Source organism: Misgurnus anguillicaudatus, chromosome 7 (genome assembly GCF_027580225.2).
Source record: "Misgurnus anguillicaudatus chromosome 7, ASM2758022v2, whole genome shotgun sequence".
NCBI lineage: Eukaryota > Metazoa > Chordata > Actinopteri > Cypriniformes > Cobitidae > Misgurnus > Misgurnus anguillicaudatus.
In genome coordinates, this window is record NC_073343.2 from 34,667,227 (window position 1) to 34,811,405 (window position 144,179).

Sequence of the window (144,179 nt, forward strand, 5' to 3'; positions counted from 1 at the left end):
TAACGGGTTTGAAAAGATTAAAATTAAATCTATTTTTAACTGCAAAAATATACTTATAATAATTTTTTTTTTTTTTGACGTATGGGTTGTAAAATTTGAAATGTATTTGTTGCCCCTGAAGTACATTTTGAAATATGAAGGTTAAAACTAAATATATGTTCAAATTCAAACTTTCTACAAAATGTATTTAGCATATATTTAAAACATATTTTTGGCAAAAGAAGTGTCATTTTTGCAGAATGTATGTAAACAAAATAGAAAAAAAATATATATAGTAGAAATTGAAAAAAATCATTACAATCAGAAAAAAAGAACATTGTACCTCATTTATGTGCATTTAAATATTTTCATACAGTGTTTTCACACTTCTTAATTATTTAACCCTGTCTCGTTTTTAATTCTGGTCTAAGTGAAGTCTTATGTCTTTTATGGGACAAGCCTATTTCTTTGCAAATCTTAAGTTTAGGCAACTTCCACTTGGTTCTGGTTTTATAACTTTTATTAAAGACCAACATTATTGTAAAATATGAAAACTTATTGTAGGTATAACTTCATTGTTAACCTGTACTGAATCATGTAAGGATGTTCATTAAATTGTAAAAAAATGTTGATTCAAATCATCATTTGTTTGTACATTATGTTTTATCATTCCTTGTTTAGGATTATTATAATACAAATATGTAAAGAATGCATGGACAAGGGAGCAGGAACAGAAGTATGAAAAACACACATTGTAGACACTAAAAGTGGAAAAGCTTAATCACTTACTGACTCACTGTATCTGTGTTTCTGACATGTGACTGTAATCATGTGACACAAAAACTAGATTCTTCCTCTTTATTAAATGGCAAAGCTAAAAAAACATAATTAAAGTAATACAAACCCACTCCAGTGGGTTCAACATATATAATATTAGAATAATATTAATAACATATAAAATTATATAATTTTTGCAATTTCTTAGTGTCTGAATTTTTGCAGAAATAGTTCTTTACTAACAATATTTTATGTATGTGTAGACATATATCTCTTCAAGCATAGCTTTACAAGCCCAGGTTCTGTGTGCTTCAATCTTTAGAACAGAGCGCCCTCATGTGGTGGGTGTCAGAACAGCGTATGTGAAAGGGATTCATATGTCTTCTTTTTTTGTGTGTCTTCCTTTTTGATAATACAGTAGGAGGCTCTAAAAATCTTTTAGATAAATTAAACTGTAAACTCTCTTCAATTTACGTGCGTCTTTAAATTTAATGAATGATCCATTTAGACTATTTTTATAGTGTAAGGTGAAATGACTTTGCTGGTGCCCCAGAAGAGGTCAACATTTCAGATGACTTGACAAAAACATACAACACCTCTAGTGCTTTATGTGTGGCATACTGCACAACCTGTGCCCTGGGCCCTGTGTGAAGATCACTATACCTGATAGATGAAAATGTTGATCTTTATGTAAATATGGTGTCTCCTTGACTTTCTGCGCCACGCAAATATCAACCAAATAGCAGCGGAAAACAAACCTCAAACCTCAGACTCAGAATAATCACATGCACACAGAAACTCAAATGCAGACTTTTTAATTATTTTTGTCATTAGGAAGCTATAGTAAACTTTTTTGTTTTTGAACCTTGCTATAGTAAATAGTATATTACACAATACTATTATATAGTATTATACTATTATAATATATATTATATAGTATATTACACAGTAAATACTAAAGTATACTGGGGTAGTAAATTATTACATTAAACTGGATTACGTAATGAAGTACTTGTAGTTGTACTTGTACAGTTACTGTTTTATTGTTACACATTCCCTACCTTCTTGTTTTTCCTACTTTTACCTTTATCATAAGCTTACAAAAGCTTTCATAAGTGAACTGATCCACAAGCGTGGGCCTGAGTGTTTTATATTAATCTTTACATACGGTATATATAACATTGTAAAGGTCAAAGGATTTAGAGTAATAAATATACAAAGTTTTGATATATTTTTCAGTGTTTACATCAGATTTTTTATAGGAGAGTCATTGAGTAGTTCCCATCAGTGATGTTTTCAAACAAAACATGCAACACAGTACTGTGGTGAAATCTGAATCTTGAATACTTGAATAATAATATTATTGCTGATATGATGATTATTTATGTTTTACATACAATATAATGTCAAATGCACTTACAAACATGACTTGTTTAAAATTGGCATATATTTTCTTGCTCTTTGTACTGTATCCTACTTAAATATATGTGACATCAAATAAACATAGGTCAAATGTAATCTAAATGTAATCAAAAAGTACTCAGATTACATTACACAAAATGTGTCATATAAGACATTAGGTCACTGACCGCTAATTACCATATGGCAAAAAAATATATATATATATATATTTCAAAATATACAAAAAATGGCCAAAAAAATATATTTGCTGAAATATATTTCAGATTATGTTTACAAAAATATATATTTTTCACCACTTTTGAATATTATAAAAATAAATATATTTTAAAGCATTTCAAATCTATTTTTAGCCCTTTATATTTTTCAAACCAAGGAAATATATTCACGCTGCATTGGAAAAAAGCTTTATGTTGCAAAACTTTAAAAAAAACAGGCTGAATTGGTTAAGATTAAATATATTTTCAAATTCAAAAATATACTTTATACAATTAACTTGTATTTAGCATATATTCAAAGTATTTTTGGCTAAGAATACATTTCTTGCCATATGGATTGTAAAATTAGAAATGTATTTGCTTGCTCTTGAAATAAAACTAAATATATTCGTTTCTAATTCAAAAATTATATTTAATTAGGCTTTAGTTTCCACAAAATGTATTTAGCATATAAATCATATTTTTGGCCAGATTTTTTTTTTTTTTTTGCCGTATGGGTTTTGCCGTTACATACTAAGTGTGTGCAAATATATAGATTTACTGTGTCCGTGCTACACATATATTTGTATTGCAACACAAGGTTACTTTACACATTTATTAAAATTTCAAAAGAGACACTGACATATTGAAATCTGCATGAGTTCAGTGCCTAGGATACAAATAAATATACAAAAGTGACTAGGCGATTTAGCACGCTGGCATTTCTGTGCGTGCATACGTCACTTGTTACGCATTACGTATCCTGCTACGTCGGAGTTCTAAACTTCCTGCATCCAGCGCTCGTTCCTGTGGCAGCAGTCGATGCTTTGGTTGGCTCACTGCCTGTCATAATCGTTAGAAATCAGAGGTGTGTTTCTGTATGGGACATGTGGACATATTTGTGGATAAACATGACGTGATCTGTTTGAATGACAACAGACCGGTTTGGTTTGGGAGGGCACGCGGATCCGGCGTTGTGCAGATTTTAGCTGTGACCGACTCTTCTTCTTCTCAACCTATCTGCTGCTGTCAGTCATACAACTACAGAATAACATGACATACTAGTATCGTTTTCATTCAAAAAAGCGAGTACTAGGCGGCGGCTATTCTAATATTTTTGTTTTGCGGTGACGTCATACACTTAAGCGGATGACTTTAAACTAACGTTAGTCGCGATGTCAGATTAACTAACTTGACAGCGTTTATAAAACATCATAGCGTAGAGGTAAGTTCCTGTATTTTATGTGTTTGTTGACGTAATGAATCTAGGTGTGTGGAGTCACGGATGGCGTCATGAGCAGTCGTACCAAAAAGACACGATTCCGTGCTTCCGGAAACAGGCTGTCGTTGTCCAATAGAGACTGGGGTAATGAGGGTCTCTTTGGGCTCTATGATGAGACCATTGGTAGAGAAGTCAATGACGTACAGTCGCCCATGGACTGTCAAAACCCTTCATCACAGGAAAGTATGACTCTGAGACTCATGGACCCTATAAATCAAAACGGTCTTGATCCAGACCAGATCACTATTTCAAACCATCTGGACTCCAGTGAAGCTTCTGCTTCTGATGAGCTTCATATCAGCAATACAGATTACAGTGAAAGCCCTGTCTCGCACTACATCCACGAGAGTCATCTTGACCACAGCATGGCTCCTCTGCAAGAGAACCAGTCCAACAGACACCGCTTTGATATGACCTCAGAACTGGGACCTGAGGAAGTCAGATGGTTTTACAAGGAGGACAAAAAAACCTGGAAGCCCTTCGTTGGCCACGATTCACTCCAAATAGAAATCATGTACCGCAGGTTCTGTGAGCAAACACAGGAGGAGCGCATTGGAGATGAGATGCTCGGGGATTTGATTAATGGAGGTGAACAGGAGCCCACAGAGAAGACGACTGAAAACATTGACATTGATGCAGTATGTGTCCGGGGAGGACTGTATGAAGTAGACGTGAGAAATAAAGAGTGCTCTCCAGTCTACTGGAACCGTAAGTTTAGATGGTTTTCTGCCGAAATGCTTAACCAAGTGTGACTATTTCCGTTCTTTTCTGTGATCATGTCAACACACAGTTGAAAAGTATATGGACAGTTTTGAGTTTGTATACTTATGGCCATGTTCATCACACCTGTCCTGTTCTCTGAATTATTAATAATTTGCCACACCTTGAATGTTGTTCTCAAACATCATGTGTGAATTAGGTCCTCTCTTCCCCTTTTTTTTAAAACTAAATAACTTGTTATAGACAATTCACCACATTGAAAACAATAAAATAAACAAAAATACAGTGCGTAAATAGCATATACATCTTAAATAAAATTATAGGGGCGGTTTCCCAGTTTTAGCTTAATCCAGGCCTAGGCGTTAGTTAAAATAGGGTATTTAAATAGTTTTTACAAACATACCTTACAAAAAACAATACAGGTGTGCATCTCGAGACAAATCAATGGGACTGAAATTTGTTAAGATACGTAAATTAAGGCATCTCAAACATGCATTTTAGTTTAGGACTATGATAAGCCCTGTTTGGGAAACCACCCCATAATGTATAACTTAAATGTGACTTTTACGTCTTTGTAAACATTTTAAAGTGACCTTTTGTCATCTTTTGGAATACAGATGAGATAAACAAAGGCACAACAGTTTAATTAGAGCTGATGTTGATGAAATATGTGATAACTTTCTGACTTATGTGCGAGTTTGTGAAATAAATTATATTATTAAATTAAATAATCCTATTAAAATACTTTTGAAGGGATAGTTCACCCAAAAATTAAGATTGTGTCATCATTTTCTCCCCCTCATGTTGTTTTAAACCTGTATGAATTTCTTTTTTCTGATGAACACAAAAGAAGACATTTTGATAAATGATCTTAAAGGCACAGCTGATTGTAAACATTGACTTCCATGGTAGGTAAACAAATATGATTAAATTCAATGGGTACCATCAGCTGTGTGCTTACCATCATTTATCAAAATATCTTCTTTTGTGTACTTCAGAAAAAAAAGAAACTCATACAGGTTTCAAACAACATGAGGGTGAGAGAAAATTATTACACAATTTTCATTTTTGGGTAAACTATCCCTTTAAATACTTAAGCTCATTTAACATACATGTGTAAAATTTTTTAAATCGTTGATCATCTTTCACATGTCAGAGCGCACACAAACACTCATTTATTCATGCCAAACTGTTAATATTTTAACTATAGACGGTTTCTACAACATAAACAAGCGGCTGTCATGGTTCAGCGTCGCACATAACTTCCGGTAAACTCCGCTAAGAAAAAATAACAACAAAGTTCTATAAACGTAGTTTATTTATATAACAAGCAAAAAAACCAACACACAGATTACCTAGAAAACCAAAACATTTGCTATTTTCAACGAGACATTTGTTCAAGAGATCAGTTTAGCAACTAGTCAGACCATTAAAAAAACGAAACCGGAAGTAAAGTTCGGATCCAGACGTGTATCGCGTCAGTGCACGTGCATCTTATGAAACCGTCTATACATAACCTTTGAAAGAATTAAAATGATTTATTTATTGCAACTATTTTAATATGCATGTTGCGGAGTATGCACATTGCGATATATTGCACAGCCCTACATTTAATTTTGATTTCATGACATCTCAAGTGGTCACATAAGTGATGGGAGAAACAAAGCTTTTCGAAGCTTCGAATCAATTGAACCAATTGCTTCGCAAATTGATTCAGTTTTTCGAATCGTTCGAAACGCCATACACGCTGGCAACACCTGCTGGTCAAAATAGTTTAAAAGCAGCAAGATCTTTCCAAATTTTTTTTACAAAATAATAGCAAGATTGTTCTAAAAATGTGTTTTTAAATTATTTAATTTAATTAAGACCTAATTAAAAGTGTATTTGGTGTTTTTAGTTTTATTTATGGCAAACAAATAATTTAAACGAACTCCCTTTTTAATTATGCACATTTTTGTCATTAAATCTGTCTATAAACAAAAAGTAGACAAAACGGTAGTGTAATTAGTCAGAAGGATGAAAGTTTTATGAACTTTTATAATAAAACTGGTCATTTGTGATCAACTCCCCCTAGTGGTGAATCGTCAGATTTTCAAAACGTTTCAAAACAGTTATGACGCAACGAAGCATCGTTTGCTAAAATCGCATGACTTTGGCCAGTTTGAAACAAGCTCCGAACCAATGATTCGAAACAAAAGATTCATAAATGTTTTGAAGCCTCATGAAGCGTGCTTCGAAATCACCCATCACTAGGTCACATTAGTTCCATAGGTAAACTAAAAGACAACTTTTGCTTACCAGCTTCAATACATATTGTTTTTATTAATTGTTTATATTCATTGTCCTGTAATGTTGCATCACAGCTGTGTCTTGTATCCCCTCCGTGCAGAACAAGATCGTATCCCTGTCATGAGAGGCCAGTGGTTCACCGAAGGCACGTGGACACCCGTGGAGGAAGATGAGAGTGATCTCATCGAGAAAGAGCACCTGGCTTGTTTCCAAGGGCAACAGATTCAGGATGCTTTTGAGATTGACACGTTGGCCAAGACAGTGGACAGACAAGATGGTAAGCGATTTGTTATTTTGAAACGTTTGGTTGATGATCAACAGAAGGTAAAAGTAAAGAGAGAGCGTTCCTCCGGTGCGTGAGGCTGTTAGGAGAGATATAAAACAACACATCATTAACACATTCTTTGGTAGAGTATATATGCTGTCAGACAAGGTTACACCTGCCATTATTGTTAAAAACTATGTGTGATATGACAGCAATCTTTTATGCCAATGTAGGCTTAGCCTTTTATTATTCATTTACAATAACAAAATTAATATTTTTTCTTTAAGATGTACTACAAATACAGGTCTTCAGATATTTTTTTAAAGAATCCTTCAGCAATGATTCATTCTAGTTATAAAGATACAGTATTGATGTAAAGATTCATCTCATTATTTCAATCAAATTTCCCATAGTATGTAAAGCTTGCAGGACATTTCTTACAGACCTTACAATCAAACTTGCTTACTCTTCTTAAGGCTGCTACAGACTGTGCGATTTCTGCTTTCTTATAAGACCATAACAGATCACACCGTGTGACATGGATCTAATAAACTTGTGTAGGATATGATGGCCATCTTTTGTATGGGACAGCCAAAAATTGTGCGATCTAAACCCGGCTTTATTACCATTATACTAAATCATAACTAGATCTTGAATATCATAAGATTTAACACTTAACAGGGTTTATACGGGTCCTTGAAAGTTTGTGAATCTGAGGGAAAAAATTCAAGGCCCTGGGAAGTTTGTGAAAATATACATACACAGATACAGGTCATTGAAAGTGCTTGAATCTATTTAATGCAAAAAGTTTTCTGGAAAAAAATCCATATGTGTGGTGTGGTGATATAATATCATAAAAAATCTAGACTTTTTAAGCACACGTGCTATTGTTTGCTTTACATGCTTATATCTTCTGTATGTGAATGTTGATTCATACCAAAATGCCTTTTTTGTATAAGCTGTGCTTGGCACATGAAAACGAGATGCCGCGTCTCCCTTGCCAAACTTCCTGCGTCCCTGTAACGCCGTCTTTAGCAATATTTCAGATAGCGATATACTTCCTGGCTCTCGCGTCACCCATGTCTTTGTCATTAAGCCTCATCATTGGTTGAAATTGATATACACATTCAGACGCACTTACTCCTGGAGGCGTCCCCAAAGTGTCACCGCAGTGACGCAGCGCGAGTTCCCTCAAAAGGGAACTGTAACAATGTATCTTAAAAGGTAACACGATGTAACATTGCTCTCACTTCAAATGTGTCCCACATTAAGTCATTGAATTTGAGGGTATTGGACCTGGAAAGTCCTTGAAAAGTCCTTGAATTTGAAGTTAACTAAGGTGTGGGAACCCTGATTTAAGTCTTCTTGACCTGCTTAAAGTTTTGCTTTTTGATTATTTGATGGTGTTATAGGAAGACCAGTAGTGTTGAAATGAAAATCTGTGATAACTCGAGCGTTTTAAAATATTTATCCTATATCCTCCCTTCTGTTAAGTCTTTACTCTTTGTAGTTTCTTTATCTACATCTTATTTGAACTGTACTCAAAGTCACCCAAGAGAAGCTGAATGTAGATCAGTGTTAATTATTACATTGCCAGCAGTATATTTAAACATTGGAAGTCACGTGAAGACTGCATGAACTTCTTCAGACTAATTTAATGAAAGTCACCCTTTTACATTAAATCCTAATCACAAGTCAAATCTAACGTAATTACTTCAAATTAATCACTTATTGCCTCCCTTGACGTGTAATGCATTGTAGGTGTCATATTACAGGAATTTAATGTTAATGTTTTATGAAACATTTCGCATTGTTCAGGTATAGTATGTTTTGTTATTAAGTCAGTAACACTTTCTTACCCAGAACAACTTGTTCTACACAAGTAAGTCTAGCCAAGTGTGTTGATCTCTGTTTACCTGGTTCACATTTTATCTAGATCAATAATTCTCAGCTCTGCACATTTTGTATGTTTCACTCATCTGACACAATCAGTTCAGTTCATAGAGATCTCTACTAATGATTTGAATCAGGCGGAGACGTACACAATGTGCAGATCAGTAGGTAATAACATTGAGATTCGATGGTCTAGATAACAGAAAGAGAAACCTGGCTTTAAACAGGCAACGAGTCTCATACACATCTGCGATGTTACATGAATGATTTATATGTTTTCATAGCACTGCAGTGCTGAATCTATATTTCATATCCACCATCTTTAAGCAGAACAGATCAGTCAGCTTCTTTGTACATTGGGTGTCTTATTTCTTTAAACATTTCTTTAAAAATACACAGATATGGAAAATGTTTGGTTCTCTTCAGGCAAACCCTGGGACTGCTGATTCGTCTGTTATTTGGAGGTTAAGCAATAGTTACTTTGCTGTAGTTAAATCAATCATAAAAAACTTTTGAATTCTTTAGCCATCATGTCTTTGTTAAAGCGCACCTATCATGCAAAATCCACTTTTACAAGGTGTTTGGACATGAATGTGTGTTGGCAGTGTGTGTAGTGAAAAAATGAAAAAATCCACCCACTCCATTAAACCAAATTAGTCTCATTATAGATGCTGTTTGAATTCTCTTGTTTATGTGACCTCACGCTGATAAAGCCCCGCCCACGACCACCGACTGACAAGTTGTATGCCGTTCACCATATCTTAATAATGGAATACTTTTGTCTCAGACTGTATTCACAGGAATCAGATCTATTTTAAATGAAATCGCTCACTGTTTCGTTTTTGGTAAGGGAGTAAGAAGCTGTAGCTCATTAGCATTTAAAGGTACAGATACGAAAACATCTTGCTCCCACCAAAATAAGGGCATTTTGGACATGCTATAACAGATGATCTGTGGGGTAATTTGAGCCGAAACATTCTGAGCACACCTAAGATCTTCTCAAAATGGGCATAATAGACCTGTTTGATGTGTTGGGTATCAAGTGCAGGTAAATCAGGTTTTGGGTTATTAAACAGCTATAAAGTTGATATTTCTGTGTAATTTATGAGTGTAACTAATACAGCCTCACCAGGAGGGATCGCTCTCTATAAAACTACTTATGTTTTCATCTGTCAATCATCACATTTACATTCAAAGTGTTTTATGATTAAACCCATTTTCAAATATAAGTATTTCAATGATTACAATTCATTCAGGGTTCATGCAATTTATGCATTTATTATAAATTTATTTCACGTTGAAAGTCTAATTTTATGTGTCTGTGCTTTGAGAAATGTGTCCTTTATGAATACAAGCAATGTCATATCAAATGCTGTCATATCTTATAAATCTCTCATAATGGAGTGATCATGTAAGCAACACTGTGGTATTGTGATGTTATTGGTGCTGTACTAAAGCGGAGTAATAATGTTGTGCGTTCGTTGTCATTCAGATATCTGTAGTAGTGATTGTGTAGTGTGACATTTGTCAATGACATGTTGTGTTTTGTTAGTTCTGTCCCATTTCCCCCCATTTTACCTCCCCTTTCTGTTCAAATGGAGCGGAGATCAGACGGGTGCTAAAAGTCACAAGAGAAAGAGATGTCAAGGTACTTCAGTGGTGCTCTGTGGATGATCAACCATCATCATCATCATTAGCTCCTCTTCACCTGCTGTTCTTCTAGAATCTCCTCTCTGTTCCCCGTTGTTTCTGCATTTTGTATGTATTCACAACATGGATGCATACAATGTGGGCAGTGTTAAAATTGCGACCTGTTCTTTGAATTGTGCTTGGTTTTATTGCTAAATAAAACAACACAGACCCAAACTTTATAGTGTGGGACACGTAACGTGCCAACATTAAATTTAAACCTCTGAGTATGAGGTTATTTAGTAAACACCTAGATTACTTATAAATATATATATGTATATAGCTACTTATTTTTGCTAGTAATACGCAGTCACCCACATGTACAGATAACCTTGTACTTACTGCTGCACTGAAATCCTGATGAGCTGGTTTCTGACACAAGCCCTGTTGTGTTAACCCTCATTGACCTAGTAATCTTCACAGTTAGATGTAATACTTGAACCCGTTTTAATGCTGTTTATAATGCATCGTGCTACAGTTGTATTCTTAGAGATTATTTATTTCAGAGATTCACAATCATATTTAAACAATCTGTTTAAAGTAAAAGAGACGTGTAGAGATGCTCTGTGTGTTTTAGTTTGGCTCTTTGCAGTGTAATGGGCTTAAGCTGTACATTTAGGTCAGTATAGTAAAACAGTAATGCCTTCGTTAACTGTGAAAAACTTCCTAAAATTAAAATGCAGCTGTATATTATTGATGCTTTGGGGGAAACATAGCCATTTAAAATAAAAAAATCTAAACAATTGACTTTTGAATAAGTCATTCTAACTACAAAAATAATTTTAAATGCGTAAAATTCACATATACATTTGTACAGACCTTTTAAAATAAATGTAATTCCAAAAAATAAATAAATAATAATGCTATACAATTATTAAACAGGATGATTACTTGGACAGTATTTGTCCATTTTGACATGATCATTGTCTGCTTGGCAGATTAACAGTTTAAAAGATAAACGGTTGAAATAGTTTAAGTTGTATTCGTACCGAAAACTATTGACAGCCTTGTCAATAGATGATGATTAATTGTAAACTATTTCTTTTTAATTTTTAGAATGTATTGCATAAAACGAGTACTCGTTTAATTTTACACATCATCTCTCCTGTCATTAAACAGGTACATTGAATGTATGTAATACATTATATTGGCAAACCTCTTCCCTAGATTTTGAACATTGGTTAAAAACCATCAGTTAATTATTTCTACAAATAGTGTTAATTTTTTGTGGTCTCATGAAGCGTTACTGGATATGAATAGATGTGCGTGTCAGTAACTGAGAATAGGGCTGTGTATCAGCAAGAATCTCACGATACGTTACGTGTAACGATACAGGAATTACAATGAGATGCATTGTGATGCTGAAAACCGAGTTGATATATTAGGATATTTCCTCTTTTGGGAATATAATAGGATATAATTTTAGGAATGGTGTCATGAGAACACACCACCATATGCAAACCTTAGCAAAAAAAGATCAGGGAAGAGAAGAATGCTATCTAATGGTCGGCAAATGAAGCCACTACCATTAACCTTTTTTTTATTTAAAAAAATAACGATTTTTTTTTTTTTTTGAGAAATTGACGCAGTATTGCGGACACAAACTCTCGATATTCATGTGTATTGATATTCTCTTACACCCCTAACTGAATCAAGCAACTGTTTTACATGTCCTCACACATATTGTTGTAGAAACTTCTGTCTGTCAGATCATTTCAGGACCTGTCAATCATGTGGAGGGTTGATGTGTGTTCTGGCATGATGCTGTACTCTTGTAATCCCTGTTTGAGTTGCTGCTTTTCTAGGGCACTGAGCCTTAGACACCTGTGCAGAAGAGCAGCTCTGAATACAGACAACAACATTCACTCTTCAGATTTATCAGGAGCATCTGTGACATGCTGTCAGTTTGACAGACAGACATTAAAACTAATACATCAGTTTGTACAAACAAAACGCACTTAAAGTATTTTTGGGTCAAAGTGTTTTCAATAGACCACTTGCTTTACTTTCACATTACAGATGTGTTACTTGAGCTGTGTCACTTTTGTGTAAACTATTTTTAGTGCCATCCACATTTCACAGATGCTGTATAGAGAATTAAATGAAATCATTGCTTAAATCTTTGATACTGTTGTACTGAAAGTATATTCTGTATGTTTAAATGTATGTTTATCATGACGCAGAGCTGCTCTTGCATCAGGTGAATGTTTGCTCATCATGTGGTCGGATGCTGCTTTTCAATGTTTACTCAACCTCATGCTCTTTCAACACAGTAGAGTTTTTTTATCTTCTGTGAAACACAAAAGGAGATTTCAACATGAGCTTGTAGATTTTCTATATAATGAAATTGTATGAAGGTTTATAATGCCATATTTCATATCGCCTTTAAAATACTTCTTTGTCCTTTTTGGCATTTATAAATCACTTCTGTTATATAAAATAGACTGTAGGCATTCTGCTTAGGATCTCTTGTTTTTCACAGTAGTAAAACAATACTGATTTGCATAGAGCATGAAGGTAAGTAAATGAAAACAGCAAATGTTCTTTTGAAGCCTGAACAAGATACATGAGGCAAATGTTATACACTGAAAAGACAATGCACTTCCTGTAGATCTGTCATATTGTACTTTCTGTAGTTCTTTGAAACTGTACTTCCTGTAGTTCTGCCATGCTGTACTTCCTGTAGATCTGCCATACTGTACTTCTTGTAGTTATTTGAAACTGTACTTCATGTAGTTCTTTGAAACTGGCAAATATGCCATGCTGCTCTTCCTGTAGATCTGCCAGGCCACATTTCCTGTAGATCTGCCATGTAGTACTTCCTGTAGATATGCCATACTGTAGTTCTTTGAAACTGTGCTTCCTGTAGTTCTTTAAAAGTGTACTTTCTGTAGTTCTTTGAAACTTGACTTCCTGTATAGATATGCCATGCTGCTCTTCCTGTCGGTCTGGCAGGCCACATTTCCTGTAGATATGCCATGTTGTACTTCCTGTAGATATGCCATACTGTAGTTCCTGTAGTTCTTTGAAACTGTACTTACTGTATAGATCTGCCATGCTGTTGTTCCTGTAGTTCTTTTAAACTGTACTTCCTGTGTAGATCTGGCATGTTGTACTTTCTGTAGTTTGAAACTGTACTTCTTGTAGTTTGAAACTGTACTTCTTGTAGATCTGCCATGTTGTACTTTCTGTAGTTTGAAACTGTACTTCTTGTAGTTTGAAACTGTACTTCTTGTAGATCTGCCATGTTGTACTTCCTGTAGTTCTTTGAAACTGTACTTCATGTGTAGATCTGGCATGCCGTACTTCCTGTAGATCTCTGAAACTGTACTTCCTGTTCTTTGAAACTGTACTTCCTGTGTAGATTTGGCATGCTGTACTTCCTGTAGATCTTTGAAACTCTACTTGTAGTTCTTTGAAACTGTACTTCCTGTGTAGATCTGGCATGCTGTACTTTCTGTAGTTCTTTGAAACTGTACTTCCTTTGTAGATCTGGCATGCTGTACTTCCTGTAGATCTTTGAAACTCTACCTCTTGTAGTTCTTTGAAACTGTACTTCCTGTGTAGATCTGGCATGCTGTACTTTCTGTAGTTCTTTGAAACTGTACTTCCTTTGTAGATCTGGCATGCTGTACTTCCTGTAGATCTTTGAAACTCTACCTCTTGTAGTTCTTTGAAACTGTACTTCCTGTGTAGATCTGGCATGCTGTACTTTCTGTAGTTATTTGAAACTGTACTTCATGTATAGATCTGGCATGCTGTACTTTCTGTAGTTATTTGAAACTGTACTTCCTGTAGTTCTTTGAAACTGTACTTCCTGTATAGATCTGGCATGCTTTACTTTCTGTAGTTCTTTGAAACTGTACTTCCTGTATAGATCTGGCATTCTGTACTTCCTGTAAATCTAGAATTCTGTACTTCCTGTAGTTCTTTGAAACTTTGCTTCCTGTAGATCTGCCACACTGTTCTTCTTGTAGTTCTTTGCAACTGTACTTCCTGTAGATCTGCCATACTGTACTTCCTGTATTTTTGCAATGCTTTAGATACTGTAGTTCTTTGAAACTTCTTCCTCTGTGTGAATTGAAACTATTGCTGTGGTATAAAAGTATTACAGGCGTTTGTGGTCTGAATATAAAAGTCTTGTTTTTCCTCTTTTTTCCCCCGCTCTTCCTCTTCCTGTCAATCTCTCTCTGCCACCGTGCAGCCATTCACAGCCTGCAGCTGAGCCACACTCATGTTGACTGGTACAGCATTGATGAGGTGTATCTGTATAGCGATGCCACTACATCTAAGATTGCTCGCACCGTCACACAGAAGTTGGGTTTCTCTAAAGGTGAGTATCTGTAAATAGCTTTGTATGATTAAAACCAACTTCATGACTTTTCTGATAGATAGTATGTAATACAAATAGAGCTATGAATTACATAAAGTAGTTATAATTAAATTATAATACTTGGGCATCTCTGTTTTTTGAAAATGACCTATAGTTATCTATTATGAGGTTATTCTATTTAACTAAAAGGTAGATTAAATGGGTGTTGATCTACAGTAAACCAACGCCCTTCTTGACATTTTGTTACGCAGAGCAAATTTTCTACAACAAGAAATGTAACTTCATAGCACTGAATTGAGTTTATAGAGTTTATGTTCTCTGTGATAATGAAGCATCATTTTAATGTAATGTGATGTTGTGCTGTGATTGGCTTTAGCCTCCAGCAGTGGGACCCGTCTGCATCGTGGATATGTAGAAGAGGCATCACTGGATGATAAACCTCCTCAGACCACACACATCGTGTTTGTAGTTCATGGCATTGGTCAGAAGATGGACAAAGATCGAATTATCAAGAACACGGGCATGTGAGTGCTGTTGTTATTGATTCATCTGTGATCTTAAAAATAAACTTTACACATCAGAATTTAAGAGATTAAAGCTGAACAGCATTACAATGACATGAGTTGGTAAAGGTCTTATATTTGTATGTTTTTGAGCTTTGTGTAAGGATGAAATGATTTTCTATTTGTGTGTTGTGTGATCAGGTTGCGTGAGACTGTGAGGAAGATGGAGGAGAAACATTTTGCAGAGCAAACGCAGGAGCATGTGGAGTTTTTGCCGGTCGAGTGGCGATCTAAACTGACTTTAGACGGAGGCAAGACAGTCGCCGTACCACAGCTGATCTTATCATACAAACACACACTCGCTTCACAGTAACACACACAATTTAATAGACAACATCAAGTTCATGATGAGAACAGAGATGTGTTTGTTATCTATCAGCTGTGCAAACAAAACAAACAACGAAATGCATGAAGAATGTAATGATGATAGAAAGCAGAATTGATATTGATTCTATATTGTATATTTTGTTGTATTATGTGGTCTTGTGTGTAGATACAGTGGAGTCTATCACACCAGATAAAGTGAGAGGTCTGAGAGATCTCCTCAACAGCAGTGCCATGGACATCATGTACTACACCAGCCCGCTTTACAGAGACGAGGTAACATTAAACCTCTCCCAAAAAATACTCTTCTTATTTCTCTGGAGCCCAAGAGGAGACATTTCAACTATTGTACATCTGTCACTTAACTCCTTCTCTACCAGCTTTTTTTTTTTAAGTTGCTAGCAAGCACCCGCATTTTTTTTATTTTAACAAAAGTTTAATGCCTTTCAGAAAATGTTGTTCTTTAAATATATAAACATACAATATAGCAAATGAAAGAACAGACCCTCTGCTTTAAATTAAAAAAGCTGATTCATCCTATCTTCATTTTTTTGTTACCGCTCAAATATGGGTAGGTTTCTTAAAAAATACCAAATTTTTATGCAAATAGCTGAGATAATTACATTTTTCTGAAGGACGTTTGTTCAAAGCAAAACACAGAGTCTTTACTCTTTGGTCTTAGTGGATGCTTCTGGTTTGTATAAGTTGGGTAAGAGCACCACCTGGTGGATAATAGCGGTAAGATTGCATAAAAACTCGTCATTGGCAGGGATGCGTTTTCTCTTAATTGATGAGTTAACTCATCAATGGTGGGGATAGAGTTATAGTGACTACCACAGTCCAGCCCAAAAAAACAATAACAAAAAGCATTGTTTACTTCATGTTATGGATGCACGATAATTTGCATGCAATAGTTATTGCGCATCTCGTCAGTGAAGCCGGTTCCTTGATTATGAGTAAATCACCATCAGCTGCTTTCAGATGGAGACGCATTTACTACACAAAGCTCACTATCGCATGCAAAATTATCACGCATTGCTACTTCATATTGTGTGATTGTTCACTGCAGAGCTCCAAATCCATTGCATACTTTTGACCAGGCACACTGCGCTTGATTACAACAATCATGATTTACATTATTTGTGCGATTGTACATTATAAAGCGATTTACAGTATATTCAATCTCTGTTTTATCAGTATGTATGTGCCCTGGGATGGATCACGTGACCTTTGCACGGCTAATGCAATGTGCTACCTATTGAGCTACAGGAACACACAAGATTTGATCCACAGTAAAAATAACAGCATAAGAGGGCCGTTCACATATTGCGTCTTTTGTGTGCTCAAGTTCATCATTTTAAATGTAGGTCCGTAGTATGCATGATCATAATGGAAGCGACGCGAGTGCCGCAAGTGCACCGCAGGTCATGTGACAAGAACCTTTGCGCCTAGCGTTTTCCACGCATTTGAGGCGTGACGTGACGTGAACGGCCCCTAAAGCCATCTTTCCACTGTACACAACAAGCGACAGCCGATAAACTGGAAGTCATTTGTTTCCTATGGAGAGTTGCAAAGGGGCTGTGTGGGGTGACAATCATCTGCAGATGCGTAATTTTCAGTTCCGTTTTTAGCATTGGATCCGTTAAAAATTTGGAAACGATTGATTACTGATAAGTATTACATTATGAATATATTTTAATCTTGTCTCCATATGGCTGCTCTTTATTGTTTCATTCATTTGCATTTGCAGTGAATATTTATAGATTGAAGGCCCTTTGCCTGAAATAAGCTTATCTCCCATATTGGCATGGATTTACAAAACTAAAACTTCATTACGACTGCCACTAGGGGGCAAACTCCGACAGTCGTGTCCGAATGTCGTGCACAGTGGAAGGGCGGCTAAAGGGTTTAAGAGGGTTTCTGTCTGACCGTCGATATTCTTCCTTTCAGATCACCAGAGGTTTAACACAGGAACTGAACCGCCTTTACTCTCTCTTCTGTTCACGTAACCCTGAGTTTGAGGAGAGAGGTGGAAAAGTGTCCATCATTTCTCACTCGCTGGGCTGTGTCATCACCTTTGACATCATGACAGGCTGGGATCCAGTGAGCTTCAGCTTACGGGAATATCACGAGCAGCTGCAGGGGGAAGATCTTTCCTGGGACAATCATGAACAGCGACACCTGCTGGAGGAACTGCAGATTACTAGACAGAGGTCATCTCACATTTCTTTCAGGCTGTTTTTAAGTAGAAGCATTTTGATGACCACGTCATCGAGTTTGTTAACATGAAAGTGTACCGATCTATTCCCCTTATTGATCTGTGTCTATAACAGGTTACAAGAAGTACAAGCTCAGCTTGATGGACTGAAAGCCTCAAACCTCTCACCGTCCCCTACATTAAAGTTTAAGGTAAGGTGGAGAATTTCTTCTGCATGGGTTCACCTTTGGCTGTGTTTCTGGCTTTAAGAGGAATTCGACCCGGGAACACAGGACTTCAGGAACACATCATGCCCAAATCCATCTGCCAGCGTCTTTTTAACATCTTCCATCCTACAGATCCTGTGGTGAGATCACGTCACTGTCTGTACTTTGGTTTCTGTGATATTGAACAGAGGAGATTGATTTGGTTTATCTGTGTACTCGTATGTTTTATCCGTCTGACAGGCTTATCGACTCGAGCCTCTTGTTTTAAAGCACTACAGCAATATCTCTCCGGTCCAAATACACTGGTGAGTCCTAATGCGTCTCACTAAAACATTTAGACCTTAGAGAATCATCTTTTGTTAGATGATGATGATATGTGTTGATGTTTTTATGTAGGTTTAACACAGTCAACCCCACACCATATGATGAGGTCAGACCCACATATTTAAACCCAACTAAGGATGTCGCGTCTGAAACGGAGAACGTCTCCAGCACCAGCACTTCACCTGTATTAGCCAGAGGAGGATACTATGGAGAGTCCATCACCAACCTGGGCAAAGCCAGCATAATGGGTACTTCATGGGATAACCATTTAAACCCTTTGTTTCAAAAAGCTTGTTGTAGAGATGCATAACGATTAATCTATAGCAGAATAAAAGTTTTTGTCTACATCATATATGTGTGTGAACTGTGTATAATAATTATGTATATATAAATATGGACACATGCATGTGTAATTTTAAGAAAAAATATATATTTATATATTAAGTATTTATATATAATTTAAATTATACATAAATATACAAATGTATATACACATGCAAACATTTTTTAAATATATACATGCATGTGTGTGCATTTATCTAAAAAAAGTTATTATACACAGTTCACATACATATATGATATAAACTAAAACTTTTATTCTGCTATAGATTAATTGCGATTAATCGTTATGCATTACCTGAGCTTTGCAGATGTTTGTCAAGTGTCTGTTTTACATCAATGTTTGTAAAAGCACAATATATATAAAGATGATGTGTATATATATTATATGTAACCTTTACCCTTGTGTTTGCACAGGTGCTGCGAGTTTCGGAAAGGGCATTGGAGGGATTTTATTCTCTCGTTTCTCTCACTCGCCCACTTTGCCGTCAGCAGTGGATTCTGGGGTGTGTGAGAGCGAAGAGACTCCAAACATGAATGCACTTCCATCCATATCTCCATCAACATCATCTTCTCTCGTATTGGATACAGCAGGTGTGTGCATTATCATAAATATTTTTAATTAATGTTTCCGATCAGCCCTCAGTGATTTTGTCTGTTTTGTGTGTCACAGTGGAGATGGAGCACCGCATTGACTTTGAACTACGGGAAGGATTGGTGGAGAGCCGCTATTGGTCAGCTGTGACCTCACACACGGCCTATTGGTCCTCTCCTGATGTCGCTCTGTTCTTACTCACCTTCATATACAGACATGAGAGCTCGTCCCAGACAGAGAATACTGACGCTTCGTAAGATGAACAGCTTTCACAAACTCTCCTGATGAGACATAGATGCAGGAACTCGTCTCTTTCGGTTTGGGTCCCTAGGACACTTTAAGAACACTTGGTGTCTGTTGGCACAGTAGTGTTCCCATACATACGGCTGAAGTAAAAAAGGCTCAAATCCAAAGATACACAGTGAGTTTATGTACCAGACTGGACTGGACGGCTGTGTGCTGCATAACACTTGCACAATTTTGGACCGGTTGTGTATTTCTGCACTTCTAGGGGCTAAAGATGTTTTCCTACAGTTCTATGCCCTAATAAATGCTGGCACTTATTTTCATGTGCACATGAAGATATTTTTTTAAACAATTTTGTTTTTCTAAAAAATATATGATTAATGTCTATTTATTGGAGTGGCGTATGCAATGTGGGCAAGATACCAGTAAATAATCCTTATTGTTAAAACAATTGTATTTTATGAGAGGGACTTAATGCACTCGTTGTGACATTATTGAACTTTATTTTTTATTTGATTAATGAAGTGGACACGGCTATGAATACATAATGAATGACTGAGCAGATATTTTCAAATCAAATCCTGTTAAGTGTTTGTGGGGAAATTGTGTTGATCAACTGTTGACTATATGAGTTAATCTTATGAAACCTCATTTTAAAATTAGTTTTATTTCAGTTACAATTGTTGAAATGCAAAGACAGTATGTTAGTTACATTTTAAAATAGTTATGCTGCCTTTGTGCTGATTATGAGAAATACAAGAAGAAAAGAAAACGTAAAAATTAATCTGAACGCATCACAACATTGAGAGTACGTGACCCTCCCTGCGAAAACCCAGCTTTCAGTTTATTGTTGCGATTTACTTTTTTCTACATTAAATCCTTCTACATTATGTGGAAAATTATCTTAATATCTTTAATATTAAAGAAGATCATGCACTGTAAAAAAATCAGCATTTTTTGTTAAATCAACATATATTTTTATGTTACCTTTAAAAATTTCTACTTGTTTTTATAAGTTCTGTTCAACTTATCACAGGTCAAAACTTCAAATCGTAGGTTGAATTGAATTGAACCAAGGTTTTTTTTAACTTCAGGATGCATTTTTTTACATTAATTAATATCAAACTTTGATCTCATGATTCGATCGAGATTTTAGTCTGGATTTCACAGACAGGGTCACATGTAGCATCAGCGTGTGCTTAAATATCTTGATGTTGCAAAGCAAAAAGGTCATAAATTGTTACAGAATACTATTTCTTATTTTTTTATGTTTTGGGGATTAAATGTGACCCGGACGTCTTCTTTAGCTTGATACTGTAGCTAGCATTTACAGTATAAACAAATTGCTATGAATTCTTAGATTGCAGCATGATCATATGGTTCATCATTTTTATGTTTCCTTACAGCTTAAAACTGTCCTTGTAGTTTGTTGCTTCTGTTCGTCAGGTCATATTTATTGATATGTGTTAATGCTGCTGATTTGATATATTCTGTACTTTGGAAGATCTCAGAAGTAATGGTTAAAAAGTTAGTCTCATTAAACTAGACTTGCTTCTCATGGACGATGTCTGTTTTTCCTCTGTCATGTACTGTATTGTAATATCTGGAGTTGTAACTTGTAAAGTGATTCGTAGCAGGACATTTGACTGTTAAAGAAAGGTTATTTACGGTAGCCTTTATTGTGGTATAAATGTCACAATTTCGTTATTTGAATTTTGATTTGGATATAAAGCAGAATAAAGGGCACAGTTTTTATTCCAACAAAGTTGATTTGTTATTCAATTCGGAACAACATAATTTTTATTTGAACTTCACTTTTTTTATTTTCAAATAAAGTAAGTATAATAAAGTATGTGGGATAAATTACATCAGACCTTTTTTTATTTGCATCTTTTTTCCACTCTTTATTTAATTTTTTGTGCAACACATGCAAACAAATAGAACAGACAGGGTATCACATACAATTATGTTGTTCATATACTTTATTGTCAGGGGTTGCTCTCCCAATAATATCAGAAGAAAGATTTTTTTTAATAAAAAACAAAAACATCCATAAAGAGAATATATGTACAAAAAGGTTCAAGGTCTTCTCATAAAACAAAAAGCACAGACACTGCAGTACATTTACCAACTCTCATTATGTTCACATCAGACCAAAAAAACATTTTTATCACCATGTGCCAGCTTTGATTGATAATAATAAATGTATTGCAGTACTGATTATATCCCATCATCATTAAATAATTAATATGCACAAATTCATTCTTCATGTATGTAATTATTTTTTAACCAAACAATTTACAGTCCTGTAACTTAAATTTAGGCCACTAGATGGCAGAAACCCTCACGAGTTTGTTCATTTTCTAACCAGTGTCCTATGCTTGTTTTAATTTATAGCTCCTTTTACACATCTATCCAAACAGCTACCATTTGCATCTGTATTTACTTTGCATAACCGAAAAACAGCACAGGTGATGGTGAACCCTCCTGTATTTGTTATTTCAATGTTTTGAGCATTGCATTTATGTTGCCATTGTCTGTTAAAATAACCAAATAAATATTTTTTTATTATATATTTTAAGTAACCATTATTGTAGCTTATCCGAGAGTTGATGTAGATTCTCAACTGAACACTAGTGAATGTTTGAATCAATAATTTTATCTGTTAAGATGCACCTGTATGCAATTTAAAAATCATAAACAATCTAAAAGTTTCTGCTGTTCTGTTACCAAAAATGAGCTGTGTGCACATCATACAGACACTGTATTGTGACTAACACCTCCTCTCTCCCCATACACTTCATTTCACTGCGGCCTGTCTTACTGCTGTTTACATGGTAATTAAAACACAGCCTAAAAAGGCAATGGCTCCCTTGCCAGACACCGTGGAGGAGGTCAGGAGTGCTGGGGTTATAAATTCCTCTGATGCACTGCACGGCTGCTGACCAAATTCCTGCGCTGGACTAACCTAAAACAAGCATGCATGCTAAATGATTTATGCAAGACAATTCAATAATAACAATAATATGTGAAATTTTGGGAGTTTTATAAATTAAGCGGAATTGGAATTAATTACTGCAGATTGAATTTAAATTCCAGTTCTTAAAAGTTTCATTAATTTTAGGATGAAACTGCATTTAAAAAAACTAACTAGGCCTAAACCTTTTAGTGAACCTGTGAAGAAGTGAAATAAAAAGAGAGATGATGGTTTCATTACACGCACCTGCGTCTGAACCAAAGTGAACTTCCGGTGTGTATTTATTTATCATCTGGCTAGTGGCCAAACTGATCTCTGAAACAAATATCTTCTCAAAAATAAAATGTTTTAGTTTTTTGCTTAAGATGAGAGGAGAAAACAGGCATAGATCACAACTGTGCGGAGAGGTATGGCAGCCAGGCAAGAATTGAAAGAACTGTGGCCAACATTTTATACATTCATTTTACACAGTAAAATTAGCTCGGTGTAATAGTTGATACACGTTATGATATACGAACAAGGTAATTTACTTGTCATTTATTTCCCTTGTCATCAGAAATAAACTACTGTAAAATTACTCTGTTGTTATTGATTCTACGTGGAAGTCCACTGGAAGTTTAGTCCACAAAAGCATTATGTTGTTGCTGCTGTAACCTGCTGTTAGTGTATGTAAAACATAAACTGCTGAATATTTGTTGCATTATTGCTAAATTTCAATCAATGTTTCAACATAAGAGGTTACCACATGCACTGTAAAAAAGAAATGCAGTATTTTTGTTACTTTAACTTAACAAATTACGTTAAACAATTTCAACTTGTTTTTCTAAGTTATGTCAACTTTTTTAAGTCAAAACTTAAATACTAGGTTGAATTGACTTCAAATTCAAGTTGTTTTAACTTCATGCTGCCTTTTTTACAGAGATAAAGCATTTTAACTGTTTAAATCAATGAAAACATACATTAATCAACAATTTTTTTTCTGAAGAAAATTATGTCAGTACAGAAATACGCCATATGAGCAAATAATGGTGAATGGAGTAATAAACCAGACAAAAGGAAAGCTTTAAATGACGAATTGAAATATATAGATATACTTTATATTGTGTATGTTACGGTTAAGCATGTGGTTATTGTGGTTGCCTTTCTGAAAAAAAAAGTTTATATTAATGAAGTGGCGTGAACATAAAAGTAATGTATGAAGAGGTGATGGAGCCGCGCGCGGACAGTGAGTGCGTGAGTGACGTTATCTGAGGGCGGGCTGCAGGGGAGAGAGCGAGAGAGAGAGAGAGAGAGAGAGCGAGCGCGCGGCCACTGGACTCCATTAACGCGAATCCCTCCAGGAGCTCCGCCGCTGGACTTTAACTGGTTTTCTTTCAGGAACCTTCCTCATGATAGGATTAAACACACGACTGAAGGAAAGAAAACTCGCTTACTGTTGAAGTTCGGGACACTGAAGTGCTGTTTTGTGGATTTGCGTCGCTGTATTCGTGAAGGTTAGTGAACGCTATGATTTGTCTGGCGTACTCCACAACTCTGAATAAAAACCTCCCCGTTGTATACTCCTTTATTTACAGACTTCTGTGATTTAAATATACACTTTAATATTTTGTTCAAACTGAGGGTGAAATTTAACTTTGCTGGTGTTTTTTGTCTCTTGTGTGCATTGACCTGACTGTCTTTATTTAGTTGGCATTCGGAACGGGCTGCTGACGTCATCAGAGCTCGAGCTAGAGTTTACCGTTAGTTGCGGGTGCTACAGGTTTAATGTCACAAATCTTACTGAAACTTAATGTTTTACAATCCTTTTGCCTTGTTTTATGTAACTAGTTAACTACGTATTTTATTCGTGACATATTGGTAGCCTTCAAGACTTTTCTGCAGTAAAATCAGTTGTCAGAGTTGTTAAATGAGGTGACTTTTAATTTGTCATTCATATATTGATTGTTTATCAATACTGAATATATTTTAAATTGTGTACATAACTTTTAATGAAGTGACTGTATCAAAACTAGTGAGCTGCCTAACTATACTATGCATAAGCACCCCAATGTTGTCTCAAGTGTTGTTTACCTAGTGTAGGCAGCTTAGCAGTTTTTTAAAGGCATAGTCACCCAAAAATAGAAATTCTTTCATCATTTACTTACTCTAATATAAACCTGTGTAAATGTCTTTGTTTTGATGAACACAAGGAAAATATTTAAAAAAATGTTTGTAACAAATCATTCATGAGCCCCATTTACTTCCATAATATTATTTTTCCCACTATGGAAGTGAATGGGCCTCACAATCGGTTTGGTTACAAATATTCCTCAAAATATCTTCCTTCGTGTTCATCAGCATAAAGAAATGTATACAGGTTTGTAACAACATGAGAGTGAGTAAATGATGACAGAATTTTCATTTTTGGGGGAACTACCCCTTTAAGGCACAAAATGTCTCTGAGAATCATTGACTGTTTGACAGATTGATGCTTCATAATAATTTTTCTCTTGTGTCACTGTTTTTATAGGATGGCGTTGGATGGTATACGGATGCCAGATGGCTGCTATGCAGATGGCACCTGGGAACTGAAGATGCACGTCACTGACCTGAACAGAGACGTTTCATTGAGAGTCACCGGGGAGATTCACATCGGTGGTGTGATGCTCAAACTCGTGGAGAAACTCGGTAGGCCTATGTGCTCAGTTTTCACATGTTTGTGCTGTTTGTCCATAGCCCAGATAGAACCGAATGAAGCCGGTCATATATTTAGGCTTTCAGTGATCATCCTGGAATTTTAATATGGTGATTCCCACCCATGGAAAACTCATGACAATTTCTTTAGTGAATATACGTTTTTGTAGTCATGCTTATTTATAGTTCTTTCATAAGTCGCTGCTTAATCACGGTTAATGTATTTTTACGCAGAAATAATGAATATGTTAAGTAAATCCTTTCCCAGAAATCACGAATGACTTGGAAAAAGTCATGGAAATTCAAGGTGTGGAAGCGAGTAATGCTAATGTCGTCTTTGAAGACTCATTGGCTCATGGTCTTCTTACAAATGATTATTCACTGGAAACTAAATTAAATGACGTTGATTCATGTATAGTTCTGTCATTTAGTAAAGTTTAGTCCTATCTGTGCATTTTTCTGCATAAGTAGTAAAGTATGTGTGTTTGTGACATTTTATTATTTGAATAGTTTGCAATTGTTTTAAGGTCCGTTTTCTTGCTATTTTCCTGAGGGTTCATTCTTGTTGTTTAGAGCTATAGAACAAATCAGCCTTTGTTTTCAATGGTCTGGATCCCACAGATGATCCCACTCCTTTAAAAGAGGGTCATATGGAAGAACAGATAGAGAACACATGTCTACAGACCCTCCCATGTAGAGACATTACACAGTATCATCTACATATTCCAGCTCTTCTGTGTTTCAACAGAACTGACAAAGGTTTTGCTTTGTGTAATAATGAGACATGCGAGTTCTCAATAATGGCTGAAAACGGTGTAGTTTAAATCAGGCATCTGTTTTTATCTTTGCCTGGTTTCACACCAAGACCTCCTGTGGCTCTTCCTTCAACTTTGATAACAGATGTAAAAAACAGGTTTCTTTGAGGGTCAGCGTGGAAGAAAAGCTTGTAATCTTGTTTTGGTCATTAGGAACTGGTGTTCCAATTCACATTTTTGTACTATGTTCTAAAAGTATGTGTTGTTTTTATTAAGGGAAAGTCTAGCAAAATAGTATGCAGGCATTGGGACAATAACGTATGACTGTTGTTGCCTAGCCCTAAACACACATTGTTATCATTAACAATCCAACACATTAAAGCAAAACTACTCCTGAACCCCATTCACACAGCACTTTGGTCCCAGAAAATTTTCGTAAAGTTGGTAGAGGCTTTTGTGTGAACAAAAATGTGTCCTGTACATGTCCTGGTTTCGCTCTTGTAAAGAGGACCTTGTAACATTTGCCGCAAAATGCACGGAAAGCATTCTTTGTGTGAACAAGAGGCAGAAACAATGCCGTAATAGGCGTGCCATCGCAACAAGAACTTATGTTCAGCTCTTTGACACAGGGATTTAAACGCAGATCAACATTCGAAGAGAAAATCATTGGCAGTGTGAATAAACCAAAAATCAAACGATCCCGGACGCATTTTCCATGTATTTTCCGTAATCTCTATGAACAGGCCTATTGCATTTCGGCTTTTCTTCATTCATTATTTCTTATGTAATGTTTGCTATATAATTTAAGTAAAGTGAATCATCGCTGAGTGGATTTATTAAGAGTAACAAAGACCCTCCATCTCACAATAAATTGTAGGGCCGGGCATTGGCAAGGGCCTCACAATACGATACGTATCACTACATGTGGCATGATACAATGTATCACGATATGATACAATACATTGCCTTTTTATCAAAAATGTAAAAAAATAGAGCTGAATTATTATTTTTTACTTTTTTTAAAGCCAAAATGCTTCCACACTTCGGCTTTGAAAGCTGCAGGTGTTTTTACATTTTCTGCCATTTTCTCACTCCTGCTTACTTCTTACTTCACACAGAGGGATTTGATTTGATTTTTTTTTTTAAATATCGATACACTATCATGAAAAAATGATCACGATAGTTAGCTGTATCGATATTTTTGCACAGCCCTAATGAATTGTGGGTAATATCAGCCGTTAGTATGTTCCTGGATCTGCACTTCCAATTGTCACTGAAATACTAGATCATCAATTTAATGACACTTATATCAACATACCATGATTTGGGACATACTAATTTTAATTTTCAATACCACTTGAATGACACAGGGCATGTAACTTACCCATAAATGTTCATGCATTAACCTTATCTAAAGTGCAGAAGTGCTATTAGAGCTACATGTTGCTGGTAACTCCTCAGTTTGTAGGACTAATGTCAGAACTAATGTACTTAATTTTAAAAGGCAATATTTTTAAGAACAGTACTTTTCTCATTGAAAAGATGTATTAAAGAGCTTTAAAGTGTCTGATGGTGAGTTATTGGGCCTCGATTATAAGTGTGTGTGGTTTTGTAAGGTGATGCAGGTGATGCTTAGTCTTTTTTTTTTTTTAAACAGTTTGACAGACTGCTGCTTTTTGTAATGATAGTTACCTGTAGCAAAATAAAACATTGCTATTAAAATGTTGTGGATGGGCATTGTGAGAGTTTCTGGCCACTGAGTTTAATCCTAGTGCTTGTGTTTCAACGATCTTACATATGTTGATCATGTTCATGTTTTCATGTCTTGTAGGTTTAAACAATGATGTAAATATATTTTAGGAAAGTTATGTAAATTTTGCATTTATTGAAATTGCAAAATGACTTTGTGATTCTGGATCTGATTGCGTTTTCTTTACAATTTATTGACATCATTGAAAAATGGGCATAGAAAAAATATTATTTCTTGGATAAACATATTTGGTTAAAACTTGTTTTTCATTTTTGTGTCATGGCCAGTGAACTTATTGGTAGGGTAAAATCTTTTTCGAATCATTTCTAATAATGAAAACATAAAGGCATGTACCGTACACAATAGAGAAAGCACTGATGGAGAATTAAACGGGTAGACCTGCTTTGTTTGAGGAGGTGTAAATGTGGATTTCCTAAAGGAAAACTGGCCCCTTTTTTCCCAGAGCAGTTTTAACCTTCATAGCGTGAGAATGTTTTGAGAAAGAAACAGCTTGCCTTGCAAGACAAAGTTAGATGTTTGCTGTTTGTGTTTCTCAATATGTTTTCCTAACTAATCTTATTTTAAACTCACCTATGAGATATCACTGTTGCGTATTTGAGTACAGCGACCCTAAATTGGTTTCAAGTGACTCTTCTCACATGTTTTCATGAGCTCTGTGATTGGTGAAATGGGGTCAAATGTCTCGTCTTTTGTGCCTTTGGTTTTGCCCTTGTGAGATTATTGTGAGCTCAACCTGTCTGTCCCGCTTTGAGACAAAGATCCATACAGTCTGAATGGATGTTTTATGTGTATTCAGGCTGGATGTATTCTCCCACACTCACTTTTCTGTTTTATACATCTAAAGGCTTGATATTCACTCTAATGGAATAAATAGAAATGCCAGGAAAGCACTCCGTTATTGATTACTATGGCCATTTCCTGAAACAGCATCAACAGATTTTATTTAATAATTAATGACCATTGGGCCATGATAGCTTTTATATTTACCATTGACCCTAACACCTTTAGCTTCGGCTACTCATACAGTAAACAATATCTACATCATTTTCAAATTTAATTTGTTTTGCTTGGAAAGCACTAAACGTAAAGAGAAGACATATGTCTCACCCTAGCTTAGTTAGCCAATGCTACTATATGATGGGGAAATACTGATCCATTTTTGAAGACTGGACATTGCACAAGTCACCTTCATCTTCTAAGGAAGAGCCCAGTGCTGTTTAAATCATAATATTTCTTATGAGTAAGCTGAAGTGGGCACATTTTGTACAGACTTTGTGGCACTTACTGCGAGTCTATAAAAGCATAAGTATCTGCAGTGTGTCGTCATTACGTGTGTGGTGGCCAAAAGAAACTCTTTGCTCTTGTAAGGCGTACACATCTTTACTAGGACATGCACTCCTTCGCTGATTCTGGGCAGAGGAGGAAAGTGTATTATTAGAATGCGAAAGGAAACCCAAAAATGAACGACAGGACGAAATGACATCAGAGCGAGAAAAATACGGCACATTTATTTGAGCTTCTTGACCGAAGTGTCATTTTTTTTCCATATGTTTGGTTAGCATTGAATATCATTCGAGAAGAGTGAAAAGAAAATGGTTTAGCTGATGATATCAACTCTCTGCTATGGAGAAAAGAGGTTTAGGTGGGGTTGTACGCGCATGTCGAGCCCAGTTGTGTGACGTGGGATGCTTGGGGGGAAAAAGTCTTCTGGCAAACAGGAAATGACTTCAAACGTTTGGCTTGTTCGCTTGACGCTGCTGTCATCCCGGTATATTTGCTGCTGCTCTCAGATTCTTTCAGTGGTTTAATGCATTTTAGCTTCGTCATAAAAGCTTTATTTGTATATATTTTTCTACTCTAATACTTTTAGATGCAATAAAGCAGACAGAAGTGAGTTTATGTGTCAAGTGCTTTTCTTTGAAATATCTTCTCTTGTAAATTCCAGTGCTATTTGGAGTGAGTACTTGTGTGTGAGTGTGCTTTAAACATACGCCGGTCTTTGCTGCATGCTCTGTTGTTGTCGTCCGTTTACCTTCATCATCCGAATGCCAGACAGTTTTTATAAAAGTTACATCATAAAACTGTCATAGAAAACCGTCCCCTACATTACCTGAAATGGTCATGTGAAACGAATCATGTAGTTGTGTATCACTGACTGCATCAGCTCTGTGTGTATGCTAAAACGCTGGATGTCATGAGTATATCAGTAAATTCTCATCGTATGCAATATAAAATGACTTATGAGGCAAGTTATATTCACTAAACTAATTATATGACAACTAATTATGACTCTTATGGGGCATACACATCAAACGCGATTTCAACGATTTGCGCAGGTGGATTACATACAAAGTCAATGCAAAGACTCGATCAGACGCTTCCTTGCGTGGGGCGATGCGAATGGCACAGATTGTCGCAAAAACGTGCTGAGTTTTAGAACAGTTTTTTGTCACAAATTTTCTTTGGGGGGCCGCGAAGGAATGCACCGTACACAAGGGGGGCCGCACGCTGAAAAAGTTTGGGAACCACTGATCTAGAGCGAGCAAATGATGACAGAATTTTCATTTATTTGGGTGAACTATGCCTTTAACTAAAGAATAATATTTAATAGCGGGTAAATTATACATTTTGATTTTATAATGCTTAGTCGTAGTTTACTGTATTCTGTTATCATCAATATAATTGTACACTGTAAAAATTAGCTGTAGTTATGCAGCTGGTTGCCAGTAACTTACTGTAAAAGATAAAGACTTAAAAATGTTTCATGTTTATTTAAATAGCCTAACTGTTGCCAGTAAATAACATAAATGTAAAATCTACAGTAAGTTACTGGCAACCAGCTGCCAGTAATACTGTAATTTCTACAGAAAATTTTTACAGTGTACTGTATTTAAGGTTTACAGCATTACTAAATTACAGCTGTTACTCATTTTAAAATGATTGTGTATCATGTTCATTCGCTGTCTCTGGTGCAAAACCCTAATCCATGTGATAGTATGGAACAGCAAAGTTTGAATCATATTTTTCCAAACCAAACGGGTGTTAAATTTGGTAATCTTAAAGAAAATTACAGGTTAGGCTAGCCTACTCGAATCATAGTATAGCTGCAGTACAGACTGTAAGGAAATGCACATCATTTATCAGAGGATGCATCACTTCCTGCGTCATGTTTCCCCTTTTCCTTCCTTGTATCAGGAGATTTGTCGAGGTTCTCTGTCTGCCCAAATTGGTCTGTGCGGTATTTTGAATATTTACTATGTTTGATATGATTTTGCTGGTGAGGTTTCCTGAAGGGTGTGCCATAAGATCCTAACTTGAATTGAGGATATCGGAGCGTGTTTAAATAGCTTATTTTATTTAAACATCAAAAGCAAAATGCAGATTTAGTCATTTCATTTAAATCTCATTTACGTCATGGCCGGAATTTTTTTTTGTGTTTTATGTATTAAAATGTATTTGTGAAAAAAAAAAACGCAGGTCAATACTGACAGTTATTAGGCCAGATGGTGTGAGGACCATACTTGAAATGCTCTGTTTTTTTATAGTAAAGATGATTAAACATCATTCTTTTTTGCATTTTTCTGAATTTTTACAGTTCATTAGATTTGAGTGTTAAAAATAGGTTAGGAAGCTATCTTTTTTTAAAGGAAGCATCATTATTTTATTGTAGCAAATTTTGAATATATATTTATTTTATTTTTGTCTCATGGCCTATAGGTTCGGTGTATGTAGACAGGGTTTGTAGTCTAATGTAATGTTGCTTGTCTTTAAAGCGCTCTAATCTTTAATACAGGAAGCATTTACACTTGAGGCAGCCCTACCCAGCACAGAGCTTTCCTGTTGCATTGATCAAATCTGACTATGATTTACTGTTTTGAGATTTGCTTGCTTAGACTGGGCCCATCAGAGAAAAAATGTCATGTGTGCTTTCAGTTAGGTTGTAAGCATCATGCATATTATTTGGGTGCTTTTTACAAATAATATTACCACATAAATATTTTGTTTTCTCATTTGCTGTAGTAATTTTAGCTACTTTACACTGAGTGAAAACGACCATATCTACTGAAAGTTTTGGTTATAATATGCATTTTTATTTGAGGTGTAACACAACACATCGATATGGATTGATGCTTCGATTAAATTTCTAATGATTTGATGATACACCCAAAATATCAATGTGAGGTACCTTTATTTTGGTACGCATTTCCACCAAAGTGCGCTTTTTCATTTATTTTCATGCGCTAGTGTCAACAAGTGAATGCAATGCAACAACAAAGCGGTTGTAGCAGTAAGAACACAGCGAAAGAGGCAGAAAACGTTGTGACTGCTATTGGACGCAAATTGTGGGTTTGAAAATATTTTGCATTTGAAAAATGGATTGGACAAACAGATTGGCAGAAAACCTTTGTCAGCACCAGCTGAAACACTAAAGACTGTTGCCATCATAAGCTTGATTTTATGTGACATGTCTTTTTTTCTTTATTTAAAAAGTGTATTTTTTTCTTAGGTTGTTGTTGTAAATGTCCCAATTCGGACAGAGATTGTGCCATTTTCAAAAAGTTTAATTAAATGTTCATGTTATATATTTTGGTTGTATTCATGAGTTATTAAAAATGTAACTGCTTAACTAGGCACGTAATATTAAAGTATCGATAAATTAATAGAATCATAATTGCATAATTAGTTTTTCGATGTAACGTCAAATATCACGTTGCTGGCGGAGATTAACGATAGTATCGCAATAAACTGTCCGATTTACACCCCTACACATCTAATGAGCAATTCTATAAATTGTTTCCTAGAAAAGTAATTTGTCTAAGTATTTATTTAAATTTTGTATTTTTTAGTTTGGATCTCTAAGTGTGCAAGAGTCACCTGCTCAGACACTTCTGTTTTAAGATCAATATTTGATATGAGCTTTGTGCTCCTGAAGTTCACATAGTGGTCACAAATCCCCTTCCCCCTGGCCCGAATTAACACACATGTCTGTTTTCTAATGTAAACAACACAGAAAAGATGGTCAACAAATGGTGCTGATAGAAATGGATTTAATAATGAGCATTGAGCAGGCAGTTGCATTCATGTTTACTGTTACTCTTGACAGAAATGTGTGTAAGACTGGAAACAATACAACCATTCATTTACATTTCAAAATGAGATAATTTTTAATAAACTGCATAAATAGCTGCATAAATGAACAGCGTTACTTGTTAAAGTATTAGTGAATGAAGGTCATAGAGTGTTGACTATTTAGGAGAGGGATCATTAAATATTCTCCATTTCACCACTGAGAAAAGAAACATCTAAGAAGCAATTTTATCATTACTTTTGTGTAGATAATGATACACAAGTCATTTAACATAAACATTTGAACTCTTTAACATTTCCTGATGGTTTTAATTGATCAAAAATAGCTTGATAAATATCGACGTTTGATACACTAGTGCATATAAGAATTTTGTGTATTTTGTGTAATAATGTGTTGGGTAAGATAAGTCTCTTTTTGCAATTTATTTAATGTTGTGGAATATTAACTCTTTCCACGTCAGCGTTTATAAAAAGTTGCTAGCCAGTGCTAGCATTATAATTTTCACAAAGTTTAATGCCTTCCAGAAAAAAATCTTTAAATATATAAACATACAATATATCAAATGAAAGAACATTTTATGCATTTGTTTAGCAGTCATTTGTTCTCTTTAGTTTTATCCCGTCTCAGATATGAGTAGGTTTCTTGAAAAATACAAAATTTTACATAAATTATTGCATTTTTGTAAATGACTTTTTTTAGAGATCAGATTCAGAGTGATGATCAAAACATACACAGTGTTTTGTGTATGAGCGCAGCCTAGTGGATAATAGTTGACATTTGGTTGCAGTAAAAGCTTGTCATTGACAGGGAAGTGTGTTCTCTTAATTGACGAGATAACTCGTGAATGGCGGGGAAAGAGTTACTTATTAATATTTATGTTTGTTCATTTATCTGATTCTTTTATCCCAAGAGACCTATAAATAAGGGAGAATTTGACATTTAGCCTTAGGTGCTAAGATAATGAACAGAGGTATCTTTTTATAAGGGATAAACCTTTTGTGTTAAATGAGCGTTGTAATATGTGCTAAAGTTCTCATCACGGTTGTGACAAAGAGACATGTAATTTACGATCATTTTTTGAAAGAAAACTACTTTGTGACGCTGGTCTTGAAAAGGTCCTTAAAACAAGTAATTGTAGTTTCGGGACCAGCCACACATATGGGTTTTCATGAGTTATAATTCTCTGTGTCTCTCTCTCTCTCTCTCTCGCTGTCTGCAGTACTGGATGGCTTCAGCACTGTTTAATGCATCCTATTACTTAGCTTGCTCTCCTTTTGTTACAGCATTACATCATCCACTGGGCAGGCTGTATTTTTAGCCAAGAAATGCAATTGGTTTCCAGCTAATTAAATTACAGGCCTCTATTTAGGCAGCTTGATAGATGGTCAGCGAATGGCCGACCCCTGGCACTCCATCTGACAGCAGGGTGTGGGGCTGGGCAGGGACGACCAATGACAATCTGAGACGTTGGAGGAAATTCACTGGGGATCCTCTGGAAAAAGAGACTCGCTCTGTGTGTATCTGTCTATGTGTTTCATAGTCTGGCCATGACTGATTTAATGACTCATGCTTCTCAAAGATTAAATCATACTAATGCCAAAAATGGACTTGTGGATGGGGTTCATTTCAATTCATCAGGGGATGGTTGAAAGTGTTAGAATAAGACTACAGCACTGAAGCTCTTTAATTTATCATTGCTGATACATCCTCTCCTGCCTTTATTTCTTTTACCTTAATTAATGTTTTGCATTACTTCTGTGCAGCTTGTGTGTGAACACAAACGCGTCCTGTAAATATTCTGGGATCGCTCCTTTAAAGAGAATCTAGTACCTTTGCCGTAACATTTACGGAAAGCATTCTGTGTGAACAAGACGCAGAAACAATGAAGTAAGGGGCGTGCCGTAGTAAGGACGTGCGTGTCACCGCAAGCAAAAGTTATGGTTCAGCTCTTTGGCACAGGGATTTAAATGCAAATTTCGGAAAACTGGACTAAAGCCGAGATCATTCACCAGCATGACTGAACAGCGCATCACACGCTCCTTGCGATAAACAAAATATACGCGCTTGGCATTTCGAGAGAGAAATCACGGATAATTGGAAAACATCAGACGCTGTGGAAATAAACCTACCAAGTGCAGGACTTTAAGTATACGTCAAGTGTCGTTACGGGATCTTTAATTTAATTTAATTGGAAGTGTGAATGAACCAAAAACTAAATAATCCCTGAAAAATTCTGGGCACATTTTCTGTGTATTTTCCGTAATCTCTGTATAAAGGGCCTTAGAGATCCATATTTCTAACTCACTTTTATAATCATATTTAGCTTCTCAACCAAACACTGGACCTGCAGTATAAATAAACTCTTGTTGTAGAGGTAGTGGCACATTATACGTCAACAGCTGTGTAGCCAGCTCTTTGGATTATTTGTGTACTATGACCACCTGCAGTGAGGGTGTTGTGTTGAATGAATGAATGACTGAGCTGTTCATGTGTCTGTGATGTTTAACTTTGCTTATTTCAGCAATGGAGAAGCAGGACCAGACTTAATACAGTATCTGACATGGACACATACCTCTCTGGTGTTTTGTTAATTGATTCACAAATTTATTTAAAGCTCAAAAGTCCCCATGTGTTCATTACTTGAGAAAAGTAATGTGAGTTTGGATGCATGGGTATAAAGTTGTGTATGTTTGGAAGAGGTCAATCAATATACTGTATTCACACAGAAGATCAGCTTGTGTGAAATTTTGCTAAATTCTAACTATCGAGAGCAAGCTGTGCTTAATGCATCCATCTGTTGATGTGTGTAGACAATTACAGCAAAACCTCTGAAATGTTTGCACAAAAGCATGAAAGATAATAATAGATCATCTGGTGCTGTTTTTCAGAGTTGATTGTGGGTCTTCAGTAGCTACATTTACATGCAACCAAGTAATCCTTTTGTTATCGTATTGATGGCTTAATCGTATTGAAAAGCCTTCATGTCTACACCTTATTCAATATGATTGAGGTCGATTGGATGCAAATTTTGATTGTATTGAAAGGGGTGGTGTAGAAAAGTATGCATATGTAAACGTTTGAATCGTAGTATTTTCTCATTCGGATGCAAAAATCCCTTGTGCACATGCTCAGAAGTATTGTGCTGAAGTTCACGTCTTATATTTACCTTTTATTTATGCATCATATTAAGGCAATGGCAACACGCATTATTAAGGTAATGGGGTCACACACTGTACATTTAACAGTGTTCATGTGTACTTTCATAACATCAGGCTACATAAAGTAATAAATTAGGGTTGTGCCTTTTAAAAATTGTGTTTTCATTAACCTATATCTGAAACATCTTAAAAACAACTTTCTCTAACTCAGCTTGGACTTTTTTCCAGAGATAAAGCGTGAACTCGACGAGAGATGCTGTCTGCAGAGTGGCATTGCCAAGTGCTTTTTTTCGAGTTTAGATTTGGGCTTCTGTTTAAACTGTTTCCACTAGTTGTTTTCTTTCTTCAGGTTAAAGATGAAAGGATTTTGTTTATTAGTTATTGGTATTTGGCCTGTTAATAGTCATTGGGATGCATTTAGGCTAGTTTTGAATGTCTATTGGGATGGTTTTGATATGTGAATCTGGCAACCCTGGCTATGCGCTTGCGCAGACGTTCAGTTCTTATTATATAGATTGTAAATGTAAATTAACATTTTAATCAGATTGAAATGTTTAGGATGCATGTAAACTGTATTGTTGTAACCTTCAATCAGAATAAATTCAGTCGGTTTTAACAAAATGTTGTGCGTGTAAACATAGCCATTGAGAACAGTAGATGTGTTCTGTTGTCCTTTACGCTGTGTTATGTTGGTATGGAGATTAAAGCCGCGGTTGGCTAGTGAACAAGACTCGGTCATTGAAATGATACCAGTGTGAAGCTACTTTTGTTGTGGGGCGTGGAGTACAAAAACTGAGTCACTGTCTGTAGAGTCATGGTCGTGACTATAACTGTACAAAAAGTGTCATGATATTCAATATTTTACCAATGCCAAAAATATAAGAATGAAAAAAGCTATATTATGAATATCTTGGCTGTGCGCAGGCTACATTGTGCACTTGAAGCTGAAATCAAAAAATGGGCTTTACAGGCTATAATCCTTTCTGTTCTGACAAAACAATCAGTTGTAATCTACTAAGATACGTTAAGGTTATTTTCTTGCCATGTTTAGAGTACAAAATAAGGTTTTCCTTGTGTTTAAACTGAAAAAACAAAGCTCCATTCATAGGGTATAATATTAGACTGTTTAAATACTTTATCACAAATAACTTTAAGGCAGTTTGTTCAAAGCTAAAGGGTATTAGAGCAAATACTTAAAATTCTTTCTCCCTTTTATATGAGATTAAAAAAAGGATTCAAATAAAGATAAAAGTCATTCAAGGTTTGGTTAGGGTAGTGAGGTGATGAATACACATGCTCGTATCCTTTCACACACAGAAGGGAGAGAAACGTGATAGTGGGCTGCTGAGGGAAAAACTTTCTTTTGTCTCCTCATACCTGTCTACTGACATCAGATGCATTGGCAACCACTTGAAATTGAATCCCCAATTGAATTTGATTGGGTGGCTATCAGACTAAGGCGCTGTTTACACCTGATATTAAGATGCGTTTTCGTCAATCGGATCACAAGTGGATGACACTAAAGACAGGTGTAAACTGTGTTTAAAGCATTTTGAGCTCGTCCACTTTCGAGCACAATCAAAGGTAGTCAAAAACACATTAGACCGGATTGCTTTTGCGTTGTAAACGTCCATCTGGTCGAATGTGTTTGAACAGCCACAAGAGACTGCCTACTCTCCGTCTCTTGATCTAATGTGATGTACCGAGCACAATGTTTTATATCGTTTTTTACTTTTAGCGCGAACACACAGTGTACAGCGCTATCCTTAGGCTTTCATTGATAAAACCAAAGCGGCTGCTCTCCGCGTCTTTCAGTAGTTTCAAATGTGAAAGTTGTGCAAGCTTATTTCATCAATAGCACTGAAATATCAAAGTAAGCTCTAACATATTCATGTACAAAACACTGTGCAGCATGTTTACCTGCAACACAAGCAGCGGACTTTGACATAATATTTGTTTGCGTCATTTATTTCGCTCGCGTTTAAACGCAAGCAGAGGGACTTGCCCACAGTCTACACAGACCATCCCTTCAAAGTAATAAGGACTAAAAAGTGTTTGAAAGTGGACAAAAGAGATGAATTTAAATAGCAGGTGTAAACGGTGTGTCTCTCTTATCCACTTGCGGTCTTCATCATCAAAAACACATCTTGATACCAGGTGTAAACAGCCTCTAATGGCCCATTTACACCAATAACACAAAAGAAAAACACTTCAAGGAAGTGACATGTTGTAATGTAAGACATAGCACTGATAATACAGATGCTTTAATAAAAAATACAAACCATGCAATAGTGATTTTCACTCACATTAATATAGTATGAGCATGCAGTGATATTTAAATCTTTTGTTGTTTGTGCACAGCTGGTGAGGTAAATGGAGGTTTAGGGTGTCAGACTGAGATTAAAGTGTGAATCTGAAACAAAGACAAAGACTGGAACCTGATCCTCTCTTTTACACATACAAACACCTCCAACTGCTCCTGTTTTAAGACGTCTGCTAAGGAATTGTTGGCCTTTGCTTTCGTCTGGGCCAAAGTGCTGCACAATCAGTCTCGTACACAAACATATTTGACACTTTCCCTTGTTTTTCTGTTGCTGACCTCTCCTTCAACTGTATTGCACTACTGTATACGGCCAATTTAAAGACTGATTTTGGCTGGGTTACTCTACTCCCCTTACTTTTCAAGACTTAATCATCATAATTCATAACCTTGGCATGTTTTTTTCTATCTATCTCTGTGCAGATGTGAAGAAGGATTGGTCTGATCATGCCCTGTGGTGGGAGAAGAAAAAGACCTGGCTGCTGAAGACTCACTGGACTCTTGATAAATATGGCATTCAGGCCGACGCCAGGCTGCTCTTCACCCCACAGCACAAACTGTTACGACTTCAGTTGCCCAACATGAAACACATGAGGGTGAAAGTCAACTTCTCTGACCGAGTCTTCAAGGCCGTGTCTGACATCTGCAAAACCTTCAGTGAGTACTGCCTTCCTTTAAATATGACATTCCCTGTTTGGTGATTAAACATTTTCCCTTTAAACTTTTTCCTGGCGAATTCTAACATAAGAAATGAGTGCTGGAGGTTTAACAAGTTTTCAGATTATTTAAAGTCTCCCTGTGGTGAAAATCAAGTTTTTACTCTTGTTGTTATGACTGTGTGTGGTGTTTAATAGGTGTTAAGACAAACCAAAATTTATCATTTAGCATCATTGCTGAGTAGGTTCTCCATAAAATTGAAATTTTCAAAGACATATTGAAAACCATGGTTTGAAATAGCCTCTGTTTTCTGCGTCACAACATGTCACCAATCACAGCTGATCGAGTGGATCAATAGATATGTATGGATGTACTCGCTCTGAAACTACTGCTTCTGCTCAGTATATTTATATAATTATTGAGAAAAGAAACATAAACATCATAACAAAGATTGTCAGAGTTGTGAATTTTTGTAATGGTCTATTTTTTACCATTTGCTTGGCAAACTGTACATCTTTCCAGGGCATATCAACTGTCACTGAACTTTCCTAGTGGAAACTTTGAAGGGAGGAGAGATTTTCATTTTTAGAGAGTGCTGTATTAGACAAAAAATTGAAGAGTTTGGTCCCAAAACACAATAAATCCATTTAGACTAATTTGGGTAAAAATGTGTTTTTTATACCAAGAAAGTGGAAAATGAAAACCACTATTTTCTGTTACAAACTTTCACATAGCATATTTAGGTTATAATAACATTAAACATTTTCATCCAAAATTTGATATGCAAATATTCATTACAAAAACTGTTTTTTCCCCCACAAAATGCAATAAATCCAAGTTTTTTTTCCAAAATGCTATAAATCTATTGAATCAATATGAAAATGTGCATTCATCTTTGCCATGTTATATTCATTTAGTTGACTAGTGGTATACACTGATTAAACACAAAGATCTGTTGTTATTGTGAATGTACACAAATTAAAGAAAACCCTTCACAGTTTCAAATGATGATACATGTTAAGTGTATGATTATTAATAATGGAGTATTTTAAGTTGATTCTGCTATGATAAGGAGAAAAGACGTCAAAACGCGGCACCATGTTTTTGGACCCCAGAGGGTTAATGGCATTAATCAAAACACTTACTTTATCATATTAAGAACACTGTCATTGCTGCGGTTATACTTGGGACGTCGTTGCTGAACTTTTTTCAAAATGCTTTCGTCCTGCTCGTTTTTTATTGGCTTCGTGTAAAATAATGTAAAGTTTTTATAAGATCCTCTGGGGTCAATGTGTTAGCATGACAGAAGCTTGATGCTGTCAGTAGAACAAGCAACCGCCATTTTTTCGTCTCCCGAGTGCCTTTCGCGCAATTTATTAGATGTTGATGACTTACGTTTCTTCAATGCTACAGAAAACCACCACAGGTTTATCAAAAATATTATAATGTTTTTGTTTGTTTATTGATCACGAAGTACAAAGTAGATGAGGAAAACTAGGACTCCATGTGTATTCAACGAGCCTCCATTGTTGTTTACAATGTGTGGAATGGTGCGCTGTGATTTGTTGCATTCTGCAGAAAAGGAGGAATGGCGTTTATTGCGTTTTGGGAAAAAGGGAGAAAAGATGACAGAATAACACGACGGATATTGTGTTTCGCGTAAAATCAAGAATTTACTTTTAAATTCTGACCTGATACAATACTCATTTTCTGCGTTTTTCAACCAAACTCTCCCCTGCAAGCGTGATTTTTACTTTATATCTATCTGCCTACAGTTAATTTGCCAACACCACCATTTAGATGGCATTAAAGCTACAGCTTCTAATATAGATGGTTATATAGAAGCTGTACGTCTACTTTGTATGGTTTTCATTATTGCTAAAACACTGAGCTGTCATGATTCATATTTCTGTCCAGTTCACATAGCACTAAAACCAGTATGCCCTTGAACCCCAAATCCAGTTATAAACAGTTCATCTTATCAATATCACTCAAGGATTGCGACTATTGTTGTGTCCATACATAGAAAACAAAGGCTTGATAAGCACTTTAAATGCTGTTGCTGTCGATAACTGGAGAAAATGTCCTCTAAAAGTAATCCAGTGACCTCCTACATCCTATTGTTTTGATCGACTAAATTCATGGTAACTTTCAATCAGATCTCTTTCTCACTCTCTCTCTCTTTCGCACACGCACACTTATAAAAAGAGGTTGATATTAATTCTATTGTAATGAAATTACTTCTTCTATATAAATGCAAAGATCACTTTAGCATTTCCAAGGAAATCTTTTCAGTCAAACTGTTTGTGTTGGAGAAATTATCTCTTTGGACTTTCAATACTTCTGTGTTTCTAGAAAGTGAGCTCCTTTTGTTTTAAAAGCTGGCAGTTTTTAATATGACACTGAATACTCCTTGTTATTATAATAGTAAGTATCCCTGATTATATTGTGGAAGACTGGTGTTCGATTCCCTGACAAAGAGATGAATTTTAGTTGCTTGTTTCAGTCTTATGGCTGGCAGGTTTCGACTGAGGTGCCCCATTGCTCCATTGGCGATGCAGTAATAGCTGCCCACTGCTCCGGGTCTGTGTTTTCACTACTTGCAGTGTGTGTTTAATCTACCTAACCAATGATACACAGAAACCCTTTAAACTTCATGAGCTTGTGTCTGCTGTCAGCCGGGACTCTGACAATGCTGCTGTTTAAATGAGACGTGTATAGCGGTCTATTATTGTTGTAACATGATGATTACACTTAATGAACTGTGGTTAGTCGATTTACATGTCGAGTTAGACGGCTTTCTTCACGTGGTCTTTGACTCCCATTGTTTGCCAGTGTATCAACCTCAGTGATGTATAAGTTGACAACTTCACCAAAACTTGCTATGACTTTGTCAATAATCACCAGTTTCAAAAGTGACTTTTATTTTCTGTACAGAGGAAATAATTGAAGTTTGCATTTAAAAGAAGATTGCCATTCCCTCATGTTCAGTTTGTTTAGCTTAAATCACTACAAGAATTGCTTATTGCATGTCAACTTCTGTAAATATGCATGTGCTTTTAAATAAGGCTCAAAATGGATGTGAATACTGTGCTTTATAGTGTAAGTCTAGTATAAATCTATGTTGTGATTCAGAGAGACTGAATCATTATCAACTCTAGCTTTATATTGTGGTCTCCATCCGAATCTCATGGCCATTCTGTACTATGAATTTAAGTCTGTTTATTATTTACAGACGAGCTCATGTGCCGTTACCCCTGCGTGTGTCTTATACTTGTGTCAGTATCAGATACTTAAGCTTAGTAAGCGAGTTGTGGCTGTCTGATTCGGGAGCGTCTGCTAAAGAATCTTCTGTTTGTTGTTTGGAATGTCAGAGGAGGCGCTCGCTCGCTCCCTGCGCTCCACCGACCTGCTCCTCTCACATATGGCTGTAAAAGGGCAGGCTCAGAGAGAGAGAACTGCCATCTGGTAGTTCTTAAAACCTCTGGAATGCTTTTGCTTTAGTAACACAACTAAACAAGCCATCCTTGCCAAGCTGAGAAGACCCTCCCCCAAAACACTCATACTGCGTCATACTCGTTTTTCTCCGGGACTGGAAAAATCAGGGAGGGTGAATCGTACTCATATAATGCTTTTAGTAGCAAAAAATGCAAACGCTAGAATCTTTAATTAAATACAACTCGTGAAAAACTTGTGAACGCCAATTACAGACAAATGTTTCAGTATGAATAGTGCACAATATGCGTTTCATATTAACATTGATGAGAGTCATGTCTCAAAAGTATTGCTCAAAGTCTAACCAGCTATTAAATGGTTAACTCGTCTCTAGTTTCGTTTTTTTTCTAGTCTCATTGACTGAGTTTACTGAGCTTTGATTACTCTTCTCCTCCAGACATCCGCCATCCGGAGGAGCTCTCTCTATTGCGCAAACCACGCGACCCCAAGAAGAAAAAGAAAAAGCTGGAGGAGGCAGAAGAGGAGGCGCTGGAGCTGGAAGGACCGCTGCTCACCCCTGGATCAGGTACATATCATCTCCTCATATGCACCTGGAGACTTTACAGCATTCCTTTGTATACATGTGAATACAGTTATCCCTGAAAAACACTAAGAGAAAATTGTGTTTCAGTTTCACAATGTGTCTGTAGTGCAAACAAACAACTCAATAAAATATCAGGCACCAACAGGGGGTATCTGTAACGTAGGAAAACAAACAATGTATTTTATCTGGTTTCCAACAGAAATTATATCAAAACCCGTGGACTGTAACGTTATAAAACAACATGTCAGAATCAAGTCAGCATCACATTAGCCTTGCGTAAATGTTTACAATATATAATTTCTGGGTTTTTTTCTGGCTCAATGTAACTTAAAATGTGTGAAAAGTTTACTAATGGGTTTTGGATTTGAGATCGGACCAAACAAAGTAGGGACTGCAACATCTTTGAGTAGATTCTTGGAGAAACCGGCATTGAACTGTGCCACATTGACGAAGCAGTCACTTGTGAAATGTTTCGAACAGATGTTTGAACTAATTGTTGTGGAATTAGCCATTGTTCTTGTATATTAAAGTTTTTCGGATGTTTGTGCAATGATTTAGTTTCCTGACATCCATTGATTGAACAGCATTTTCTCGACATGGTGTGTTATTTCTTGGGGGGGGGGGGTGCGGTGGATAGTGCTTGGGATGGTGACTGAAGGCATTGAGTACGTTTACATGCACAGAATAAGCGGATAACTATCAAAAATCTGCTTATTATAAAAACTGTTTACATGCGTTTACATGCAAATCAATAAATTGGCTATGCAGACAACTGCACTGTAAAAAATACTTAATTTTTTGTTGAATCAACTCAGATTTACAAGTCATTTCAACTTACTATTATCTATCTTGACTAGAGATGAGTTGTTATAACTACAGGTGAGTTGTTATAACTTATAAAATTAAGTTGACTTTTCTCAACTATATTTTATAAGTTGTGACATCTCATCTCTGTTGACATGACTTGTAAATCTGAGTTGATTTAACAAAAAAAATTTAAGGCAGCAAAGTATTTTTTACAGTGTGCGTTTACATGGCACTTGGAGATTTGTCAGGTTTCTCGCAGGTAGTGACGTCATCGCCTATAGTAATAGTCGATCAAAAAGCAGACGGCATATCTGTCTTAAGCTATTTTGTTTTATCTCTTTTTGCGTCTCCAGAACTTGTTAATATAACATCAGTTTTTATTTTCGCAGTTTCTCTGCCAACTGCTTTAGTAAAGCAGAGACTTTTATGCGCTACTTCCGCATCTGACATATATCTGTCACACGTGGAGACATGCGCACATGGACAAAACCGTGAGAAAGCCGGTTAAGGTGTTTACATGCCACGCGAAATCGGGGTAATGAGCAAAAAACTACCTGTGCCGATCGGTTTTTGTTTACACTGTTTATGGGCTTTCCACGATTTAAAGAAAACCATTTTATGCGTTTACATGACCCCACGTTTTATCAGTTTATTAAGCATAATCGGCGTAAGACTGTGCATGTAAACGCACTCAGTGACTAAGTATTCCTGTCATCACGTTTTTACGGAAGTCACAACGGTTTGTGAAAAATCACATCTGCTTTAAGCAGGCTGTGTGAATTTGACTGTAAAATTACTTTTGAAACTTTTATAGTACTACTTGGATAGCGCCTAGAGCAGGGGTCTGCAACCTTCAACGTCAAAAGAGCCATTTTGGCCCCCGTCTGACTGAAATAAAAAATAAAATTCCTAATGAAATTCCTAGAAAAAAACACTAATGTTACTTTTTAACACAATACATATTGCAGGATTGTTCAAGTCCTTGCCTTTTTTGTGGAAAATAAAAGAAACAGCAGCCCACTAAAAATTATAAAACATAGCTGCTGCTTATTAGAAAGAGCAAACATAAAAATGTTATGTTTAATCATGACTTAAGTTAATTTCGTTGTGCACTTTTTTCTCAGTCATGTACAGCAATCAACCGAGCCTGAACATAAAACACGGCTACATCAGTACAGTGTTCAATATGCAAATATGTATAATAATAACGTATTAAATAGATTTCTCACATGATTAATAAACATCACCGCAGAGCTTATCTTTATTAGGGCTGTAAGACGTGACTTTTATCTTCACCAGGACTACAAGCTGTCATTCATGAAGCAGTGTTTGCTTTTTATGTAAATCATGCATGAAAAAGCTACTTAAAGTTTGCTAATTTACGCCACATATCAAGCAGACAGGTAAGCCAGCATCATCAGCATTGAAGGCAAATTAATCTGTCCACGAAGAACTAAACGTTTTCTTCCGAAACATTTCTTTTTTTAGATTTATCCATCTTACTGAAGAGTAAGATATTGGTATGGATATTCACAACATGTGGAGACGTGCGACGACAAAATATATATATTTTTTTAATGTAAACACTTTTTTAGTGTAACAAGATCAGTTCGATCTGAAAAATAAAATGATATTCCAAATAAAAAAAACAATACAATAAAAAATAGCATTTATTTAAATTTTAAAGCCTCAGGGAGGGAGCCACTGAAGAGGCATGAAAGAGCCACAGTTGCCACGGGTTGCAGACCCCTGCCCTAGAGCTATGTTATCATGAAAAATGACCTTTAAAGTGTTTTCTGGCCAGTTCCTAAGACGTTGCCATACAGTGGTTAGATGTGTGCCGGCTCATGAGTCTATGGGATGTTTTTTTCACTAGTTAAAATCACAGACAACCTCTTCTCAAACTGAAAGGCTTGTTCAAACCCCTTAACCTAAATATGAAGATTCATCATTGCGATGCTTCTTATAGCATTTTTAATTGTAACAGGATGCTAACGTTGATGCTTTACGTTGCATTGCTTTACTGCAGTGTAGACACAGTGTTTGATTGTTTGGAATCCATGAATTTTTATTATGGTGAGTGTTCTAGAAAACATGAGGCTGAAATAAGAAATGTCTCGGTTAAATCCAGCGTATCATTAACAGTTGTGCTGTTCTCACTTTCACTTCAGAGCGTGAATGCTTTTGGATTCCACACATATTTGGTCACACTGCCATTTTGAAACCGCAGTCGACCACATCGCCCCACGCGTGATTTTGGAAAATCCATTTAAGATGCACAAAGGGCAATTTTCATCTGAGGTCAAGATTGAATGGAGTTTATTGTCCTGGTTGAGACTGCAGCCCCCATGCGTTGCCACTAAACTGAACACGCAGGCCAAAAGGCTTTCTATTTCCAGTATCTGCTCTCCGCTTCTTTAATTAGTACCGTTTAACTTTACAGTGACCCTCATTAAAACAGTGCAGGACTTCTGCTTGATGTTCAGAGTCCATAAAGAAGCTTGTTTTCACTGCACAAAGGCGCTTTTAGGGATTAGAGAAGAAAACGGGAGCTATAGCTCACAGCAGGAAATAGAGGAGGGAAAGCATAGCTTGTTCACCTCTCAGAGGGGCAGAAATGTTCGATAAGAATCACTTTGATAATGGTACAAGAGGACACGAGCTCCACCCATTCAAGAGCTGTTGTATTGTTGTTTCTTCCTCAGTCGTCATGATTAGAGGTCCGTCTTCCTCTGTGATCTGTGTCTGAATTTCTTACAATGCTGTGATTGGACAGGTAGAGCAATAGTTGGTGTCCCGTTACTTTTATGAGGGGAATCAGTTTTATCAATTTAATTTAATCGTGCCCACTGAGCTGTACATACATTTTGTAAGAGGATATTTTTCTGCTGTTCATTTCATTGGATTTTTCAATTGCTAAATGCATTGCGGTGGACTGTATGTCAATATAAGCTTATGATGAGTGATACAGAAATAAAATTTAAGATATTGACTTTTTTAATGTGTATTTAGTGCTTTTGTCTGCAGCAATAATGTAATAATGTGTGTCTAACCCTAATGTCTACAAAATATCTTGTTTTACTTAAAGGCGGGGTATCTCATTTGATCCTGAAACATTTTTAGGTATGCTGGTTAAAAGTCTCCTCACATCCTGACAGCAATCACTATTGTTGTTTAAATGTTTTGTAGAAATTTATGTCATCTGTGAAAGGTTTAGGACCAAAAAATGTTCAACCAATCATAGATTTCGGTCCGAACGGACGTTGCCTTTTTTGTCCCTCATCCGTAAGCGTAATTTGAATGCCACCTCACAGCTTGTTCACGCAGACACCATACGTCATCGGCGCGTTCACGTGCCCTCACCTCCCATCTGTAAACAGAGGATAATGGCATACTTTTTTGCTAAACTGACAACCTGCACATGAGCCACAAAACTAAAGACATCTTTTATAACAACAACAGCAAAAACCCAAATGAACATCGGTAACTTTACTGCTTTATCACGAGATGCAAACAGCTGCAGGAGGCAAAGGGTCTAAAAGGGTCGTTGCTCTATTTATTTTTGTAAGGTAGGTACGCGATATGTTTGTATTGAGATGGATTCAGATATTATACTTTGATGAAACATTGTGTTAGTTTACGGATTAGCGTAACGATATAGTTACTACATCTACACAACCGAAAGTGTTCTTTAACTAATTCTGATGTAAACCAGTTGTTTATGTTGGTTATTTTGGTAATGTTATTCACTTTTGTACTGCAAAGTTTTCTCACTTGTGAATGAGACATGAGATGTGACGGTCTGATCTGTACGTGTTCATGTGTTTTGAAAGAGGCGTGACTTTGGATGGCGATTTGACTGGCGGGTGGGATCGTGATTTCATTGCTAGTCGGCTACCGTTAGCATTTTTCAAAATGCGATACCCTACCTTTAAGCATAAAAAGTAGCAGGTTTTTAAAAGATCAGCTGTTTTTGACACAAAATATTTTTTATGTTATAATTTTAGACATCATCTGTTTAATTTATATTTAGATTGAATGTATAATTACTAACATTCAGTTGCAAAAACCTTAAAGTGACAATTTGTACTGTTTTTATAAGATATGGTCGGAAAGCAAGTTAATAAAATTTTCCTAACTTTATACATGGAATAGACACAATTCTCAAAATTCTAAATGTATAAAGTAACATTTTTCTTTATTTTATAGGAAGTGTTTATCAATAATTACAAATCCACAATTGGTGTTTATTATTTAGTTTAATTGTTAGAAATGACAAATGTACTAAAATCAACAGTGGCGGACAGTGACAGATGTCTTTAGCCTGTCATGTGTGTGGCTCGTCATGTCAAAATGTGTTTGCCGCGTCATGTGAACATGTGTGCATCGTGTGTCGTGTCGGGGTACGTGCCTGCTACAGACGAAGAGGTTTGTGATAGGGGGGAGGATCACGTTTGCCAGATACTTGCTTAATCTCATGTGTAATCAGAGTTTAGTGTTAAATAAGTGTCTTGTGAGTATTTTGTGAATGTGAGCGTCTCTTTTATCATGATCGCATTCGACGCAACTGCACCAGGCGGGTATTTTGGCAAGACCCATGATGCACATATGTTCACATGATGCACCGAACACACATTTTAAATTCGTGCCCTATTGTTCGCCACTGAAAATCAAGATTTTAAAGGGTAAAAAAAAATGGAAGCAGCCCAAACAGTTTTTTACTTAGATCTTCTGAGTTGCACAAAATTTCATGATGTTGCCAGTGTTTCTCTGAGCAACAGTGTACTGAATGAAGAAGGAATGTGATTGTGTCAATGACATTTACTGAGGATGTTTGGGAACATTGTGAATCCCCATTTTGGAAACTTGAGTTTGTATTATTTAATCTGTAATCTCATCTCATTTAGCATGCTCTTTTCCTTCAACTGATTTCTTAAATCTATCCCTTCGATCTTGATCTGTCTGTTTTCTTTTCCTCTTCATTTCCTCCTGTTCCTCAAGCCTCTGAGGTAATATACATTGGACCGGTGAAAGGTAAGAGTCCCTGCTTTCTGTCTTCTTCATTGCTTCCTTCACCTCCTCTCACCACAGTCACCTGACCACTGTTGACATGATGTAATCCTCAGCTCTGGTCACCTGACTGTCTGCTTGTGTGAGATCCTCAGCTGAGGGTCATGAGCTTTCATGCATTCATTCACCTTTATACCATCTATTCACCAAAATCTGTATAGATCCAAAACACTAGAGGTGAAAGAATGATAGGTCGGGTCAAAGAGCAAGAAAACTATTCAGGCAATATTAAAAAAAGAAGTTTGTTTTTAGGTATCGGTCATTGCGAATGACAAACGTCTAAAAACTGTGGTTCAATATACAGGAATATAAAATAAATCCTTCATAGGTTGATGCCCTCCAGAATGTGTAAACACTGTTGCTCTTTGGCAATATGAAAACAATGCTTTGTTTACCCAACAGTGGCTCAACCAATGGCATGAGTTTGAGGTGGAGCCATCTGTCTGCCTGACCAATGACAGATGGGGGTAATGTTCAGGAAGCTTGTTTGCAAACTGTGTTTATTTTTCCAGTTCTGTTTAGTGACACTAATGGCCCGGAAATGACTTCCCCTTTAACATCCGATAAGAGTAAGATGGGGTTTGGAGGGGAGTTGTCCTTCTCCTGTTTTTGTATAGATAACCGATTAATGGAGTAGTTTAATGTTTGCCTTATTATAAAAAAATTAATTTTCTTTGATCATGTATCATGCCTACTAAGATAATCTTGTGTTAATGATTGTAGTTTGTTTATTTGAAGATTCTTAAGTGGTGCAAAGAGTCGAGTAAACATCCTAATGCTGCTGCTGCTGCTGTCAGATCTCCTGAGTTTCCTGATGGGACCAGAAAGCCCTTCAGTGACCTTCCCCTGAGTTTCTGAGAATGTCTATGAGCCCTCCCTTATTCGTCTTCCTGCCCTCTCTGTTTTCTCATGACCTGTACCCCGCCACGAGCACTTCCTGCCCCTTTACACGACCGTAGCCTCAAACTGCCACGTAACGCTGTTTTGTTCTTACTCTCTGATTGGTCACTCGAGTGGTTACAGAAGAATGTGTAGTATAACCATGACATTTTTTCTGGTTTTGATTGTGAGTAAACAAAGTTGGAATGTGATGGTATCTATTTTAAAAATCTCTTGCACAGCAATTATAAAACGATACAAATTTCTTTTGCATTGTATTATTGCTCATACACCAGATTTTTTTAGTTGTTGACATGTTTCAATGGTTAAGTACATTTAATGCATTAATTCACTGTTTCCTTTCACGTTTAAATGTTAACAATAATACTGAGATGTAATTATTTCTGTTCAAATTTTATGTTCCTGCTTTAGAAAAAATTACATAATCTTAAGGTCTTATTAATATAGTTGTTTTAATGCTACTATAATTCAAAAACCTTAAATGACATCTGGGTTTTGTACTGAAACTTCACATTGGGTGAATGCTAGGGGTGTAGCGATAAATCAATATGGCTTGATACATCAATTATATAACGGTACAATGCAACAATGCCTCACATAAAATGTCGATATGAGGTACCTTTATTTTGACACTCTCTAAAGTTGCTTGACAGATCAAATGGCGAAGCTTAACAGCTTTAGGTTTTTATAAATTTATTTAACTATACCTCAGTGATTTCCACTATTGCACATTTTGCACAAAATACTAAAAGACTTTGATTGTTGCATTCATAAGCTTGATTCTGAGTGACATTTTGCCCTTCATTATTTATTATTATTTATTTAAAAAGTAATTTTTTTTTGTTATAAATGTTCCAATTGGTACACAGATTGTGCCATTTTTAAACGAGTTCAATTAAACGTTTATGTTATATATTTTGGTTGGATTTGTAAGTTATAAAAAAATGTAACTGCTTAACCAGGCATGCAACCTAAAAATACCGATAAATTAATTTAATTGAATCGCACTTGCATCGAAGAAAAGCTCGATATTGTATCGCATCGTAATGAACTGTCAGATTTACACCCCTGTTGAATTCTCATTGAAGTAATGTCACAAGTTAATGTTCATTTTACTTTTGGCAGCTGCAGTATTCATTAGTATTCATAAACTATTTGTTGTCATAAGAAAATTAAATGTTAATATATATATGAAGAGTTCAAATGCAAAACCCTCTAAGTGCACCTGCCATGTTTTCCTGTAAATTAGCTTTTTTCAGGCTTTTTATGTTAAGGTTCAGTAGTTTTACTTTTATAGCTATAAATAGGTTATAAGTCAGCAATTGAAATGCCTTATTTTCACAAATGTCACTTTAGTCATTTCATTAATATGTAACAAATTTCACTTGGTTTTTGCTGCAAAACCCTCTAAGTGCATGCAAGCTTTTTTGGTTTAAACCTGTTTCCCACTCCCACCCTATTTGCCTCCAGTCACCCTTCAGTGTCCCTTCTGAATAAAGGTAAAAGGCTCAAAAATGAGGTCAATATGTAAGGAATAATTCACGATGGGCGTTGATTTATTCAAATGGTATTCGTGGTAATGCCGTTACATCGCGGATGTGCACTATTTTCAAATAATTCAAAGGAACGGAGTAAATTATTCCTCTAACACCATGGTAACCACAGGCATTGCTCTGGTGGTTATTTTTAAGACATTTGACAGATCATTTGTGCATTTTACAGAAAAATAATAAACACATGTGAAACATTTCTCAACCATTTAGAATAAAGCTTTCAAAAGGCCCGTGGTATAATTTAAAACAGTATTTGTTAACCCTCCTTTAACCAGGTAAAAAACTTGCAGCTCGACAATTGAAATCCAAATTATACGCATGTTGTTGTTCATCCAATTCTTCTTCTGCGCACTTAAAGGACTTTGCTGAAAAAGGAACATGGCATTTAACAGATTCTGCCAAAAAAGCAATATCGATTAATATCATTATCTAATTTTTGACTGAGGTGTCGTTTAATGGCTTTTGCATCTGAGCTCTTCATATGTAGTTCTTTATTAAAGCACATATTGAGACTTCTGCATTGACTTTTATCACGTTGTGCTCATTTTAGCTGGTGCATGATGATAGCTGCAGTTACTGCACTACTGAATGTTTTTACGATCTGTGGAGATTATAACAGCTAGAGAGATCTGTGTAAATGCTCTCAGTTTACTGGGTTCATTGGGATGTCAGCCACCTTCAGGTTCTTCATGCCGCTGGTTGTGCTAGCTGCTGTTTTGTGCATTGTTTTGGATTGGGTTGTGCTTTAGTGTGCATCTGCATGCTGCATTGATAAGAGGTGTGGACCGAATTTATTCATGATTAATTTTAGACACTGAAGTCTTATCGTATGGCTCGAGGTGGACTGTATGATACCAGTATGATCTTTACTGTTGCACAGCATAAACGTTTACACCACCCAGCCTCATGTCCGGTATTTCATGTGGATTTGTAAGTGTGATTTAAGCATGCTATGTTAGGTCACTACTGATGGACATGTTTCATTTCAGGGAGCATCTACTCCAGTCCTGGACTTTACAGCAAGACCATGACCCCTACATATGACTCTCGTGACGGCAGTCCTCTGTCTCCCACGACAGCGTGGTTTGGAGACAGCCCGCTGTCAGAGGGCAATCCCAGCATCCTCGCTGTCAGCCAGCCCATCACCTCTCCTGACATTGTGGTGAAGCTCTACAAACCACAGTCTTTGTTGGACAAGGCCAAGATCAACCAGGGGTAAGTGCAAGTTTGACACTCTGCAGGACAGGTTTATGGTTAAGGAAGGAGTTCATGTGTTTGTGATGTGTTTGTGAAGGTGGCTGGACTCCTCCAGATCACTGATGGAGCAGGATGTGAAAGAGAATGAGGTTCTTTTACTGCGGTTCAAGTATCACAGCTTCTTTGACCTCAATCCTAAGGTCAGTGTGCTACAACATTTATTGCATGATAAATCACATCTTCAATGTCTTTATTCAGCATTTCTGTGCTTTTAAATATTATATAAATATAAAAATGTCTTTTACAAAATGATGAAATAAATGCAAAAGCATCAAATAAAAAGATAAACAGATAAGGTGATGTTTCTGGATCTAAAGAGCTTCGGCTTAAGTTAGTTAATTTGTTAAAAAAGTAAATAAAATGCTTATAGAGATGACACTTATGTGAAGTAGATATTTGTAGATGGTGAATTAATGCTTCTGTATTTTTACTATTTGCTGCATTTAAGAATCATTTTGTATTTTTAATATTAAATCATTTTCACTTTATTTGAATGCACATTTGTTGGACTAGTTTAGATGAGATTCGATTTCTTTATTTGGGTCCACGGCGAAGTGGTGTTGAATATCAGGTTTCCATAAGTCTTTGAAATCCTTGAAAGTTTGTGAATCTGTAAAATAATGTAAGGCCCTGGAAAGTTTTTGAAAATAAATATACTTAAATACAGGTCTTTGAAAGTACTTGAATTTATTTTGTCCAAGAAGTTTTCTGGAAAAAAATTCCTGTGTAGTGTAAGATAATATCATAAAAATTCTAGATTTATAATGCTTATATCTTCTGTATTTGAATGTTGATTCATACCTAAATGCTTTTTTGCAAAGTTGTGTTTGAAACTTGAAAAGGTCTCGGATTACTTATGTAACTGTTGTTCATATATATTGTATATTTCATATAGCAATATACTTCTTGGCTCCCGCATCAGCCTGTCTTTGTCGTTAAGCCTCATCATTGGTTGAATTTGATATACACATTCAGACGCACTTACCTCTGAAGGCGCGAGTTCCCTTGAAAGGGAACTTTAACAATGTATCTTAAAAGGTAACACGATGTAACCTTGCTCTCACTTAAAAGGTGTCCCCACATTTAGTCCTTGAATTTGAGGGTATTGGACCTTGAAAGTCCTTGAAAGGTCCTTGAATTTGAAGTTAACTAAGGTGTGGGAACTCTGGATATTGTATTTCACATTGCAGATGTGGTAATGCATATGACTCTGAGTCTTGAGGGATATCTCAGTCAGTCTATGTATGAGATGATTGGATCAGTTGTTGAGTCAACTCTCCGTTATCTGAGTTCTTCTGGAAGTTAACACTGTTTTAACCCCTGCAGTATGATGCCATCAGGGTGAACCAGCTGTATGAGCAGGCTAAATGGGCTATCCTGCTGGAGGAGATCGAATGCACTGAGGAAGAGATGATGATGTTTGCCGCGCTGCAGGTATGTGTCACAGAAGGACCTTAAAAAGTATTTAAACATATTTAAGTCCCTTTCAACTTAAAACTGTTTTACTTAATTTCTTTACTCCATTAACTTCATAGATAACCACATGAACCCGCTGAAGTGCACAGTCAGTTTTTGTGGTCTTAACGGTTTTAATTATTTTCTTTTCAATTATCTTTAAAACACTCGATATCCTCTTTATTAAGTGGCACTGTCTCATAAAGATCGCTGTGTAAGCCAGAGAAGTGACAGCTTGCAGTCTTCACTCAGGTCCTCTCACCATTAATGAATTAGATGGGCTCTATGCCTAGACTTTAGCTTTTTCGCAGTGTTTGCCGACGTTTAGCTTCTGGGTCTACGTACTCCAATGTTGCATTTGCTTTTGCTGCTATTTCTGACCCACGTAAATGTTGAGTGACAACACTTGAAGACGCCTCACTGTCTTCACATCATGTGTATATATAGAGCGGGTGACTGTTCGGAGGTGGGATGGGGTGTAAAGGACCACCCAGCATTTCCTACAACAGCCTATAGGTGTTGGTTACTCAGGCTGGGGTAGTTTTACTGTTTATGTAGAGTGTGTTTAAATAAGTCTGGTTTGTCCCTCCCTGTCAGTTCACACTGCATGCGTAGAAGTGAAGATCAGTTTTGGCTCTGGATTGTGTATCTGGGTAGAAGATCTTATAGCTGTCAAACATCAGCAGGTCTAACTTTAGCGTTGAGTCCATTAGAGTTATAGTGAATCTTTAACTGAGAATGTGGTACGTCATTCACCTGCTAACCTCTTTGAGATGAACACATCTTCATCCTCCATTTTAAAAAGAAAGGCAGCTGTCATCAGCATACAACGCATGTGCACGTATGACTGAAATATGCCTTTGTAATCCCTAAAGCCAGCTGTTCACTATAGTACCAGAGGGAACGTTGTGTAAATATCATTTGACAGCATGTTTTAATTAGGGGTATTGAGTCACACGCTTTTAGCTGAGACATTAAGCAACATTAAAAAATTTGATCCAGTGTAGGAACAAAACATCTAAATAAAATTGAAAAACTAAAATATATATGGACATTATACAATTGAAAAAGTTAAATATATATGGAGATTATAAAATTGAAAAATTAAAATATATATGGAGATTATAAAATTGAAAAATGTAAATATATATGGAGATTATAAAATTGAAAAATGTAAATATATATGGAGATTATAAAATTGAAAATTTAAATATATATGGAGATTATACAGTTGAAAAATTTAAAAATATGTGGAGATTATAAAATTGAAAAATTTAAATATATATGGACATTATAAAATTGAAAAATGTAAATATATTTGGAGATTATAAAATAGAAAAATGTAAATATATTTGGAGATTATAAAATAGAAAAATGTAAATATATTTGGAGATTATAAAATAGAAAAATGTAAATATATTTGGAGATTATAAAATAGAAAAATGTAAATATATTTGGAGATTATAAAATAGAAAAATGTAAATATATATGGAGATTATAAAATTGAAAAATTTAAATATATATGGAGATTATAAAATTAAAAATTTTAAATATATATGGAGATTATAAAATTGAAAATTTTAAATATATATAGAGATTATAAAATTGAAAAATTTAAATATATATGGAGATTATAAAATTGAAAAATTTAAATATATATGGAGATTATAAAATTAAAAATTTTAAATATATATGGAGATTATAAAATTGAACATTTAAATGTATATAGAGATTATAAATTGAAAATTTTTAAATATATATGGAGATTATAAAATTGAAAATTTAAATATATATGGAGATTATACAGTTGAAAAATTTAAAAATATGTGGAGATTATAACATGGAAAAATTTTAATATATATAGAGATTATAAAATTGAAAAATGTAAATATATATGGATATTATACAATTGAAAAATTGAAAAATATGTGGAGATTATAAAATTGAAAAAGTAAAATATATGTGGAGATTAAAAAATCAATAAATATATATGGAGATAATAAAATTGAAAAACTAAAATGATCACCAAAAAAAACTGGTGTTTTACTGCAGCCTTTTATGAACAAGTTAGTTAATTTTTTGCCTTGGTTGAATGGTTTTATTGCTTAAAATGGGACAGCATTTTATATCCTATTTGTGGTAAAATATGACCTTAAAATGTATCATCCTGTACGGTTTGTGCTGTAAAACCAGTGTGCGTGACTGACTGTTGATGTGAAGGTAGATACGAATTCTTTAATTAAATTGTATGCATCACGTGTCTTCGAGCAGCAGATGTCAGCAGCACATTTACAGTGATACAGACTGATGTTTGTTGTGCTTGTGTTTTATCACAGTACCACATCAACAAGCTGTCCATCATGTCCTCAGACAATCATATGAACAACAGTGAGAAAGAGGTGGATGAAGTGGATGCTGCTCTGTCAGACCTCGAGATCACACTAGAGGGAGGAAAGACCTCCAACACACTGGTACTGGACCTTCAACAAAACAAAACAAAACACTGCCTCTCTGTGTCTCTCTCTAACACACACAGTCTCTAGAGCCAAATACTGTTTATAAGTATATTTATAGGTCATTTATCGATTCTTTGTATGATGAAATTTAATTCTCATCAAGGCTCAACAAATGAATTATCAACTATAAGTGAAACACCATCATTCACAGACAGCAGTAAACATGTAACATTTTGCACGTATGGTGTTTACATTATTAATCACATTTTTTTACATCCGTGCTGTAAGGGTTATGTACACAAATGATAGAGAAACAGGCTTTTTTAGTTTTCTTACCTAGTTGGAAGTTGAATGTGTTACAACCATTTGCCATTTTTGGAATTCGAATGTTATTCATTTTTCATTTTGTTCTCAGGGTGACATCACATCTATTCCTGAATTGGCCGACTATGTTAAAGTCTTCAAGTGAGTTAAACTGTGACACATTGAGTTTTTCTAGGATGTTTTGAGTGGTTGTTATGGCATGTAAAACATGTAACTACTGAGAAAATCACCTTTAAAGTTGTCCAAATAAGGTCTATAGCAACACATTACTAATGATAAATACATTTTTTATATTTTTACGGTAGGACATTTACAAAATGTCTTCGTGAATCATGATCTTTACTTAACTCTTTCCACGTCAGCGTTTAAAAAACAGTCAGATCCAGCATTTTTTATGATTTTTACAAAAGTTTAATGCCTTTCAGAAAATGTTCTTTAAATATATAAAAATACAATATATCAAATGAAAGAACAGACCCTCAGCTTTCAAAAAAAAGGTTTCATCCTATCATCATTTGTTTTCATTTTATCAGCTCTCAAATATGGGTAGGTTTTTTTTAAATTCAAAGTTTTGAGCAAAAAGCTGAGATAATTGCATTTTTGTAAAGGACTTTTGAAAGAAATTAGATTCAAAATGATGATCAAAACAACCTTTTACCGTTTGGCCTTAGTGGTTGCTTCCGGGTTTTATAAGTTGGGTAAGAGCTCCACCTGGTGGATAATAGTGGAAATATGGATTGCCGTAAAAACTCGTCAATGGCAGGGAAGCATTTTCTTTTAATTGGTGAGTTAAATCATCAATGGCAAGGAAAGAGTTAATATCATAATCATTTTTGTCATAGAAAATCAATAATTTTAACCTATACAATGTATTGTACAAATATACCCGTGTGACTTATGACTGGATTTGTAGTGCAGGGTCACAAATGGTCACAAATTTCACACAAAACAATTACACATTTAAATATACAATATAGTACATTACATTTTGTTTAAACATTTAGCATTTTGTTCAAAGCATTTGAAAATACATTTTTAAAACATATTATTGAAAGAAAGATGTAAATAACCGTACACACACAGTAGTCTAGTGACCACAGACGGTCAGAAGTCAGTTTTTACATCAAAGCAATTTTACTATATTAAAACTTCTGCTTTATACCTCAAACCAAAGAAACTCACTCTGAAGGGATACAAGCAGTACTGGTGCACATTTAAGGACATCACGATCTCCTGCTATAAGAGTCGCGAGGAGGCGCACCTCACGCCAGCGCATCAGATGAACCTGAGAGGTGATGTCCTTAACAAACTCCGCCTCCTCCTAATTGCCACATGTGCTCGGCATCTCATCTGTTGTTTCTCTATAGGTTGTGAAGTCACACCAGATGTGAACATCTCAGGTCAGAAATTCAACATTAAGCTGCTAATCCCTGTAGCAGATGGTATGAATGAGATTTGGCTGAGATGTGACACGGTGAGTTGGGCTGAAGATCTCTCTCTTTTAGGATCGTACCGCTGTTTTTGTCCTGCGGATGTTCAATTTAAAACGTTAATTTTTTCTACTTTCTAAGGAGATTTCTGCTGGCTATTTGTGTAAGGACATGATGTCATGAATCGCAGACCCACAAAACTCCATTAAGGGGTTGTTTTTAAATGCATGTGTCAGTAAATGTAATATTTAATGATTTACACTTCACAAAGGAAGTAGAAACAGAAGAAAACTGTTTAGTTTTAGGACACATGAACACTTAATCTGTGTAAAACTCACAAACTGAAATGATGTACAAAACAAATGGCGCTTTTCCATTGTAGTGTACCGCACGGGTCGTGTTGGGTCAGCTCACTTTTGGGGGCTTTAACACTGGGTACAGTACGTAGTACCTGATAGGTGCGTAGTATCTTTTTAGTACCACCTCGGTTGAGGTCATTCTGAGCTGATACTAAAACGTGATGTGAAAATATTGTAGATCACTACCAGCATCATTGCAAACGGAAGATTAGCTTTACCTTCGTGTTGTTTTCTGGAAAAAAATCCATATTATTCCCTGTGTAGTGTAGGATAATATCATAAAACTTCTAGACTTTTTAAGCACACGTGCTAAACTGTTCGCTTTAAATGTTTATATCTTCTGTATGTGAATGTTGATTCATACCAAAATGCTTTTTTGCATAGTTGACACATGAAAACGTCTCGGGTTACTATGTAACTGTTGTTCCCTGAGAAGGGAACGAGGCGCTGCGTCTTCCTTGCCATACTTCCTGCGTCCCTGTAATGCCGTTTTTGGCAATATTTTAGATAGCGATATACTTCCTGTCTCCCGCGTCACCCTGTCTTTGTCATTAAGCCTCACCATTGGTTGAATTTGATATACACATTCAGACGCACTTGAGGCGTCCCCAAAATGTCACCTCAGTGACGCAGCGCAAGTTCCCTCAAAAGGTAACTGTAACAATGTATCTTAAAAGGTAACACGGTGTAACCTTGATCTCACTTGAAATGTGTCCCCACATTTAGTCCTTGAATTTGAGGGTATTAGACCTGGAAATTCCTTGAAAAGTCCTTGAATTTGATGTTAACTAAGGTGTGGGAACCCTGCACTTGTAAGATGTCACAGCAGTAGGCATCTTAAATATAATGACACACATATAATTTCTAAAGTGATTCTAAACTTGATGTAAAAGCTTACCAAGCCAAACTAAAGTGAGCTGACCCGTGTGGTACTATGCAAAAGTGCCAAAAGTCTGATTGGAGTGAACATGATGCTTTAGTAGATGTAGACGAATAATGCGCATTGTCTTTTTAATTAAATACAGATAATATCAGTAATTTTACCCTCAACACAAACCTTCTTTATAGGAAAAGCAGTACGCTCAGTGGATGGCCGCCTGTCGTCTGGCCTCTAAAGGGAAGACGATGGCAGACAGTTCTTATAATCTGGAGGTGCAGAACATTCTGTCGTTCCTGAAGATGCAACACCTGAACCCTGACCCTCAGATCATAGAGCCCATCAGCACAGACATCAACTCTGAGTGTCTGGTGTCACCACGCTATCTGAAGAAATACAAGAACAAGCAGGTAAATGAAGCTACCGCAAAGAGAAACTGAAGATTTAAGAAATACAGCTGTGGACAGAGAGTAAGGGTTATAGAAGTGAAGAATAGTGTCCTGATAAAAATCTGTGGTTTAATGTCTCGCATCTGGCTGTCTGGAATAGATTATAATCCTCTTCTTTTATACATTTAATTTTTGCAATTACAGGAACCAGACCCTATAGTATGTGTTAATAGTAAAATAAAGCCATTTTTGTGTTTTTATTATGGGACACTCAATGGCTATGACGTCTACACGTATCATAGCACTCGGTGCAGCGATGTAAAACAGTATAGTTGTTATGTTGTTGAGAAACTGGAGGAGAGTGAAAGTACTGAAGGAGGGTCAGTGAATGGGAGTCAACAGAGACTCCTGTGTGCTGCTGCTGCTCGTGGTGTCGTCTTACAGCTCCTCTGGACTCCATCCAGCTCCTGTGATGCTGAAGGGGGGAGGTGTTGAGCTTCCTGTCCTCCATTCCCACTCAATCCCACACCAACCGAGCGTTTGAGGAGTCAGGGTGGGGTTTTCAGAAACAGGCGGGAAAAATATGCAGGAAACAAACCGTGTTGGGAATGTGGACAGGTCGTCTGGCATGAGACTAGGGTTCGGCTAAGCCGTGAGAGCGACTTTAGAATTTATTACACTTATCTACTCATTACAAGCTCGATTTCTTCCCTTCAAAGGCGTCTTCTGGTGGTAATCCCAGACGGTGAGGGTCAGAAAGGGCCGAGTGCTATAACCAGTCTGGAAGTGAAAATGTCGACTAGGCCAGCCAAATGGATGTAGTCATCCAAATGGTGGGGTGTTTCAGAGATTCCTCTAGTATTTGTACGTTTTTAACATGTATGTGGCGCCATCTTGTGGAATCTAGTGTTTCTTTGTGCAAGTCTGATGAAAAGGATCTCCCAAGTTAATTATAAACTACAGCTGACTGTCATGAACTTTGCACTCCCCTTTATGTTTAACCAGTAGGTAACGATTTGAGCACTGCAGAAAAGATGTCAATATGTCATATTTTTAGAGATCCACTGATCCACTGGTCAATAATCAGTATCATTTAATAAAAGTTTAGGGCTACCACAATGTATAAAACAATCTGGAGGGCTACTTTTTTGATATAGTCCGCTCAAAACCTATGATTTTATTTTGTTTTACTTATTGATATGTTTTATCACTGTTAAAAATGTTAACATACATAAAAGAAGCCAAGTTAGTATAAAAATATGTAATATTAAATATTCAAATTGAGGCTATTAATAGAATGTGCTTGGCGGGTAACTCACAGACTCTGTGTGGGCAATCGGGTGCCCATAGGCACCATGTTGGAGACCACTGGGCTAAACAGTTGATAGTCATGGGCAACATATATCCTGTCCATCAAAAGAGAAAATGCAATGAATTTAAGATCTGTGTCTAGAAAATGTGAAGAAACATCACAAGTTTAATGTTCAATATTATGGGTCATTATATGAATGAATAACATCTTCAGAATTTAGTTAATATAACCACCTAACCATCAGTATCGGCAGATATCACTCTGAATAGTTGGCTATCGGTCAATTTTTTTAATATCGCTGCATTTCTAATATTTTTACAAATGAATTCATTTATTTTCATTCAGGAAACTTTTCTTCATTCTTTACATGTTACATAATTATGTAACATTGCCTGCATGCATTTGTTTTGATAATACAATAAGTGATAGACCGATATTGTGCAATGGCTGATATATTGGCCAATATTTCATTTTTAAATGTCAGAATGGGAAAGAAAGGCGATTTAAGCAATTTTGAGCGTGGCATGGTTGTTGGTGCCAGACGGGCAGGTCTGAGTATTTCACAATCTGCTCAGTTTATTGTGATTTTCACGCACAACCAGTTTTTGGGGTATACAAAGAATGGTGTGAAAAGGGAAAAACATCCAGTTTGCGGCAGTACTGTGGGCAAAAATGCCTTGTTGATGCTAGAGGTCAGAGGAGAATGAGCCGACTGATTCAAGCTGATAGAAGAGCAACTTTGACTGAAATAACCACTCGTTACAACCGAGGTATGCAGCAAAGCATTTGTGAAGCCACACCACGCACAACCTTGTTGCGGATGGGCTACAACAGCAGAAGACCCCACCGGGTACCACTCATCTCCACTAAAAATAGGAAAAAGAGGCTACAACTTGCACGAGCTCACCAAAATTGGACAGTTGAAGACTGGAAAAATGTTGCCTGGTCTGATGAGTCTCGATTTCTGTTGAGACATTCAGATGGTAGAGTCAGAATTTGGCATAAACAGAATGAGAACATGGATCCATCATACCTTGTTACCCCTATGCAGGCTGGTGGTGGTGGTGTAATGGTGTGGGGGATGTTTTCTTGGCACACTTTAGGCCCCTTAGTGTCAATTGGGCATCATTTAAATGCCACGGCCTGCCTGAGCATTGTTTCTGACCATGTCCATCTCTTTATGACCACCATGTACTCATTCTCTGATGGCTACTTCCAGCAGGATAATGCACCATGTCACAAAGCTGGAATCATTTCAAATTGGTTTCTTGAACATGACAATGAGTTCACTGTACTAAAATGGCCCCCACAGTCACCAGATCTCAACCCAATAGAGCATCTTTGGGATGTGGTGAAACGGGAGCTTCGTGCCCTGCAAGAACAACTGCAAGAAGCTATCCTATCAAACAGCCTAATGTAGCATCTATGCACATATATATCTATGGTCTGAGCTGGTGTGATTGAGTAGAGTCAGGGGCTAATTTGCATATTCATAGATCTGCGTATACGAAATTCAAGCTGTTTAAGGCATAGAGAAATAATTATCACAGGTAAAGACTTGTATGTATGCTGTTTAGATGCTCATAGATGAGTTTTTAGGGATAAAATTATTAACTTCAGGGGGACTTTAAAAACTGTACATTTCTAAATATTATGCATAGCAGGTGTTTATTTCGTTTGGCCAGTTTATTGCTTGTCTCTCATTTACATTCATTCCGTACACAATATTGGTATTAAATAAAAAACATATTGTCGACCACTACATCCAATGAATGAAGTACTTTGCAGTTGTGAGTTTGATTCGAAGGTTTTATATAATTAATGATTTCTTTCATTCATTCTTACTGTACGTTCACACCCCTGCCCAACGACCCTATAGAAAAAGAGTAGTGGATGCTCGAATTGGTTTTCGCCTTGCAATTGGTTGCCGCCGAACCAGGTCATGGCTCATTACCATAAAGTTAGTTTAGCTGTGTTGTGTTGAGCGTACAGTATTTCTCCTCTTGCTTAAAGCTTACACGAACCTCCCCTGCCAAATACTCACATGTGCCATTTTCTCTCTGTTGTTTTGAACTCTGCTTGTTTGCTGCCTTATTCATATATTTGCTTTTCCTTTGTTTCCTCTGTGTTCCTCGCTGTTTCCACCCTCTTCAGCCAGGCTTTGTCAGGGACTTGGTAAGTCAATCATTTGATAGTGGGTTGTGGTTAATGTCCACGTCTTTCGTTCTAGACATCATTTCACTAACACCGGCTATCATGAAGTCATTCGGTCTTTATCAGTATTTTATTTTTGTGCATCTTTCTTTAACCTCTTGCCATTATAGCTGTAGCTTACAAAGTCACTGGGGTCTCTCCAAATTGATGTTAAAATGAAGCTGTCAACCCCATCATTACATCAACTCTTTCATAACATTCATTTATCTCGAGATGCATATTACCAGTTCAACACATTTACATATAAGGTGAATTTGGTAAAATTATAAAACAAATCACTGATTGGTGGAGACTCCAGTGACATCACTCATTCTCATACTTGTGTGGAAATGTGTTTTTATGTTGCTGAAGGTGTAAAATATTGTGATTGCTGGGATTGTAATGGCTTCTGTGAATGTATTGATGTTACACAGCATGTATAACACGGATCATAAATGTTTACTGTGATTATAGCAGCACAGTTTTCTGACTAAGTGTCATGTTGAACTGTGTGAATTCACCGCTGGATTGTCTCGCTGCGTTTGGGGATTTCATCGTGTTGTCTTGTGTTGAGTGTTCCTCCTCGTGCTTTCATGTTGTGAAGCTTTACGTTTGTATGTATGTATTAACGGCGAGGTGTGTGATGGTCCGCAGATTTCTGCCCGTATTCTGGAAGCTCATCAGAATGTGGCACAGATGAGCCTGATCGAGGCCAAGATGCGTTTCATTCAGGCCTGGCAGTCCTTGCCGGAGTTTGGAATGACCCATTTTCTTGCCAAGTGAGTGTCGTGTCTATATGCCGTTTTTTCTTCATAAATGTTTGCATGAAGTTTCTGTTGATTTCTTTCTATGGTGGAGATGAAGCTTTGGGTTATTTGTTGATTAGGTTTCAGGGGGGCAAGAGAGACGAGTTGATTGGCATCACTTACAACAGACTGATCCGCATGGACGCCAGCACAGGTGACGCCATCAAGACCTGGCGCTTTAGCAACATGAAACAGTGGAACGTCAACTGGGAGATCAAGATGGTCACGGTGCTTTTCTTGTCTAGCTCTTCTTTTGACATGAGTTAACTTACACCAAACAGGTTAAACTATTGGTGACCTTTCTTAAAGCTGCAATCTGTTTTTTTTTAGGAGTCAAAATGAACAAAAATCTATTTTTGAGCACAAGTACATGAATGATCAGGGTTAAAACTTCTGTCCGATTCACAACGGAAAGCTAACAATAATGTTTTGTTATTTAACCTGGTTGTGGTCGGTGATTACTTTTTTGAGGGTGCATGATGCAAAGCTCGTCAAAACATGTATTTACCGTATTTTTCGGTCTATAAGCCGCGTTTTTTTCATATCTTGGCTGGTGGTGTGTCTTATAGTCAGGTGCGCCTTGTAAGTTAGTATGAATAAATTTTGACATTTATTCGGTTAATTTAGACTATTCAACCTTCCAGGTAAGTTCTGTATGCTATGGTTTATGGTTTAAATAACTGATAATATTACTTTAACGTACAGACATCTATTCACCCTGCTGTTCTGGCTGCTTTTGTTTAGTTGAATAATTTGCCTTTCCAGATTAAATGTCTGTTCTTCGGCTTGAATTTTGTGAAATAATTTTCGAAATAAACGCGACGTATAGTCCACTGTGACTTATATATATTATTTCGTCTTAATGACGCATTTTTGAATGATGCGGCTTATACTCCGGTGTGGCTTATAGTCGGAAAGTACGGTAGCCTGCTCGTCATGTCAAAATATTCATTTGGCACGTCATGTGTCATCATGTCAAAATACGAGCCTGCTGCAGACGCTTCGAAGGGGAACATATATTTTGACATGACGAGCCACACACGACACTGTGAACACATATTTTGAATTCGCACCCCTCGATAGAGAAGTCACCACCCGCCACTGAATTTGACCAGCCGGGTCTGTTTTCGCAGGAAAAACTTGTTTTCTGGCTTTTGTCATTGCATCATTTTGTCACATTTGTAAACAGAACGAAGAGTTTGCTTAAAGTTCAAACTTGTCAGACGGGGTTTAATCTGATAAGTTTAAGTGATTATCATCTAGGCCAGTGCTTCTCAATCCTGGTCCTCTCCCAAAAAGTTTAGATGTCTCATTATGCAGCGTTCCCACGGGTCCTTGAAATCCTTAAAAGTTTGTGGATCTGGGGTAAAAAAATTCAAGGCCCTGGGAAGTTTGTGAAAATATACATACATAGAGACAGGGCATTGAAAGTGCTTGAATCTATTTTATGCAAGAAGTTTCCTGGAAAAAAATCCATATTGTTCCCTGTGTAGTCTAGGATAATATCATAAACATTCTAGACTTTTTAAGTACACATGCTAAACTGTTCGCTTTAAATGCTTATATCTTCTGTATGCGAATGTTGATTCATATAAAACTGCTTTTTTGCATAGTTGTGTTTGACACATGAAAACGTCTCGGGTTACGTATCTAACTGTTGTTCCCTGAGAAGGGAACAAGACGCTGCGCCTCTCTTGTCATACTTCCTGCATCCCTGTAACACCGTCTTTGGCAATATTTCAGATAGCAATATACTTCCTGGTTCCCGCGTCACACTGTCTTTGTCATTAAGCCTCATCATTGGTTGAATTTGATATACACATTCAGACGCACTTACTCCTGGAGGCGTCCCCAAACTGCCACCGCAGTGACGCAGCGTGAGTTCCCTCGAAAGGGAACTGTAACAATGTATCTTAAAAGGTAACACGATGTAACCTTGCTCTTACTTAAAATGTGTCCCCACATTCAGTCCTAGAATTTGAGGGTATTGGACCTGGAAAGTCCTTGAAACATTTTCATTTAGTTAGAACAAACCCAGCAGACATTGATGACATTGAGACCCGATGAAACGGTCTATATAAGATTTTGGATGTACTTTTAACGGTCATGTTGATATATAATGACATATTTATTTAGCTGGGCGAAGCACAACACACGAACAGAAAATGACTAGTAAATGCAATTTTATTGTTTAAACAGAGGTGGCGATAGAGAGGCAAAAGTTCCAGGTTGCAGCTTTAATGTTGCTGTGAATTTTATTGTAAAGATGTGATTTTCTCTCAACAATTAAATGTTTTCAAAACTTTGTTTGTAAATGGCACAGACTGTTGGAAATGTTTTTTAATTGTTATTGTTTGATTCAGATTTTGATTAGACTTTATTGATGATGTGCTTCGCTTCAGGTCACGGTGGAGTTTGCAGACGAGCCCAGTCTGGCTTTTATCTGTGCGGAGGTCGACTGCAAAGTGGTGCACGAGTTCATCGGCGGTTACATTTTCCTGTCCACGCGTGCCAAGGACCAGAACGAATCTCTAGATGAAGAGATGTTCTACAAGCTGACCAGCGGTTGGATCTGAGCGCTGCTCGTCCTTCAGCATCAGGGGAGGGGATTGACTTTATTTTACTTTAACACTTCTTTTCTTTTTTAACTGTGCCAACACGGTCACATCATATTTGTTACAAAACTGACGTGTTTGTTACATTTTCGCTCATGAATGCGACACTAGCAGAAGATCGTCGAGATGTCATGAGTTAGCGGAGAACGCTCTTGCTCTCTCAAACATGTCGCCCGGTCAGATTTTTCTCCAGGGCGGTTTACTGCTTCTCCCCAGCTATTATTACGCTGTCAGACTGAAGCAGTTTGTCACCCTTGTGCGTCGCTAGTGCGATACCTTTCACCCTAAATAGAAATATGCCAGCTTTTGCACCAAGAAAATGCCAATCTATTTATTTGTCACTAACTTGTGTAACATTTACATTGTGTTTCTGGATAATCGTTGGATGTTGCGGTGATCATTTGTGCCTATTAATCATTTATATGCTAACGGCAGCGCATTAATGTGATGTCATAGAGACACTACAGAAGGAAGTTGTTACACTAGCTGTAATGTTGCTGCTTGTCAAGAGATCTGAATAGTAAAGACATAACACTACAGTCGAATCATGAGATAATAATGATGTCGTTCATAAGCACTTCTACCGTCTATGCATATATAAGCTGTAGTATGAAGTGTCTGTGTTTGTATTGGGTGCTTTTAGCTGTCAACACTAAATTTTAGGACGGATATTTTTTTAGACTATGATGGTGGGTCGTCCACTTTTTTTGTAGCAAACGGCTATGCAGCAACATAGGAGAACGGTCATGAAGTAATGAATCTGTTTTGAAGGGTCATTGATTTCCAAATGTAGGATGTTTCTTATTTTGTTTTATTTGTATTTTCTTTTGAAGTCTGCTATTTTATCATCACTCTTTATTGAACCAGTATAGTATTATTCTAAAGCATTTCTTTATAATGCACCAGCGAAGGTCACTGAAAAAAGAAAAAAAAAGAAAAAAAAAATCCCATGCAATGTCTATTTTTTTCTTTTCAATATGAAGGATCGCTAAATGAAGTATTAGTTTTTGTATCTAATGTAAAAACACAGGTTTTAAAAAATTGTACAGTTACGTTGCTGCTTTTTTCTGTCATTTTTCGGAAGTGTATTTTTTCCAGAAAAGAGGGGAAAAAGCCATTTTTTTCACATTTAGGATCAGATGCCTGCCAATGTTACGGTCTTATGGAGAAATATATATATAGATATATAAATGCATATGAAGAAATGTTTGAAAGAAACTCATTTACATCATTTTATATCTCTGATATGAGAAGCTTTGTTTTTCCTGCCTTAACTAATAAATAAATATCCATACTCATTTAAGAAAGTGTTTCAGACAACACAACACTAATGAAGTGCAGCAAAATTCATAGTGCATAACTTTATTGTCAGTATTTCCCATATGAAGTAGATTTTATCAGTGAGGTGTTTTGTTTAGTTTGTTTTCTCAGCAGCGTTTTGCATGGCCTGCTGTTTTATGATTGTAAAAATGCCATTTACCTAAAAATAAATAATAAAATCATTTTTATTTAAAATCCTGAGAGAATGATTCAGCTGAATGTTTTATTAAATGTAGTTCACCGTCACTCAGGTTGTAGTTCTCAGTCTCTATCACAAGAGAGCAGTCTTGTTGCCAGATTGAGCTAATCCAAACCTGTTCATGCAAATAATGAACAAATTATTCAAATAAAGAGATGTCATTTCATTCTGGTTTACTTCTTTTTACACAGATCTTAGTGTTAACTCCATTCAAGCGCAGTTCTCTTTAAACTTCACTAACACAACTGCAAGGAATCTTTAAAGTTGTATTTGCACATGTATTTAAACAAGTAAAAAATAATTCAAAAACATCAAAAAGTTATTTGAGATACAAGCTCAAATTTGACTTTCAGATGTGGCAAGCAATATTTCATGAAGTTTACGCATCTCTATAAATTACCTTTTTTGCAGAAATTGTATGACATTTTTCAGTGTACTTGATATACGCTATAGTCAACATTTGAAGAGGATCAAAACCTTTCATAAAAGTTTTAAACAATCTTAGGACAACTATAATGAACTTTTTTAAACCAAATGTTGACTTATGTAATATATTAGTAACTCATTTTACTCAGAGTAAATATAAATGACCATATGTGGTATTAAATCAACATAAATATCTATAATGAATTATAACAAATTTTACATGCACTTTTTTCGGTGACCAAAAGTGTAGAATCGTCATAATATAGAGTTAAAAACAGCGTGAATAACAGAGGAGTCTTTCCTAAAAAATAACTATTAGATATGGATTTCACTTCACCAACTCCGTCATCTTTCTGTCATGTTATAGGTTTTCGTTATATCCAAAAGATTCACACATTTTTCTACTATAGTCTATTCATAAGAATAAGAACTCTTAGTACCTTTATTAAAATCACATTGTTTTATGTTTGCTTACATATTCATACATCAGTTTATGCACATCTTTATAACATTCATACATTTTTAAAAATGTATGCATTTCTCTATCAAAAGCAATTCCATGTATTCCTTTACAAGTCGTTATTTGTGTTAGTTTCATATCATCACTGAAACTTCCCTAATTCAGATGCTCATGTGACACTCACCAGACATGAGGAAACCAATCTAAAAGAAGTCTGGGAGTGAAAATTGACATTTCTTACACAGAATATATGTAGGCTATGTTTGTCATAGTTTTTACATGTGTGTCACAAATAGGTCCTGTGATGAGGTCACTGGTTTATGTCTTTTGTCACATGTTTGTTTATACAGCAGATTTCTGTGAAGAAGTTAAACACATCTCATTGTTTCACACAACGCACTGAAACATGAGCACAGCACAGATCACAGTCTTTATTATTTCATTCATTTTTTGTTTTTGTTTTGCTGAGGAATGTTTGTAAGTAGTTCTAGAGCCCTGTTGACTTCTTAAAACTGGTTACAAACACTGTTCAAAATTCATTTGTGATCATCAAAACAAAAAATAACTTGATGGTGAGTAAATAATGACAGAATTTTAATTTTTGGGTGAACTATCCCTTTAATGATTCTTTAATCATTTTATATTTCATTAATTTCTATCCAATAATATATGAAAAAAAGTAAAACACGCATAACTCTCCATATCTGTATTTTATATGTTTATAGAAAATTTATTTTATGTTGTATTCGACTGTATGATTTCATACTCAGTACAATAGTTTCACTTTGTGTGTAATAAAAAGTCACGAGACATCAATATAAGCAAACACATTCCTCTCGTGCTGCATAGTTGTGAAAAAATGTGGACTTGAAATGTGTTTTCTGTAAAGTAGTAAAATAGTACTAACATTAATATATAATTTAATTTAAATTTATTTTTATGATAGTTCTATTGATTTCAAAATTTAGTACATTATGAATCAATTAATTATATACCTACTAAAAAAATCCAGCTAAGACCAGCAAAAGCTGGTAGGTTTTAGCTGGTTTAAGGTGGCAGTAGCTGGTCTTCCAGCTAGACCAGCTTAAAAAGGGACCAAAACACAGCTAGCCTGCTACACCAGCAAAACCAGCTAACCAAGCTGGAAGACCAGCTACAACCAGCTCACCACCTTATGCTGGTCTTAGCTGTTTTTTTTCAGTAGGGGTATGGAAAATTCTTTATTCATAAATGCTAAAAAATTAAGCATTAAAAAAAGTAAAAAAAAACAATTTTACTAATTTTAAAATAGAATTAAATCACTACCTGTACACCTTAAATATGAAATAACAAAGCAAAAAGGACTTAAATTAAAGTAAAGCCTTAAATCTGTCGTTTGACTAAATTTGCAATACTTTTACTTGTTTCAATGCGAATTATTCTCATTTTTTGTATCTGTTTATCATTATATTTGAAATGTTTAATATATAATAATAGATACTCTGTTATCTTTTTATGTTCACTGTTCAGATTATTGCAATAAAAAGTGGGTAGTTGTGTAAAAACACTGCGTAGTGTAGTAAATAAAGGAAGTGAACGGGAGCAGGTAAAGGAGGAGTCTCGCGTCTGATCCACGTCACGCAGATTTCCACACAGCTGCGGTGCGGTGCGCGGTGTAGAGACGCAGACACGCGGGCACGAGCAGATGAAAAACGCACACACACGGGAACGAGCATATGAAACACGGACACACACACACGGTGGCGAGCTGATGAAGGACGGGCTCAGTCACACCGAGAAACTTCGCGCGTTTGCAGATGGACAGAGTTGAAGACGCGCTGAGGTAAGACACAAAGTCTGTAAACTGTACTAGTTAGTAGTGTTAGTATGTAGTTATGTAAGAAGTTTAGAGGCGTTTATGTCACCCACTGAAAACAACGTGACACATCACAATAACGCTTTCATAAACTCACACAATTACACTGTTGTGCGCGCGAGCGCGATACAAACACACTGGCGACGAGAAAAATGAAGAGACTGAAGTGATTTTTTTATCGGCATTTGTAAAGAGGTTTAATTTGATTTAATAGGTTGTTTATTCACATGAATCACTACAGCTACTTGCTATAGATAAAACACAAGAGTTGAGAGAGTTAACAGACGGAAACAATTACTTAAAATAAGACCTGGACTGTGTTTCCAAATCTACTGAGCTGCCTGCCTCGACTTCAGAGATGTGACACGAGTCACGACACAGCACTCGGTTTAACAGCTAAAACCTTTTCACAACAATCCTGTAACGTTACATTTCGGTACAGTTATGTAAAATAAACTTTGCAGTTGTTCTAACTACTTACTTTAAATAAGAACATGCATTAGAAATGCACACATAAATAAACATTACTGAATGTGTCTGCAGTATATTTTTTATAAAACTGAATAATATGAAGTGTTTTCAACAAGAAATGTTGTGTTGTCATACAATATTACAATGTAGTGGTCCCATTTACTGTACATAAAGTTTTAAAAAATTTAAAGAGGACATTTCACAAGACTTTTTAAGATATCACATTTTTGATGTCCTGAGAGTAAATATGTGAAATTTTAGCTCAAAATACCCCACAGATCATTTATTACAGTATAACATGTTCAAATTGCCTATTTGTAGTTGTGAGCAAAAATGTGCTGTTTATGGGTGTGTCCTTTAAAATGCAAATGAGCGGATCTCTGTACTAAATGGCAGTGCTGTGGTTGGATAGTGCCGATTAAGGGGTGGTATTATCCCCTTCTGACATCACAAGGGGAGCCAAATTTCAATGACCTAATTTTTCACATGCTTGCATAGATTATGGTTTACCAAAACTAAATTACTAACTGGGTTGATCTTTGTCACATTTTCTAGGTTAATAGAAGCACTGGGGACCCAAATATAGCACTTAAACATGGACAAAAGTCAGATTGTCATGATATGTCCCATTTAAATGTATCTCATATTGGTGTGTGTGTGGTGTGTGAATAAGACCAGATTGATGCTGTTATTCAGTTCCTTTGGTTGATTTATGTTTAATAAGCGTCTTTCTCAGTAAATTAAGTTTGTCTACATCAGGCTTCTTGAATCATGGCCGTCTATTGGACTCTTGGCAATAATTCTCACCTACTGCTGATTCAACACAGTGATGAACTGCCAAAAGTTAAGGAAAGACAGGGGAGAGTCTCTTTAGCTTGACTGCTGTAATAGTAACTTTATATTTTTGATTGTAACATAATGTTTTTTGTAGTGCACTTGCATATGAATGTGGTATTATTCAGTACCATGACAGTCTGATAGATAACTATACCATAGTACTTCTGCAGTACTTTTCTATAAGGGATTAAATAAGCATATAGTGTTTGTAAAGGTATTAGTTCAGTCATTGTTGAGTTGCTAGTTATATTTTCCGCTCTATGGTGTAATGTGAAGTTTTTACAGCTCATGGGAGTCAGTGGGTGTGGTTGACTTACAGTAGATATTAACATTCAGATCCTCTACCACTAGGCATTAACAACTTATTATGTTTCATGTAATTGTCCACTGTCCAAGTTTTTATGTTCAAATGTCATATTTTCCTGGAACAGCATCTGCTCAGTTGGAAGTTGAAATACTTAAATGTCCAGAAGTTAATCAGGTTTAGTCTTTTCCTGTGCGTTCTGTAGTTTTGTGTTGTTTTCATTGTAATTTAAATATATATAATTTTATTTCTGCCATAGTTGCCCTGGTCGTATGTTTGAAACAGTTATGTTACAGATATTATATCAAAAGATGCAATTTAGTCAGCAAAGCTGTCTACATTAAAGTCTGATTTATATTTCTGTGTTAAACCTGCAGCGTATTCAGAATATAAAGACTGTACGTTGATGTCACCTCTCGGAAAACTACATACAGTATCAGCTGTGATTGATTAATTTTATTATTTAAGAAGCGATAGAGATCGAAACTTCACAGGCGCACAGTTTTTCGTATCTGTGTGTGATCAGTTATGATATTGTGATGCATGGATATAAATTAAACCCTGATGTAGTTGCTAAACCATTTAACTAACCCAGCATTAAAATTGCCTATTGAAAGCTTCCATCTATTGATTTACTTGTGAAGCTTGTCTAATTATCCAGACACAACATAAATACAGTCATGTGGGCCACCATCAGCAGTGAATGCTGACACTGAAGTTTAATGCAGATTTATAACAGACTCTCAGTTTGATGAATGAACCCTTTACCCTCACACCAACTAAAAGCTATTTGAAAAAAATCTTTTAAATGAATGATATATGAATGACTTGTGTGTGTATATATACAATAAATACGATGGTTTGTATGCACGCACCGTACGCATGCACACACCGTACGCACACACCGCACGAACGCATGCACCGCACCGTGCGCGTACTCTTTGAAAAAAATATTTTAAATGAATGATATATACGATAAATACAATGTATGTATGTACGCACGCACCGTACGCATGCACCGCACGCACGCACCGTACTCACCATACGCACGCACCGCACCATACACGTACTCTTCTTTTAAATGATTTACATATTACTGACTTGTGTATATATACGATAAATAGGATGGTTTATATGTACGCACGCACGTGCACCGTACGCACACTCACGCACCGCACGCACGTTGGCACTGTACGCACCCACGCACCATACGCACGCACACATGGTTTGTATATATGAATACACACACACACACACACACACACACACACACACACACACACACACACACACACACACACACACACCGTACCCACAGTATGCATGCACCGCACGCACCGTACGCACACACCATACGCACGCACAGTTGGCATGCATGTACAAAAATATACACTACTCAACATTTGAAGTGGATCAAAAAAGTTGTCCTAAGACAAGAACTGGTCTGGTATTGTTCAAAATTTTTATAAAAGGGTTTTGATCCAACATTTTTGTCAAAACATGTTTATTATTATGTTATCATGTTATTATTTTGTTTTATGGTGCTACTTAGCTGTATTTTTTAAGTTATGAAGGTTTAAATCAAAACAAAACAACTGCAGTTGAATTGAAATTAATTGGAATGCACAACCAAAAAATCTGATTTCTGAACAATTAAAAAAACGGTGGTTATCTCGTTTTGCAACGAATCTCTTCATATTTCATTTTTCGAATATATCAAGATATTGACAACATTTTTGAGCCTTTTACCTTTTTTCAGAAAATACAGTGAAGAGTCACGGTACATTCACACGTTAAACGCAAACATTAACGCTTCCCATTCACTTTCAATGGGTGATGTCATGTGTTGCCGAACTGAACTGTGGATCCATCGGCCCCGCGTCAGTGCCGTTGCTCGCGGTAGAAGTTGAACATTTCTCAACCTTTCAAGCGGCAACGCATGCGTCAGCCAATAAGATAGCCTTATGCAAATAACGTAGGCAGAGCCAGCCAATTACGTTTATGGAAGACCAGATCATGTGTTGCGGCCACTGTGATTGGCTGTTAGCCACGCTTTAGGCAAGCCTCCTGTCAAGCGTTAAAGCTTTCGCCCCGTGCGAATGTACCGTGACTTAAGACTAGGAGTGGAGATCTTTGCATGCATTTTTTTCTTCTTTTTTTGGCAGCGAAAGACAGTTTAATTTGTTTAATACCAATGACTAATACCTGACTAATAACTTTTTCTTTGCCATTAAAGTGAAATTACTGAACCTAAACACAGATGGTTTTGCATCTGAGCTCTTCATAACTCTTAAAATTTCTGATCTATGACGCTACAGATACGACAGCAGTTTAATGGTGGCTCATGATGATTTTGGGCTTCTGTTGTGCCTTTGTTCAGATTATTGACTGTAACTGTGAATCTTTGTTCTGTTATATTATAAAGAATTTCTGCTGGCAGCAGTATGACACAAACATTGACAGACAGGGTCAATGTTTGTGTCACTTCTGTGTGGTTTGGAAAGTTTTTAAAGGGCACTCTATTGTCTTTATTTGTTTGTGATATTAATTTCTAATTTTAAGACAATAATCATCTTGTATTCATGATGTATCAACTGCTTGACTAGGTGTTATTTATCATGTATAATATATAATAAGTTCATACAATATTAAAGTAACCACAGCAGTGACAGGAATGACGGGTGTTGATTTTAATGAATGGCACTTATTGTCAGTATTCTAAAGGTTTGTGTAGATTTAGTCACAATAGTACTACCTGTGTTTGACAGAGGATTAATATTGAATGAATGGTAAATACTCTACAACTGAGCTCTCGTATTTAACAGGATCTGAAAATGATACCTTTTGTCTCCAAATTCACTCACGTTTTCTCCACCTTACATGGCCACTAGCATGTCTATGTTATTTTTGAAAAGAAAGGAAAGTAAAAAATAAATCCCTCTTTGCATCCTCACTGTCTCTGGCCTTTAGTTAGAGTCTCAGTCCACAGGTAAGGTTCACATAAATATAATTTACTGCCAGCAGTATTAAACAGCTTTCACTGTTCATGACCTAAATACAGTACACATTGTAAAATCATGCAACAACCCTACCAAGTCAACAATCTGCTAATGTCAACAAGCCCAACTTGATAACTTCTTACCCATTCAGTCCTATCTACATGTCAAAGTGAAAATACAGTCAACATCCCTCAGGTTTTATAACGCTTCTCAGGATGTGATAGAGATCCAGGTGGATACCAGGAGAATCATGTTAATATGAAGGGTTTGTTCATTCAATCAAACAGACACAACCTGTGCGCATGCGGCACTTGACAACCTGGGCGCATGCGCCGGTTGACCACCTGTGCGCTTGAGCCTGTTGACAACCTGTGCGCATGCGGCGCTTGACAACCTGTGCGCATGCGGCGCTTGACAACCTGTGCGCATGCGCAGCTTAACAACCTGTGCGCATGCGCCGCTTGACAACCTGTGCGCATGCGCCGCTTGACAACCTAAAGTTTGAGTTTAAGGAACAAAAGTTAACTTATGGTACAGTAGATCTCAGGTGATGTTTTTCCAGCTGTGTACTTGAGTCACAAATTAAAAAGTAATTTTTCTCTTATTAGACTTAAGTGATCCTGCCATCGTCCGGCTCTTGCGCTCGATCACAATGAGTGGAAAAGCCGCCCTCAACAAGGCGGTCTTCACACCGAATGATGAACGGATGCTGGCAGCGGTACAGGTAAAGAGACGGACGAAGAAGAAGATCCCATTCTTGGCTACAGGAGGTCAGGGTGACTACTCAACATTCATTTGTTTATCAGGTAAAGTCTACTGTTTGCTAAGACAGCCATTAAAGTCATTATTGTTGTTGCTTAAATTTAGGGTTTTTAATTTAAACAAACCTATAATCTGATCTTGGTGTCAATCATGACCAATGTGAACGTCATACATCCCATCAAACTGATTGTTGGGAGAGAGTTTTTTTTTACTTTTATTTTTGGAATTTGCATAGTCCACCTTTAATAAAGTAAACACATTTGCAAAAAATATAATTAAAAAAATAATAAAGTTGGTGGTGTTTGTGTCACTAAAAAAAGAAATGTTGGATTTAATTCAAAATATTATGTCAACAGGTTCCGCACAATCTGTTAAAGTAATCCCAACAAACAATAATTTGGTTCATTTTACAAAAGAAGTTTAAGTAAACTTAACAAACCTTACTAGAGTGAACAAATAAAAATTGAGAACATAAAAATGTAATTAATGATGACACAAAATTTGAATAATGCTATTTTATAAACGCCAACCATTTTAATTAAAATTTAAGTCCACTTATTTTTTTATTACAGTATATCAAACATATCATAAACATATTTGAAATGCAAAGTAACATTCCAAACCGTTTGTTTGCTTGTTTGGTTCTAAAATCAGATCATTGACTCATATTTGGCCACTTATTACTTGCGTATCTATCTAATGGGGCTACACTTCTCCAAGAGTGTGCCAGAACAACAATTAACCATAATACACTGCAGAATCCTCAGCCAATGAGATGCAAGTCTGTATTGGTTTTATTAATCTGTTACTTTTATGCAACAATGTTATGTTGGCGGAACAAATAATTTTTAAGTAAAGCTGACAAGACACACTTTTTGTTGAATGTACTAGATTAAATTAAGTTCACTTTGGTAAATAGATTTTTAAAGCTATCACAACATGAAAGAATTAAGTAAAATTGGCAATTGGCATGAAATGTACATAAACACTGTCCTGATTTTTGGGTGGAAACCTTCAGCCAATGGGTGCGATTGAGTGATTTATGCCTGGTTGATGATGAATGGGTAAAAAGCTCCAGCAGAGGGTTTCCAGTTATATAAAATATCATAGAAATGTGTCTAAACAAACAAAAATATTCAGAATACCTTAGCAACATCCTGGCAATCATTCACATCTAACACCAGCAAGTTGTTTAGTTTATAAATGCTTTACACAGCCAACAGTAGTCAGGGTATAAAAGTTTCCTCATTCTGAATGCAGAGTTTTATTACCAGGAACTAATCTGCCTAAAGAAAACTAGTCACTGGATTTACTTGTTTTCCAAGTTAGTGACATCATTTTTAAAATATCTTTGTAAGGCACAGTTTAATTCTGTACAAGCACAGATGGGTTTCTGGATCTAACACAATGAAAATCCCTTAACATGAAATGCAAACAACAACTCTCAAAAAAATATACTGCATTATTTCGGTAGTCCACTTTATACAAGTAACTTAGCAACTACATGTCAACTACCTCTCATTGAAGTATTGGTGTTTTGAGGAAAGTGTTAGCAGATATAAAGCAGACCGTACAGAGCTGTCCAATCCTGCTCCTGGAGGGCTGGTGTCTCTGCAGCTAATCAAACACACCTGATCCAGCTTATCAAGGTCTTATCTAGGCAGATTAAACTTTCAGGCAGGTGTGTTGAGGGAAGTTTCAGTTAAACTCGGAGGGTCGATGTCCTGCAAAGACCGAGTTTGGACACCTCTGGTCTACTAATATTCTTATGGATAGTATTTGAAAAGAAATTGCAATATTACTTATACTTAGTAAAACGTCAACTATCGGAATAATGTGTAACCTCATAAGGCAACAATGATTCAAGTGGGGACGTTTCCTCCCTCGGAATGCCATCAAGAAGTCTCATTCCAGCTGTGAATCATGGTAAAGGAATAAATAATGAGGGGCCGGTTGACCGCCTCAGTCACCACGGGAATAATGAATTCCAAACTACTCAAGAGGAAACTCACACTGTGTGTGTGTGTGTGTGTGTGTGTGTGTGTGTGTTTCTCTAAACTCAGATTCAAAGAAAGTTGTGTCATAGCCCAGGACAGTCCAAAACACGAGTAAATGAACAACAGAAGATCGCTCTGACTTCACTGCCTTTCTAATGCAGACCTGTTATTTGACAAAAACCAGAAGAGATGTCCTGAATATTGGGGAGATCAACACATGATCTTTTTATGGCCAAGATATGTCCAAACTGCCTCACAGATTTATTCGTATTCACGTCTGTAAAATAATTTGCCGCATGAAGTTAAAACAACTTGGTTTTGCGAGTCAATTCAACCTACTATTTTTAAGTTTTGACCTGTGATAAGTTGACTTAAAAAAACAAGTTGAAATGGTTTAACTTTATGTTACTTTACCTTAACCAATTATGTTGATTTGACAAAAATGCTGTCTGTTTTGTATGTGAACGTGAACGAACGTGAACAGCCTTGCAAAGCATAGTTCATTTGACTCGTACACGTGCGCTGATGTTCGACGCATACAAATTGCGACAAATTTCAATACCTCTCATGGCCTACATACTACATAAAGACCTATGTGTACAATGTAAAAAAAAAAAACGGTGGGGCACGTACAATACGTGCGCACTGTTTTGACGAAAATTGGGTTACGCATTTTACGCAGATCCTCACGTACACTTGAAAAATGGACTTTACTTCGTCCTTAATGTGAGACAGTTCAGAGATAAAACACATTCAGTACATTTAAGCTCAAGTCATTGCTGTTTGAGTACAAATTAACCACAGGTATCCTCTCATTATTTGAAAACATTCATTATTTTCTGTAAATGTTTGACACGTTGAATACTCTTTTAATATTAAAACAAAAAGCAAACCCTCGTCCCTACTTCTTCCTATAAACATCTATGATCTGTAGCAGTTGTTGAAACTTTGTAACTTTGCCTTTCTGTAATTGCCTTGTTGCTTTTCATTTTTAGATGTTGTTATTTAATTACTGTGATCAAACTTTACTAGCGCTTCCATCAAGTCAACACAGAACAAATACCCATCTCCCAATTTTGACTTTTGAACGCTCAGATATAAAAGTAACTTTTAGATGTTTTTTTAACATTGTGACATTGAAACACTAAATGATGACTCTGTTTCATCTAAATTCTGACTTCCAGTATCATTCCAAGAATTGCCCTCACCAAATGCTTATTTGGGAGGCAAATAACAAATAGAAAAGCGTCTTTGTCCGGCAGCCATTCTGGAATGTTGGCACAAAAACTCCTGTCCAAACAGCTTTATACAGCATTTTTATGGATGTTTCATTTGTACAGTTCACCTAACCATCACCTCTAGTTTATAATACTGTAGTTTATATATTTTCACGCTAAATCTGTTTCTAGAACACAAGGCCATTTGCTCCTTTGCTAAAGTAGTAAGTTAAGTAAGTAAAGTTAAGTAAGTAAAGTAAGTCCAGGGGATGAAAAAACCCCTAGGATAAAAACCCTCTTGGCTAGTCCAGGGGGAAAACTCCTAGGAGGAGAAAAACCCCTGAGAGAGATGCATATATATTATATAAATATACATATACATATACATACAAATACACACACACACATATATATATATATATACATATATATATATATATATATATATATATATATATATATATATATATATATATATATATATATATATATATATATATATATATATATATATATATATATATATATATATATATATATATATATATATATATATATATATATATATATATATATATATATATATATATATAGGGTATGTGAACGGGTAAGCGAATTAAACTGGTTCCTCTGGTGGTCGTTGGTCACGTATTGGCTGGGCATCACGTTGAAGGACAGTCAGTAGATCAGTGGTGTGATGACCTTCACAGCTGCAGGAACTGGGTCTGTTTGTCTCATTGTCCTCGGAGTCGAGGACGAGACAGGGAATCCTATTAGTGTAGGGGCCGTTCACATGTAATGCAAGTGTCATACATTATTGTGGTTTAAATCAGCTCCGTTCCAGACAGGCTAACTATTGCAGCATAAGTATATTACCCAAATGAGTTATGTGAATGCTTTGTTCTAGACAAACTAACTATTGCGGGATAAGTACATTTACTGGACATTTTATGTGTATGCTTTGTTAAAGAAGAATGTCTTTAGTTTAGATTTAAATTGATCGAAGATATTGATGTATGAATGATGCAGTTCTTCTGTATCAAAATCTGGGTTTGCGTTTTACATCCAACATCATGCTTATATTTAAAGTAAAAATAATATTCACATTTGGCCTTTCTGGCTACAAAAAGATAAATCCTGAGCATGTGCAGTACAAGTATTTGATCAACATTAACATGTGAAACAATATAAACATGATAACTATATGCTAAGGATGGGCATTTTTGTCAATTTTTCATTTTGAGTACACAATAGAGGTGGGGCATGAACAGAGGGTGGGGCCTTTGTGCGATAATCAAAAGATTGAAATTTAAACAATGTTGCAAAGAACAATGTTGACAATATAATGATGGGAAAGTAAACACTGATATATGTGACCACAAAACCAGACCTGTCATATACATATAGCTGAACAGAAAGTTGAGGACAATATTTGTCTAAGAAATCTGGAATTTGAGGGTGCAAAAAATCTAAATATTGAGAAAATCGCCTGTAAAGTTGTCCAAATGAAGTCTTTAGCAACACATAATTATTAATGATGAATGTATTATTGGCCTGCGCAACATATGAATGGTTTTGTGGTCCAGATTTACAAATATAAAATCTTTTAGTGCGAAATCAAACATACTGGATCTGTATACATCTTTATATAAATCACACGTCTAGATCTTTGATATCTGTTGCAAAATTCTCAAAATAAAATGGGAATGATATGTTGAAGAAATCATTGTGGTACAGTAAGTATATACTTTTGAATATAGTATTTTCAGATATTTTACTTTGGCACATGTTTATTTACTTATGTTTATTGTGATGTTTCCTAGTATTGTTCATGCCTTCCCTGTTTTGTCCTTCAGAATTTCTTGTTACATCTTAAACATTTCCAGTGTGAAACTGTGAAGTCTTCAAATACAAGCAATGAGACAATAATGTACAACAACTAATCATGTCTATATCAAACCAAACATGTCTTGCACAATGAAACGTATGACAGTCGCTTTTATGAGGATTTAATGACTGAATGACAAACATGATTAAAACTGTGCTCTGTTGTTATTAACTTGTTTAAAATGCATAAATAATAGTTGTTCATGTTTGTTATAATTAAGCTTACACAGCAATAGCATACAGAAATGCTGTGGTATTATTTCTTGTTGATAGTGTAAAATAAGTGTCCATATGTCTTTAACTTGTCAACTGTATAACTATCAAATCAAACTACACAAATGTATATTTTTGTAATCTTTCTCAGCACAAACAACATTTGCACTTTCACTTTGTCAATGTTTTATTTAGTTAAAAGAGCTTTAAGGGGTTTAAGGAGTGCCCAGATGACAAAAATGAAAGTGAAAGTAAACCAGTAGAGGACACATTGTGTCTTTAAGTTTCAGAAACCTTTACACTCCCCACATACATTAAAAAGAGCAAGAGAAGATACAAAACATACTTACAGCTTGTGTTGTTATATAAGTGTAGATTTAACATTATGGCTTGACATTACAGTTTATAGTTTTTTATATAAAAAGATAACTCATGTATGTATCTATCTATACATCACAGACAGACAAATAGGCAGTGTTTGTGTATTTCCAGCAGTCGAAACGTTTATATTGTGTGATCAAAGGCGCCGTGTCTTTTGTGAAACCCAGATCAAGTTTAAAGTCAGTCCTTGAGATGTCATGATCAAACCAGCAGGACGGTTTATAATCACGATGGCCTGCTGTTGACTCAGAAACATGTAAAGGTTAGATGAGATTATAACAGATGTTTCTCTCTGAGAGAAGGTCACATCTTCATCTGTCCTGCTGAATGACACACCCATCTTCAATAGTCACAAAAACATTTAAATTGATCTCATTCATGAAATAAAGTGACTTTAGTGTGCTCTTGAGCTTTATGGGTCAAAATAAGCACTATTACTAATAGAATTTAGAATAGACTGAATGTGAAGCAGATACTTTGTTTAATGATTTATCGCTCATATGATCTGAATCAAAGTGGCTGTCCCATGTCAAGCTCAAGCACACTTTTAGAATTGAATTCTGTTTATTGGGTTTGATTTTGAGATTGATATAAACTTACATTAGATTTTCTGTCCTGCTGTGAGATACATGAATGTTATGAAAGTTAAGTTGTTTCTGAGGAAAATAATTCTAAGTTGAGTATTAATGACTAGTACTTTAAGGGTCGGTTTCCCGGACAGGGATTAGACTAGTCTTTGACTAAAGTAAATGTAAGAGCTGTCCAAACTGAAAACAACTTGCATATCTTAAAATACATCAATGCCCTTTGTTTTGCCTCAAAATGCACACAAGTAATTTTTTTACTAAGGCATGTTTATTAAAACTATATATCCTAATTAAACTAAGGCCTAGTCCTAGCTTAAACTAATCCCTGTCTGGGAAATCACCTCTATAAGTCATGTAGTATAATCTACATTTAACAGTGTTTATGAGTGAAAGTGAATCAGAAATATATCTTTTGATTCAGAAGTCTTTGTCGTGTGTATAGTAAGGTGCCAAAGAAATGCATTACTCAAGAGATCAGTATTGAATCAACTTAAATCTTCAGCTTTGTAAAGCGATTTCACAGAGGTTTTACCAGAATTATAGTAGTGTAGAAAAGCTGAAGTGGATTTGTAGAAGTGTTTGATGTAAAGCCAAACTCTGAGCAGATCTGAAGAGGGTTCGGCTCTTCCCTGTGGATTTAGAAGAATGATCAGAATGCAGGACATGAAGACATGAGCACACATTAATATTATGTCTACATGTGTTTCATATTAAGAGATTTTGTGTGAGAAATTAAGAGTTAAAGGATTACTCCACTTTCATTAAAAATTCTGATAATTTCATCACCCCCATGTTATCCAACATGTTTATGTCTTTCTTTGTTCAATCAAGAAGATATTTGGATCATGATCCCAAACGAGACATAAGGGGCTTATCTAGCAAAACCATCCTCATTTTCACCCAAAAAGTTCTTTAAAACCACTTCTCATCTTTCACTAGATGTGTGACGCACCCATATGTATTACGTAATTACATTGGGAAGGTCACTCATGATGTATGCGAAACTACACCTCCATTGTTTACAAGTGTGAAGAAAGAGGAGCGGACCGATGTTGTTGTATGTGGAATAATACTAATTAATGTCTTTGTGTCAGTTTATTGTTTAAAATGGGGAGCAAGCGTGCGTTTCACATATGTAACGCGTGACCTTTCCATACGGCGAGCACAAGACAAGAAGTTGTGGATTAAAAGTACTTTTTTGAAAATGACAATGGTTTGGCTAGATAAGACCCTTATGCCTTGGTTGGGATCATTAAGAGTCCTTTTGAAACTGTAAACTGTTGAGGTTTACTAAAGTCCACTATATGGAGAAAAATCCTCAAATGTTTTTCTCAAAAAAATTTATTTCGTCTCGACTGAACAAAGAAAGACCTCAACATCTTGGATGATATGAGGGTAGGTAAATTCTCTTGATTTTTTGTATAAAAATTGCTGTATATTCAGATAAGTACACTGTAAAAATAATTCTGTAGAAATTGCAGCTGGGTTGCCGGTAACTTACCGTAGATTTAAATTTATGTTTTTTACTGGCAACATTTTGTTCAAAGTTAAATGAACATTTAATATTTACAAGTCTTTGTCTTTACAGAATAAAAATAAAAAACAGCATCAAGCAAAACATTCTGGGAAACAAAATCTGAAGCAAAAAACAGAAAAAGGATGATGATGATTTCTGGTTCCCAGAATGCTTTGCATGAGGCTGTTATTGTATAGTTTTATTCTGTAAAGATAAAGACTTGTTAATATTAAAAATGTATTTAACTTTGAACAAGCTCTTGCCAGTAAATAACATAAATTTAAATCTACGGTAAATTACCGGCAACCCAGCTGCAATAACATTGAATTTCTACTGAATTTTTTTACAGTGTAAAAATGGTTGGTAAGATCATCAGTCCGATAGATATAACATAAGTCTTAGATATGTGTGAGCCTGGACCCCCAAAACAGTCATAAGAGTCATTTTTTGAAATTTACATTTATACATTATCTAAATAAATGAGCTTTCCATTGATGTAGATAGGACAACATTTAAGATACGACTATTTGAAAATCTGGAATCTAAAAAAGATCTAAATATTGATAAAATTACATTTAAAGTTGTCCAAATGAAGTCCTTAGCAACACATTTTACTAATGATAAATACATTTTTTAGATATTTAGTAGGAAATGCATAGAATATCTTCATGAAACATGATCTTTACTTAATATCCTAATGATTTAATTTAGCTATTGCTACAAATATACCCGTGCTACTTATGACCATGGTCCAGGGTCACATATTTAATCGACAGAATACTTTACAGACAATATTTTGAACTAAATACATGATATGGACATAACATTAAGATAATTTTACGTAATAATAACGTAGACCTATAGAGCATGTGATGAAACACAATGTTTTGTTGTACATACAATGTGACAGATGAGCAGACATTAAATAAAAGATATAATGTGAATGTATTATAATGAGTGGTCATCTCACAGCTTTTGTATGTCATCATGTGTTATCGTATAGTTTATGTATGATGTATATTGAGGAGCTGTGTCGTGAGCTGTGATAATGTCCTGTGGTGTTTGAAACATCTTCAGTTTTATTTAAACGCTGTGGAAAAAAGCCCTCATTAAAATCTCAGCAGTAAAGAGCAACATAATGTGAAATAAAGTAGTCAGACGGCAGGGTTTCTTATAGACCATTAACTTTACAATCAGAGCAGATCTCTAACCGTATGTTTATATATGGTTTCTAAGATATCAAACTCCTCCATACATCAACACTTTGTGTCTCCTGTTTCATTTAAAGAGCACCTATTTCATTGCTAAAAACAATGTTATTTTGTGTATTAGGTATAATAAAATTTCCACATACCGTGCATTTTTACAGCTCCAGATTTCACTCTCTTCCTGAAACGCACAGATTTGAAAAGCACCGTGTCCCTGATTGGCCAGCTAATCTGTACGTTGTGATTGGTCGGAATACCTCTTATGTCAGCCGGAAATGTGACGCTCATTACCATGTTTAAAAGATTCGCTCACAATGTAATGCTAACAGGAGTTAATTTACAGGCTGTGATTCAGAAGCTGGTGGGATTATGATAATGACGTCAGACTGTTGTAGTCCAGTAAACTCCAGTAAATTATGACGTGAGTTAACATCTCCAACATAAATCTCTTTTATGTTGGAGACGTTAACTCGTGTCATCATTTGCGCTGGGGTTTGTACCTTTTGCATATCGTTAACATTAACTAATACACACTAAAGGAAATGTAAAATCGTGAATCGGAGTTTTTCTTTTTACTGTGACTTTTGGAAAGTGAAAATATGAAAGTAATCCCATAAATATGTTTTCATGCTCTTTTGAGAAAGTTTTGGATTTCTTTGCACTTACCTAAATCATTTATTTTATCTCTGTTTATTGAATGATTAATAACTGAGACTCATCTTAAAGGATAACTCCAAAATGAAAATTGACTGATTATTTACTTTATATCCGATTATATCTTATCCGAGATGTTTATGTAATTTATTCCTGAGGCAAGCATAATCAGCGTTATATTAAATAATATCCTGGCTCTTACATGCTTTTCAATGACATTTGCTTGGGTTCAACTTGTTTCAAATCTCCAAAATGCTCAAATATGATTAGTTTTTCCTCACAAAGCGTCACATTTATTAACTTCCTGGAGTTTTTGTATTATTTAAATGATGGATGAATGAACTTTTTTAAGCTTTGAAATGTTGATCTCCATTCAATGCAATTACAAATTACAAAAAAACCCCAGACAAATATCTGAGAAAACAATCAGTAAACTTTAGTGCTGCCTCACGATTAGTCGCGACTAATCGTTTGCCGAATTCAAGTTTTTGTTTACATAATATATGTTGGTGTACTGTGTATAATAATTATGTATAAATTCAAACACACACATGCATGTATATATTTAAGAAATATTTGCATGTGTATATAAAGTTTTATATTTTTATATAATTTACATTATATATAAATATATATATATAAATATAAATATTTATTATATAAATATATATTTTTCTTTAAATTATACATGCATATGTGTGTTTGAATTTATACATAATTATTATACACAGTACACCAACATATATTATGTAAACAAAAACTTTTATTCTGCAAACGATTAGTCGCGACTAATCGTGAGGCAGCACTAGTAAACTTTCATTTTGGGGTTGGAAAATCCTTTAAAGTTGTGACTGCTAAGAAGCCAATTCAGAAGTGACTTAAACTGCAATTTATTAACGGGCCGCTAGAGACACTACGTCTATACAGTCTATGGTTGTTCCTCAAAATTTGAATCTTTGTCTGATACAGACTCAAACATAAGATTAGTTTGCTTTATGAGCTACTGACATGAGCTGCGCTGTGAAACAGCCAATCAGAGCCGAGCTCAACATTATTATTCATGACCCTTCCAAATAAGGTAATAACAGCCCATTTCAGTTTAGGGACAAGGTTGTAAATGAACATTTAAAACAGTTTCTGTGTAATTTTGCACTTAATAAAGTCACAGACCTTCTATGTAGATGACAGAGAAGAATTTAACAGATTATTTAACAGATTATTACAATGCATTCTTTGGCACCTTTAATCTCCAGATGATTTTGTGTGAGGTTGGTAAATGATAAAGAATTTCTATAGAATGAATACTTTTATAAAGTGTTTTTTTTGGTTAACTTTATCTTGTGTGATAATCATCAGCTGATGATGTCAGTAGATCTCTGGCTGTATTTAACCTGAGAGTTTGTTGATGACGACTTCTGAAGAAGAAACTAAAGTTGGTGTGAAGGACATTTAGAGACACAGAGACCTTAAGTGTGTAATTTAAACTCTATTTTAAGATGTTCTTCATCAGATGAGTCTAATAACATCTTGTTGTTTCCACACAGTGACAGTAAATGAGTTTATTGCTGTGGTGTTTTGTAGTTGTCGTGTTTGTATCATCAGTCTGATGCTGAAGGTCCTGCTGGGTTTATAGTTTGGTTGGAGTTTTTCCACAAACTCTTTCATGTTGATTTATTGGATTGATTTGTCTGATCTGGTCTCGTTGATTATTAGGAGTTTGTGTTGTTCTTCTGAATAAATCTTGATGTGTTGCTGACATCTATGTGCAGACTGTCTTTTCAGAAACTTAAAATGAAACATTTAACATAAAACTTGTGAAAAATGACTTTAATTTGATTGACTGATGATCTCTGAGTGAAACAAGAGGGTCTAATATTATAACTTTATATAGACACTCATGATTGTAAGTATTGACTTGATCAACAGCGATGATGATGAAGATGTTAATGATGATGCGACTCTCTGAGAATCAAAGGGGTCCTGTAGATGTGAAAGTTGTCCTACTGTGAGATCTTACAAGTAGCCTTTAGGAAACAAACTACTGCTGATCTTCAGTAAACGCTGAGAGCTCTCAGAAGATAAAGCCACTGGAGTCCCAAAACTTTGTCCACAAAATCTTTACACTTGCTTATATATTCGTATTTATTTTGAGACCATGAAGTTGTCATGTGTTCATTATTCTATTCAGAGCTGCACTTGTGCTCGATAAATCAGCTTATAAAACGGCTCGTTCTGGTTCTTCATTCTGATTGGTTGAAACGCATTCTAAGCCATGATAAAATACCCCGGTAAACCCACGGTTCAGACCGCATCACAAGTATCACAAGTATGTATTTTGCAGCGATTTTTGTGTGAGCAGCATATCAGTGAACATCCCTGACCACTCGCTGAGTTTCACGTCTTTGTAAATGAAAGTTTAATGCATTTTAGGAAGGATTGTTCCTGTACACCTATAAACCCACTGTAGAGGTGGAGGTGAAACACAAACACCCAAAAGTTCTCGGGGCAGCCGCATATGTCCAAATTTCAGTCAAAACCGTTCTATTTCATCATAAACAATCTGAAAACAGGACTTTAAGTGTAAAATACCCAACTTGTCCTTTAAACACTGACGCATTTACTCAACACAACAGCGTTGTGGTGGATTTAGCGTGACGTGTAAGTTTTGATGGCTCTGAATCTGATCTCTTACTAAAGTTCTTCACAAAAATGGAATTATCTCCGCTATTAAGAGGCGATAACTGATAAGAGAACAAATGAAGGTAGGATGAAACGGTTTTTTTTGTTTGTTTTTGTTTGAAAGCGGATGGACTGTTCTTTCATTTGATATTTTATGTTTATTTAAAGAAGATAATTTTTCTGTAAGGCATTAAACTAAAACTGGGTGGCAACTTAAAAAAAAAAACGCTGACGAGGAAAGAGTTCAGCATGCTTCCAAGCATATTTGATCATCACTTCAACAGTTGCACGATATAAATGTTAATGTATATTTTAGATGAATGTTGATTAATGAAAATAAACACCACAGTCTTTAATCATATTTTCATTGTGTCTTTGCTGCGTCGGTGTTGTTTGTGAACTGCGCTCGGTTGCAGTCACACTTGATTCTGAGGAACTACTTTGTTTGGCGGAAGAGTAATATTTGTACTAATATAATTACAACTTATTTGTGTTTCATTTTGTGAAACCCTGCTATGCATATGAAGTAAACGTTTTATAAACGCAATAAACCCCGCAAAGCAGTGGGGTTACAGTGCATTTTATAACAGCTAAGGGGGTTTTAGGCACTCCGCTTCGCATCGTTGCCCCTTAGCTGTTATAAAATGCACTGGTAACCCCACTGCTTCTTGGGGCTTATTGCTTTATTAAATTTCTTATCATTACCCAAAGTTAAAAGTCTGCTTGAGTATGTTGTTGTGTCTTCTCCAGAAATATTAAGTATTACTGGAATTTGTTGACGTTGTCAGAGTTCCACACGTCCAGATGTAATAGATCAGGATTATTTCAGACAGAACTCATACTGCTGTATTTATGCACGTGTGCTGAAGCATTTGGCCATTTGTGTTTCTTGCTAGACCTTGAAAGCCACATATAATAATTAATCCACAGAAAGATAAACAGATCAAATATCTCAGAGTGGATGTTGATGTTCTTCTCCATGAAAAAATCCTGGTGTTGCACAGCCCTTACCTATGACAAAAGAGAGAAAGAGAAAGAAGGAGAGAGTGAGAGAAATGGGAGTGTTGTAGACAGAGGCCTGAATAAACAGTTTTCATGTGAGATTCCTGTGAAAGAGTTCACTGTGTGCCGGATGTCCTTCACTCCGGGTGTGGTGTTTTCTCTACTGTTTAATAAGGCCATGAGACAGAGCATTTAAACATACCGGTAGATATACTATTAAAAAAACTTTTAAATTTAAGTTTATTTCTTGGTAAATGTTTTAGCTGAAACCTTGGTTCTTGGTTCTTGGTGATTTATAAAATGCAAGTGCACAGGTGCGATATCTGTCAAAAGGAGCTTGTGGAAATTATTTTCCTAACAATCACCTGCTTTTGACTTAAAGGTGCAGTGTAATTTTTAAGAGGATCTCTTGACAGAAATGCAATATAATCTACATAACTATATGAAGAGTTTTGTTGCAACACGAGATAACTCCGTTTTTTAAATTTTTCAAAAATCTAGTTTTTAGGTTGTTCATGCCAACTTATATCAATTCAACTGCAGTTGGTTTGTTTTGATTGAAACCTTCATAACTTAAAAAATACAGCTAAGTAGCACCAATAAACAAAATAATAACATGATAAAATAATAATAATAAACATGTTTTGACAAAAATGTTACGAAACTCTTCATATTATCAGTGTATAAAGACCTTTCATAATGAACTGTTATGTTTTTATTATCTTAGAATGAGCCATTTTTATCTACATACACCGCAGGTCCCATTATATGGAAGTCGCCATTTTGCCCTAAATGGACAAACTGCTCTATAGAGAGTGTTTTGTCACAACGTTGCTTCAGACAATGACATGTTTGTCCTTTGGTGGCTACCGTAGCTTCTTACTTATGGTGCATTCACACGGGGCGTAAGCGTTAACGCTTCTCATTTACTTTTAATGGGTGACGTCATGCGTTGCCAAACTGAATTGTGGATCCGTTGACGCCGCGTCACTGCCGTTGCTTGCGGCAAAAGTTAAACATTTATCAAGCGGCAACATGTGCGTCAGATCGCCTTATGCAAATAACCTAGACAGAGCCAGCCTATTACGTTTATGGAAGACCGGAGCATGTGTAGCAGCCACTTTGATTGGCTGTTGGCCCAGTGTCTTCCATCAAGCGTTAACGCTTCTGGCGCCGATGGTTCTACAATTCAGTTTGGCAACGCATGACGTTACCCATTAAAAGATGAATGGGAAGCGTTAACGCTTACGCCTCGTGTGAACGTACCGTGAATCTGACCTCTAACAAAAGCTCTTCACAAAAATGCAATTACCTCAGCTTTTTGCTCAAAATTATGTATTTTTGGAAAAAAACAACCCATATTTGAAAGATGATTAAAAAAGAAAACAAAGAAAGATAGGATGAAGATTTTTTTTTGTTTAAAAGCTGAGGGTCTGTTCTTTCATTTGATATATTTTTCATTTGATATTAAACTTTTGTAAAAATTATAAAAAATATTGGGGTTGGTTGGCAATTTAAAGAAAAAATGCTGGCGGTGAAAGAGTTAAAGAACTGACACTTGTGGACAAATCTTCTTTACTGTTTCTACTGAAGAATTCATGTTTTTCATTTGGGCTGAACTAACCCTTAAAATATGTAAATTTCTGAATTTCCCCTGATTTTCAGTGACCAATAAGAAACCTACACAAGTTTTCATCACAAAAGTAAAGCAGTTTGAGGGGTCATCTTCATTTGTAAGAAGATCACAGTGGAGCATCAGTCAGCTGAGAGAAGTCAACGCTTTCGACTCCACCCGAGTGAGTCCATGAATACTCTTCTGCATCGGGAAATTACTCTTAGATATTTTGATCCATTTAATAAATTTTTCCCTTAACTTTGTAGGATTGTCCAGAGTTTGACCTGATGTTTGAGAACGGATCAGATCAGTGGACCGCTGGTTCAGCTGGAGAGAAGTCCATGTTTATCCATATCTTACATCACACCTGTCAACGCTACATGTCGGAAAGAAAACCTAATTTTATCAACTGTCAATCAAGAATATTGGAAGGTGAGATGTGTGTTTATGTTCTGTTTAATAACACTAAAATACATCATCTCCTCCTCTCATGTTAAAATGACTTTAATTCTTTATGGGGTACGTGCTGGAGTCGAGCTCCTCCTTTTAAGACTGCGAGCCAGATGCGATAAATATTATCATTTTGTTTTGTTGAAGTTGTGAAACAGCTGATAGTGGTGCTCATTGTCTTTAGTGTTTAGTTTTCAGTGTGGGAAGCAGAACAAAGCATCTCTGTGTGATCAGATGCGCAGATTGTGTCGCCTGGCAGGACTCTGTGAACCGTTTCATTTAAACTTCAGGAAACATCTATACATCTGCCTGCTTGTGAGCCAGAAAGAGATTTACAAACAATCACAATAGAGCTCACAATCTGACTGTATTTCATTTCTGAGTTCATTTGATGAAATCTGTTTGTAAATGCAACTTTGTAATATAATATAATATAATATAATATAATATAATATAATATAATATAATATAATATAATATAATATAATATAATATAATATAATATAATATAATATAATATAATATAATATAATATAATATATTATACAACAGTTCTTTCTGGTTCTCAAATCTGATTGGCTAAGAGCTATGCGATATTGTACTGATAACGGCACTGTAACCGCTTCACCTTTCGTATCTTTCCGCCACCTAGTGAATGGAGGTCCTAAACAGGCTCATCTCTGAATGGAAAAACACAGACGCCCTGTTTTTAAACACTCTCCGTGTGTCTCATTAGTTTACTAGCTCATAAATCAGTCTGTGAATCCCCAATCAGAAGTTATTATTCCGTCAAAGATCAGCGCTCTTGGATGTTACGTTAAAATTAATGGGATTAATGTCTTGTCACATCATGTGGACGATTAACACTTGGAAAGAGGAATATAAACACTCGTTTTTCTGGAGCTATATCTCTTATCAGAACGCGAAAACACCGTGAAACTGCAGGTAAGCACCGCAGCTTTTAAATGTGGACATTGATCATTAACTTTATTGTGACGTGACTATTAAAACATGTTATGAGATATCGCCACTGATATATTTATAAGCAGCATGCAAAAACATCTCTCTGACACTTATAAAAAAACGTTTTATATAATACTGACAAGAACAAAGTTTAATAATAATAATCGAGTGCTCGTATCACGTTAAGAATAAATGAGAAAGCAATAGTAACGTTATATAAGTAGTTTTATCCACTTTTACCTCGCGCCAAAACAATAACAACACAAAAGACACTAAATATGAATAAGAAAACAAGTAATAGTTTGATCATGACACCAAATACTGCTGATTTGATCTCATTTTGACCATCAAAAACAAACAAGACAAATATCAGAGCCAGGGTATCTCTGTCAGAGATGTAGCCCAGAGAGGGCGGTGGTCAGCGGGGCGAGTGAACACTGACGTCCGCTCATGCTTTGGTTCTCATTCGTACCGAATCTCACTAAGCAAACGTTCAAACAGGCGCTATCTTTACTAATCGACTGCAGATTTAAATATAATACATATACATTCTCGACTGAACTAATCTTAAAACTACACTTTGTGACCAAGAAACGGTAATATAAAGAAACGGCTTTTCCGTCCATTGAGTTGTTATGAGCTTCAAAGCAGCCGAAAGTTTTACCTGTCAATCTGTCCGCCCTCAAATCCGTGGCGGAAGAAGTAGCTCTCAAACAAAGAGGCTTTTAAAATTACTCCGTTGTTGTTTTCTAGTTTTCGTTTTTCAAACGTGTGCCGTCGAACTGTTGTATAAAAGCAATATCGCTCTCGGAGTCGTGTGATATAGCTCTATATCATCACGGCTGTGATTGCCTCCGGCACTCGGCCTGCGGCCTCGTGCCTCTGGCCTAATCACAGCCGTGATGATATAGAGCTATATCACACTCCTCCTTGAGCGATATTGCTTAAATATAATATAATATAATATAATATAATATAATATAATATAATATAATATAATATAATATAATATAATATAATATAATATAATATAATATAATATAATATAATATAATATAATATAACAATTTCAGTGTTTAAGCAGGGTGTCTATAGTTAACTAATGAATTACATCAACATATTTTATCAAAGAATGATGATGATGATGATGAGTCCTAGAAGATGAATGAAGTTTCTGCTGAAGAAGATGTGACCCCTCCGTCCACTCCAGTTTAAGTCTCACACCAGTGCAAAACAAATAATGTGACGCTGCTCAGGTGTGGGACAAAAACTATGGGAGACAACAGCACTCGATCAGCTTTATTCTGCATAAAACAACGTCTCACATTTGATCAAATCTGACGAACCTCAGATCTGTGTGTGATAAATAACATGTTGCATGCAAGACATGTGTTCTGTCTTTAGCACTGCATGAAGTGGGGAAATGTTTGAGTACTCTCTTGTGCACAATTGACATTCTGTAGATATTAGTGATAATAAAACCCACAGAGATCTAAAACGCCTTCAAATGCATATTTACCACTCAAATTAAGACTACATATATAACCTGATATATCTGGTATAACACTACAGATCATATCATATATTTAACTTCATGAAAAACGTGCAGTTTAGTAAGGCATAAATAGAGTAGCTTGTAAAGAATCTAATAAAAGTGGTGCAGCTGTGTATAAGATTATATGAAAAGATCAACACTAAAAAACCTACAAACACTTTAGATTTATTAACAACAGCAGTAAACACTGCTCAGTCAAATATGCACATGAATTTTACTGGCAACTTTTATATACAAATGTACAAAAGCAGATGGCTTTAAAGAATTACAAAATTATATTCAACCTTTGTACAAGTAACAGAAACAGCTGTCTTATCCGACCGCCACCACTGAATTATATATATACATTTGTTGATAGGTGTTGACATCGAGCCCTGCAGACAGTGTTTACTTTATCTGGGTGTTTCTGACTGACACCTCCTTTTAGTCCCCTTCTGAAGATCACCGAGTATTATAATGATAAAAGAAAGCTTCATATAAACAGCTCATATTCTCGTGATTTGTCAAGAAGATAAATAAAACCAATAATTCACTTAGTGCCCCCTCCCTGTAGTGTGATGTCATTAATATTAATCATCCATTCACTGATGCTTTGACTCAGAGATTCAATTATCATGTTTTTTAATAGTTTTATTTTTTGGGTAATACAAGAATTAGCCTGCAGCCATTAAAGGTGCAGTGTGTAATTTTTAGAAGGCTCTTTTGACAGAAACGCAAAATAATATACAAAACTACACTAGTCAACATTCGAAGTGGATCAAAACCTTTAATAAAAGTTTACATAAAACCAATTCCTAATACCCATTCTTGCCTTAGGACAACTGTGATAAACTTTTTTTTGATCCACTTCAAATGTTGACTAGTATATATTTTCAGGGGTGTATAAAGACCTTTTTAATTGAACCATTATGTTTTTATTACCTTGGAATGAGACGTTTTATCTACATACACCGAGGGTCCCCTTACGTGGAAGTCGCCATTTTGTGCCGGCACGTTTCTACAGAAGGCAAACTTTTTTTACTAAGTTGTCTCCGACGATGACATGTTTGTCCGGTGGCGGCTACCGTAGCTTCTCTATGCGTTTCAAAAGCGAGAGGTGAGTTGTGGACTGAGCCGTTGGTTGCAATTCACAACCTCACCACTAGATGCCACTAAAATTTACACACTGCACCTTTAACAAATAACAACAAAAAAAATTTGTTTTACATTTAAACCAGTAAAACAGGACACCATGAAGAAGTTGGGTAAAAAATTGGGTATGATTGCATTTAGGCAAATATCTAAACCAGCTGAATGAATGCCAGGACACTGTAACAGTTCTCATAAACATGATGCTTAAGGTCTATAAATGACACATTATAGTCTTTAATATCATAATTATTTTAAATAATCATTTGAAAAATATGGAAATAAATTATATATATAGACTGTAATTAACCCCCTCATGTCATAAATATCTGTATGGTGTCTGGGTCTCATTTTAATTTCAATCTTGTGTAAAAGATTTACTACATGTTGATATTGTTGTGTATGAAGCTGATTTCGCAATAATTTCTATAGACGAGCTTTAGAAAGAAGTAAAGCATGAATGAATGAATGAATGTTGAGCCAAACAGTTGGACCTGGAATCTATATATTCTTGTCGTAATGCGCGCGCGCACACACACACACACACACACACACACACACACACACACGCGCGCGCACACACACATGCACACACACGCAATAAATGCAGCTTGACAACTTGGTTTTGCAAGTTAATTCAACTTACTATTTTAAGTTTGGGCTTGTGAAAGTTGACATAACTTATAAAATGAAGTTGAAATTGTTTAAGTAATATTAAAATATGTTGGATTTATCAAAAATGCTGCATGTTTTATTACAGTGCCGTCTGAAGAGTTTCATGTTCATCACTGCTTACAGTCTTATATCATTTACTCATGAATCTGGCTGCAGATGTTTGGATCAAATAATCCAAAATACCAAGAAAGTACCATCCCAATTTCAGTTTTTTATCTTTTGTAACACAAGACGTGGTAGAGATGTTGTCTCCAGTGCCGTGGCACAAACTGAACCCAATACAAGCTTGCACAAGCCCATAACTGTGGTGAATATGAACAACAATGACAATGAGACGCTGAACCTTTATATACTGAAATGTATCTTCTGTTTCCAAATATTCCCTGTGCGCCATCTAGTGGATAAAATTGGCACTTCAGTACAAAAATACTGTATCAGTTTTATGTATGAGCTTCAGCCTAAACTTAACCTAACAACATAAACCCGGCATGCCTATAAAGTAGTCATAATACAAATGTCATCAAAAAAAAGAAACTACATGTGCCTACAAGTCAGTTTGAAAAGATTTAGTCATTTTTAAAGCAAAACTAATGTTCATGGTGATGCTTGTTAAAGATCATGCAAACTAAAAGAAGACACCTATTACAAAATAAAATCTTGTGTGCACGAGTAAGTTGAGTATAAGTTGATGTGTTGTTTTGTGTGATGATGTAGGTAACAGTGTTCTTCACAGCGCCACTGCCAGTGTAAGCAGTGCCGTACAGAAGGCCAGTCAGGCTCTGAATGAACGCGGTGAGAGACTGGGACGCGTCGAGGAGAAGACGGGCGAGATGATGAACAGCGCACAACATTTCGCTGACACTGCACACAAGGTCAGTCATATCTGTGAAATATAAAGAGGCATTTGTGTTGATGTGGTGTCATCCTGCATGAATGAGAAGAAACTGCACATGCGCTTAAACTCTCAACAACATTATAATCAGACACAAGACAGTTTAAGATTGACACATTGGATAAACTCACAGATTGTGAGTGACAGATATTATAGTTGTGAAAGAGTTTCACAGGATATTTTATGTGGTCCTGTGTGTGCTGTAAAGAAAGGTTTAAAAAGAAACATTAACAGGTCTGTCTTGCTCTCACAATTGAAAACTATTGTTAGTCTTCCTGAGAAGTTTTTACAATAATGTACTTTATTTATGGGCCCAAATATAGGAGGAACAAAATGCAAGTGCACGTTTTACTGAATTTGGGCGCTGTTTAGCTATCACGAAAAAGATAAATGCTTGGTACTGGATCAACTGATGTCATTTCAATTTTTAAGGGTTTACTTAAAGGTGCCGTGTGTACATTTTTGTGGCATCTAGTGGTGAGATTTTGCATTGCAACCAACGACTCAGTCCACTGCTCACCTCTTGCATTTGAAACGCATAGAGAAGCTACGTTAGCTGCCACCGGACAAACATGTCATCGTCGGAGACAACTTAGTAAAAAGGTTTGTCCGTTAAAGGCTTCTGTGGAAACATGGCGGCACAAACTGGCGACTTCCATGTAAGGGGACCCTCGTTGTATGTAGATAAAAACATCTCATTCTGAGGTAATAAACACATAACTGTTCATTATGAAAGGTCTTTATACACCACTGATAATGTAGTTTTGTATATTATTTTGCATTTCTGTCAAATGATCCTTCTAAAAATTACACACTGCACCTTTAAATCTCGTATTAACATTGAATATGCCTACTTTAAACTGATTGATGACCTGGACACTTTCAGGGGTATAAATGTCTTTGTGAAGTTGGGAGTGATGGCTGTTTACAAATTTACGGGTGACATATTTTCCTGCTGGTACATATAGATCTTATATGGATTATTTATTTCTCTCTCTCTCTCTCCAGCTCGCCATGAAGCACAAGTGTTAAGATGTTTTGGGATCTTTATGGGAAACTGGTACTTATTCTCTGTCAGAGACGTTCAGTGGATTTGCATAAACAGATGAGAACGTTGAACGTCACACAAAAACATCTTTCCCTGTTAACGCAGGATTTCTCTTCTAGTTCATTTTAACATAATACGAGTTTTAATAATTGACATCACAAAATCATTTTAGTGTGCAATTTTTTTGTAAAAAAAATCTAACAGTGAATCTCTAAACCTAAAACTTTATCTTACCTTCTTTATTTTGTTTTTTTGTTGTCATAAATAAAAATGTTTTGATAATTTTATATTATTATCTGAATAAACTGACCTTCTTAATGGATCATTTGAATATGTAGTGAATCTTGCACAAGCTGAGCTGTTGAAATATCTGCACATCACCTCAGAGATCTTAAAGCTTCAGTTTCACAGATGTCCGGTTCATACTCTCTCCAACATACAGTGTATATACATTGGGGTCCAAAAGTTTGAGACCACATTAAAAAGTCTTGCGTCAGCTGGATTCTCTTTTGAAAATATCTGAAATCATGATCGCGTAACAAAATTCATGCCAGCTAGAATACATGCTGTGATTAAACATGACATACACTATATTACCAAAAGTTTGCCAAATAATTGATTTCAGGTGTTCCAATCACTTCCATGACCTTAAAGGAACTCTTTAATGCTTCATCATACCAAGACATTTTGGACAATTTCATGCTTTATTGGAAGAGTTTGTGGATGACCCCTTCCTAGTGCACAAAGCAAGGTCCATAAAGACATGAATGAGCGAGTTTGGTGTGGAGGAACTTGACTGACCTGCACAGAGTCCTGACCTCATCCCAATAAAACAATTAGAGCAGAGACTACGAGTGAGGCCTTCATTCAACATCAGTGTCTGACCTTACAAATGTGTTTTTAGAAGAATGGTCAAAAATCCCCATAAACACAAACTCCTAAACCTTGTAGAAAGTCTTCCAAGAAGAGTTAAAGATGTTGTAGCTGCAAAGTGTGGGCCAACTCCATATTAAACCCTATAGATTAAGAATTGGATGTCATTCAGGTTCTCGGACATATAAAGGCAAGGGTCCCAAAACATTTGGCAATATAGTGTATGTTGTTAATTATGCATATTTATGTAAGGAATAATTGACGACGGACTGTTGAATTATAAGAAAATAATGCACATTCAAGGTGGTAATGTGGCATGCCGCGAAGCAGAGTGTGCATTATTTTCAATTAATTCAAAGGACCGGAGTCAATTATTCCTCTTATACCACAGTTAGCACAGACATCGCTCTAGTAGTTATTTTAAGACATTTAAAAGGTTAGGTGTGCATTTTACAAAAAATAATTCACACCCATGAAACATTTCTCAACCAATCAGAACAAAGCATTCAACAAGCCGTGGTATATGGCCCCCTCATTCTGTATTCTCTGGTGCTGACCCTGACGACGATGATGATAATATCATTTATTAAATTAATCATTAATATCATTTATAATTAAAACATTGAACATTTTAAAAATATAAAACTGATGTGTTTACATTAAATCTGTGCTACTGTAAACATATGATCTTACACTGCAAATATCCACTGACATTAACACATCTCTAAGATCTCTGAGAATATAAACAGCTGCTTTCTCACAGTTTTCTTAATATATACAGTTATTTAAATGACTGCTATATTTACTTTATTTTCAGTTGTGTGTCGTCTTATGAGAACACATGAATGCAAACACATACCTAATATAATTACTTTTTATATTATTCATTAAGGGCGGTTTTACCGGACATGGCTTAAGTCTCAAGTCCAAGACTAAGAGCTTTAGCTCTTATACTTTGTGACACTTTAAAATGTCCTTCATGTTAATTAGTTAATCTTACTGAAATGCAATAAATGTTTATGTTTACCTGAAAAGCCCTTGCCTTAAGATAGCAATGATCATTACTCTTCATATTATATGATGTTTATTACTGTACATGTTCATATCATCAGCCTGATTGGTTATTTTATTTACACAGATCATTGAAAAATGTGTCAAATCATTGTTTTAATAAAAAAGCTAAATGAATTATGAAATGATCCCTTAACCCTTAAAATGTCTATAGTTTTTTAAATATTCGTGGTGTAAAAACAATCCCTGCTTAGATGTCTCAAATGCTTAAGCATTTCAAGGCAAGGATTTGTCTTTTTTTACAGTCTGCATATGTTTAAATAAGGGAATATTGTCTAACATTATTTTAAAATGATGTGCCTGTGCTTTTGTGTGCTCAGTGGAAAACTTAATAAACGACTTTGACTAATAACTTTGCTTCAGGTTTATTTTTGAACAGTTTGGAGAAGTTGTAAACCTTGAACACCACACTTTTAATGCTGGCTTGTTTTTAACTCATGCTGGGTAAATAGTGAACAGAACGCACCGCTAGGTTAAAAACGACCCAATTACAACCCATGGTTGGGTAACGACAGCACAGCAAGAATATTTGAAGGATTAGTATTATAAAATCTGAGATGGGATTTTGGCTACCGAATGCCAATGTCTTAGTTCAACTGTATAATGAGCCAGACTTTATTTAGTTCCTCTGTTTTTATTTGCACAAATCATGTTTATCAATCACTGTGATATGGTTTGAACATAATTGCAATGTAGTTGTAACCAACATGATATCACGGCAAGTTGTGTTATAGTCACAAAAAAATTTGATGGATTTGTTCCTGTCGATGGCATGAAATTCAGTTTCTTTTCATGCCTTGAGCACGAATGTCTTTTGTCTTGTTACTCAGCACAAAGTTTAATTTGTGTCCGTGGCACGGCTTTCTTTTCTTTTCGTTTCATTTTATGTATTGTTTTCTCTTTTTTCCCCTCTTTTTAAATCATTTAAATCGCTTGGGGTAAAATTTGTGGTTTGGGTTAGGATGTCTCAAAATGTAACAGAAAGTGATTCTTACCCCAAGCGACAATGGTAAGAAAATGAGAGAATGATACATAAAATGACACGAAAAAGAAAGTTGTGCCACAGACACGAAAAACTATTTACAGAAATTCATGTGATACAAAAAAGACATTCGTGCTCAAATCACAAAAAGGCGGAATTTCATGCCATGTACATAAATGGATTAATCTCATTTTTCGTGACTATAACACTACTTTCTGTGAGATCAGCATCTGAAAGAATAGACGGTGTGATAATTCAGACACTTGATTTCTTAAACAGTAACTAATGATGTTCTTTTGTCTAAAATTGTGCAGTCAGTTTGTAAAGATATCTTCAAATCTATATGAATATTTGTTGGTAACACTAGAGGAATAAATAGCAACCGAATTTAACAGAACAAAGCACTTTTATTTCATGAGGTGTGTGTTTTTGCTTTGTGTATGCAGATATTCATGTGTATACAGTTTTTGTGTGTGTTTTATATATAAAACGTGTGTGTATGTGTGTACATTGCAGCTGTGGGCGGAGCTGATCACCTGTGAACTCCGCCCAGTCAGTGTGATCTGGCACAGGTGTGTGTTGTGACACAGCTGGTATCTCTCTATCTTTATATATATATATTCTGTATATATCAGACTCAGGACCTGCGCTGTGTCTTTGACCTCCTGTTGTGTGCAATGTCAGCTGTGCTGGAGTAATCATTAATCCAATCCATACACAACACTGCTGCCCGCTTTACAAACACACCACCTGTACTTTTACTCTACTGTATGTGAGTTAGCACTTTTACTTTCTGAATAGAAGAAGAATCCGTGAAGGTGACACAACACATCAGAAACAAAACACTTGATGTACTAGTTTGATGTCAACATGAAACAATATTTGATGTGTTTATATTGCAGAAAAAAATCTGAGCTGAATGTGAATCTGAATGCATTACTGAAGATTTACTCGCATGCATACACTGAAGGTCAAGTTCATCTTCCAGGGTTAAACATCACCAAAATCTATACAATATTTCAATGAACGAATTAACATCCAATGCAGACTACTTTATATGACATCAACCTGAAAAAAAAGTTAATAAAGCATTACAAATATAACAACTTTTGTAAGTATTTTGATCAAGGTTTGTGTAGATATGTAAAGTATGTTTATTTTATTTTGTATATTTTATAGAAATTTATTTCAGGCTTGCTGTGTTTTCTCTCATCGCCAGTAAAGGGCAGCAGTGATTTGGAAAGCACACAAGCTTCTGTAGTCTCTCTCTCTGTGTGTGTGTGTGTGTGTGTGTCTCTCTCTCTCTCTCTCTCTCTCTCTCTCTCTCTCTGTGTGTCTCTCTCTCTCTTTCAACACTAATGCAGAGAAGTTCAGAGGGTGCAGAATTGAGCTGAGCTGTTTCATTTTCTCTCTGCAGTATCACTTTACACTCCGCTTTCCTGCACATTTTTGTGTCTCAGACTCTGTTTACACCGTTGTTTGTTGATGTAATAAGTCACAAACTAAGAGAAATTTATAAATCTGTCTAAACTCTTTTTAATTCTGCAGTATTCATTGGTTTTTATCTCCTTAAAGGTCCAGTTTCAATACTGAAGGATTATTTTACAGTGTGTCATATTGCGCTTTATTGGTGGTTATATTCTCCTAAAACAAAGACTTGAAAAACATGAATGTTTACACCATCTTTTGATACAAACATTGATATGAATGGCACACTAATGAAACTTTTACAGAAATACTGTACGTGTGATTGATCATATCATTACTTCTTTTTATTTATCCATATGGTATTTTTGCACCCTTAAAGGTGTCTGTGTTAAATGTCATTTCACATGAAATCCTATATGAAGGACTCTATCAGAAGGCCATTAACACAGTACATGTGGTGGTCATTTCAAGGAAGTCATTGACGCTCAAATGATCCTGAGTGCTGCGTCCTTGCTGTTCATTTTATAAAGTGAGCTCAGTTGAGTTGTAACCTGAGATTGAAAGCCAACAGGAAATATTCCTTACACATTCATACAACACAGACTGATAGCAAAGTACTTTTAACAACACAGAAAGTCTACGGGGTGGTTTCCCGAACAGAGATTAGCTTAAGCCAGGACTAGACTTTAGTTTAATGAGGATATATAACTAGTTTGAACAAACATGCCTTACTAAAAACATTACTGATGTGCATTTTGAGGCAAAACAAAAGGCACTGATGTATTTCAAGATATGTCAGTGCAAGTTGTTTATTTTAGTGTAGGACTAGTCTTATCCCTGTATGGGATACCGCCCCTACATTTAACCAAAACTAATACATGAAATCCAGACGAATCTAATGATGAGATTATGAGCATCAAAGTTTGACTTCACACATTGATTTCAGTCTTCGACATGGTCTTATGCAGTCAATATGAAAATGTTGACAATATTTTTTCACAAAAATGTTTGTTATGTGACATAGGATGATTTTATGTTGAAAACTGTGTTAGGGACACATATTTGTTTTATTATATTGTAATAACATAATGAATACTAAAGACACACATGTTGTGACTGAAATACATCGATATATGTCTTTAGACAGCTAATAATGCTCACTTTAATGTGAGTAGGGCTTGTAGTGATGTTTACTTAAAATTGGGATCTATATGGAAAAGCTCTTCCCTAATACAATAAAAATGATTAACGTATAACTGCATTAACATCTGTAACAATGAGCTATGTAGATTTATTTAAAGATTCCTTAATAGTCTTTCATTTGAAAACAATTGAGAGTAAGCTAATAAGTGAGCACATACATGATGACTAAAACATGAGGGGAAAACAGCTGTAACATGAGATCAAACCTGATAAAGATGAGATGCTGTCTGTCTGTCTGTCTGTTGATCCATCTGTCTGCTTCCTGTGAGCGCTTTAACAGGTCAACTGTCTCAACCAATGACGTGACAGTATTGTACATTACTGACTCTGTCAACACTGTACAGTTTAAATCTGAGAATAAAATAAACCCTGACTGATAACAATGATTGACAAAGATCAATTTACGTGATGTTTAAAATGATGTATTCCTCCATGGGTTCATCAAAATAATATTTTCTCACCACTATACCAACAAGATATTTAATGCCATACAGTACAATATGTTTGCATTTAGTTAAATTTCCATGTAGGTTTCCATCTTTGCTTCTTAATGTTTAATGTATGGAGAAAGTGATTTTTGTGCATCTGTTTGGTGCTGCTATGTGAGACAGAGACAACACACGTTACCTTTAAGAGAACCTTTAGTCAGGTTATAATAACCAGTGGTTGATTGTTAGTTTGTCATCATCATAATTCAGTGAATGTGTGATCAATCATATATCTGACCCTTAAGTGGTGTTTCTCCTCACAAATGACTTATAATTGAACAATGTGAGCAGTGCTACCAATATTCTCTCATATATTTCTTTACTTGAGCAGGTTAGTAAATATAAACACAGATCTTAAATGAGATCTTCATCAGTTTTCTTTTGCCTGCTCTTTAAGAAACCACTGCAGTGCAGCTCTGATCTCTCTCTCTCTCTCTCTCTCTCTCTCTGTGTGTGTGAGAATATTTGACCATATTGTAATTAGTTTATCTAAACCAAACTTGTACAGTTGAAATAAAACAGGAATGAAACTGCAACAAAAAGAAATCAAGTTTCACAAAAGGTGCCTCAGATTATAAAAAGAAAAGAAAGAAATGGTTCTTTAAGGCAGCGGTTCTCAAACTGGGGTCCGGGGCCCCCCTGGTGCCAGGGGGACCTCAGTTTTATGACATTTTATAAAATACATTAATTTATCATGAATTCTGTGAAATTAAACCTAAAAAAAATAAGGCAGCACTACTTTGTATAATTTAATATTTTGTTTAATTAAAATGTGAAGTTTTAGAACTGTTTTTTGTCATAAATTTTCTTTGGGGGGGCCGCGAAGGAATGCCCCATACACAAAGGGGGCCGCACGCTGAAAAAGTTTGAGAACCACTGCTTTAAGGAACCAAAACTGCTTTTAAGCATCTTTATTTTTAAGATTAAGGAGTCTGACGAGGTCAAAGTTCTGATGAAGCATCTTAACTTATGCAATGCTATAAGGCTGGCCACACACATGAAGACTTTAAGACCGATTTGCACCCTCGGCGACCGAAAGGGGGCGTGACCCGATTCATGTTTTACCACAAAAAACCCTTAGATGTGTGGTGTCATTACAATTCTTTTGCTGCCTCCCCGATCCCAATCAAACAAGTTTGATATTTATGACTTTTGATTGTGCTGCCTCCGACATGACAGCTTCAATAGCCAATAAGAGAGCCCAAGCTTCAACCAGATGTTGCATGCTTTTTAATAGCTCAAACAAGACATCACAAACATGATGACATGAAAGAGGAATATTGAGAAATAATATGAACTATGGCAACACTACTTTTAAAAGTGCTTTTATAATGCGTCATGCAAGAACTACCACGACTTCACTTTGAAGTCATTACTACAGTCATAACGCATGTGGTCTCGCGGTTTTGTTGAATCATCCAGGATTATGTAAAAAATCATTTGACACTATCCCCTATGTCTGTGGTCTCCCGTGAATTTAAAATCATTTAGCTTTTAATTTTGTGGTTTTAACCACAGTAAAATTGACAATGTTCTCACAACAGTATCAATGGTTTAACTGTGATATTTGTAGTTTAAATAGAAGCAGTGGGGACCCAATTATAGCATTTAAACATGGAAAAGGTCAGATTTTCATAATATGTCCCCTTTAACATTTTTAGCGTTTTGCTTTTATTCAAAGCAATCTAAAGCAACCTGATGGAATTTTGTGCTCATTTTTCCATGGCATTCTTATGGATCTCCGCATTTTTCCGTGGCCCTGCTACGGACTGTCTTTTTCCGTGGCATTCTCACGGATTGGTTACTCAACTGTTTTGTCCTATTTTCTTACCATTTTCGCTTCGGTTTAGGGTTAGATTTACATGAAATGACATCCCTACCCAAACCCAACTCTAACCCCAACGCCAGGCGACAATTGTTTAAAGTTTAGAAAATATAAAAGAATAAATCAGAAAAAATAGTATAAACCAATAGTTAAAGTGACATACTAACGCAATCACCAAATCTAACCCTAAACCGAAGCGAAAATGGTTTGAAAATAGGAAAAAGCAGTTGAGTAACCAATCCGTAAGAATGCCACGGAAAAAGACAGTCCGTAGCAGGGCCACGGAAAAATGCGGAGATCCGTGAGAATGCCACGGAAAAATGAGCAAAAAATTCCGTGACTATCCCACGGAACTTTGTGAGATCATGTTGTCTAAAGCCCTATCTGGACAGTAATTGTTTCTTATGGGAATGTCTGTAAAAATATATCTGCCTGCCTCCGCCTTGATAATACTCATGCGTTTGGACGAAGCTAAATTTGCGGTGTATTTGTTATAGAAATGTGCCTGCACGTGTGGTTACTACACGATCATTAACGTGACCTGGATACTTGATTATATGTATATACTGTTGTGTAATTTTATAATAGTCATTTGTAACATTTTTGTGATTTCCTTCTCTATATTTACATCAGGTCCCAGTCGTTGTAGAAGAGTGATGAAAGATTGTGCTCATACTTCTCATCGTTTCAGTTATCAATGTTTTAAAGATGCAACTCTGGTGCAGAATAAACGTGAAGTGTGTGACCATACGATACATTTCAGTGGTCTAAAAGGAAGTGCACATTTCATTTTTACTATAATTCATCCATGGTTAATTTTTGGTGTTGCTATGTGGTTGCTAAGGTCTTCTGAGCGGGTGTTAGCATGATGCTATGCGGTATCTTCAGTCTTGTGGATGGTTGCTAGAATGCTGTAAGTTGTGTTTGGCTTTTGCTGTGTATTTTATTCTTGGAGGATTGTGTGGAGACAGAATCAAGCTTTATTGCTTTAGCTGGACTGGTGTAATGTGCACATTAAGACACAGAGAGAGTGAATGTTACTGCGTGTGAATTATTCAGGAGACAGAGAGATGGCGAGCGGTTGTTGGGTTAATGCTGACGGTGTTTCCCTGTCCTGATTCATCATTAAGGGTTATGACTATATATGTGAACTACAGAAGAGCTCTGACTCTCACGCATGTGCAGATGGAAATATAAGGCCTCCATCATGACATTTGTAAATCTTTTATGTAAGAACGCACAAGTGATGACCTGCCGGTTATCCAGTGCGCTGCAGGTATGAGAGAAAAGGCGACCGCTTCTCTGCTCAGCATTTTCTAAGATGCTAATGGTCGCTCATCACGGATGGAAATCGATACAGTCAGCTGGTGTGACGGGTGGGACCTTGAGAGGATCTGCAGCTTTGGAGGAAACTCTGGATGTGATCGATAGCGGCCTAAGTGAGGCGAACACATGTAGAGAAAGAGACGCTGTCTGAAAGTCAACCGATCCACAGATCTGAATGTATGAATGAATGATCCTTGCAATGCAAAGCAACGTTATAACAAAACTCACATCATGCATGAGATGTTGTGTACTGAAGACAAACAAAATAACTGTTTGAGCCATACACAACACTATTGAATGATTTTGTTTAGCACATCAGCCACCACTCCTAGACATTTCTCTGGCCAAAAATATGTTTTAAATGTATGCTACATACATTTTGTAGAAATTAATGCTCAAATGAATATATTTTTGAAATTGAAAACATATATCAACATATATTTTTAAATGCATATGCACTGTAAAAAATACTGCCTTAAATTTTTTATTGAATCAACTCGGATTTACAAGTAATTTCAACTTACTATTATTTATCTTGACTAGAGATGAGTTGTTATAACCACAAGTTAAAAAAAGTCAACTTCATTTTATAAGTTGTAACAACTCATCTCTTGTGAAGATAAATTAAAGTCAAGTTGACATGACTCGTAAATCTGAGTTAACAAAAAATTTAAGGCAGCAAAGTATTTTTTACAGTCTGGCAAGAAATTTATTTTTGGCCAGAATATAGTTTAAATGCTAATGACAAGTTAATTTTATAAAGTATATTTTTAAAGTTAATTTTTTTCAAACCTGTTATTTTAATAAACAAAGTTTTTGGGACGTGAATATGTTTCCTTTTTTTGTAATAGGAGGGCTAAATATATATTTTAAATGCTTAAAATATATTTATTTTTTGTCAAATATATTTTAAAATGGTTGAAGAATATATTGGTGGAAAAAAACAAAATATATAAATATATTTTGTAAACTTATTCCAGTTTTGTAAACCTATTTTTGTATATTTTGAAATATATTTAAAAATAAATTTGTTTGCTGTATATGGGAAACACTTAATTTGAGCACATCAAGTCTTATAGTTTCATTCATACACAGATAAAGTACTCATGACGGCAGGCTAATGCAGGTTTCTGTTCTGTAATAGACGACAGATGTCTCGTCTAAAACAAAATGTGGGCTGTCAGTGAAAATGTAATAGATGTCTAACCATAGCCTAAAAATAAATAAATGAAATGAAATAAATAAATGTAAGCAAACAGCTTGTAATCTCTGTTGACTTGATGAAATATCAGACACAAGTTATTTTGGCAAAAACAATTTGAGTTTGTTTTGGCTAGAAATGGGTTACTCAAAGCTAGACTATATCAGATAACCAGATGGTGAAAGGACAGATATTGCTTGCTGGCTATAATCTGAGATCAAATGACTTCTCATTGAAGAGCATTGAATGTGTCCTTTAAACAAGGTCAAAAGGTCCAACATTCATTAATTATAACATTAAAAGCTCTTAATAAAGCACTGATGGGGTCGGAGATGAAGTCACAAGGTTTTTATTTCCCTGCATGCATGCGTTCATAAAAGAGAGAAATATGTGAGTCTATGACCCTTGTTAAATCTTCAATCTGTGTCTCAGATATCTTAAACTCTTCTCATTCTCCAATCTTATATATCAGATTCTTTCTCTCTGTCAAAGAGGCTTTTTTCATCCATACAATCAAACGTATGCATCATTTCCTGATATAATAGCTTTACATTACAGATCAGATGGCAAACTCAATTTGTGGCAAATGCTTTTGTTTTTTATTACTAATCCAACTAATCTGCTTCTTCTTACAAATCTAATGAAGCTGAATCATAGGATTTAATAAGTTAATAAGGTTTCAGTTGAGGGAATTGAACCGTGTGTGACTGGATGACTTCTGTTAAGACATTGTGTTTGTCTGTTCGAACTATATAGAAACAAAAACATTTGTTCATGTCTGTAATGACAATAGAAACTGTTCATGATTTCCTCAAACTTTATATGAACAGTGATGCACCACATGAGTCAGCTCTGTATAAAGGATGAGATCTGCTGATGTGTCAGGTCTGGACCACAGAAGTGTGTAAACAAACAGAGAAAACAGCTTTAATGCTTCATCGTGTCTGTGTGATTTATAGAGAATCTGTCTGTTAAAGATAAAACCTCCAAACACTCACTATTCTTCAGTGATGCTCACTTCAGGGGTCTCATTCATATAAAGTGTGCAAACATCCACGGTATCGGTTCATGTTTCAAAATGCTGCTGTTAAAGGTAAGAAGACAGTGATTCAAATAATATAAAGTTGGATTTACACACCCAACTCAGAAATTGAAAAAAATAAATAAATAAAATATGATAAAGAATTTCTTTAAAACACTCTTTTCACAGATTAACAGGAGATCATCTTCTGACAGTGATAAAGTCCAAAAGCATGTTGCTCGGCCCGTGTAATGACGTGAAAGATCTTTGTAACAGATTTAACCCTGCATTAGTTTGTGCCTCACTCACCCCTGTGTTGTTGGGTGCATGGGTGTAGATCAAGGGGGGGCAGGGGGGGTATGTTCCCCCACATTTTTTTAACTTGCTGCCACCATTTCCGCCCATGTATTTTTACTTAAATTTGAGTAAAGTTACATATACTCAATTACAAGTGAGCAAGCATCTTTCATGTCTTTTATGTCTGATTAAGGTTCAAAAGAGTGAAAAGTGAAACTTGCCCAATCAGGTCAGTGCTGCGTCGTCACAAACGACTATTTCACAAGCTTTTAGGCATTGCCAATTTAAACACAAAACAGCTGTTTTAAAACGCATCTTAATACTTCAGAAAGCAAGCAAACAAACACCAAGTTCATGTTATCTTGCGCTTAAACGCACTTATTTATGCAAAACTATCTGCAAATGCCATAATTATCCTCGTAAACAGTCTATCTCTTGAGTTGAATGTAAGCAGTTCAGAAATGAAATGCATAGTAGCCTATTGGATCCATTCACTTCCTCTCAAAGTGAAAGTATGCTGTCTGTTACTAATGTTAATCAAACAACGGCCAAAGTCTTCACTGATTCAGTTTTATCACTGCAAAAAGGTTTAATCTACTGTATACTATTGTATATTTAAGACCATGTTTGTAGTCTTATTTTAAATTTGATTACGTTTCTGAAAAACATATATACAGTCAAACCAAAATGTATTCAGACACCTTCAACTCTTAAAGTTTATTTGCAGAACAAATTCATCTTGAATCAAAAAAACACTTAAGCAAAACATGGTCAGGTAAAAGTGTCTGAATCATTTTTAGTCCCAAATTTGACCAATTTTGTCTCCGTCCACCTCACTTTTAAGATGCTGGCTACGCCCCTGGTTAGGTGAATGAGTCTGAACCCGTCAGGTTTTGGTTTTTGTCCTCTTATCCTCGTCCTGTCACATCTCACACAAAATCCTGAGTGACAGTATCATTCACTGTATGATCATCATAGAGCAGTGCTGCTTCTGGCTTCAGTCTGATCTTGAAGAAAAGATTCAGTTGTTCAGATGTTTTCTTTTAATTACTTTCTTACTTTAACCTTCACGTCATGTAAGAATTTTTTCAATAGCTAGATGATCTTTAGAGCTGCAGTGATGTTTTACTGCTGTCAATGTTTTAGGGCATCACAAATCAGCTATGAATGAGATTGACAACCACATATTACTTATTGAGTTATGATATTTACTTCTTCTTATGTCAAGGTGAAGGTCTGTGTGTAGTAATCCTGTACATTTTCAGTAAATTTCTAAAACAATTTTGTTAAACATGCAGAAAAGAAATGTGAAGAGCATTACAGTATGTCCAGTTACATTGAGATCTTCATATAACGTAAGGAAGAATCCAGTCAGTCCTTCTCATGAGTTATTAACCCCATATTTTTCAACCGTCTTAACTTATGGATCCCTGTTCAGTCTTAATTATATACTGTGATGTTATGGCCTTCATACACTGTACACATATAGACAAATGTATGTGCTACTCTATAGACAGTTTCATCGAATACACGTGCGGTGTCGCGATTACATTTCACAAGACTTTTTTAAGTTGTAAAATAAATCTTTGGTGTCCCCAGAGTACATATATGAAGTTTTAGCTCAAAATACCCCACAGATCATTTATTATAACATGTTAAAATTGACACTTTGTAGGTGTGAGCAAAAATGTGCCATTTTGGGTGTGTCCATTAAAATGCAAATGAGTTGATCTCTGCATGTCAGTGCTGTGGGCAGATTAAGGGGTGGTATTATTATAATAAGAGCTCCTTATGACATCACAAGGGGAGCCAAATTTCAATGAGCTATTTTTTTACATGTTTGCAGAGAATGGTTTACCAAACTAAGTTACTGGGTTGATCTTTTTCACATTTTCTAGGTTGATAGAAGCACTGGGGACCCAATTATAGCACAAAAAGTCAGATTTTCATGACATGTCCCCTTTAAATTCCAGTCTGTGTTTGTTTATTGTGGCTAAACTGAACTCTGGAACAAATTCCTCCTTGAAAATAACTAATGTTTTGGGATGATGAGTGGAGACGGCAATCATGGTTGAGCACTGTTTAAATGGAGGGTTGGCAGTAACTTTTACACAGTAACGTTAGCTCAGTGTCCTTTTTTTATATGCTTTAGCTATGATTTGAACTAAGGTTATCTACTATGTTATTCTATAAGTGTGCATGCTTTGATTAAAGGGATAGTTCAGCAAAAATGTTAATTATGTCATCATTTACTCACCCTCAAATTGTTCTAAACTAATAAATGACTTTGTTCTGCTGAACACAAATGAAAATATTTTTATAAGGGGCCATGGCATTAAAATCTGACTTTTCCATGTTTAAGTGCTATAATTGGGTCTCCAGTGCTTCTATCAACCTAGAAAATGTGAAAAAGATCAACCCAGTAACTTAGCTTTGGTAAACCATTCTCCTACAAGCACATGAAAAAAATAGGTTGTTGAAATGTGGCTCTCCTTATGATGTCATAAGGAGCTCTTATTATAATAATACCGCCCCTTAATCTGCACTATCCAATCACAGCACTGCCATTTAGTGCAGGGAAAAGGAGAGAGAGAAAATAATTCACAGTACAATTGAGTTTCAGTTGCAACAAACCGCTCATTTGCATTTAAAAGAACACACCCAAAACGGCACATTTTTGCACACACCTACAAAGTGGCAATTTTAACATGTTATAATAAATGATCTGTGGGGTATTTTGAGCTAAAACTTCACATATGTACTTTTGAGACACCAAAGATTTATTTTACATCTTAAAAAAGTCTTGTGACATGGCCCCTTTAAAATAATTTTCACAACCAAGTAGGGAAAAATAATACTATGGAAGTAAATGTTGTCTTAGATCTGTTTGGTTAATAACATTTTTCAAAATACTTGAGGGTGAATAAATGATGACAGAAGTTTAATTTTTTGGAAAACTATCTCTTTAACCCCACTGTCTACATAGCAACACGACCTTACATTTGATTTGGAGCTAGCACAGAAATCTGACCTCTGGCAGTTTTTTTTACGAAATATAGGATTGACATTAATGTTCATCTAAAGTGTACAGCATCTGCCCGTTCAACAGTGTCACAGATCATCATTCACTGTCAAACTGCAAAGCCTCCTCGACCTCAGCTGCCTATGAATGACATACAAGAGATCAGGACACGATTCTTCACGTCTGACCGTAAAACAAGACAAAATCTGCTTGTTGTGCATTCATGTAAAAGCTATTGATTTCTCTCTCTCTCTCTCAATACATATTCTGTGCAATGCATGCAAACAAAGGTCAAATATAGCAGAACAAGTGTCCTGATGTTAGCAGCTCATTCAGTCAGGAAGTTGAGTTGTCTTAATCTCTCCCTCCCAGATTTCCACAGCCAGATTTCAATATTCTGGAAACATTTGCCTCACACATTAAACCTGAAGTCTCTTAACATTTACCCCTCCAGAAAATAATACACCTCTCTCTCTCTGCGTCTGTCCCGTTTGAGACTTGAGGATTATTTCAAACTAATGTGCAGTTGTAAAGCTCTGTTCATACTATAGTTGGAAGTTGTGTGCTAGGTTTATTTTTGGTGTCAGCACATTGTTTCATGTCTGGATGCACAGGTGTGAACGGTGCTGCTGAAGGGCCACCTGCCTGCTGGCTTTCTTTCCAACTCTAATTTACAGCACAACGTGAACCATCAAACCAAGACCTTCAGGAATACCTGGAAAATTACAACAGATGTGTTTTGAAGAGGGCTATAAATAAACTGTGGCCCTCCAGGAGACGATTTTGAGATCTCTGCTCCAGCATTGACTGATAAAAGTGATGGTGGTAAAACACAGTACAAGTTTTAAATTCTGCAGCACTTTATTGTCATCATCAGTGTTGCATGAACTTTTATGAATTAGTGAAGAGTCCATGCATAATATTGTATTAGAAATCTGCTGTTTTATTTAACAAAATAATCCAAACAATCGGTCGGTCGGTCAAGTGCAGTCCCATCGCTGCGCGCCCTGCCAATCCAGCCAAGACCAAACCCTGACTAACAACATACCTAAACTTAACACAAAATAAACAAACACTAATACAGCACTAGCTTATACCATGGGGCTGTTGAACGCTTAATTCTGATTGGTCGAGAAATGTTCCACAGTTATGCATTATTTTTCAATAAACGCATACCTAACTTGTCAAATGTCTTTTAATAACCACCAGAGCAATGTCTGTGGTAACCGTGGTATAAGCGGATTTGAAAATAATGCACACCGGTGTTGTCCGCTTCACGTCGTGCCCCATTATTGTCTTGGATGTGCATTATTTTCCAATAATTCAATGGCCCGTCGTCAATTATTCCTTTTGCTTTCACAAACAAATGGCATGAACAGAGGTGGATGTGTGGAGCAGTGAAGTGTTTGTGAGAGGTCAGTGATGATCAGAGGTTTGAGGATGAGAGGAGAGACAGGTCTGGTGTCAGATGTAGATGCTGATGAGGACCGAATGCTGGGCAAGAGCACATCTTGTGAAAATGTCAGCAGACAGTGAGATCACAGTGCTGACGGAAGATCCTGAACTAGAAAACTGACCCTGTGTCAACACTGTTACCATACACACATATTTCGACTGATGCTTTAATACATACATTTTTATTGTTATATATGTGTGTTTTTATTGTGAACACAATGTGCTACTAACAGAGGAAGACTGTGATCCATTTGTGTTGTCTCTGTGGTTCTCTGTGGCTCAGACTTTCACATGATGGACAATACAAATGAATCCTTTAATGCACTGACTGTAGACACTAAACTTCATCTTCAGAAGTTAACATTTCTTTTAACATGAAATGAAATTGGATTGAATTTCTTACATGATCCCAATGGGTTGCAAATGGGTAATAATGATATTAATTAACAGTATTAACTGGTGAGCTTAGTAGGTTGAGACAATTGAAGCATCTACAATTCATAATTTATTCACCAACACAGCACGATGTGTTCGCTTACAGAACCGTTTCTTCTGTTTAATGTCTTCAGTGTGTCATGAGCAGTCAGCTCTCATCAATTTTCACAACCAGACCCAATGGATTTTAAAACAAACATCTCTAATAAAGAAATCAATATATACAGTACATACATTAAACAGAAATTATTTGTGTAGCTCTTAATGTTGTGAGTAAATACATTTTCTAACATGTCATTCATCTTCTGTTTATAATATTATAAAAAATGGTCCCTAGCTGTTACTGGGGCAGCATCTTTTCAAAAGGATTTATATCAGTTTATATCACCTCATATGTACATAATGGTACCAAATGTAAACATTTCTGTTAGTAAATAGGACATGTTAGGACTTTTTTAAAGGGTACTGCTCCAGGGACAGCCAGGGTTAATTTTCTGACCATTGTTAGCTACAGATGGATGTCAGTAAGATTCAACCGCTAACGTGGGTATTTAATGCTAACCCATATACTGTAAAGTAAAGGTAGTATATGTCATTTTCTTGTGCTGTGTATTTCTAAAATGTATATAATATCACCATAAAATCTATATATGCTTTTTTATTTGCACAAACACTGGAACATCTTTAAATGATCAACATCACTGTGATACCTGTACCCAAGAGTGGATCACGGTGCCGGAGATTCAGACATCATTCAGAGACCACGGCTCAGTGACTTTAGCTTCAGCACTTTATCATCTCATGTCAGTATGTGTGTTGTCATGTGACAACCATCAGGAGGAAACAATCATGTGTTGGGCAGGTGTACTGTGTGCAGTGTTCTCATGTTATAACTTATATTATTATGATGACAATGAAGTGCATTAATGCTTCAATGTACACAGCCAGAAGTTGCTGGACCTTGTGTTTGATGATAACTTCATTGTTAAATGCATATCATACATGCACACACTGAATTCCTATCTCTGAACCGGGTAAAACCTCTCTGTTGATAAAAATAATGTTTAAAAGAATATAATGAATTATTGTATACTGTAGCAGAGGATAGGCTCATTTATCTCTGAGGTGTGAAATGTGTTCAGGAAGAGGAGGAGAGATGGCACGGGAAAATGTAGTGCAGATGATTCATTGAGCGAGTCCTGGAGAGATACGGGGAAATTATGCATGGACTCTCTTACATCACTTAAGCCAAATAGGAAAAGGAAACAATTAAGAGGAAATTGAGAAAAAGAGATGGAAAAGGATAAGGAAAGGTTAGGCTAATATACATGGAATACTCGACTGTGAAATAGACACAGATGAAATCCAAACAAATCTCAGCTCAGATCTTAAGGTATAATACTTTTGCTCATGAAAATGCTTGAATCTGTTGGGAACCAAATGTTATATTTTTAGGCATATTTGACCTCCTAATATGTGTTTGTGAAGGAAAGACATGTGAAGTCCTCGCTGGTCTAATGGTGCAACAAACATTCCCTTATTAAAAACAAAAACAAATTTACTTAACCTATTTTTATCACAGAAATTAACTAGTTAGCCAAACCTTTTTCATCTCTAAATATCTCTGTCTAAATCATAGACAGAAATGGCAGCACACTTTGAATGTGTGACATATACAGTATGACATCTTAAGTACAGCATTTACAAATTCATCTTTAGGAAAAGACATTATTTGGCATGTTAACTTATCTGTCATGTGAAACATCTGCAGGTATATTTTTTAAACACGAATCAAGCAAATGCATGAACTAAAGAGAAGACGAGGACCAAGACTCACCAGTTATTAGTCTTAACACAACAATAGAGAGCAGGAGGGATGACATCATGTGTAGGCCAACCCGTAAGTTAGCGGGACACTGGATCCCTAGCAAAAAAGCCCATTCATTTTTCACAAAGACTTTTGAGTACTCCCAAAAAATAAGCTCTGTGTTTAACAAAAGTTAAAACACTAACTGCATTTTCATTACCATTTGTGCAAACTGACATTGCAAATTGACAATACAGCCAATGGAAACACATCAATTTCCATGTTTCTACTGGCCGTATTTTCAATTTGCAATGTCAATTTGTGCAATTTAAAGGGTAATGGAAACGCAGCTACTTACACATTTTGTGTTAATTTTTACAGCAGATGAATACACGTTTTATGAATTTTGAAGTGTAAATGTGTTTACTAGAAATATAAAAACATAATTTTTGAATTTTTGACAAGTCACCTTAACAATCTTAACAATGACAAAGAAACAGAATTCCAAAATAAGAGAGTTTACATAATAAAAGACACAACAGAAAAGCAGACATGAAAACATAAAAGTACATCAAGAACTAACACGGGTATAAAGACGCCTCTTTTGCAGACATATTTACACCGGCAGGACATGATATTCTTTACTTAAAAAGATTAATCGTGAGTAATCGCATACAAAATAAAGCAATAAGCCCCAAGAAGCAGTGGGTTACCAGTGCATTTTATAACGGCTAAGGGGCGTTGTTAGGCACGACGCGAAGCGAAGTGCCTAAAACCCCCTTAGCCGTTATAAAATGCACTGGCAACCCACCGCCTCGCGGGGCCCACTGCGTTTATAAAACGGTTGCTTCAAATTATGTATAGCAGGATTTCATATAATAAAACACAGCAAATAAGTTGTAATTATATTAGTACAGATATTAGTCTTCCGCCAAACAAAGTAGTTCCTCAGACTCAAGTGTGTCTGCAACAGAGCGGTTCCCAAGCAAAACAGACGGAGCAAAGACACAATGAAAATATGATTCATTAAGACTGTGGTGTTTATTTTCATAAATTAACATTCATCTAATTTATACATTAACATTTATACCGTGCAACTGTTGACGTGTGGATATGCTTGGAAGCATGTGCTTGTGTTAAGCATGCTTAACACTTTCCCTGCCAGCGTTTTTTAAAAGAGTTGCCACCCAGCTTTAGTTAAACATTAATGCCTTCCAGAAAAATGTTCTTCTTTAGATATATAAACATACAATATATCAAATGAAAGAACAGACCCTCTGCTTTCAAACAACAAAATAAAAACGTTTCACCCTACCTTCAATTGTTCTTTTATCCTCTCAAATTTTGAGCAAAATGTTGGGATAATTCCATTTCTGTGAATGACTTTTGTTAGAAATCCGATTCAGATCGCTGATCAAAAAATACACTTGAGTTTTAAAGTGTTGAGTGAAAGCATCAGTGTTTATGTTGTGTAAGATCGCCACCACTGATCAGTGATCGCCACCCAGTGGATAATATACGGTACAACTACTCCTCACGGAAGCATTAATGATTAATCAACAAGAAAACTCAACAATATTTATTGACACTTATCTGGATATCGCCATTAATTGTTCAATTGTTGAGGATTATAATTAATACAATATAATATAATTAGCCCACCCAATAAATCAAAATTGACAACAAAATCCGACATTTTGACAGTTATTTTCTACAGTACACAACAACAGTGGCGCAGTGATACAAGCTATGTAATACGGTTTGAGCCGTGGGTTTACTGGTGAGTTTTATCACAGCTGAGAACGCGTTTCAACCAATCAGAATGAAGAACCAGAACTGGCCGTTTTATAATAAAAGTTTTTGCATAATGTATATGTATGCACTGTAATTATTTTGTGTGTATATATATATACGCATATATACACAAAAAATACACACATGCATATATGTATTTAAGAAACATTTACATGCACATAAATATTTATTTAGATTTTAATATATTTTGTATGAAATATAAATAAAAAAAATACATAAACAAAATTTTTCTTAAATGTTCACATGTATGTGTGTATTCATATATAGATGACAAATACTATACAGCAATATAAATACACACACAGCAATATGTGCAGAATTTTTTATGCGATAATTCGCAATTAATCTTTTGACAGCCCTAATATATAGAAAAATGCACAGAAAGGTCATTTTAAATATTTAAAATGACCTTTCTGTGCATTTTTCTCAGTACTGTGGTCTATGTCATTTGTAAATGTGCATCAAAAATGCTCATGGTTTCTTCATTTTAAGTCCCTGTATAAAAGTCACAGTGGGGTGTGTGTGCCTGGAAAAGTTTTTCAAAGTCATTTTAAGAGGAGTTGAGCATCACAGCAGTCACAGCTGGTGATTCATGAGTCAGGACTGATGTCTCAATCTGAGGTGACTAAGATTAACTGGGACTACGTTGCCTCCAAGGTCTGTGAAGCAGAGATCTTCCAGCTTTTAGATCCTCTGGACAGAGATGTATCATTTAGCCTCTCTTTCCTCATCCGTCTGCATTTTGACTCATTCAGTACTAAAGGGAATATCATGTTTATATTTCCAAATTCAAAGTGTGTTTTCACCTTCAATAATCCAATGAATCATCAAATGATCAACCATGGTACTGTTGAGAGCAACAACTATAATTCACAAGCATGAAAGAAATCAACGTCTGCTATATGTCTTCTGTTGTGTGCCAGTCAAGATCTTAAGGTCATTTTTCTGTAAGGTCATCTATAATGTAGAGTTGAATTTCTGTCCCCCGAGGGGTCTGAATTAAGAGACCTCAGTTGGCCTTTAATTCCAGCCTCTTCCTTCAGTTATTGCTTTAGTAATGCGGTGGCGGGTGGTTCTCCTCGTATCCAGAGTACAGATGCATGTTGGAATGAACCGCGTCTCCTCTCCAACCTTGAGGAGCTGATGTGTCGTGTGCCGCGGCAGGGCAGAGACTCATAAATAAGAATGAAGGATCGCCCAGGGGGCCGTGAGGGTGTAGCATCTTCTGGGGAAGCACAAGACTCCACCTCTCTGCCCACCTGATGATTAATTACAAACACCATTCCATTTCCATCTGACCCCTCAATGAGACCTTGCACCAAAACCCCCCACCACGATTCCTTCATGTCTTCATGCGTCGAGTATTTTTGTTGCTCTCCAGGGACGCACAACACTTTAGCTGGGCTTCGGCAACTGATTAGAGATATTAGTACTATCATTAAGCGTCTTTTGGGAGCACTGCTGTAAATCTTAATAAGGTCACGCATCATTTGTATGTAATAAATGTGAGCATCACAGTGGGACAGACATCATGAAATGTAACATAACTAAACATAATACAGTTATTCTTAAAATAGCAGTGCACCGTGTGATTATTGATTGTGGTGACAGGAAGACTGCAGGATTTGTGGAAACCCTGTGGCTTTATGGTCTACAGCAAGAAAACATCTTGCTTGATCTAAAGGCTCTATAATATGAATTAAATGAGTTCCTATAAAACTGTAAAAAAATACATAAACATAAGCAAATTTTGCATTGCAATGCACAAATTTTAGGCAGTTTAAAGTCATCTGCATCCGTAAAAACGACTATCATATGACCATCACTCCCCCCCCAAGGTCAGATGTAAAGGATGTACCTTTTGAATTATTTAAAAGTAAAAATGCATAAAAGGACAATTGTACACATAGATTTTACATGCATTTGTACTTTTGTTAATTAATGTTAAATTGCACTGTAAAAATAGCTTTTTGCCTTAGATTTTTTATTGAAATTAAATTAAATTGGCTGTACAAGTCACTACTTTGTGCAATCTCACCTATATGAAAAAAAACCCTATCAATATCACAAAACAGAACTTTAAGCGAACAACCAGGTTTCCTCACATACATGGGTTTTATATAAACCCACTTTACTATTAGTACTTGTTTTAAAGCACGCCTTTTATGCAAAATTGTTTAGATTAGGCTACAAGGTGTTTAGATATAAATGTGTATCGGAAGTGTGTGGACACAGCAACCCTACAATGAAAAAAATCACCTACTCCTTTTTTAATCAGCATTAAACTGTCTCATTAGACATGAGCTGCGTCCGAAATCGCTCCCTCGTTCACTCATTCACTATTCCCTATATAGCAAATTACAATTGAGTCCCCTATATGGGGAGGAAGGGAACGAAAATGAGTGAGCAATTTTGGACTCTGACATAAATACCATGTGTCGGAGAGCTGTCGCAGAGATTCGTCATAAACCCTTACACCTGTGTGGCTTTATTGATTGTACTGTGAAACGGTAAAGTTTGTCATGTTTATTGTATTAGTTAATAATAAAGAAAACAAAACAACTGCTTTTTTGTAACTGTTGTTTATTTGTTTATTAATTATAAAAATATTTATTACATTTTTTAAAAATATATCACAATTATTTTACATTTGTTTATTTAAAAAAAAAAGTAGAAAATAACTGACAACAAGAATTAAAAAATTGTGTATAAACGTAAATCTTTGGTGTTTACTGTCAGTATCCTTTAGCTGATTCCACTTATGCGTTCGTCTCCCGTTGCATCATGGAAAATATGAGTGAGCGAGTATACATCGAATTTTCCCCTTAAAATCAGAGTGCATTGTGGGTAAAAAGTAGTAAATGAATGTAGGAAATGAAGTTGTTCACTCAGGTTTCAGACACCACTACAAAATGGCCGACACCCGATATATATAGTGCACTATATAGTGGATAGGGAGCGGTTTCGGACACAGCTCTGCAGTTTTAATTCTTTTGTTAATGTGTCATCATACTGATTAAGCCCCGCCCATGACCACTGAAAGTCTTGCCTTATAATAGTTTTTGGACATGCAATGATGATCTATGGGGTAATTTAAGCTGAACACATTCAGGACACACCTTAGACTTATATCACATCTTGTAAAAATGGGCATAATAGGTGCCCTTTAATGTCTGTAATGTGTGTTGTTAAGAACAGCATCTCATTCCTCTGCAGTGCAGTGAAAGATGAACCCATGTGTCTCCCTTACTTCAGAAATATTGATTCAGCTGAACCTGCCACACCTGAAATAGCACAGACAACACACACACACACACACACACACACACACACACACACACACACACACACACACACGCACACACACACACACACGCACACACGCACTGAGAGTATGTATTCAGTAGGTCGGAGAGGAAACAGAGGACATTAGGGGATTTAATACAATATTCTCATCTCATGTTTCTTATCTGTCTTTACTGTGTCTGCAGTCGATGAAAGGGTTTGTGTGCTGTATATATTACTGTATGTACAGGAACTAAAAATAGATGTATTGTACATGTTTCACCTCAGCCTCTTAGGATTTAACCTGATTTTTCTTTTCTTGAAGGATTGTGAGGTAATTTCATCTTCAGTTCAGCTGAATCAGTCATTAATCACATACAGACTGAAGTGTGCAGTAACAGACCGAGAGGATGCAGAGTGAACACAACATTAATCAAATACACCAAACACTAGAAAGAGCAAAAAAATGACAAAGCCAAGTAGCTCTGTTATCCTGGAGCACAAGTGAGCTGTATTTAACTAATCTCTCTCTCTCTCTCTCTCTCTCTCTCTCTCTCTCTCTCTCTCTCTCTCTCTCTCCTCTGTGTGATAAAGCAAACAATGTCATTTGCAAACCACTATTGCACTTCCTATGAAAACAATTTAAATCCCATAATCCCATATATTTTGACATGATATTAATTACACATTACATTGCAATAGAGTTTTACTTGCAGTGACTAAATAAATTCATGCTGTCAGGTTTCTGCAGTGATGACCACAAATTGTATGTTTTTACCTTTTGGCGAAACATTGTTGAGCTCTTCAGCATCAGTAAGGGATTGACTGTTTTGACAGTTTGATTGACAGCCTGTCAACCTTACATTTCTTAAGCAAACATTTTCATAGATATTTATACATTAATTAAACAGGATAAAGTCATTGTGAGTTCCTACTGGTGTTTGTGCTGCTGTTTTTACCCAAAAAATTATGTCACTTCCTGTAGGATGATGTCATGGAAACAGGTCTTGTTAAAACATCATACGAAAAAAAATACTACAGAAAAGTCCGCATAAATTCTGATATTAAATGTGTTCTCAGTTCGTCACACAACAAAAAATGTGTTATTAACCACCCAGAAAAATGTAAAAAATGTGCTAAATAAATAAAAAAGTTTTTGTAAACACTGGGGGCGTGTCCACCGTCAGCGCTCAGAGCGCTGAAACCACACCCCCTCGTGGGAAACCTGCCACGTCTCTCTTAACCTAAATACTTATACTAAATACCTAACTTATACTAATACTAAACACCTAAAAACTTTCAAATACCGCTCCAGCCTGAATGGATTGTGTTAGGGGCGGGGCCATGCTCGGTAGCTCCAGTGCATCATCCAGTCACCGTTTTAGCACCGCCCAAATAATCCCGAACACAGAAATGTGGGAAAATCTGCTGTTTCTGGATCACAACCTGTAAGTACATTTGATTATTTCTATATGTGTCTACTTTTGACAATTCCTGTCGAGCTATGGTGAAGACAAAGGGCAAGCTTTGCTAGCTGCTAGCTAAGATGATTGTGTTGATGTAGATTTTAGCTATAAAGAGGTCCTGTATTCATGTACAGAATGAGGAAAATGTGTTTTTAGTAACACTACGGTCATAATGTGTGATCAGAGTTAAAGTTCATACGTTCTGTAAATGTATTTTTGGATCAGAATGGTGCTGATGCAGTTTTCACAGATCTTCTTGGCATAACATTGTGTCCTAACCGGGCATGACTGGATGAATTCACAGCCAATCAGAACAGTTTGTGGATGACCTCTATGTGTTTGCTCCATCTCTCACAACATAAATCACAAACACAAGTACCTGGGTAGTTGACGTGTGAATGTGTCATATGGTCTGACAGCTAAAATTTAGGAAAAAATCTCATAATATACAATTGTGCAAAGATCTTTGAGAAATACTCGTCCAAAAGAAAAATCTTCATCCATTCACAGTTTTGTATTTTGTACAAAAGTTTGTATTGTTTTGCAAATTTTATTAAAACAAATGAATTATTGCACATCAGTTACAGTGTAAAAGGTTTGTGTGCTTAATGAATTTGTGGAATAACGAATACAAATAAACGCACACAAAGATTACGGATTACGGTGTTCAAGATCTTTAGTCACGGGCACAGCCTAGAGTTTCTTAATGCTTTTATAAAACAGTTACCACACAATACAAATATTACAGCAAAAAGAAAAAAAACAACAATCAACACAACTCTTACCTTTCTTCCGCTGGTAAAATAGTCCCTGATAAATATTTACTTATTTGGCTATCAAAAGTTTGTATCAGTGTTTTAGATGTTTGTCATGTGACTGTTATAAAAACTATGTAACCAATAAAAGAGAGGTTTGGGTGACTTGATGGATGGGTAATAGCAAAAGGCATTTCACATATCAGCATTTTTTGACTCTTTTGTAAAATTATTCTCTCTAGGGAGGTCAGAGGTCACAGGAGGATGCTTTTTGTCCCTGTGGGCTTAACCCCTAAATTCCCTGTTTCAGCAGTTTGCCCTTTATTCTATTGATTTTACCTCACATGCGTGATCTCAATAGCATGACTTTAAATTTATCTATAAGTCTACATCTCTTTGGGTCCTTTACTGCATTCATACTGAAGAGAAATCTCACTTTTATTTGGGACTCTTTAAACAGGCAGTCAATCTGTTTATGGTTTATTGAGATTTAGCAAAAATACTTATTTTTTCAAATAAAATATAAAAAAATAGGCAAAAAATATGTCCTGAAATATATTTTGAAATATGTTTACAAAAGGTTTTTCATCAATATATTTTTTGGCCAATTTTTTGTATATTTTGAAATATATTTTAAATCCTAATTTTTAAATCCTTACTAGGATTTATGGAGCTTAAGTCCCTTAAAATCACAGCTTTGAGTGACTTCTTCTATTTTGAGGAAATTTAAAACATTTTTGTTTTAAATGCCATTTCATGCATGCAGAGATTTTAATTTTGCATCTGCAGTTTATGATATTGAGAAGCGATCGACATCAGTTTGTGTAATGAGATTTCAGGGCAGGTGCTGGGTTGGTTTGGGTTCACTTCTCTAATTGGGTTTCATGTTCTTTAAAAATGGCTGCAATGCAGTTTAGTTCTTTTGATCTTCAGTCTGTTGTTGATGAGATGGTGGGAGGATTCATTACTTCTAATGATGGGGAGTAATTAGTTTCTCTTATACTGCCATCCTATCGGTTTAAAGATGCAAGTAAGAGTTTGTATAAAGTGAGGTTCAGTCTTGTATATATGCAGGTCCAGATTCATTTTGAGGTTGGGTGTTGTGGGAAGAGTAGATTAATGTAAAGTAAAGGAGAGAAATTCATTTAAACACTACTTTGAAGTAAAGTCCTTCAATCTATGACTCACCTCTTAAACAAAACTAATAAAAAAATAAACTAATCTGAGCCAAAGTCTTATACAACATTTAGGTATTTAAAAATAACCACAGCAAGATGGACCTCTGCTTTAAACAGATGGTATGAAGGGTATTTTTTGACTTGGGCACCCAGAACGGCCTAGATAACATCAAATACAACCTGCGAGCACATCGGTTATCCATAACCCTACTGAAAAATTCCAGCTAAGACCAGCATAAGCTACTAGATGGTTTTAGCTGGTTTAAGGTGGCAGTAGCTGGTTTAAGCTGATCCTCCCAGCCTGGTAAAGCTGGTAGGTCAGTTGGTCTTCCAGCCTAACCAGCTAAGTCGGCTAGACCTGCTTAAAAAGTGACCAAAACACAGCTTGACCGGCTTAAAAAGTGACCAAAACACAGCTAGACCGGCTTAAAAAGTGACCAAAACACAGCTTGACCGGCTTAAAAAGTGACCAAAACACAGCTAGACCGGCTTAAAAAGTGACCTAAACACAGCTAGACCGGCTTAAAAAGTGACCAAAACACAGCTAGACCGGCTTAAAAAGTGACCAAAACACAGATTGACCGGCTTAAAAAGTGACCAAAACACAGCTTGACCGGCTTAAAAAGTGACCAAAACACAGCTAGACCGGCTTAAAAAGTGACCAAAACACAGCTAGACCGTCTTAAAAAGTGACCAAAACACAGCTAGACCGGCTTAAAAAGTGACCAAAACACAGCTAGACCGGCTTAAAAAGTGACCAAAACACAGCTTGGCCGGCTTAAAAAGTGACCAAAACACAGATTGACCGGCTTAAAAAGTGACCAAAACACAGCTTGACCGGCTTAAAAAGTGACCAAAACACAGCTAGACCGGCTTAAAAAGTGACCAAAACACAGCTAGACCGGCTTAAAAAGTGACCAAAACACAGCTAGACCGGCTTAAAAAGTGACCAAAACACAGCTAGACCAGCTTAAAAAGTGACCAAAACACAGATTGACCGGCTTAAAAAGTGACCATAACACAGCTAGACCGGCTTAAAAAGTGACCAAAACACAGCTAGACCGGCTTAAAAAGTGACCAAAACACAGCTAGACCGTCTTAAAAAGTGACCAAAACACAGCTAGACCGGCTTAAAAAGTGACCAAAACACAGCTAGACCGGCTTAAAAAGTGACCAAAACACAGATTGACCGGCTTAAAAAGTGACCATAACACAGCTAGACCAGCTTAAAAAGTGACCAAAACACAGCTAGACCGGCTTAAAAAGTGACCAAAACACAGCTAGACGAGCTTAAAAAGTGACCAAAACACAGCTAGACGAGCAATACCAGCTAAAACAAAGCTGGGAGACCATCTAAAACCAACTCACCAGCTGTTGTTAGCTGGATTTTTTCAGTAGGGAATACTTCAAATGAAAGCACAGAGGAGTTAATGTAGTGTAACTAAAACATGATCCGCTCGGAGCGTTTATGAAGCGTGTCACGTTAAACCTGTTATTGCGGATATTTCATCTGTTACTGAATCTATGACCTCAGTCTGTGTCTTCTACACATGATTGAAAGAGGAAACTGTCTGTGAACACAATTAATGATGTTTGTGACGTCTCGACCCAACACAGTTGTACCAACAATCTGATGATGAATCCTCCTCTGCCTGCTCTTTACTTGACAATCAAACATTGATCCTCGATTTTCATCAGGCCTAAGGATTGAAAGAAGCCAAGCTGTGAGCCATAAATTCCCAGACCTGTATATCTTCATCCATAAGTCAAAGTCAGCGTCAGAACCAACCGTGTCCCCCAAACCTCAGCCATCTCGAGACTTCATGTATACCTGAACTATTTACACTAAACCTATACTGAAATCAAATGAAAATAATACACACAGATTCACCTGTGACTGCAGGTGGCATTGTGGGAGATGCAGGAGATGATGTCATCAAAACTTTTGAGTAACATTTCTGCATAAGAAAAATCTTATGAGGTTAATAAATAGCATTTGGTCTAGTGTAAATAAAATCTTTTTTGAATCAAGCAGCAAAGGTCAGCAGTTTAGTTATCAGACAGGGTCCTTCTGAGTAAAAGATGTTGGCAGATCTCTACTCAGTGAGACTGCTGAGATCACACTTGTGTCATTCACTGGATTCTTCATCTCATCTGATTGGCTCTCTGCTTCATCTTCTGTTACCTGCAGCATCACTGCAATAAAATATATGAGTCACTATTGCAGCTGAAATGTTACTGCATTAAAACTCTAAACTCAAGAGGAAAAATAGAAACCATAATAGAAAAAGACAAGTTTGTGCTAAAACTGCATTAGCATTTAAAATAAAAATGTGCTCATTTTTAAGATTTCTCAAATGTAAGGGGAACATTGTATCCCAGAATGCACTGCGCTGAAGTTCTCAAGATGGCCGCCAAGTGACTTGACTTGAAAGGGAAAGAAGCCGTTTCTCAATGTCAAGGAAGGATCCTCGGAAGCCAGAATTTCGAGGATGCTACGTCATCGACGTCCGTCGAAGGACTGTTCCAATGTGGAGGATCCTCGAAATTTCAGCCAAGGACTGAGTCCATCGTTCGAGAAATATCCCATATACAGGAAAGCATGCGTATGTGTATCCTTTGTGCTCTTCACGCGCTGAAATCACCCACAATCCTATGCGCGCAGCACTGAAAGCACACCTTTCAATGATGTGCACTTGCTAGCCTGTTCCATTTAACGTGTTCTTTGAATGCTTAAGAGGAGCCTCGCCTAGCCTCTGAAGGAAGTGACTTGTAAGGATTAGTCCTGCCAAGGAAGTATCCTTGACATTGAGAAACGGCACTGAATCTCATGTGCACTTGAGGTGTATCGTTTGTGTATCACTGAGTTGCTTGCTTTTAAAAAAATAATTTCCTTTAGTATGCTGCCTTAAAAATTCGTATGCTATGTAGGCTGTATAGGGTGAAGCTGCTGACTTGTGTTTGGAACAACGCTAATATGTGTTTGTGGATATATATCTATGTAAGAACTGTATATGTATTCAGTGCAGAGAGTCTGATGGGTAAACATCTCTATGATTAATGCAGACAGCATTGAGTCTCATGTGGGAGCAGTCGCTCACTTACAGTGCACTGAAGCTGCTAAATTTACACACTGGTCAGCACATACAGGGACCTCAGGGACGGACGCACGCACGCACACGCGCACACACATACTAATAGTAACATCCTCTTTTAAAGGAATAATTCACACAAAATTAAATAATTGTGTCACTTTCTTCATCCTTGACGCATGAAAAAAGATGTTACACTGAAAAAAAAGAATACGCTGGACTTACTTAAAAATATAGTGCATCATTTTTGCACCCATTTTTTAAAGTAAGTTTCACATTTATGCAATTGCTTAAAATTTCAAGTAAAACTTAAAGCAACACTATGTAGTTTTTTTTTACCTTTAAATAATGTCTTTAAAATTATTTCAGTGATAGAACAACTTTTAACTGAACAAATTGTACTGTTGCTGCAACCTGAGCAAGCTCCTAGCTGCTACAAGCTCACTCTGAAAGTGGCGGTGGAGGGTAGAGCACACAGCCCGCCCCTCCCACTGCCTGCAGAAGAGTGTCTGATACCAGGCACTTTTGCGCTTTTCAACTACATGGGGGAGCTGTTAGTCATTTTTACATGGAAACTACATAGTGTTGCTTTAAAAAAGTGGATGCAAAAATGATGCACTATATTTTAAAGTAAATCCAGCCTTTACTCAATGTAGGCAGCATATCTGAGTTTATCCCTGGTGTGGTGCATCTAAAAGGGACATCCCCGTTTATATGTACATGTTGCACATTCGGTGATACTTCACTTTGGTTATTTGTCATATTTTAGGCCTAAAAGTAAAAATTATCCTCCATTGTATGAGATAAGTTCAGCTCAGACTTTTAGTCTAAGATCAAATGTTCTGTTTTTTTAGATCTACAGAAAGAAAGTCATACCATACAAGCTGGAACAACATAAAGAAGATGAAATAATGAAGAAGATTTATTATTGCATGAACTGTTCCCTTGAGAGGTATGTGTTTGTTTAAGTTATATCATGTGATGCTGTGACCTTTCTCTCTCTCTCTCTCTCTCTCTCTCTCTCACACACACACACACACACACAAACGCACATCTCTCTCTTTCTTTCAATCCCATGAGATAGGTTTCGAGTAACCTTAGACCTTTGCATTTTAAACACTTTGACATTGTGCAAAAAAGCTGCCTCGTCCAGAGATTTTGAGAGTATTTTATTGGTGTTTGCAAAAGCAAGCATGACTATGACTATTTCTTATACAATATTTGTGCATCCAAATGGAAACCCAGTGAATCAAATCAATGCACCAACCATTTGATTCATTGATATTGGTTGATACAGTCATAAGATGATACGAGTCTGTTATATTCTTTTAATCTGCAAATGCGTGCAGCAGTGCAGCAAATAAAAGGCAAATGTAATAAATATTTATGATATAAACTAAAGTTAAAGGGGCAGACAGAGCATTATTCAGGCATTCCACCGGGGCAGAAATGTGAAGCACATATTGTGTAATAAATCCTTTTTGTCAGAAGCAAACAAGTGCTTGAAAACACAAATGAAGATAAAAGGCAGAAGATTCAGAGTTTCTCATTAACAGCCCATGAATTCTTCATCAGGTCAACAAATGACTGCAGTGCTCACAGACTGTAAAACTGAGAGAGAAAACAGACGTGCGTCTGGTACGCGCAAGCCATTTCTCATGTTAACCTTACAAACGAATGCATTTGAATTACAGTATCAGAAAGGCTATGTGCCAGTGTTGCCTGTATATATTGCAAATATATTACACTATAGTACAAAAACATATGGTGTGATATACAGAGGCGTTACCATATGTAAATCTCAGCAGGCTTCACACCTTTACATGACTCTGTGTTAATGAACAGTGAGGTTGTGCATTTTATGAGGATGAGGAGAGAGGTCATTTAAAGGCACTTCATCCTGTTTGATCTATAATAAAGCCAACAACATTTCCTCAATAAAACTTCTAACATTACTCTCCAACTTTCCATTGAGCTTGTTGCAATGAATTCTGGGACTTCCTTCACCATAAAAGATAGTGTAATGTAAAGGGGGCAGCATAATTTTACAGGATTTTAGGATTTACCCACATCCATATGCATGACATATCTCTATTACATTAATAACTATAAGAATATCCGGTGGATGTTTGGAGAAAGCTGTGTGACAGGAATATATAACAAAAATGTATCATTTATAACCACACTTATTTAAATATGCATTAAGACCTGACAAAGTGCATCCAGTGCAGATATAAAAAATACATCAGACAGCATGTGTGAATGTATTATTACTGTTTACAGGATATTAAACAAGAAAAGCTAAATTATCTGTAGGAATACAAACTGATTAGAAATGTCCTTAATATCCTTGCTGTAAATGTTTTACTAAAAACAATAACACACACATACAGTAACCCACCCTATAATCACTATAATCCAGAAAATACTGTAAGTTTAGTAAAACAGAACAAAAAACATTTGTTATGCTGAACTAAACCAGTTAAACTATAAATCTCAGTTACTCTTGTAAAATCTTGTATTTTGTTTTTAGGAACAACTAAATTCAATATGTAACCCTATTTTAACGATCTAAGCGCACTGTGTAAAGCGCACGACGCACGGTCTAAATGGGCGTGTCTGATGCCGTTTTTGCTAATTTAATGACGGGAAAAATAGTTTGTGCACCGAGCGCATTGTCGAAAAGGGTTGTTCATATTCTCCTAATAAGTAATGAGAGTCTTATCTCTCATCCCCTTTAAAAGCCAGTTGCCTCAGTTGTCTAATTCCTATTTAGATGAACATCTTTGTAAACTGAAAAACTAAGCGGAGGAAGAAGACCTCCAGTTTAAAAATAATGTAAAAAAATGTTGTTTTCATTTTTATTGAAACTTTAATTTTTTGTATTAAAACCTTTAAAAGCCTTTTTTCAGTTATAGAAGTACAAATAGCAGGCTTTTAATTGCTGTAAATGTATTGATATCCTACATAATCATTGTAATCTCATAAAAAAAAGGTTTGTACTCTAAAAATACAAAGAAAAGATAAAGAATTTACAAACGTGCAGAGAGCCGAAGCGTTTCAGCACTCGGACAGCGCCAATTTTTACAAAGCATTACTTAAAATGTTTCTCATCTCACCATAACCACAGATACAGAGTCATCATATACAATAAATCCGTGAGGTAGCATTTAAAAAAACATTTAAAAATAGATGCATTTGTTTAAAGCAAAGCATTTATTTACTTACCAGGCTACAGGTGAAGCAGCTCTTTGTGCCTTCTAACGTCTCATAATCGGTCCTCATTTATGTCCAAGAGACTCAATAATAATATTTTACAATCCTTTAATCTTTCATATTTATAAGCATTTTTGTGCTGCTGCGCATTCATGTATGTGATAAGCAAACCCGCGTTGTCGTCCAGTTTATAGGCGCATATTACTACTGCGCTCTTTAAATAACAAAAAACAATATTACGCCATTGACTTTAAACTTTAGACCAGGTTTTTGTTGGTCAATGGCGTAGTCTATTTTTAGTTGCCTTAAAATAGCAACGCGCCAACAATGCACCTAAACACACCTCGTTTTCAGACCAACGCAACATTGGGCGCAAATGCATTTGCTATTTAAATTACGTGGCGCTAAATGCGAAAATGATAATTGCGCAGGGTTGAAATTAGCAAAAGACACTTGCATCGCGCATTGCGCCGCATTGCGCCGGGTGTATGATAGAGCCCTTAGATTTAAAGGGGACATTTCACAAGATGTTTTTAAGATGTAAAATAAATCTTTGGTGTCCCCAGAGGGTGTATGTAAAGTTTTAGCTTAAAATAAAATATAGATAATGCAATATAACGTTAAAATTGCCACTTTGTAGTTGTAAGCAAAAATATGCAGTTTTTGTGTGTGCTTTAAAATGCAAATGAGCTGATCTCTGTACTAAATGCCAGTGCCGTGATTGGATAGTGCAGATTAAGGGAAGTATTATTACCCTTCTGACATCACAAGGGGAGCCAAATTGCAATAGCTATTTTTTTCATGTGAATGGTTTACCAAAACTAAGTTACTGGGTTGATTTTTTTCACATTTTATAGGTTGATAGACGCACTGGGGACTAGGGCTGCAACAACGAATCGATTAAATCGATAAAAATCGATTACTAAAAGAGTTGGCAACGAATTTCATTATCGATTCGTCGTGTCGCGTGACGCAGAAACGTTTAATTTAAAAAAGAAAAAATAAACACTTCAGTTAAGCGCGGAGCGGAGTGAACACACTCGTGCTGCGTCCCAGGCGGCCTATTTCTATACTATATGGTAGGCAAGGAGTACGAGAAGTAGTGCTTTTTGCCTACTGTGTAGTGTGGAGGTATGCGGTTTGGGACGCAGCGTCGGTCTCTCCCGCGCACTGTTGCTTGCAGAGTTCGGCGGCTCATAGACAGCACGGAGAAAAGACAAAGCGGCGGAGAAAAGATTTAAAAAAAAAACGCAAAGGTAGAGGAAAACCACATGTCAGTGTTTTACTCATCTCAAACGTAAGCGCGTCACCTGGAAGTTAGCCGGCAAACAAAACAAACAAAGACGACACGCGTATGCTTTATGGAGCGACGACAGCGGGTAAAAAGTTTCTAGAACGAATAAAAAACTCCAATGACAAACTCCACTGATATTAAACAATGAAATAAAACTTTGAGAGAGAGAGTTGTATGAACGCTTTTCCCCGTCATGGACCTGTACGTAATATCATCGCGCCATCACTCTCCTGCTGCTCTTTCCTGCGCGCTCCAGCTCATGCCGAGCAAGGAGACGCATGTTCCCGGCCCAACATACAGTACATACAGTAAGTGCCGTCTTTTGTTGCATAAACATCGTCTTCCATTTTTAAGGCGAAGTAATGAATGGTGTATTTGCATTTTGCGCGGGAGTAGAAGACGCATTTTCCGTTTTCACAAGACGCATGTATGTGGCCAAATGTAAATGGAACAGTTTTAACAAATGATAAGCTATCCGATGAGAGAAAACACATAACGTCAAATATAAAAGGTACAAAGCTGTTACTGGGGCAGTACCCTTTATAAAAGGTCCTAATATGTACCATTTAGGTACAAATATGTATCTTTGAACTGCCAATATGTACTTTTGAAGTACTAATATGCACTTTTTGGGTACAAAGAAAGGTGTACCTTTTTGAAAGAGTACTGTCCAGTGACAACTTTTGTACCTTTATTTCTAAGAGTGTACTAGTAACTTATATATCTTTTGATCCCATCAAGAGAGGCTTCTTGATGGGAAATGCATCATAAAAAAGTCTATATATTTGGCAGATGTAAAGCATACATGTGTATTTTTTTGTGTTAGTCCATTTTTATTTTATTTTATTATTATTGTAACAGCTCAGGTATGTTCAAGGAGCAACATGTTTGTGTAATTTCTAAAGATTTTAGTTCTGTTTTGAATAACGGGTTGGAAATGAATGCTTTTCTTGTTTTTTTGTTTTTTATCCGATTCATCGATTAATCGAAAAAATAATCGACAGATTAATCGATTATTAAAATAATCGTTAGTTGCAGCCCTACTGGGGACCCAATTATAGCACTTAAACATGGAAAAAGTCAGATTTTCATCACATGTCCCCTTTAAAATAGATAAAAATGAAATGTTTGACATACAATAAGTAAAGCTGACTTAAGTTTGGTCTGCAGATAAACACACTGCATTTAATAAACAAAGTGTATAATCTCCTCTCAGCGTGAAGTGAGACAGTCACTGCAGTCACTAATACACAAGGATTTACCTCTGCTGAGGATTTTCTCCTATTTTTAGCCTCAAAGAAAATGAAGACCGTAAACCACCCTGAGGGCCAAATCCATCACCCTTCACATACACGCATCACCTGAAATGACATTGAGCTTTATGAGGATACAGTGTAAACAGAGATGAAACAGTCTGTCTGTCATGCCTTTACAAAGATCCTAATGTGTACCATACAGCAATGTATCACTGAGGTACCAATGTGTACTTAGAGGTACTAATATGCACCTTTTAGGAGTATTTTTGAAAGGGTGCTGCCCCAGCGAAAGCTTTTGTACCTTTTTTCTAAGGGTGTGGGGTGAGGAGGTGCCAAATTTGAAAAGAAAATATCAGATCATTGTAAGTGATGACTTTTTTACAAGTAAATGTTGAATTTAAAAACATTTATTGTCATTGTAAAGCTTTGCATACAACAAAATTAGGAATGCATTCCTTGTGTGTAAAATTATTTGCTTGTGGTTGAATTGTACTTATTTAGAAAAAGTAAATTACAGATGCTCCCTAATGCTCCCCACTGACAAAATGTTTGTGCCGATACCGATATTCAATTGCTTAGAATGACATCTACCGATACCAATAGTTTTGCTTTTAAATTATTTTTAAAACGATTTATTATGTCATGAAATCCTAGATGAGCAGAGCATACAAACTGGAATTCTGTTGTCACTCAATTCACAATAATCACACAGTATGAGTTCTGATACGATGCCCATACCAATTATATGCCGATATATCGGTGCATCCCTGATGATCACACTACTGATTTAGTTACATAAACAATATCATATCAGTTTCATAAAGAGCAGATGTGCTCACAGCAGTGAATCATGGGATTGTTGGAGTCAGGATTCGTGCCAAAATAGAGATTCTGCTAAGCTTTTGGTTTACAGTTAACTTTCCCCATCATGGATTAACTAGTTGAGAGCTACTTAGAAGAATTGCAGTAATATGCTTTCTGTATAAGTGTATGTACTCAATGTACTGTAAGTCTCTTTGGATTAGAGAGCCTGCTGAATGCATACATGTAAATGTAAAATCATTTATTCGCCACCTTAGGGGCTTGAGGAATTTGTTTCATTGACTAATAAAGTCTGTTTGCTTTGAGTGCTGATGCAAATCTACAGATTGAATCTGTAACTTTTTGATTTCCTGCTAGATTTAGAAACTACCACACACTTACTGTAAGAAAGATATTTGATATAACAAGATGTGGCACTGCTATTACTATGCAGGACAATGCAACGCTCAATAAGTCCCGCCTTCTAGTTAAAAGAACCAATCATCAATCGATACGGCTACGATTCTCTGGGGGCGGGGAGACAGAGTCACATGAGGCGCTAGCCAAACTGTGCACATGCTCAGCTGTAACAACCTTGAAAAATGTAATTAGATTTTAGCACATGATTTTAGAGATACAGTATCTGTCTTTACCCATTCAAGAAGATAAGACTTTAGTCTTGCATGACTGAAATAACTGCCAGGTGTTGCAAACATGGCCGCCTAGTGGTGCGACTTCCCTACTGAATGTGTCTGGAATTAATTTAGTAGAGATTGTCTTTCTCTTTTGTTTTATTTTTCTTCTTATTTGTCTGCTCTATCAAGTGAGCTATTGTAGAAACATGAATACATGATTATAATTTAATGCCAATAAATCCTGCGGAGGTCAGTATGCTGCTGGAGATCTAAATTAATAATGTTAGACGCATGTTTAGTATCCTCCAGACAGATCAGAGTATGAAAATGAATCTGTTCTCAATGCTCATCATCATCATTAAACCAATGCAATATTTTCTGTGATTTGCCCAAAATGTCCAGTCTGGCTTCAACTCTCAGCACACTGTAAAAAATATGCAGCTGTCAAATCAACATTTAAATTTAAATTAATTAAAAGCAGGGTCCATAATCTCTGAAAACCAATGTTGACATTTGAACAAACCCGTCTCTACCCCAATAGAATCTGGACTTTCTTTTGATAGACCCGCCCCACACATACGCAACCCAGACAACGATTTTGGTTAGTAGACACGTCACTTACTGCTGATTGGCTACAGGTGTGTTTTGGTAGTCGGCCCGACTCTCTTTTCCAAAGCGTTTTTCAGATATCGTGCACTCCGCCTTTAAACAATTTTAACTTTATTTATAAGTTATGTCAACTTTTCACAAGGCAAAACTTAGGTTGAATTGACTTGCAAAACCAAGTTGTGTTAACTTTATGTTGCATTTTTTTTTACAGTGCAACAACTAGCTTGGGCCAAATTTTGGGGTTTATGTTGTAGGGCCGGCCCGTCCAACAGGCCCCACGACAGGATGAGGGCCCTCCAAACATAAAAATAATTTTGTCATTGCACAAATCGCATAGACTCCATCAGGAGGCAATGCATGCACAGGGACCTTATTAATTAACATAGAAATCATAAAAACTGTAGGTGAAAAAACCCCATAGGGATTTAATAACAGGATAAACGTCCATCACCCTTAATAAATTAACCCACATGAAAAAAAGACTATTATACTATATCATTTACTGTAGTAAACTGTGGTACAATTCTTAGATACTTAATATGTACTGTAGTAAGGTTCAAAAACAGTATACAAAATACTATATCACCCTATAGTAATTTTGTAAGGAATAATTGATGACGGGCCATTGAATCAGAATAAAGCATTCAACAGACCCGTGGTATAATCTGTCTGTATTAATATATATATTATATTTCTATTGATACATACAGTAATGTAGTTCTGTTGCACTACAGTTGTTGTACTATAACAACATTACTTAATATTTTGCAATTAATAAAACTTCACTTTTCACAATTTCACTTTTCAAAATGACAATTTGGGGCCCATTTTTATGGTCTCGCCTAGGGCCCCATTACCCCGTGGGCCAACCCTGTGCGGACCTTTTCTAATTAAGGCTTAATATTTTACCATATTTTTGTCTCTTGCTGGTCAAATAGCTTTTCATTTGTCCGAACACACAATGTGAGGACCTGGCCAAACATTCTCCTCTAACTAAAATAGATTTTCATTCATGCAGTAATTGAGTTGCTGTAATTAAATTTATTAATGGCTGTACTGAAATCATAGTACAAAAACAAAAGAAAAACCCATCTGGTCCAAAGGATCTCCCAGTATTGCACTGTGATCATGTTGGAAAAAGGTTTTAGGCTGAGTAGTCCGATCTATTCTTGTTTGATTGATTGATAAGACTATCAGTGATGATTACTGATGGTGTGGGCACGTGTGCAGCACATATTTAACCTCTTAAAGACAATCTCTGTCATTGAGTTTGTCTGTCTTCAGCGTTCTGACCGCAGATCTCACTCGGTGTTTGTATGGTGAGTCAGTGGTTTCCCTGCCAAAATGAAAAGCAGTCCCTCGCTGTCTGCCAAAATGCCTCCTACGGTACAGTGCAGAACGGTCCAAGGCTATTATTTTCCTTTGTCTATTTAACAGATGCTTCTCATGCATAACGGCTGACAGGACATTATTTGCAGTCCCTTAAAATCTCCTGTGTAAATGTAGGCATTTATAAGCTTTGTTTATAGTTTTGTTTCTTGTAAGAAATCATCTGCTAAGAGTATAAGCTATACATGTGTTTAGTGTCCTGCTTAATGGCTTTAGTGATGTGGCTGTGATCTTAAAAGTGTTTCTCTTGTTTTATGGGCTGATAGTCGGGTGATGTGCTTGAGTCATGTCATTTAACACTGGAGATCAGAGAAGAGTAATGCCAACACCCACATCATTCATTTCACTCCATTGATTACAACTGTAATAGATGACATTAACAGATAAGATACACATCCTCTTGCGGTACATCTGATGGGTGTTATTAAAGAATGACGACTGGTAAATAAATTGGATTAACTGGATTGTTGAATGAAATGTGATTGGATCTGACAGCATTAGATGAATCTTAGGTCAGGTGTTGCTTTAATCCTAATGTTCCCAATTTAATGTTCTTAACTTAATGTTAATCCTAATCCTGGAGGTCTGACTTTCTAGATTCAGATTATACAAGCTGGTTATTGTGCTTCTGTGAATCATTGATAAAGGACAGATTGTCCTTGTGAAACAATGCAAAGTCATAATGTTTTGTTATAGCTGATCAACACTACAATTGGTTTAAAGCAGAGATGCCCAAACTAGGGCCCACAATGACCTTTAATTTGGCTTGTCATGCCACGTAAGATAAGGACAAAGGATAAATACATATTTTCTAATTAAACATTTTATTGAAATTAAATGCAAGTAATGAAAGTAAATTTTTTTTAATGTACATGCATACAGTTACCTTTGAAAATAAAACCGCAATAGTTATGCATGAGTAATGTTTGCTTATTTATTTTTTAAATATTAGAAAATAATAAATGAGGAGAATCAGGGCAAGTTTTAATATAACACATTGGCCCTCAGTCAGGTTTCATTTTTGGCCCTTGGTAGGAAAAAGTTGGTTTAGATGCATTCATGCATGCAGTAACACATGATCATAACCGCACTAAATGCTCAGAGCTGTTTTATGTACCTCAGACACAATGAATTTGGGTAAAGTTGAGATGCTGGTGGAAGTTTATTACATTAGGAGTCCCACACTGATTTACTGCCTCACTGTTTAATTTAAAATACATGTTCACATTTGTGAACCTGGACCACAAGAGGTATATTTGTAGCAATATCACAATACATTGAATGGGTCAGAATTATGCCAAAAATCATCAGGATATAAGTAAAGATCATGTTTCATGAAGATATTTTGTAAATGTCCTATTGTAAATATATAAAAATGTATTCATTATAAGTAATATGTGTTGCTAATGACTTCATTTGGACTTCATAAAAACAATTTTCTCAATATTTAGATTTTTTGCACCCTCAAATTCCAGATTTTCAAATTATTGTATCTCGGCCAAATATTATTGTCCTATCCTAACAAACCATACATCAATGGAAAGTTTATTTATTTAAATGCAAATACACAAGCTATGTCTTACATCTAGTAAGTGATATTTAAAATTGTTTTCAAAACACAAATGGTTATTTATCATTAATGATCCTGCTACGCTATCATTTTCCATCCCATCAGAAAGTAAAATTCATATTTAATAAATACAGTAACTAAATAAAGTCATAAAAATCAATCACACATTATTATTAATCCCTGTCAATTCTCTTTTAAAACATGTTTTGTGCCAATCGTACTATATAGAAAATGTGTTGAGGAGATGTGTGCTTTGTGAGAATGACCTGTTCAGACAGTCAATATATTTCTCTTTGGTCTTTTATTAATAGAGACAGTGTAAGAAAATGAACATGACACGAGTCACTATCCAGTATGAGCAGCACCAGCATTCACATGATCTGTTGTCACATCTCTGACATATATTTGTTTGTTGTTGTTTGTTTGTGGAGCTCATGATGAATGTAACAGTCAGGGCTCATCAACTTTATTGACTGGAGATCTGCAGGTAGGGACTGAATTATGTTTGTTTGTGTGTGTGTGTGTGTGTGCGCACGTGTGTGTGTGTGTGTGTGTGTGTGTGTGTGTGTGTGTGTGTGTGTGTGTGTGTGCGTGTCAACAGCTGTAAGGCCGAAACAAAACTCCCATCATTCAAGCTGCTCAGTAAAGCTTCAATAGTAATTTGGTTAGAATAAATGGGGCATAAGTCTTCAGGCTATTAAAATGTGAGACCTTCAGCCAAACCTTGAGCAGCTCCTGAGAAAATCCAGTGAGGACACACAACTGAGACGTGAGAAACACTACTGATTTCACATTTTGCATGTAAACAACTAAACATATAAAAGATTAAAGCAGTAAATGCGTGTCTACATTTATTTGCCTTTGATTTCCAGTGTGAAGAATGCACCATTTTTTTTAAGGGGGCACAGTGTGCACAGCTCACCGAAATGTGTGCATACACAGATATCAAACCAAATTTAATAGAACTTTTAGTCTTTTCCATGGCACTTACATTTCGAACAATCCGAACACCTCTGCTTTCATGCAAAAACCTCCAAAATAAAAGTGTTGACTAACTTTCATGTTAAATACTATTCAATTGGAATAATTACATATTGGTATCATATTTACATCTTAAACGGCATGTTTTATTTATTTAAGTTTTAATAAATGACTTGTTTAATTGTGTCATTAATGCATTTTGCACAACAATTGCATTATCCTATAAAATTAATGTAATACATAAAGTATATAAACAATGAAAATGACATAAGCTATAGCCACGTGATTGACTTTAATGTTCAATAATGATAAAAAAAAAATTGTAGATAAAATTATTAGAGGAACGCATTATTGCCTCAAATTTTACCTCTGGCGAACTTTGGCGTTGTACCAAGAAGATGAATCTAGAAATCTGTACTAATATAACGTCGAGACGTTCACATTTTAAACCATACATTTTCTACACAGAGAAGGTAAACTGCACATTACGGTACTGTGTTTGGAAAGGTTGAGTGTTTCTAACACGTTTTAATTCGTCAGATAGCAACAGCAAAGAGCCCGTGAGTGCTCAGACGCTAATGACGTCTGCGACTGCTCTGTCTACAGTGCCTGCCGTCATTAAAAAGTAATATAACATGGCAAAAAGTGACTAGAATTGATAATATTGTGCATATTAAACACATTAAAAGTCAAATAACAGATTCATGGACGCTTCTTTGATATTGAGGTTGCATGCAAAATCCATTTGGCTCAAAAATAACAAGGGGGCATGTGCCCCCTCAGTTTGAATGGGTATGACGCCTCTGGTTATAATAGCAATATTTTTTATTCTTGACTTATAGATTCAGTATGTATGTTGAAATGATGATGGTCTACTATTTCATTGTGAGAGGATGGAGGTGTTGGTGACACACTGAATTAATACATTATTAAGTAAATATTACATAAGAAAAATGAATGATGAAGAGATGAAATATTGTATTTTGATGTTTGTGATTGTTAATGTTCATAATGTGTGCGTTTAGGCAACAGCCGTCACTTCCTATATGTGTTACTACTGTATGTCCCAGTACTTGCGTACTCTTTTGAAGGACAATATGTACTTTTCTATCAATGAAATAAATCTTAAAAATAAATGTAAAATAAATCTTGGGCGTCCCCACAGTACGTATGTGACGTTTTAACTTAAAATATCAAATAGATAATTTATTATAACATGTTAAAAATTGCCACGTTTTTAGGTGTTTCCTTTAAAATGCAAATGAGCTGATGAAATGCAAACACTGATCGCCATGATTGTGGTTTGTGCTCCCAATTATTTTCTCTCTCTCTCTCTCTCTCTCTCTCTCTCTCTCTCTCTCTCTCTCTCTCTCTCTCTTTCTCTCTTTCTCTCTTTCTTTCTTTCTGCACGAAATGTCAGTGCTGTGATTTGATAGTACAGATTAAGAGGCAGTATTATTATAATAAGATCCCCTTTTGACATCACAAGGGGACCCAAATTTCAATGACCTACTTTTTCACATGTTTGCAGAGAATGGTTAACTAAAACTAAGTTACTGGGTTGATCTTTATCATGTTTTCTAGGTTGACAGAAGCACTGGGGACCCAATTACTTTAACATGGAAAAGGTCAGATTTTTATTATATGTCCCCATTATGTTTTTGCTAATCCTAATATCCAGTTGATAATGAATTTGATTCATTAACAAGACAATTGATCTTAAATGTTAAAGGAATAGTTTGAAAGGTATGATATTAATTTCTATGTTGAACACAAATGAGATTGAAGATTGTCCAGGCTGTGAAGGTTATTATGGCAGGATTTTAGTGCAGGTTCATTTATCTGGATTTGTCTGAGATTTTCTCTGTCAGGAAATAAAGGCTTTATACCTTTTCCACTAGAGATGTAAGTGTATAAATTTAACAGATGGCAGTTCTTACTGGCAGGACACCAGAAGTCTTTGCCCTAAATATCAGCGGTCCTGACGGGCAGATTGTGAGATATTAAGCTTAGATGTCACAATCCTAAGGTTTATTAATCTGTGAGTTGTGTGGCAGCTCTGTTTGAGCTTCTGTCGAGTTTATGTGAGCTCAGAATGAGACAAACACATGACTCAGCAACTCACAGAAGAGATGAGTCAAGCGAATACAGCCATACTGCATTATGGGTATGTAAGCAGGTCTTTTTAGTTTCTGGTTATGTCAGGACAGAGATGTGCTGAGGAAAAGAAAACCTTTTATATGAATATAAATGTTCAGATATTTAATATGCATATAGTTGTGGGTTATTCTCATGAAACCTGTAAAGAGCATATGCAAAATGCTGATAATATGCACAATTAATCCTAAAGAAACGACTTTAGGACCACAAAAGAGTTTTGTGTTATTTATAAAAAAAACATTACAAAATATAACTAAGAAAAAAAGAAAGAAAGAAATCTGAAATCCAAGCCAAACCAAAGCTTGAGTCTTAAGAGGTTAAAGGCAATGAAAATGTTATTAGTCAGTAATTGAAATGCTTTATTTTCACCAATGTCACTTTAGTCATTTCATTAGTATTTAACCATTTTTACTGCAAAACCCTCTAAGTGCATACAAGCGAAGAACTTCACTTCAATCCACTTCTTCAGAAAGATATAGTAAACAGTTGCAAAACACTAAAGATTCAACTAGAAACATTGCTAATGCATGTAAAATTGAAGAAAAAAAAAACCTGAAGCACACATTAGTGGCACTGTAATCCAACTGACTGCCACAAATGTTTGTAAAAAAAATTCAGCATTTTTGTCAAATCAACATGTATTTTTATGTTACTTCAACTTAACAAATTAAGTTAAACAATTTCAACTTGTTTTTATAAGTTATGTCAACTTATCCCAGGTCAAAACTTAAAACAGTAGGTTAAATTGACTTGCAAGTTGTTTTATTTCATGCTGCATTTTTACAGTGTAGGTTGTATTCAGGTCCAAGTACTCACAAAGAACACAAGTTGGTCATCCAATTCATCTTCCCTGCACTTAGAGGAGTTTGCAAAAAAATGAGATGCCATTTTACGGATTCTGCCAACAAAGCAGTATTTCTGTATGACCTGAGGCCAGAATTTAAGGTATTTGATGAATGCATAATATGTGCCGAGAGCATACGGTTAATATCATTATCTTATTTTAGATAGAAGTGACATTTAGCAGCTTTTGCATCTGAGTTTCTAAATTATAACATTTATATTATAAATATAATATGCACCGTAAAAAATATTTGCTGTCTTAAATTCTTTTGTTCAACAGATTTAAAAGTAATTTCAACGTATTATTATTATATTATACTTGAGATAAATTGTTATAACTTATAAAATATCATATTCAACTTAATTTTATAAGTTGTAGCAACTCATCTCTAGTCAAGATAAATAATAGTAAGTTGACTTGTAAAACTGAGTTGATTGAACAAAAACATTTAAGAAATGTTTGCAGTGTTGTAATAACATTGAGCATATGAGGTGTTCGATTATTATAAATCACAATCTCTTTTAGTTGTTGATTCATCTTTTCTCTTTTTTCGTAGTGAAATGTGACCTGGATGTGTTTTTTGTGAGATTTGTCCTTGTAGTTAAAATGCAACATTGAATTTTTTCTTGAAGGACAAATTGATTTTAATATAACCGTTCAAACCAAGAACTTCTTAATGTGTTTCTGAATGAGCTTGAATTGATTTTGTCAGTGTCACCTATCAGATCTTACAGAGCTCATGTTAGTGACTAACAGTATAAATATGGGATCAATCTGTAGTCAGTTTTCTGTATTAAAGGTCATTTTGAAGGTAACTTAGGATTTAATTTCACATCTTCATATTATCTAAGACTCATGGCTAGTATAAGAAGAGCTTTTACATTGCATTACCAATCTCACATCTTTTGTGATTTTTCTCTTTTTCTCTTTTTTTTGCATTTATTTACTAAACAGGTTTATCTCCTGTTTTTTTCTGTTAAAAAATAAATAAATACAGAGAATAACCGACATGCTGTTTACAAATCTGTACTATTGTAGCTGCATATAAATAACGGTTTACATACAATACATATAAATAGTAATTTAAATCGTCTGTTAACAATTTATATTCATGTTTTCCTTCTGAAAAAAATATCTAACATTTCTACACCATTCCATAACATTTGCATCATGACAATCATCATTTTTCAAAGGGAAGC

General features: G+C 35.9%; 3 protein-coding genes and 1 long non-coding RNA gene across 8 annotated transcripts; all 4 read left to right on the top strand.

Moving 5' to 3' along the window:
- Positions 1-3,127: 3,127 nt before the first annotated feature.
- On the top strand, positions 3,128-21,531 carry ddhd1a (DDHD domain containing 1a). Its single transcript, XM_073869791.1, is given in 14 exon segments — positions 3,128-4,362; positions 6,764-6,940; positions 10,374-10,469; positions 14,715-14,843; positions 15,220-15,367; positions 15,548-15,657; positions 15,900-16,006; positions 17,681-17,943; positions 18,064-18,136; positions 18,139-18,294; positions 18,395-18,459; positions 18,551-18,726; positions 19,235-19,411; positions 19,491-21,531. Coding segments are annotated over 14 exon segments (2,553 nt in total). The 5' UTR covers positions 3,128-3,665; the 3' UTR covers positions 19,670-21,531.
- Positions 21,532-23,900: 2,369 nt separating this feature from the next.
- Positions 23,901-68,419, top strand: fermt2 (FERM domain containing kindlin 2). Of its 5 annotated transcripts, XM_073869792.1 has the most exons (18): positions 23,901-24,128; positions 25,145-25,302; positions 38,825-39,058; positions 42,951-43,079; positions 48,906-48,938; positions 49,487-49,543; positions 52,417-52,642; positions 52,722-52,824; positions 54,011-54,118; positions 56,476-56,610; positions 57,011-57,056; positions 58,083-58,211; positions 58,287-58,393; positions 59,777-59,995; positions 63,441-63,461; positions 64,134-64,258; positions 64,366-64,507; positions 66,688-68,419. In XM_073869792.1, the coding sequence occupies exons 2-18, from the start codon at positions 25,146-25,148 to the stop codon at positions 66,859-66,861; spliced, it is 2,145 nt and encodes a 714-aa protein (XP_073725893.1). In that variant the 5' UTR covers positions 23,901-24,128; position 25,145; the 3' UTR covers positions 66,862-68,419. The 5 variants fall into 5 exon arrangements, with proteins under 5 accessions (XP_073725893.1, XP_073725894.1, XP_073725895.1 ...); XM_073869793.1 differs by lacking the exon at positions 63,441-63,461; XM_073869794.1 differs by lacking the exon at positions 49,487-49,543.
- A 2,531-nt stretch (positions 68,420-70,950) lies between these two features.
- On the top strand, positions 70,951-98,705 carry stxbp6 (syntaxin binding protein 6 (amisyn)). Its single transcript, XM_055172439.2, has 6 exons — positions 70,951-71,127; positions 76,380-76,577; positions 91,540-91,670; positions 91,756-91,921; positions 96,975-97,132; positions 98,161-98,705. The coding sequence occupies exons 2-6, from the start codon at positions 76,424-76,426 to the stop codon at positions 98,182-98,184; spliced, it is 633 nt and encodes a 210-aa protein (XP_055028414.2). The 5' UTR covers positions 70,951-71,127; positions 76,380-76,423; the 3' UTR covers positions 98,185-98,705.
- Positions 98,706-122,743: 24,038 nt separating this feature from the next.
- On the top strand, positions 122,744-140,340 carry LOC141365379 (uncharacterized). Its single transcript, XR_012370615.1, has 3 exons — positions 122,744-123,182; positions 129,080-129,177; positions 139,597-140,340. It is a non-coding gene; the product is annotated as an uncharacterized lncRNA (long non-coding RNA).
- The last annotated feature ends 3,839 nt before the right edge of the window (positions 140,341-144,179 follow it).

What these genes read in the sequence shown, in the direction of transcription:
- fermt2 (XM_073869792.1), top strand. Translation starts at nt 25,146, where the DNA reads ATGGCGTTGGATGGTATACGGATGCCAGATGGCTGCTATGCAGATGGC. An exon ending in CCCTTTAACATCCGATAAGA is followed by an intron (nt 49,544 to 52,416) that starts GTAAGATGGGGT and finishes GTTTCATTTCAG; the next exon opens with GGAGCATCTACTCCAGTCCT. An exon ending in GCATCAGATGAACCTGAGAG is followed by an intron (nt 58,212 to 58,286) that starts GTGATGTCCTTA and finishes GTTTCTCTATAG; the next exon opens with GTTGTGAAGTCACACCAGAT.
- stxbp6 (XM_055172439.2), top strand. Translation starts at nt 76,424, where the DNA reads ATGAGTGGAAAAGCCGCCCTCAACAAGGCGGTCTTCACACCGAATGAT. An exon ending in ACGCTTTCGACTCCACCCGA is followed by an intron (nt 91,671 to 91,755) that starts GTGAGTCCATGA and finishes TTAACTTTGTAG; the next exon opens with GATTGTCCAGAGTTTGACCT. An exon ending in TCGCTGACACTGCACACAAG is followed by an intron (nt 97,133 to 98,160) that starts GTCAGTCATATC and finishes CTCTCTCTCCAG; the next exon opens with CTCGCCATGAAGCACAAGTG.